Below are 136,218 nucleotides of genomic sequence, written 5' to 3' on the forward strand. Positions count from 1 at the left end.
GGCATGTCCGGGGAGAGACGTCCAGGGAGAGGTAGAGGCCTGCTCAGTCTGAAGCTCCCGCCGTCCGTCAGGCCTCCCCTAGGATTTGGAGAAGAGGTGCACCTGCTGGAACAGCCTGGGAGGGCAGATGGCTCGGAAGTCTCTGCCCAAACCACCCTCTCCCATCCATCGGTCTGGCGTGGAGGGGCCCGTCCCGGGCGGGGCCCGCGGAGTGCCCTCTGAGCCCAGCAGGCCAGCTCCTGGTCAGGGAGGGGCCCACAGGCCCTGCAGTGAAGCAGTAATGCCGAACGCGCCCCTCAGAGAACCCTTGGTCCTCCTGGAAGCCTCCTGCCCCGCCCTGCTCAGTCTGAGGCCCTGTGACCAGTAGCCTTATCCAGACACCAGCCAGGGACCCCTTGTCCCTCTGTCCCACACCCCAACCCCGCAGCCCCGCAGGACCCACACGCTCACCTGGCTGCAGGTGCTCATCTGGCCACCTTTCCTGGTGGCCTTGCCTGTGTTGGGGGCAGACCCCCCAGGCCAACCTGAACAGCATGTGGCCTCCCTCTGGGGTCCTCCCTGTGGCCCTTGCCCTCAGGCCCAGGGGGACAGTGACTCTGAAGATTCCCCACAGCAGACCCTGGTTCACATCTCATTACTGCTGGCACCTGGCCTGGCAGACCTAAAGCGTGTGTCCTCGGACAAGCACAGGTGTGCACCTACTGCACACCCACTGGGACTCCATCGTGGGGAGCTAAGCGTTGAGCAGGAAGTGCATTCCAGGCAGAGGGAACAGCCTGGGTGGGGAGACCAGGGCCCGAGACAGCAGACCATGCCTGGTCCTGGCCTCCGGGGAGGAGCACTTGCAGCAACCCTAGCTCGAGAGGAGAGGAGAGATCGGAGGGAGCCTGCAGAGGCCCACCTTCCAGGGTGGGGGGCAGGGGGGCCTGGCCTGGGGGCTGGGCACCTGGGGTTGGGGCCTGTGGGTGCTGAGAGGCAAAATCACTATCCCTGGCATGGCCTAGGGCCAGGCTGGCTTCCAGCTAGGCTTATGGGAGGGAGAGATCCCAGGCCGTGGGCTGAGGAGCCTGTGGAATGTTCTGGGAGGTTCTACACTGCCGTGGCCCTGGGGACCAGGCTCATCCCACGTGAACAGGGCAGGAGATGGAACGCAGACACCTCAGGGACAGCAGCAGAAAGGCCTGACAGGTCCCAGAATCCTGGGCTGCCCTCCTTGCCTGTCAAGGCCTCAGGGTCCCCAGTCTCCTCTGCTGTGACTGAGGAAAGTGACACCTGCAGAGGCCAGAGAGCCACCACCATGTGCAGGTCACAGAGAGTAGGGTGGGGGTGGCACAGAGCAAACATCCTGGGCGGGAGCGGTGACCCGCTTTATGGACGCTTTGTTCGCATCGATGGGTTTTATTGGCCACTGGGCTCCAGCCGTTCCCAGAGTGACCTTCTCAGGAAATCCGGCGTGCGAGGCAGGGATGAGGATGGGGGACAGGAGGTCTCTATTTGCCCAGCAGGGCAGGGTGCAGGCCGGGAAAGGCGGATGGTGGGGAGCAGCCCCTCAGGCAGAGTGGAAGCCAAGTGAGTCTGGGCTGACAGGACCGGCAGGTGCTCCTCCCAGCCCACCCAGCCCCTGGGCGGGAGCGGTGTGGGGTCCCAGGTGGGGTCCTGGGAGGACACTTCCCCATCAGACCCCTATCTGGTGTCCTGGGAATGAGTGGGCAGCTGGGGTGAGGTGGGCACTGGGCAGAGGAGACAGGCCACAGGGACCCTGGGAGCTAGGAGCCATTGCCTCCCACCAAGGTGGGCGTCGGGGGACTGTGGGGTCCCGGGGAGCTGGGTGGGACCGCCACTCGCGACTCTCCTGCTCGCCCGGGGGCTCCCTGACCCCTGGGGCTCCGGTGCCCATGCTTGCTGAGGCACTGCCCATTTTGGGAACAGGTGCCACTCAGGAGCAGTTTGAGGAGGGCCTGATCAAGTTCGCCGGCTGCCTCAGCTGCCCCAGGGCTTTTCCTCCCTGGATGGAGGAGTGCGGCCCCCAGCCTCACGCCCTGGGAGCTGGCTGGGGTCAGTGCCAGGCAGCAGAAGGCCAGGATGGGGCCAGCAACTTGGAGAGTGTGGCCCCTCCACCCATGTCCCGAAGTCAGGGTCATGGAGCCTGCACGGGTGGCCAGGGTGAGGGGACTCCAGAGCTGCCCTCATGCTGGCAGGGCTCCTGTGGACCCCACCAGGGCCTGTCCTACCTGGTGGCTGCTCCCTCCCATGGGGCCCTGGAGCCCTGGGGGAGACTCTGGCCGTGCCCGTGTTTGTCCCCTGGCTCTTTACAGCCTGAGGGCTCAGGCCCAGGACCCCTGGAGGGGTTCCAGGAGAGAGGGGTCTCACCACCTCTCCCCCCACCTGGCTGTGGCTACCTTCCCCATCCAGGGAGGCCACTGCCTTGCTTTCTGTGGACGTGACTTCTCTAGGGACCTCAGAGACAGGCACCACAGAGGATGGGCCCTTCTGAGACTTGTTTATTTCACGCAGCACGATGACTTTAGGGCCGTCCCAGCAGGTGTCCAGGGTTCTGTGTGCCCCACTGCAGGACAGGAAGCCAAGGCTGCAGAGCAGGGTAGCAGATGCAGGATGCTTGGGGCCAGCTGGGCTGGAACTAGACCTGGCTCTCAGGATGGACTTTCCAGGGCCCTGCGGCCCTTGGCCCTGTGGCCCTCCTGAACCCTCCTGTCTCAGGGCCATGGCTTCACCAACCAAGGATAGCTGGCTGGTCCTCTCCTGACCTTAGCTATGACCACACCCCAGACACACCAAGGAAGGCTGGAGGAAGGGGCCGTTGGGGGTGCAGGTCCCCTTGGCCCTGCCCGCCAGGAGTACAACTCCCAGGACTGCAGGCGCTGGGTGCCCTGTGGGCCCCAGCTGGGCCTCAGCTCTCTACCTGTCCTCAGAAGCCAGCCAGGCACCTAATGTCCCTGTGGAGTGGACGTCTCTCTGTGGAGGGGTTTCTGAGAGTCAGGCTGGGCCCGTCCCGGGCGTGTCTTCAGGAGGGAGCAGTCTCCTCTGCCTGGTAGGGCAGCCGGGTCTCCCTGCGCCCGCTGCCTCACCCACCATCCCTGCCTGTTGCCCTGTGCCCAGGCCACCAGCGGGTGTGTGGAAATGACTCCGGGTTCTGGCTCCAGCCTCGGCTCAGGGTTACGGGCCTGTGGGATAACTGGGTATCCACCCCTCCGCTGGCCATGGTGCCTGGAAGGGCTGCTGTTTCCAGCCGCACCCTCCACATCTGGTGCTGGAGAAGAGAACCCTCTCCAGGCTGGCCGTGTAAGGGCAGTGTGGCCGCCCTCCCCTCCATGTCAGCCTCACCTTCCTAGTGCGAGCCCTGGAGGCCGGGGATGAATCTGCCCCTTCAGGGCCCCCTGGTGGGAGGGAGTGGGGCCAGGGCAGGCCCTGACCAGGGAGAGGAGGCCAGGGGCCTCCCAGAGTGGACAAGGTCTTAGGGGCCAGGGTTGCCTGGAGCCCTGTGTCCTTCCAGCATCCATGGGTCCCTGGCCAGCCCAGCCCTAGCGTGTCCCAGGAGAGGGGCTCTTGACCACCAGCAACCTCCTGCCACCGTGGAACCCTGGGCTGCAGCTGTGTGGCCTCCCCAGGATCTCAGCCAACTCGACCAGGCCCTGGTGATTCCAGACGCTGCTCCTGCCAGGGCCTGGTGGCCTCATTGCCACAGAGTACACATGGGGATGGCGGGGGTGGGCAGCCCTTGAGAAGAGAGGTCAGAGCAGGAGAAGGGCCCGAGGGGCGGGGAAGGGAGGAGGGCATGGTGGGGGACTTGTGGCAGGCAGTCTGACCCAGACCCGAGGGCAGATGGAGGTTCCCAGGACCTAGCCTGACAGTCCACAGGAAAGGGGAAAGGGGCACAGCTCACATGCCTCTCCCAAATGGATGCTGGTTCCTCCCACAGACTTGGCCAAGTCACACGTGCCCTGGGGTCAGCCCCAGTCTCTGGGGCACGTGGAGGTCCCACTTCCTCCTCCAGCCCAGCCCTCTGCAGACACAGGAGGACCCTGTGAGCCCCAGAAAAGCAACCCTCCAGTGCTCAGCCACGTTTCACCCAGGGCGCGACTTCCACCCTCAGGCCAGCACACCTCCCTCTTGGGCTATCTCAACCCCCACCAGGGAGTTTGCCGTCTTTCTCCTGCTGGAATCTGGTCCCTCAAAGACCAGCAATCTCCTGTGACCCCTGACCTCCCCCAGCCCAGCCTGGCCCCCATCGGTATTTCTAAACCCGAGACAAGGAGCAAGCGTCCGTGTGGCAATGGGCCTGGCACACCCTTTATGAGCAGTTAGAACAGGTCCCAGGTCATGCTCAGCCGCAAAGGTGGACCTGGCCCCCAACATCCCTCTGCCCTGTGGCTGGGTGTGGCCACTCCATCTGTGGCAGGCCGTGTGAGGACAGTCTGGTGCTGAGCGACTCTCCCATGCCCAGCCACTCAGCCCCTGCACTGGGCAAAGGTCTGGGAGTAAGGACTGTGGGTGTGGGCTAGAGCTCACTGGCCGGCGTGACCAGGTGGCCGCTGAAGGTGATGTAGAGGTCCCCAGGCTCGCCATAGATGGCGTTGTCCTGGTCACGGTGAAACATGCGCACCCAGACGGTGCTGCTGGCTGCCAGCGGCAGCAGCAGGCTCTGGGCCTGCATGAGGCTGCGCTCGCTGGGTTGCGCGTACAGCACGGCCATGGGCCGCTGGTCCAGCATGACGTGCAGGTAGGCCTCCTTGAAGGTCCAGGTGTGCACATGCAGGCTCACGAAGTAGATACCCGGCACCTTGCAGTGGAAGTGTCCCGTGGCCAGGTCGAAGGCGCCATCCAAGTTCACGAGCTCTGTGTCGAAGGGCACTGCCTGGAAGTCCTCTGTGCTGTGTAGTCCCTCACGCCGACCCACAGAGAAGGCAGCGTGGGCACGCTGGCACGGGGCACCTGGAGGCCCCATCTGTCCCTTCTGGCCTTTGTGGCCCTGCAGGCCGCGGGAGCCCTGGGGACCCTCCTCCCCGCTCTTTCCTGCGTGACCTCTGGCCCCTGCCTCACCCTTCTCTCCTGCAGGGAGCAAGTGGAGCCTTGGTCAGGGTAGTCCCACCTCCCCTCACCTCCAGGCCCCGCTACCCTGCCAGGTCCAGGCCTGGGCTCCAGGCCTCCCTAGCCTCAGTTTCCCCCTCCGCACAGCGGGCCTTAATCTGCCCCTCACGTAGGCAGTGAGAAACCACCTGTCAAAGGTGCAGCCATGCCGAGGCAGCTGGGCTCTGCAGAAGGAGAGATCTGGGGAATCCCTGCCCAAGTCTAAGCTAAGCACAGCCTGCTATCCGGCCTCAGGGGGTCAAGCACCCATGCAGTCCCCCAGACCAGCAGCCTGCTTCCTGCTTGTGGGGCAGGGGCTGGGTGCAGGTGGCACCTCCAAGCACACTCACCTTTGAGGATGGAGATGTCGATGGTGGGCCGAACGAGTGGCAGTCCCACCCACGGGCCCGTCACTCCAGTGGGTGTATGGGCGGGGGCGGCAGCAGGGGGCCATGGTGGGCGGCAGCAGTGCACATAGGGCCTCCTGGGCGGTCCCAGGTTGGGCCAGGCCCCTGCAGGCAGCACCAGCACCAGCGCCACGAGGCCGGGGGCTGCCATCCTGGTCAGGCCTGGGGGAAGGTGGGGTCTGAGGAGGAGCCGACAGAGCCCGGGAGCTGGAGGGGTGTCTGGAGGCCAGGGCCCTCAGGGCTGCAGGGGGATGCCAAATCCGAGGCCTGGGGCTACTCTGCCCGGCACCCAAGTGCCCTGCCCTCCCCGCCAGAGCTCCCACCATGCAACCCTAACTGCCCAGGGTCCAGGCAGATGGATGGGGGCTGCTGCCCAGGTGGCTTGAGGACCCCCATCTGCCACGGCCCCACCGCCCACCTACCTCTCAGTGAGCACTGCTGCCTGCCTGGCTGGCTCCAGCCCTGTGAGCCCAGCAGTCCCCAGCAGCCTGTGAAAGACACCTTTCACACCGCCTGGCGCCTGCGGCTTCCCAGGGCGGCCAAGACCAACAGGGAGGGCAGCTGCACGTTGCCCTGGGCCAGGAGCAGGCAGAGCCCCATGCTACCAGCAGCGGCCCCAGTCACCTGCCCCAGGGCTGCACAGCCCGCCCAGGCTCCAGCTCCCACTGCCCACCCTAGTGCCCCCGTGTGGGCAGGGTCCAGGGAGGCCTGGGCCAGCAGGCTGGGGCATGGTGCCTGGGGCTGGAGTCTATACCCCACCAGAAACGGAGGCTGCTTCCCCTCAGGGAAGGGCGACTCCACCCAGCAGAGCATGAGGGTGCTGGAGGCCAAATGTTGTGTGGCCCCACGCTGTACCAGGCCGTCTGGGCCCCCAACCCAACTGGGGACGCGGGGATCAGCTGGCCACGCAGACGGAGCCCTGGAGAGGGGGATCTGCTCAAGGCCTGTGGTGTCTACCCACTCCCCGATGACACCCTCAGACTTCCAAGGATAAACACCGGCCCCTCGGTGCCAGGCCCCAGCACGAGGATGAATCCTAGAGCCCCTCAGGCAGTGGCAGGCGGGGCTGTGTTCACTGTGAGCCAGAGGTCAAGCCCATACAGGGCCCCGGCCCGCACCCTGGACCTGTGCCCTGGGACATGGCTGGTTCCCCTGAGCCAGGCTGCCTGCTGGGGAGGCAGAGAACTGGGGTGGCCCACCTCTGCCTGCTGGTTCTGCTTGGCTGGCCCCTCCTTCCCCCACCAGCCTGTCCCCTCCAGCCTGACCCCAACGGCCTGCCCGCTAGCTGTCCACACTGATGACCAGGGAGGAGGGAAGGGTGGAAGGCCAGGGAGAGGATGGAGGCCCATCTGTGGGGCTTTGTGTGCAGGCCGCCGGGAAGGCAGGGGCTGGCAAAAGCCAGGGCAGGGCGACTGGCCTCAGAGGCAGCACCTCACACCCAGCCTGGCACCAGCAGGGCCTGGTGGCCCCCTCAGGGGACAGTTGTCTTCTGCTGCAGGCTGTGGCAGCACAGAGGAGGATGTGAAGATCTGAAATCCTGTGACCAGCTCACCCAGCCCGTCCCGGCCTGCAGCCCCCAAACGGCTTGCATAACTAGGCCATAGGTGGCAGGAGGCACTGCGTCCCTACAGGAGCCCAGTGGGGAGGGCAGGGCTTTCCTGTGCTGGTCCAGAATTGCCCTTGGGGTGCTGGAGCCCCTGGGGTTCCTGGAGAGCACTGGACCCTGGCTCTGAGTCTTGGACTCCCCCTGTGAAATGGGCACCCATGGCAGCACGGGAGTGGCCGGGGTCCCCCGCGGAGGGCAGGATGGTGAAGCCCAGCCTCAGGGACACTGCCAGCCTCAGCCAGGTACAAGGTCCAGCTCTGCAGTGCACCCCAACACCAGCAGAGGTGCCTCCAGAGAGAGAAGGACCCTCACCATGCACCCTCATATGTGGGGCCAGCCAAGGACCCCCAGGAGCCAGCTTGGTGTGAAGGACCTCTTCAAGGAGGGAGTGAAAGGCCCAGGAAGGGGCCTGGGCCCCCAGTCCTCCTGGATCCTGCCTGGGAGAGTGTCTGGGCAGGGCTGGCAGGCAGCTTGCGAGCCCTGGGACTCTGCAGGGAGGGGCCAGTGCAGGGGGGTGACTCCATGGGGGCAGGACAATGAGTCTCAGGACAGAAATAGCCCTGGCTCAGACACGGCCACCAGCATTGCCATGACAACTGGGGAGCGTGGCTGGACGTCATGGCCCCCGAGGTAGACATCCTGCAGTGTCATGGGGGACTTTCTGCACCGCCTGGCTGTGCCCCACCCCTCCTGCCAGGATCCTGGGAGGGTCATGCTCTGCTCCTGTGGGGTGGGAGCCTGTGCTGGCACAGAAGAGCCAGACCAGGCTCAGCCCCCGGACACGCCTAGAGTCAGCGCCCCCATGGGGCTTGGGATTCTCCACCGGTGAGGGGCAGTGAGTGTCCCCAGGAAGCCACTTGGGCCTGCCTAGACACTGGCAGGGCTCGGCTGGTGGCAGGGTTGTACTATTGAGGAGGTTGGTGGCTCAGTTGCCCATGGCCCCCGGCCCAGGGGTGGTCCGAGTATAGGCAGTTGATGTGGGTTCTGGGGTAACATGGGCAGAGTCAGAGTCCACTGCAGCTGGCCAAGTCTGAATATCCCAGGGAAGGACAGAGCATGGACTCTAGTCAAAGGCCCTAGGGTCGGCCCAGGGTCAGCTGCTTGCTGCCTATGAGAGGACCATGTGGCCTGGTTGGGGGTCCATCAATAGGAGCACCCAGGCACTTGGAAGGAGGACATGACACCTTGATTTGCCAGGCAGACATATTCAGGCTTGGCTGGATGATGTGGGAGAAGCACAGAACTGACTCAGTGCACATGGATCAGTCAGGTAGTGCTGGGGGATCCAGGGGGCAGAGAGGGGTGACATCCGCAGCTGAGAGCAGTCCTCCCTCTTTGCCCTTGCCCTAATGAGATCAAGAACAGCCATGGGGGCCTGGCAGACCCCTGGGTGACAGGAAGCACACCCTGTCCAAGGAGAAGCCTCCTGTGGGCAGAGAGGCAGCTCAGGGTGGCTATCAGCCCTCCTGGCTACTGTGGAGGCCCGAGTCACTCTGGGCTTCTCTTGCCCTCCTTAGGACCCCTGTGTGATCTCCGCAGCAGGAGGCGGATCCACTGAGGTATCCTCTGTGACCAGATGGACTCGGGTGAGGGGCTGAACAATCCAGAAATCTAGAGGGCACTCAGTGAGAGCAGGAGACTATGGCTCTAGGCTGGAGGCCCATCTCCATGGCCAAGTTGCTGACGGCCTCACTGCAGAAACCGGGTCCTGCAGGCATGGCTTGCCTGCCGTGGGATTCCAGGTGTGGGGCCACAGCCGGGAGGGGTGGGGATGCAGAGGCCCAGGGACACTTGTGCCTCTCTTTCTGCAGCTGTAAAGTGCACATAAGACCCTCGGAGGCCACAAGAGCTGAAGCAGCCAGAACGCGGTGTGTTTGGCGTGACTCCGCCTGCACCCCTGCAGCACGGGGAAGAGGCGCTTCACCCAGGACCAGCCCCCCGGTTCCCACGCTCCTCAGCCCATCCACCTGCCACTCTCCATACCAGGGACGAGGGCCCTGCGCACTGATGGGCGGGCAGTGATAATGGGGCCGGAGCAAAGGCACAGACGGCTATTATCTCCTGAGCCTCTTCATGGACACTTTGCTGCAAGAGCTGGTGATGATCTGCTGCTGGCCGTGGGGGGCAGGGCGCACGGTGGGCACAGCAAGGGATGCCTCACCCTCCCGGGGAGCACCTGGGCCTCCTGGGGCAGCCGCTCTGCCCAGAGCCAAGGACAGGAGACAGGTCCGGTCATTCCCATCCCTCCTCCAGGCAGGCAGCCCGGCTCCCTCCTTGATAGTGGCATCCTGGGGTCTGGACTGGTGACTCACCCCAGCAACTTGGCCCCTGGGGTGTACACTGCAAGAGGCAGGGATTGCAGGGTGCTGCGGGGTCACTGCCCCAGTCCTGCCTGGTGGCCTGCGGGGCTTTGAGGAGCGGCACAGACATGGCATGAGCAGTTCCCGGCCCCCAGGGTGGTGTGGCTGGCCGTGCTCCTGGACCCCTGCTCATGAGCTGCAGAGGGATGCAGGCCATCTGTCCATGCGCTGCTGAGGGGCAACAGCCCAAGCCTCTGCCAACCCAGAACCCTGGGCTGTCCCTCTCCTGGGGCCCCGTGGTGGCAGTGACCAAGGTGGATTAAACGGCAGAAAGCAGGAGCAGGCTCTGGCTGTCGCCGCGGTGACCAGCCGCGTGAGAGGCGGTGGTTTCTGTGGGGACAGGTGGCAACGTTTCTGGAGGGACCCGGGGGCTCTCCCACGGTCACTGCCTTGCCGGCCAGTGTCAAGGCCATGGGAGGAAGGGGGCTGCCATGCAGAGTCTGGGGGTGGGGGACCTCCTGTCAGCAGCCCGCAGACAAGGCTTGCTCTTAGCAGGTCAGGCTGGCAGGTACGTGGGAGTGACCCTCACAGGAAGCAGGAGGCTGCACCGCCCGGGCCATGTTCCCCTCCCCCTGTTGGTGGCAGTGAGAGTCCAGTGAGCCAAGGGCCTGGCCCAGGTGAACACCAGAGAGGGTGAGAGGCTACGGGACTCTCTCGTCCAGCATGGTCACCTCCTGCCCTAGTCCAGGGTTCATGCCTTGGTTCACACTTCCTGGGCCTCCCTCAGGAAGCCTTCCCTGCCCCATGCCCCCACTCAGCCTGCCCACATCCCCATTCAGCTGGAGGATGACTCCCAGGCAGGCTCTCTGCCTCCTGCCTGCTCTTCTGGGGTCTGTGCCTGCAGGGGTCCACACAGGGACTTGGAGTGGCCTCTGTAGGAGTCAGTAGGTGGTGGGGGCAGGGGCGGCAGGGCAGATGGTTGGGGAGCGGCTTGCAACTCTGGTCCCCTCCCCTGTCCCCTGTAGGGTGGGATTAGGGCCCTGTGGGCCTGGGCCTCAGAGACAGGACCCCCTCCCCACTCTTCAGAGTGTGGCCAGCCCCTTTCCTGGGTCCCATCTGGGGTGTGCTGAGAAGGAGCCGCCTGTCCTGAGGATACATGAGCTGAGGGTATGGCCTGGGGCGTGGGGGAGGAGCCACAAGGTGACCCCAGTAGGATGCTCAAGGTTGAAGAATGCAGGGAGGAGCCAGCCTAGAGGGAAGGGGCAGCCCAGGAGGACAGCCCTGCTCTGGGCTGGACAGAGCAGCAATGCAGTTGGGCTGGGAGAGCCTCTCTTCACCTGCACTGATCATGCCCACTGAGGCATGGGGCCACTGCCCTCAGCTCTAAGCCCTCATCTCCCCAGCCGGGACAATAGAGTCCACAGGCAAAGCCTGGTTGCACAGGGTGGGAGACACTGCCCAGATGGACAGTGACTGGACTCCACCTTGGACCACACACATCTGCAGAAAGCCAACATGTTCTTTATTTGGGGCAGGCACCTAGTGACCAGCACCGATCACTAGTAGCCGGCCAGCTGAAGGACACTGGGGTACCGGGCACGGTGGGCCATGCACTTCTGGCGGTCAATGAACAGGCTGTTGGTCTTGATGGCGATGTCCTTCTCCAAGCCCAGCCGCGTCTCCTCCAGGTTGCGCAGCGCCTGCTCTGCCTCCTGGAGCTTCTCCCGCAAGGCAGCCAGGGACATGTTCAGTTCCTCCACCTCGCTCAGCAGCCTGTGGCAGGCGGGCGGGGGCATGTGAGCGGGCGGGGCAGGGAGCAGCATTCCAGGGGTGGGGCTCTGAGCAGGCAGGAGGTCCTGACCCCAGGAGTCCCAGGGAACCCAGCAGAAAGCTGCCCCTCCGGCATGCAGGTCAGGGCGAGGGCCCCGCCCCTGGGTGGAGCCTCAAGGCCACAGCGTGAAGGAAGAGGCTTCTCTCTCCAAGCCCAAGGGCGACCTACACCGGCTGCGCCCAGCTCAGAAATGGAGGCTTTGCCCTGGGCTCTACAGGACCCTGTGCAATAGCAGCACCAAGCGGCCACGGTAAGCAGTGACCCGCTGACCAGGCTCAATCCCTTATGTTTGGACACAGGACCCACCATTGGAACCAGTGAGGACTCCAGTTTCTTGTACAAATTGAAGGACAGGGAAGCAGGAAGAAGGGGGCACTCACACTTAGAAGGGCAACTGGGCACTTGATAAACTAGGTAAACATGCTTGTGACCCACTCATGCCTCAGCAGGCACATGATCACTTAACAGCAGAGGGGCAGGGTGGACAGACGGGCCCACAGGGCCTCCCTCTGGGCCTGTGGCCTCAGAAGCTCAGCTTGTCAGGCCCTGAGGTCCCTTGCAGGAAGACCAGACAGCCCTGGGTGACAGGGGACCCTGACATGCAAGCCCCACCCAGGATCATGTCCAGTGTCCTTGTCTGCTTGTGTGTGAGTCTTCAATGGCTGAGGGAGATCAGAGACTCTGGGTACCTGAACTGGGCGGTGTCCCGGCACAGCTCCACATTGGGCCGGTATGAGCGTTGGTACAGGCGGGTCTGGGCCACTCGCAGCGGGGCCTCCTTGTCCTTGATGGCCTGCTTCAGCACTGCCACCTGGTGTTCCTGGTCCGTGATCTCCCGCAGCGTCTGCAGAGAACAGAGTTTTGGCCCTGAGCTGCCACTGTCTCCCTCCCCAGCACTTCCTCCCACTCTGGTCCTGCTGTCCAGGCCTGGCTGGCGACACCCCAGGCCTGGGGCTGTGTCCAGCAGGAGCCCCATCCAGGGGCACCCAGTGCAGCCTGCTATATCCCAGCTCCGTCCTGAGAGCCCGGAGCCCTGGTGGTCAACAGGCCCCAACCCTGGTGGAGAATTCGTGGGGCTTAGAGGCAAGCCAAGGCCGTGCTAAATGCCTGGAGCCAGAGGGAGGCCAAGACACACTGGGCCCACACCTCCTTCCCCTGGCCCACCCTGCAGACTGCCCTGCTTGCCAACCACCCAGGAAGGTGCAACGCCCAAGGGAACCTGGTTTTACACCAGCTTAATGAGTCAGAATGCCTCCTTCTGGGGTCTCGCAGGGCAGAGGAGGGCAGGGGATGAGGCGGGTCAGGGCTGGGCATAGGGTGGCCAGGCGCCACAGAGGATCCCCAGCTGTTTTAGTCGCCATGGGGCCGGAATTCCCGGGAGTGGGCGTGTCCCGGAGGCCCACGTGGGGGCGTGCCCCAGGCAAGCGAGTCGGGAGCGGCTTGCGACTGGGTGGGCGAGTCCCAGGCGGGCGTTCCAGGGGCGAGTGTGTCCCCGCGACCTCACCTTGCGCAGGTGGAACTGCAGCTTGTGGAGCACGTCCTCCAGCTCCTCACAGCGGCGCGCAAAGGCCAGGTTGACGGCGTCGCACTGCAGCCGCAGGTCCTCGCTGGTGTCCCGCAGGATGGCGTCGATGAGAGTCCGCAAGTTGACCGAGGCCAGATGCTCGCGCTCGGCGCGGAGCAGGTTGTCCTGGGTGAACCTGGCCCAGGTCTCGGTCGTGGAGGCGCTGCGGGCGGGGACGTGGCGGGTAGGGTGGACTGTGCGGACCGCTCTGGCGCTGCCCGCGTGCTTTCCCGCCCAGGGCCCCCACCAAGCTCGCCAAGTGACCCTTCCCGGTAGGCTTGCCCTGTAGCGCCCCTCATGCCCCTGCCATCCCGTGGCCCAGCCACCTCCCTCCAAGGCCTCCGCCTCGCCACCACGAGCTCTCCTCTCCGACCCCAAGGCCCCGCCACGTCCCCTGGCGCCCTTCCCCTCTCCCGCAAGGCCTAGCCACGTCCCCACCGTCTTCCGCCCCAAGCGGCACAGCCCCTTGCGGGTGCCGGGTGCCCTCTGCCGGTCGCGTGCGGAAACGCAAAGAGGCCTGCCTCCCTGGCCCTGCGTGAGCTGCATGAGCACTGGGGCAGGGGTCTTTTTGGGGCATGGGTACTGGGGATTGAACTCGGGGGCACTCGACCACTGAGCCACCTCCCCAGCCCTGTTTTGTATTTTATTTAGAGACAGGGCCTCACTGAATTGCTTAGCACCTGATTTTTTTGCTGAGGCTGGCTTTGAACTCTAGATCCTCCTGCCTCAGCCTCCCAAACCCCTGGGATGACAGGAGTACAAGAGCTCTTGTCCGCTTGTGGGTCAGGGAGCAGACCACTGCCCAAGCCGCCTGGGCAGTGAGGGTGTTGGGGCCTGAGGGAAGGGGTCCTGGAGATCTCGGCAGCCAGTGCCTGGTGGAGGCAGCCAGGGCTGGGGGCGGGTGGTGGGCTTGCACTGGGGTCCCACCTTTCCTCAAACTTGGTGGAGTGTGGATGGAACTGCACCTGGGTGCTCTGGTTGTGGTAGCGAGCGCAGGTCTCGTCGATGTTGTAGGCCTCCACCTTGTCTGACCAGTCCATCTCACAAGTCTCCTTGTGCTGGCGATTCAGCCTGGGGAGGGCAGGGCACATCTGGGCCAGGGTGCTCTGGACCAGCCAGACACCAGACCATAACCCCTCCCGCCTGCACTGGGGCGCCAGCTGCACTGCAGGAGGCAGCTCATCTCCAGGCCTGCAATGCCAGGGCAGCCCCCCAAGTAGGAGACTTCAGAACAGAAGCTGGCCTAACTGAAAGTGCAACCCTGTCCTGTGACCTGGCAGCCCCCTCCCCTCTGAGCCACAGGGTCATGTCCCCCATGTCCCACCCCGCAGCCAACCTGGTGACTGGGACATGGGCCACCCCAGGCCACCCTGGAGGCCACTGCAACCCACCGTATCTGGTTCACAGCCTGCATGATGGTCCTCTTCAGAAGCTGCTGAATGTTCCGGATGAGCTCGGCTTCCTGGGGAGAAGGAAGCCCCTCCTGAGCAGCGGCCCTCCTGCCCCTCACCCTGGTGAGAATGAGGAGGCCTGGGCAGCAGGTTGTGGTCAGCCCCTGGGTCCAGCCAGTCCCCGCTGCTCTTCCCTGGAGAACAGCTTCTTTTTGGTGGGGTTTTTCTTCCAGTAGTTTCTAAGGGCTGCTGGGAAGGTCACCTGAGACAACTTCTGCAGGTTCTGGATTATCCCCAAAGCCCACCCATGCACAGAGGGCGTTGGCCTTACTCTCTGAGGACCCCTAAGGATCAAGAATGTAAGGGGGTGCTGGGTCCCCTTCTTGTTGTTACTGGGGATTGAACCCAGGTTTGCTCTACCACTAAGCTACTCCGCTAGCCCTTTTTATTCTTTTTATTTTGAGACGGTCTCACTAAGTTGCCCACATTGGGCTCAAACGTGGGCTCCTCCTGCCTCAGCCTCCCAGGTTGCTGGGATGGCAGGAGTGCACAGCAGAGCCCAGCAGTGGGCTTCTGTTCTGGGTGTGAAGGACCCCTTTCCCTGTGACCTGGGTTTGGTAGGATCCCACACCCTCCTCCTCTGTCCCCATCCCCGCACCTCCTTGGTGTTCTTCTTGGGAGTGCTGAGTGAGGGGGTGGGGTGGCATGGGCAGAGAATGTGAGTGGGGGGCCCTGCGTTCCTGCCTGAGCTTGGGCTGTGGCAGGGCTGCCTGAGGCCCCGGGACTGGCTCTTCCTTGCCCTGGATCTCATAGTTGCCCCAGGCCTGTTCACGCAGAGACCTGGCTCTGAGAGATTCGGGGTTCTGCAGAGCCAGGAGGAGCGGCCAGGCCTGTTAGCTCCCTAATCCCGCTGGGGCCCCCAACAGCATGACAAGCTAGGTTGGATAGGGACAGGGGACATTCGGAGGAGAAGGGGGCTCAAGGGTGAGGCAGGGCTTCCTGCGGCCCGAGCAGGTGTGAGAGGCTCTGGGCCGCCCCACCCCGCAGCCCTGGGGTCCTACATGTCCATCGTGTGGACGGGGCAGGACTCAGGGCCAGGCTCCTCTCCCCAGGCTCGGGGGTCTGCAGGCGGATGGGCCCGGGCGGGTGCTGGGCCCTCTGCCCACCTTCAGCAGCTCCACCTCCACGTGGTCCCGCACCAGGTCCGGGTGCTGCCGCCGCTCCCGGCACTGCAGGTTGTCCATGGCGATGGAGAAGGGCACCGCAGTGGCGTCCAGGGCGCGCTCCAGCCGCTGCTTCTGGGCTAGCAGCAGGTCGGTGTCGGCGACCAGCTGGCCCACCTGGCGCTGCAGCTCCGACTGCCAGCAGTGCATGTCCTGCAGACGCTCGCCCACCCTGCGTGTGGAGTCCTGCTGGGTGCGCTGGGCCAGCGCCGCCGTCTCGGCCGCCAGCTGCTGGCTCTCGTGCCGCTGCCGCTCGGAGCCGTCGCGGTCCGCGAAGGCCTGGTGGTAGCGGGCGTAGCAGTTCTGGAACCACTCGTCCATCAGGTACTTGGCCGTGCGGAAGCCGGCGGTGGCCAGGCCCGAGGACGTGTAGGCCCCCGTGTTGCAGGCCACATCGTACTCCCTGGGGGACAGCTCACACGGCGGCACCGTCTGCGGGGCCGGCTGCTTGGTCAGCAGCACATCCGTCTGTGCCATGGTGCCAGCTGCCCACTGCCCAGCTGGGGCCGGGGTGGGGCACGAGGGGGTGGGTCACTGGCAGTCAACAGGCAGGTCAGCAAGGCAGCACTGGCACCGGCCACTCTGTCCCAGGAGGACGCAGCTCCTGGTCACCCCAGTGACAAGACGGCACAGGAGAGCCTCTTGTTGCTGGGCAGCAGGGCCCCTCCTTCGGGGGAGGGGGCAATCAGGCCCAGTAGAACTGCCTCTTAAAGGGCCAGGCAGGCCCCGCCCCCCCTTCATTGCCCAGGGTGCAGATCTCTTAGAGGGTCCTGGGGCCAGGCCCAGGCCTCCAGAGTCTCTGTCCCGGGAGACACAGCAGGGGAGGGATCCTGCAGCCCTGGGCACCCTGTCACCCTCGTTGGCTCCCCTGACCTTCTGTTCCTGGGGTTGTTCTCCATGCCTGGCCCTGTGCTGGGCTCTCTGCCCCCATAGCAGGACAGCGAGGCTCTGCCTGCTCAGAGGCCCTGTTGGGAGGGAGGGGCCGTCAGGGCTCAGGGATGGGCCTGGGGTGGGCACTGGTACAGACAGTGCCACCTGCTCTCTGCAGTCCTTGAGGTGGCTCCTCTCCCTGGCCCCGTGTCCCCAACCCTAGCCCACTCCACGCCAGTGGTCCTCGGCCAACCCCTAACCTGCCGCCCTACCCACAGTCAGAGCCTCACAGCCCCAGGGGAAAGAGTCCCACTCCTACCCTGGCCCCCACTTCACACTTGAGGGACAGCCCAGGGCAGTGGCCACTGGAACCCTGGTCACATCTGTTCTGGGTCCGCTGCATGAGTGCCAGGCCCTTCTTCCACTCCTCGCTGTCCCTGACAGGGTCTTTCTGGGACAGGGCCAGGAGGTGGGTGTGTGCTTAAAGAGGTCGAATCCAACCTGTGCCTGAAATCAGAGAGTCAAAGCCACCCTGCAGGGAGGAGGCAGGTCTGCCCAGTGTGTCCTAGCGCTCAGGAAACAGGCCCTGTCCATCCTGGGCCAGGGGAGACCCCAGGTCCGGGCAACACCCAACATGGCCAGCAGATGGCGCCATCGGCTGCGGAATGCCTCTGGGCGCCTGTTCCCGACCACTCTGCTCTGGGTGGCCCTGCAGCGGCTCCTGCTGATTCCCCTGGAGGCACCCCACCACGCACAGTCCTCCTAGCATGAGTCCTGCACCCAGCCTCGACCTGGGTCCCGTGGTCCCACCCACTTCCACCTCCTCTCCCTCCAGTTCCCCCGGCCCCCAGCCCAGCCACAGGGACCCCAGGCTCCTCCTCTGACACCCCAGCGTGGGCTCTGCCTTTGCCAGGCTGTGCCCCCGGTGCCCTCCCCTGGCCAGACCTCGGCAGCCAGGTTCTCAGTCCTGCTGCTGTTATGGAGGTGCAGTCCGGCCGGTCATCGCCCCCATGCGCAGAGGGGCTCTTGCACCACCCATGCAGCAGTTGCTTTTGTGCTTATGGGCTTTGGGGACAGCAGTCCTGAGACTTCCCCTGACAAGACTGAGCAGCTGTTCCTGCTGTCCTTCAGGGGCGGGAGGCGGGACCCTGGGGGCTCATGTGGCCTGGGACCCATCCTCAAGCCCCTCTGTGACCCCAGAGGCACAGGCCTCCATCCCTGGCCCATACACCAGGGGGACTGAGAAGGAAGAGGAGGCCCGGCCCCAGCCAAGCTCAGTGACCCTCAGCCTCAGTTTCCAGGGGCGCAGGGTGGGTGGGCCCTGCTCCTGTGAGGCTCCCAGACCAGCGGAGTCTACGTCTCAACGCAGACTCCCGTGACTCCCCAGGCAGAGCTCCAGGGCACCCAGCCCTACAGCCTGGTGGGTTAGGACTTGGTAGAGTCCCTGGGGGGACGGGGAGGGCCTGTCCCTCTCAGTCACTGTCCCTGGCCCTCAATTCAGAGGCCAGAGGTGAAGGTGTCCTGGGAAGAGCTCCTGCCCCATCCTCGTAGCCAGGCCAGGCCCTCCCAGCCTCAGTTTCCCCGCCTGCTCAGGGCTGCCGTGGGCATGGACTGAGTGGAGGCCGGTAAATGGTGACCTTGAGATCTTCCTGCCCCAGGCAGCCAGGCTTCACAGCTCATGCAGGGGCTGCGTGAGCAGGGCGGGCTGGGCAGCTGGCTGGGTGTGGCTGGGGCTGAGCGGGAGCTTGTGGTGCTCAGGCCTGTTGGCTGTGCTGGTTTCCAGATCTCATCTCCGCTAGGAGGACTGGGTCTTGGGGCGTGGGCCCGGCACCCCTCCCCTTCTGGATCTGGAACCTCAGTGGGGTCAGAGGGGCCCTGGGCCCATCTGGACAGTGCCTGCACCCCAGGCACCAGGACCACCTTCCTCCCAGGGCAGACACAAAGGACGCTCCTAACCAGGGAGGTCTCACCTCGCAAGCCCCAGGCAGCCCCGAGCCAGGGCCCGTGGTTGCCCATTGGAGCCCTGCTCAAGCACAGGGCTGGAGAGAGCAGGCCATGGTCAGCGGGTGGCTGCAGGCAGTGACCCAGGGGCTGTGTGGAGGCGGGGCCTGGATCCGAGTCATGCGTCTCTGTGACAAGGACCACCGTCCAAGATTGTCAGAGGGGGCTTCTCGGGGGATGGAGGATGGGTGGGAGGTTGCCCTGGCCCCAGCCCACCCAACCCTGCCCCAGCAATGTCCTGTTGACTCATGCTCTTGATATACCAGGCTGACTGCAGAGTCACTGACCCTAGCTACAGAGGACCTGTGATAATGACCTTGGGCCCCGGCAGCCCAAGGGACCCCAGGGCTCCATCCTGATTTCACCCAGGGACATGACCTTGGCCTAACCTGCAGATCAGACCTCAAGCTCCTCCCCGGAAATGCTGTGACTGTCCTTGACCTTCTTTTTTTGTCTTTTAATGTATCAGTTATTTAATTAGGTTCTTGGTAAGAAATTTAGAACACCAATTTGAACATATCGCATGTAGCCCTGGAGCTGAGGCATAGCTTTGATTCTGGGTAAAGTCTGTGAGTCTGCAGCTTTCTGATCAACGCTGCGCCGCGCTGCAATCCCGTACTTCTCTTTCTGTGTTGAAGATCTCGCCTTCCTGGAGTCTGGGCTTCTCTGACTTCTTGAAGTCAGTGTCAGTGAGGTGCCTTGGGATTTTTACGTTGCTGATATTGGCCTTTGTGGAGGTAGTGATAACAAAATTTCTAGTGTGTCCAACGCAGAGGGACTCGATTGAGGGAAAGAGGTCCCATCACAAGTAGCAAGCCCCTGCTCAGCTGCTTCAGGAAATCCCCTCTCTTGCCTCTGGCACCCAGTGAGGAAGACCAAGATGGTCCCAGGAGTGATGCTGGCTGTCAGTTTTCTCACTTGCTGACTGAAGGGTCCTTTGTTGTGGCTCAACAGCTTTGGTGGCACGTCTCCAGCCAGATGGCATCTAGGCATTTTGTGAAGCTTAACCACCCTGGTTCCCCCGTTTTGTCACCACCAACTGGTTTGGTGACAGTAGCAAGAAGCTTCTCCTTCTTTTCCACCTTGGATTTAGCAGCTGAGTACTTCCTCTTGGACAGACTTTTGGGACTACATCGCAGACGGGGCGTACTTGCCAATTTCTCTAACCAGGACTGGTTTCAGCTGCAGGGGGGCTTCCCTTTCTGGGTTTCTTGGCTTAGGGTCTCCCTTAAGCTCAGCCTTCTTGGCTCCAGGCTTCTTCTCCATCCTGGCCGGCCCAGCCTTTTCACCCACCATCGTGGAAGATGGGGAGAGGACAAGCCCGTCCTTGACCTGTCCCTGCACAGCAATTGGGTGCAGAGGGCTTCTTCTGGACAGCGGTGATCATGTCCTGCCCCAAGACTCTCCAGACACCATCACTGGGGTAGGCCTGGGTGAGAAGGGACCTTCCTGCTGGGTCTGGCCAGCTGGCCTCAGGCCAGAGGCCCCTGCCTGCTGTCTCCAGCCTGGAAGGAGGAGCTTGTCACCTCCACTCCACTGCACAGTCTCCCCCTGTGACAGGCACTTCCCAGGAGGCCCAGAGAGCCAGGATGGGCCCAAGGTCACACAGCACAGGTCCTGGCAGGAGTGAAGCTTGAGGAGCTGTTCTGGGCTTGAGCAGATCCACCTGCCGGGCATGGCGAGTGGCACGTCCCTGCATCTCCCCTGGGACCAGCAAGATGTTTTAAAAAACAGGAGGACTTAAATCAGCTTGAACAGATGTGAGCTGGCCCTGCAGCAGCTGGACACTGTGTGGCACCATGGACACAGGAAGCAAGAGAGAAGAGGCTTGGGGGAGGCAGGTCTAGAGGGCTTTCTGGAGGAAGAGTCTTCTAGCCACACCATCTAGAGGGGACACAAGCCATATCTGTGTGGTGCCGTGGGAGTTTGGGGTGGCCCCTCCATGTAGGGCCTAAGCTGTGTCTGCATGTGGCAGGCCAGATGGACCCGGAGGCCAACAGACTGGTGACTCCCTTCCTCACTCTCACCCTGGCCTCGAGGCAGGGGCAGAAGGGGCCCCAGCACCATGGCTGTTGCCACAGAGGCAGGGCCCAGGAGAGGCACTGCAGCAGATCACCTGTCTGAGGCTGGGCAGCTGGTGCACCTCCAGGACCCAGGTGCTCCACCTGGACCTGCATCAGGCAGTCCGGTGACCCAGTGCCCAGAATGTCCCCAGAAAACCTGACCTTGATCCGCGGCTCTTCCCTGACCATGCCTCAGTTTCCCCACCTGTGGAAGGAGGTGAGGGGTATCCTGTCATCATGGTGTGTGAGGTGAGGCAGGACGGTGGACACAGCTCCTTCCCATCCAAGTCCTGGGCTGGCCAGGGGCACAGGGCGGCCACAGGCCAGAGAAGCCTGTGCATCCAGAGCAGGCTGGTGGGGTCCCCATGCCAGGCCCCCACCCAGAAAGGCCCCAGGCAGCAGGGCCGAGCCGGACACCAGCCCCCAACCTTCACCCCCACCGTCTGAGAGTGTTTTCAGATGGAGCCATAAACCTCCAGCCCTAAATGAAACACCACAGATGCCAGCCGGGCAGGAGAACCTCTGGGGCTGAAGGAACTAGGGGTCCTGGATGTGGGGCTCATGCATATAAGAGACCAGCAGGGATGGGGGCAGATGGGCGCAGCTGCAGACTGTGCCCTGCAAGGCAGGGACTGTGACCCCTCCTGCGCCACCCTGCTGGGCAGCTCTGCAGCCCCTTTCCGAAACCAGCTGTCACAGCAGCACACAGGCCTCAGGTGAGGCCCACTGTCTTCCCTGCAGCTCGGCGTGGGTGAGTCACACCAGCCAGCCACTCGCAGGGCCACGCCTCCACCTCCCCAGCCCCTCTGGCCCCACCGAGTGCCGTCCAGGTTCCTGGCATGGTTGCGGGGCTCCATTCCTCCTCCTGGGGGAGCCGTGGTCCACCTGCATTGGTGTGGCTCTTGGGAAGAGTGCCACAGTGAAGTGCCGGTAGAAGGTTTTGTGTGAGCACCAGTGTTTCTGCAGAGCTGGGGATTGAACCCAGGGCCCTGAGCACCGGGCAGAGAGCCCTACCTCTCGTCCACAGCCCCAGCCCGCATTCCGGTTCTCGTGGACCCCACGTGGAAAGTCTCAAAGACCACACCTTTGGAAAGTGGCAGCCTGGCCCCAGGCTTTAAGTTCCACTGTGCTGGTACCTCAGAAATCTAGACAGCTGTCCACCTGCCTCAAGGGAGTGCCGGAGCCCAGCGCGGGCAGGGCTGTGGGCAGAGCCACATCTGTCCACCCGTAGGTCTCATCGGTGCATTCAGCTTTCCGGAAAGGTTCTGCAGGTGCTGCCCAGAAGCCAGGCTGCCCTTGAGCCTGCCCTGGGCAGCCCAGCCTTTACAATCTCCCCCAAGTCCTAGAGAAGGACTGCAAAGGATGGGGCAGGGCAAGGAGGAGAGGCAGCAGCCTCCCTACCAAGAACACCCTGCACGCACCCTCGGAAGACCGGCACCCACAGAAGGGCAGGCAGAGCCCGGCAGAGGGGCCATTCTGCAGACATGGGTGTCCTGGGCCTAAGACAGATTTGTACTAAGAAATGGCCGAAAGCTGCCTGGTGCCCTGAGGCAGCATGATGGGCGTGGAGCTGGACGGCCTGGGCCTGGACTGGACCCGGGTTGGGCAACCAGAAGAGGCCCTGACCGGGCAGGAGGCAGCCAAGGGACAGGAGGCAGCCAAGGGACGATGCCTCCTGGTCTCTATCAAGCTGGTGGGGGTTCCTGGGGCAAAGCATCATCCCTGGCTGGCCCAGGTGCCCACAGCCCACATAGCCAGAGGGAGGCTATGAAAGGCTTTGAAGTCCTCTAACTTCTCACAGGACCAGGTAGGTGTCCTTGGGTCTGACCCTCGAGTGTCCTCTCCAGGTGCCCCTTGTGCCCAGGAGCCGAGAGGCAGGCACCTGCTGATGCAGGCCTGCTTCAGGGTGCCAGCCCACAGCGGGGGAGGGCACCCTGGATCTGTCGCCTGTGCGAATGGCCAAATCCCCAGTTTATCAGCTCAGCTTTATCTCCAGAACGCCTACGATTTTCTAGAGAAGAAAATTAAATAGAGGATTTAGCAGAGATTTTGCGTCTGCAGAGCCAGGTCAGGACGGGCCAGCTTGGTGGAGGTTGCTGACATCCCAACCAAGGCCATGCAGGTGGGAAAGTATGCCAGCCCTGAAGGCCCAGCCGTCAGCAGCAACGTGACCCCCATGCTGGTCAGGCATCTGGCCATCCAGCTGCACCCAGGAGCTGCCAGGCCCCATGCCGCCCTCCTCCCCAACCCCAAGCACCTTGCTAGGAAAGCGGAAGCTCAGAGAGGTCGAGCCATTACCTGGCCCGAGACCCCAGGCTGGCAGGGGTGCTGCAAGGTGACCTCACTCCCAGACACCCCAAAAAGGTAGAGTGCTCAAGGCTTGTGGTCTCCCAGGGCTGTGGCCATGTCCTCACTGGGGACTCAGTCCTGGGGATGAGAAGGGGCAGCCCAGGGAGATGGGCTTCACTGGGCCCCAAGAAAGGCCTCAATGCCAGAGGCTGGACCCTCCTGCACACTCACAGGGCTGCCAGCATCCCTTCCCACGGAAGGAGGAAGGCCAGATGAAGGCAGGGCAGCCTCTACCCATCGAGGGAAGCACCTCCTCCCTTCCTAGTCCTTCTGCTCAGATTCACGTAGACGCAGCCTGACGTCTTCCTGTAGAGTCCTCAGCATCTCCTGGACTGAGCCTCTCCCCACCAATGCTGAGCAGTTGTGGGGACATCTGGGGGAGGGGGCAGATTCACCATGAGCTCCACCCAGAACCTTGGTTTCATCATCACAAGAGGCCATGGGTGCCCAAGGCGGCCAGAGGGTCTGTTCTCCTCCTGCTTCGTCTACCCAGCCAGGACTGCAGGTCAGCAGTCACGAGGGCCTCCTCGCCACAGGAGGAGCAAGCGTGCCCAGGGCCTCACCCCAGGTGCCCCACCCTGACTCTTGGCCTCTGGAATCCCAGGTGGGCGGCCCACACCACCCTGTGCCTCTGGTTGGTGGGGCTAAGGTGGGAAGATACCACTAGGGAGAAGCCAGACCCTCCCTGTGGCCTCTGGCCCTACCTCTGGTGGTCCCCAAAGAGGATCCAGGTGCAGAGGGGGGAGGGCTACATTGCAGTTCATGAGGATCCTGCAGGTCATGGGTCTGAGGCCTTAGCTTCCCCTGCAGGTGGGAATCCCAGGGTCTGCTGATGAGGGGCCAAGATGCTCCTGTGGCACCTGAGTCACAGGCCTGGGGACAGGACAGGGAGGCAGCTCTCTGTCTGCCCCTCCATGTGGACAAGGCCCCTGAGCACCAGCCAGCATGGGAATCTCTCTAGCGCTGGGCTTGGCTGGCGGGTCCTGAGGGCTGCGGGGCCTGGTCTGGGGGAGGGGCCGCCATCAGCGTGGGCCCAGGGTTTGGTCGCCGCCAGTTTCCGAGGCTAGGGCAGTTCCTGCTCCTCGGAGGATGGCTCTGAAGCCAGACAGCCTTTGAAAACTCCTGGGAGACCTTCCAGCTGTGGAGGGTCAGGGACAGATGCAGAGTAAAGAGGCCCCAGCCGAGTGGGTAGTCAGAGCAGCGACTTCCCCGCCAGGCGGTGTGTGGCTGGGGCAGCCTGGCTTGCCCTGAAGCCCAGAGGAGCTCGGCCAGTTCCCAGTGCTGCAGCACCGGAGCCCCAGCACCAGCGGGCCCACCCCGTGGGACAGGACTCAGGAGCTCGCGGCACCTGCCGAGGACATCTCTGCAGTGTGGGGGGACCCAGGCCAGGAGCTGGCAGTTCCAGTCCCCACTCTGGGAAGGACCCACCCTGCCTCCCTGCTGAGCAGGAGGACTCAGAAGGGCCGGCCCACCCACAGCAGCCAGCCCTGGGCTCCTTGGTGACCTCCCTGCCTGCTGCCCCGACAGGCTCCCCAGTGCCCAGCATCCCCACCACCTCCTTCCCTAGGGCCTGGACCAGGCAGTGACTTGAGGGTCCCAACTGTGGGGAGAGGTGGGTAGCATGCTTGCTGTCCTCCAGAGGTGTGGGCAGAAAGCATGGCTTCTGTCCAGGGGCCCATGATTCTGTTCAGAATGGCCCTGGTGGCCCAAGGCAGGACCCACTGCAGAGGAGAGAAGTGCTCTGATCTCTCCGTCCGCCTCTGGTCAGTCCCCCTCCACCTCTGGGCAGTCCCTCCCTGCCATGACAGTCTGGCCTCGCTGTGCCCTCTCCAAGCTGACTTCCCCAGTCCCTCATGAAGTTTCCTACCCTGGGCAAGTCTGGGGGTCTTGGAAGGGCCTATGGGGAGTCTTGACCATGTCTGCTCTGGGCTGGATCCAGCAGATCCGTGTGAAAACAGCTGGCTGAGGGGCTGACCTGTCCCAGGAGGGAAAACTCCAACCAGATACTGGATCCTGGTCCCAAGGTGGATAGGTGTGGGCAGCCACAGTGGAGGCTGGGGCTGGGGCTGGGTCCTGGGCACTAGGCTAGGGTTCAAAAGCAGGGGCTCTGGGGCCCATTCAGCCCTGCCTCACTGGAGACTTAGCTGGAGCCTCTACACTGTGTGCCCATCCACCCAGAAATAGGATGGACCAGGTGAAAGGCGCCTCCCAGGAAGGAGGCCCAGATGGCTGGCCTGGAGTAGGGGAGGGTGGCACGTCAGGTCCCATCTGGGACAGAGATGTCCTGCCCCTGACTACTGCAAATCAAACCCTGACTCTCTGACCTCAAGCTGACCACTGGTGTCCTCGCTGCCCTGGGCCGTAGGCCTCTGTGGGGCTTCTCCTATCCTGAACTCCTGGGCCCTGTAGCCCCAGGAAGACCAGCTAGGAGGAAGGACCTTTTGGTGACACGGCCTTTCTAAGGAAGTGTCTCCCTGCTCAGGTTGGGACACGGTGTGTGCCCTGTGCGGCATTTATAGAAGCCAGGCTCAGTCCCGAGCTGCGGACCGTGAGGTCTGGGGACGAGGGCCTGGAAGCAACCTCGGAGGGGTCACACTCAGCCTCCTGCTGCTTCGGGGCCAGCCACCCACACTGGCCTTCCTTTAGTCAGCTAAACTGCCCTCCCAGCAGGGCTCTAGTGGCCATGCGCCTGGCTGTCCTCAGGTTCAGCCGGCCGAGTGGGTGCCCCTGAGACCGTGGGCTGTCTCAGCAGAGGCTTCGGGAGGGGCAGCGCTGGGAGCTCTCAGCAGCTGTGATGCTGAGAGCCTCCGGAAATGTCTTCTGTAGAGCGTCTGCGGCAACAGAGCCGATTAGGGGTGTGCTGGAGCGAGATAAGGGCGGGAGGGTCATTTGTAGGGCAGGCGCTAAGAGCGGCCAGGGTGCTGGTCCTCCCCAGCCCTGTCCCGCTGGGAGGAGGCCAGTGAAGGACACAGTGCCACCCTGAGGTCAGGACACTGGGGGGTCCTGCAGCCCACCTAGGGCATGCCGAGTGCACCTGGGGGTCATCAGGACCCTAGACCTGGCCAGCCCGTGTGCCCACCACCTGAGGGCAAAAATTGGTGGGAGGGTCTGGGCCCCACCCAGCACTTAGTCCAGAAAGCCCTGAAAATAGACCCGGAGAAAGTCAGCTGGACGCTCACACCAGGTCCTGAAAGGTCCTCTCGGGAGCAGTGGCCGTGGACGGGAGCCACTTAGCTGACGGATCCAGGGCACTCAGAGCTCGCGTCTGCTCCAGGAGGAAGCTAAGTGCCTGGAGGAGAAGCACAGGTCAGGGCCGCCCTCTTCCCACCAGCACCCCACCCTGCCCCTGCCCACTCAGGACCCCTCCTCCTCCTGCTCCCGTTCAGGACCTTGGGCCTCAGGACCCCTCCTCTGGTGCGACCTCGCTCTCAGAGACCCCCTGCTGCCAGCTTCCTTCCCTCAAAGCCAGCTCGCCCCTCCCTAGGCACCCCTCCCTGCTCCTCAGCCTGGCGGTGCCCCGCACTCCGCCCACCCTCCTTCTGTGGCCCAGGACCCTGCCCGTGATGAGACGCCCATTCCCTGGGGCCAGCACGGGCTGTAGCGTCCATCCTCACAGCCTCATTAGCACTGGCCAGAGGCAAGGGGTCAGAGGGAGATGCCAGTGGGGGGTCGGCAGGAAGGGAGCCCTGTGTCCTCAAGTAGACACCAACTCCCCCCTGTGGCCCACTCAGACCTAGGCCACTGTTGTCACAGGGCAGCCTGGGGACAGAATGCTGGGGCCTGGGCTGGACAGGGCTCGGGGACGTCAGAGGTGTCAGCTAAGGGCAAAAACACTACTTTCCTTTTCCACACATTCCTTGGTATTAAAAAAAAAAATTCTAAAAACAACAACACAAAGATTTTTTCAGGGGGTGGGTATTTGGGAACTGAACCCAGGGGTGCTCTACCACTAAATCACATCCCTAATCCTTTTAATTTTGAGACAGGCCTCACTGAGTTGCTGGGGCTAGCCTCAAATTTGCAACCCTGTCTCAGCCTCCGGGATGGGATGACAGGCGTGCACCACCACACCTGGTTTGCAGAATGTTTTTACCGTTTTTAGAGTGGGTTCAAATTTTTTCCAAGGCCCATGGGAAGGGAGCCAGGGGTGACATGGACTTGTCCGGCTGCACATGGCCACAGGGGCTGCACAAGGAAGAAAGGGCAGGGTTGGGAGTGCCGTGGGACTCCCTGCCTTAACACCACCCACTGGGAGACAGCCAGGTATGCGAAGGTGTGGTGGGAAAACATGCCCATGTCCAGGGCTAGGGTTGCAGGGGGAGGGTGGCCAGGACCTGGCTGGATGCTGCCACCTGTCACACTCCAGGCCCACCTGGGACAGCCCAGAAGAGAGCAGGAAGGTCTGAGGGCAGGCCACCCACTGGGCTGGCAGAAGTGCTGGCCCCTCAGCAGGAGAGGAGGGATTCGGGCCCAGCCCTGCCGTGCTTTCTGGTCTGAGGCTCTGCTGAGGGAAAGACTTTCCACGGCCATGCCTCCGACTTCTCTGTGGCCCTCTGAAGTGGCCTCAGATGTAAACAGTCCCAGCACGTTGATGTCCCCTCCCAGCCAGACAGGTCCTGGGGAGGCTGGGACACCACCTCACCCACTCCCCACTGGGTGGAAGAAGATGAGGAAGAGGTGACATTCTGCGTGTCCAGGGAGTCATCTTAGCAGGCCACAGATTGGACTCTGGAGCAGGGGACACAGGGAGGCCAAGTCTCAGGTCCAGAGCCCTTTGCAGGCTAAAAGGAAAGGGGCACTGGAGCCACCACCAGAGTGCCCAGCTGCCAGCTCTCTCTGCTGTCCAGCAAGACACTGCCGCTCAGCCAGGCCCCTCTGAGAGCCCACAGCTGCACCCACCTTCTGGAGTGGAGCAGCTGCCCACAGAGAACAAGCTCTGCTGTATCCACTCTGCCCAAGGACTGGCCTCGGTGGCAGGAAGGAGAGTGGGCAGTGCCCAGCCATGGGGAGTGCTGGGCCTGAAGATAGCACCTGCTGGGAACCTGACATGCCCGTAAGCACCCAGTGGGTGTGAGGATGGGTGGACAGATGGTCCCCGACCCCCTACCACACCCGCCAGAGACCCTCTGAGCACCGGAGCCTGCTGGAACGGAGGGCCTGGGCAGCCCCTGGCCCACCGCTCAAGGCACACTCTGCATGCTCTTACCCCCTGCTTCTGAAGGGTGGGAGGCTTCTGGGAATGGGGGCTCTGTGCGCACAAGGGTTGAAAGCAGACGTACAGCATTCAGGGCAGGGAAGGTCCCACCTCCTCTGGCAGCAAGGAGCTGCCACGGGGGCAGGCAGGCAGCCTCCTGGCTCCCCATTAGCGGCGCCTGCCCTGTGCAGCCCCCTGGGCACGCTCTAAGTAGCCGTTAGCCAGGCATCGACTTTCCACTGCGCAGCCCACACAAAGGGCCCATGACTATGCCGCTGCCGCCAGCAAGATGGACCAGACCCTCCCGCTGCGCTAATGCACTCTGCATTATCGTGGATCTCGCTTTTCTGAGCAAGAGCAAAGAGGGAGCTCTGGGGAGTCGGCCCAACTCGAGCAGGCGCCACGTGCTGACAGACACCACTGCTCCAGACGTTGGGGCAGGGCGCTCCTGGGGCTGCTGCTGAGCTCTGTGCTGCTCCTTCCCCCAGCACATCCCGCCAGCCCCTCCCCTGGTCCTTCTGACCTCACTGACCTCACGGCTCCTCCCTCCCGGATGCTCCCTCCCGGAGTCCACCTCCCTCCCACTCTCCATGACCAGGACCCAGCCCGGGACCCCTCCAGGAGCTGGGCTCAGCTCCCACAGACCCCAGGCCCGCCTACTTGCCTCTGCCTCCCTCAGTCAGTGGGCTGTGGAAGTGCAGCTTGGACCTGACCAAGTAGAGGCTCCAAAGCCAATGTCCTTCTTCAGCAGATGTGCCCACCATTGCCAGAGTCCCAGAGGGACCATCGCTGGCTGGAGGGACAGTGGCCATTAGGGACTCAGCCTTGGATTGGGCATTGGGGCTCATAGGGGCTGGAAGAGCTGCCAGTTGAGCCCAGCCTGCAGGGCCCTGCCTGCTGAGGGCCACTTCGCCAGCCGGCTTGGCTGACTCACCATCATGGATGAAGAGATAACCCCGCCAGAGGCACCTGCTTTCCCTGAGGTCCTGGGAAACAGGGCGGGGTGGGAGTGGGGGCTGGGGTCAGCTGGTTGGAAGGATCGTCTTAGAGAAAAAAGCCAACCCCACAGCCAAGACGGACAGTGCTTCTTTCACCTCTCGCGCAGCACTAGAGGCACCTTGGAGCTCACAAGACCGTCAGGGTGTGGCCAGCTTCCCAGGACAGTCCCAGCCAAGCACCAGAGACCCACTGGACTCAAACAACAGTTTTGCTCCACTGCTCCAGGGATCAGAAGTCTGAACTCGGCATGGCAGGGCCAGGCAGGGCCGTGCCCTCCACGGGCTCCAGGGAGATCCTTCCTGCCCACTCAGCTCCCGGGGCCCCCCGTTGGCTCACGGCTAACACAGGGGCTGATCCGGCATGAGCCTCAGCATGTCCATTGGCCAGCTGGGGGCTGAGGGCAGTATGGCATGTTAAGGGGCCGTGGGAGATGGGGTCAGGAGAGACAGGAGAGGCCTGAGGACTGACTGACTGGTGGTACCCTTGGGGGAGGGGTGCCAGTTGGAACTGACCCCATGTGTCCCATTAGCTAATATGGGAGAAGAGGCTGTCTGTCCCCAGCCACCCTGTCTTGGCTAGAAAGGGACACAGCTAGCTGTGGTGCAGTCTAGGGATGTGGCCGGTGGCTTGACAATGGCTTGCATCTTGACCTTGGTGGGGAGCCCTAGGCCTTTGGGAGGGGGCGCTGAGGGTCAAGCCAGGTCCCTTAGTGCCCAACTAGGTCGGGGTTCCTGCTGGCTCCACCTCTGCCTGCAGTGCGTCCTGGGCTACCCTGTGGCCCTGGAGGTGGGGCTAGCCCATGCTCTGCCCATCTCCCCACAGCCCCCTCGTTGTGCCCCCCAGCCTGTCCTGGAGGCCAGGGCTCCTCTCTGGGTACCCAGATCTGCCTTCCTCACTCTCTCCTCTGCTCCCTGTCCTGACTTTGTCCTTGTCCCCCACACTCTCACCTCCCAGACTCGACAGCGTGCCCAAGGAAGCTGAGACGCTGACCCTGGAGCCGTGGAGTGGCCCTGAGCGCGGGAGTGAGTCAAGCAGAAGGGACGCAGGTCTCCTGGGTCCTGGAGTAGACGGGGTCCCCCAGGGGCCAGGCCCCAGGAGGGGAGGGGCCCAGGGGAGATCAGTGTCCCCACCTGGACATTGATCATCCCACCCTCTGTGTGATGGCCACTTCTCAGTCCAGTGCCCACATCCTGCCCTGAACTTTGGTCCCCGGACCCAGGACAAATGGTTACTTTTAAACTCGTTAATAGCATGTAAGATACATAATGGGGTTTGTCATGGGATAATTGTCCCCGATCAATACGAAGAACCAAGGTTCAGTGAGGCTGCTGCCAGGCCAGCCCCCTTCCCAGGCCCGACCATCTGTCCCCACAGTGAACCCAGAACACTCCGGAAGGTACGAGAGGCTCCATGGCTAGGGAGATCAATTCTGAAGGGATGCCGCAGCTGGGGTAGGGAGCAGGCCAGCCTCAGGAACTCCCACGAGGTCTGGGGACTAAGGCCGGGGGCCCCCAGCCCCAGGGCAGGTCCTGTCTGTGTTGCAGCTGGGGTCACCCCAAGGGTTCAATCTGGGGCTGCTTTGGGGAAGGTGGGCCTCAGCCCCTCCTTCACAGGGTTGGGGGCTTTGGGCTGCATTCAGGGAGCATCTTCCCTGGCAGTAGGATGGGCGGCTGGGGTGGGGTCTTGGATCTAGGCCCTGGGCGGGGGGTGCTGGCTTGCTCCCCCCAATTTAGAAGTTCAGCTGGCACATGGGGCAGGCTGGCACATGTGTTGCACTTAGAATCCACCCACGTGCCCCACGCTGGGTGAAGGGCAGCCCCCCAGGTCTACCTGGCTGAGCGCGATCTGCACGTTGCCCTACCACGTTCACTGGCTGGTTTGCACTCCGTAGTACCTCCTCCAGGTCACTGTCCTTGGAAACCACAGGACCCTCAAGGAGGGCCTGGGCTGCTGCTCTGGGGTTCTCAGCTGCCCTGAGCGAGCAGGACCCATGGAGGGATTTGGGCTGGCCTGTGCCCCCAACACTAAGGAATGGCCATCAAAAGATATGATGGCCAGCAAGATATCAAGTCCCCAACATCCTGGTTGAGAAGCTCCTAGAGAATGCCGTAACCACTGGGCACATGGTGGTGACAAGCTCGGTCCCCTCCTGACCCTTCCCCAACTCCAGCTGCCCTCACCACCCTCCCACCACAGGGGGTCGGGCTGGACAGGGGCTGGAGGAGGTCCTGGGTTGCTTGCAGATTCCCCCGGGTCAGCCCTGAGTTCAAGTTCAAGTCCTCGTAGGACTCAGGGAGGGCCTTGGCTCTAGACTCTGCCCTGAGAATGAGTTTTGTACTGAATCTGTAAAACTTGAATTTAGTGAGGGCGGGGAGGCAGGAGGAAACCTGAGGAGCAGTTGAAGGGAAAGAGCTTTGACAATCAGGTGGGAAGACTGTCACCTGTCACCTGTCTCCTACTGGCCTGGCTGCTCCCCAGCAGGTGGCAGGAGGTACCAGGGTCCCCTGAGGGCAAAAGGTCCTCATGCACTGACCCCTTCCAGGCCAACTCCCTGGCCACCCCCTACCCTCCCTCCTGCCTGCACTCTGCCCCCCCCCCCCCCCCCCCCCCGCCAATTCACAAAATTCCCAGGCTAAGACTGTGTCCTGGACCTGGCCCCTGGTCAGGGTGGCCACTGAGCGCTCAGGGCACGGGGCGGCCCCAGCTGCTGCCTGACGGTGTGCATTAGTGGAGTTAAGGGGCCAAGTGTCCAACTGAAGCACATACCTCTGAGGGACCCAGGGAGCCTGCCCAGGAACAGAGGAGGCACAGCCCCAGGTGGAAGGTGTGCTGCAGCTACCTGGAGGAGGGAGTTTCCAAGACAGCGAGAGATGGCTGCTCAGCTGCCCAAAGGTGGAGCCAGGTAGTGTCCAAGGAAGAACACGGTCACAGTAAACCACTGGCCACAGGAGGGGCTTTTGCCATCCACCCAGCCCTGGACACTCCCAGGAGGGACCACAGGCCTGGAAATGCAGGAGACTCTGCTCGCTGACTTGGGCTGTGGAAGAGACAGACCACAGAAGGTGCAGAAAACCAGGTGTGGGCTTTGCTCCAAGAGGGGTGGACAGGTGGGAACTGGGCCTGAAGGGACCATGTCCCATGGACGCTCAGCTGGCAGGAGACCCCTCCCGAGGCCTCTGGAGCAACTCCAGGGCAGTGAGGCTGTGCTGGGTGTGGAGGCCCCCCTGAGGCTCAGTCTCTGCCCCCAGGATGGTGCAGGAGGGGCTGGGCCCCGTGGGTCTGTCCTCACTTTGGCCCAGGCAGAGAGACATGCAGCCCCTGGTGTCATCTTGAGTGCAGCAGGAAGACCCCCTCTGCCCACCCCCATGTGGTTCCCAGCTCTGAGCCACAGGAAGCTGCTGGGAAAACCTGGTCCCCTGCTCTCAGGAGAGCAGAGCTTGGTTCTCAGCAGGCTCCATTATCCCCAGGGGTCAAGCCCTGGATACAACCTCTGCTGCCCAGGGCTCCCTGACTGCCATGAAGGAAGGACACCTGGGCAGCCCCCTCCTACTGTCCAGGATGAAAGCAGCCCCTTCAGGTGGCAAAGCATATGCATTGGAACCCACGTGCAGGATACGCAGCGGATGCTGAGGCGGTTGCCTGGCAACCCCCTGCCTGTGCCGGAGCCCCTGCGCCCACGCAGCCATCCCTGCCTCCACTCAGCACCTCCTGCCCGTGGGCTCCAGCCTGCCAGGCTGGGGGTAGGCTGTGGGTAGAAGACACCCCAGTCCCCCCAAATCCCCATCAGGCCTGGACCTTTGTCCCCTGGGGTGGGCTTTGGCTGCAGGGACTCTGCCCCACCCTGGTCTCACTAAGGCCTCTGAGTGGCGCCTGGAGCTGGGCCCTCTTTGCCATTGTCAGATGGGGAAACTGAGGCACAGACAGTTGTGCCCACCCAAGGTTGGGCAGCTGCTGGACCTGAGTTTTCTGAGAAGCAGAACCTCATTTAGATGAGGATGAGATGCCCCAACTGTGCAATGATCTATAGCACTCATGCAATCAAAGACGGGTGACATTGTCCCCATTGGGTGGGGGCGCTCCATTGCCTGGGCTCCAGGAGGTGACCCCACCATTGCCGGGTCATGCAGATCCCCTAAGGTCACACTGCAGGGCCTGAGCCAGGACCGGGACCCAGGCTCCACTTGTCTGGCCCATCCCAAGGGGCTCTGGGGACAGAGCTGCCTTTCCTCCCCCAGGACTCACCTGCTCAGGGCTCCCGTTGCCTCCCTGCTTCTCCACAGTGTCCCCAGGGCTGGGCGCCCCACTTGCTCAGCCTCCTGGGTACCCACCCCACCCTGTTCCAGTCTGAACGCATGGACAGAGTGGGTGGAAGTCCTTGCCTCTGGAGAGCAGGAACGAATCGGGTGACAGAGCACCTGGGTGTGTGACCCAGCTTAGGGCCCAGTGGCCACGGGTAAGAGGCTTGAGGAAGGTGCCAGGAAAGATCCCAGAGGACAGGAGGCGGCCTGAGCTGCAGAGGGCAGAGGTGGAAAGGCCGGGCAGGGACACCAGAGGCTGGTGGGGCAGAGCAGGGGAGGGTAAGTGACGCTGCAGGCCTTCAGGTGTCTATGAGGGGGCTGGAGCAGGCAGGAGAGGCCACCTTATGTCTTCCTGAGCTGCTCTGGGGGGGCGGGCAGAGGCCATCCAGGTGCACTTTCCTGGGCAGATCCTCACCAGCTCAAGCTGACCCAGGGAAGGGGCTCTCAATTCTGTTGCCCACAGAGAAAACCCAGCAAGGGGCGGGCTCCAGAGCAGATCTTGGCAGTCTTCCGCCCCTACAGAAGCCCCTCCCCAGCCAGGGCTCCCTCCCTGAACCCATGCAGCCCTGGAGCTCCCTCTCTGCTTCCTACCTGGAAGCAGGCTGGCCCTACAGCCCTCCCCCCAGCAAGGAACCTGGACCTGTCCTCCTGGGAGCACATGGGCCACTGTGGAAGGGTAAGGACAGGCTTGCCTGCTGTCTCCCTGGACCCGGGCTCCTTGCTTTGGCAGGTTCTCAGCCCCTGAGCCTCAGATGATTCCTCTGAACTGGGGACATGTGTTCCCCAAACCCCCAGGGCAGGGGGCTCTGCTCATTTCTTGCTCTGACATCCACTCTCAGTGGGGTGGTCTGGTTTGTCTGTGGTGTCCCAGATCAACATTGTCTGGCTGACCCTGAGCAGAGGTGACCAAGACTGTGGAAATGATTCCTGGGTCCCCGCTGCCGGGGCCAGGCACCCTCCCATACCTTGGTCCCGAGGGGTCAGACAGCAGGTCTCTCCTTACCACCAATGCAGTGTCAGCCTAGGGACTGGCCCTCAGCACAGGGTCTCTGGAATGCACAAGCCCCTCTCCTGGCAGCCAGGACAGGGGTCTGGACAGTTGGGAAATGAGGGAGACTATTCCCTCTTGGGAAGCAGGTCCCGTGGCCTGGAGCTGGAGGCACCCAGCCTCCCTGGATTTGGTGCCAGCTAAGACCTCTGTCCCTGTGGAACACATTGCAGTTTCTGCTGGTGAGAGTCAAGTCCCCCCAGCATCCTCAGCGAAATGTTTGAGAGTCTGGCTCCCCTCAGTCTCTCCAGACGCCCAGCAAAGAGCTCCATGGGTTCCCCCAATCCCGGGACAACTTCCCGGAAGAGGGAGCTCTGAGCCGATGGTCTGGCTCCGGTGGGGACCTATGGCAGCATGGGAACCTGGGAAGAAGGGCTCCCTCCTGGGCGCAACCACACACCCAGGCTGTAGGTGGCATCACTGAGCATCTACTGCATACAGGAGTGACGGGCAGCTGCAGCCCCTCTGTGCACAGCCAGGTCAGGAGCCAGGAGAACAGACCCTATGACATTTGGACTTGAGAGAACAAAACAGGCTGGCTTGTTGAGATGAGGCTGGAGGAGGGGTGGTCTCTGCCCCACCCAGCTCCTCCTGTCCCATCCTTAGGCTCCAGTGGGTTTGGGAAGGAGTCAGAGGGGCTACAGAGTCAGGACTGGGGCTTGGTCTACCCCAGCAGCCCCTCTGGCCCTGACCCTGGCCTTGGCCCTGGGCTCTCGAGGTCAGAGCCTTAATGCTGTCCATTCACTTGTTCCCTGTCAAGTTGAAAGGGCCTGGGGTAGGGGACAGGCCTCAGTGCTGGCTTCTGGCCACACCCTCCAAGGGCAGCTCCATCCCTCCCTGACCCAGTAGGGGCCACTCCCGAGCCTAAGGTGGGGGAAGTCCTTGGGCAGACTGTGGGGAGCTGACCTGTTCATAACCAGACTTTTGAGGGGTCTCCCAGAGCCCCCTCTTCAACTACAATACCCATGATAGGGTCCCATGCCGATTCTGGGCTGTCAGCGGGCACAGAAGAAGACGCCCTGCCTGGCTCTCTCCCCGAAGCCCGGGAAGGTGCAGGCTCCTCCAAGCCCAAACACAAACTATTTATTGGAAACAGAGAGACGACATTTGCATTTCAAGGCCAGCAGCCCTGGAAACCAAATACTGTGTTCTGGGATCCGGCTGCCAGGGGACAAGCAGACACCTCTAGCCTGTGGGAAAGAGAGGTACGGCACCCAGTTACCAGGCCCCAGCCCACCCCAGGCCCTTGGCCCAGTGGGCTCAGGCTCCATCTCCCTAGGGATGGCTGGGGAAGCACCTGCCCCGTGGCTCGCCCGCACTTCCCTGTGGCATCTGCCATCCTGCCCCGGGGGGGTCTCAGGGTCCATTGTTCTGGGGCCAGGAGGCATCTCCTTTGCTGCCTCACTGGATTCTGGTCCACCACCACCTTGTCCTGGATCCTGAAGGACTGGAGTCCATGGCCCCAGGAGCTTGTCTGGCGGTGAGCCCCAGGAAGACAGGGTCAGCCTGTCCGTGTCTCTGCCCCCAGCAGCACAGGGCTTGGCACACAGGCCCATGTCACATTTATGGAATGAGTGGGAGGTCCCAGGAGCCTCATTCCAGCACACCACAGCCTGGGGGCCCTATAGGACACAGAGGACCCGAGTCCTCTCATCTCCCACTTCCCAAGCCGAGCCTGGCCCAGTTCTGACTGCACCCTGGGAAGGGCTGGTCATGCCACCTGCACCCCTTCTATTCAACAGACTTGCCTCCACCTCAGAGGTCAGCCTCACCCACTCCTGGGCACTGGACAGCCTTCCTCCAAGGGGCAGAGGCACCTCTTGTTTACATGAATCGTGGGCAGAGGCTCCCCAGGGATCTGGAGCCTGGTCCTACAGGCCCCTGGGCCAGGCAAACAGCCCTGCCAGCCAAAGGTACCCCAGAGCTGTGATGGCCACAGCTATCCGTTCTGACCCGTGTGTCCTCCCAAGGGAGAGCCCCGGTGGGCTGGGGTCTTGGTCACCAGGAGGCTTCACCACAGGCTCTGGAATGCCAGCTGAGATCTTGGCCTAGGTCGACCCCTGCTGGGTCCTGTGGAGGCAGGAAGGGGTCACCACATGTCCCTAGGTCCACTCACTGAGTGCAAGGCCCTCGGGGTCCTCTGACTTGCAGGAGGTTTAGAGGGGCTGGTGGCCAGAGCCCTGGATGCTCTGCACCTTCTGCAAGTTGGTTCTCTGCACCCTCTGGGCCTCCTCAGCCTCCTCAGGCTGCCAGCCCTGGGCCTGGGGGCAGCTGGGGAGCCAGAGGCAGGGACATGACTCGCTGTCATGACTGAGAGATGGGAATAGGGTGGGCGGGGCTCGTAGGGCTGCAATGCTGCATCTTCCAGGTTGTTGCAAGGGTGCCTGGCAAGCAAGGAGCATCTGACATGCACACACCTGCACCCCATGTGCGCCCCACCACTCAGCTTCTCCCCTTCTGCATGCTGTCCTGCACTCAGCTTCTCCCACATGTGTGATGATCCACTTCTCAACCCTATAGACCCTGAGACCTGGAGGGACTGGTCTTGGGTACAGCCTGGGCTCCTCAGTGGGCTGGTTGTACAGCCAGGCCAAGGACATGCCCTGCCTGTGGAGTCCCTCCTGGTGATGCTGCCAGCATCCCTCCCCACCCAGGGACCCCTTCTGCTGGACAGCCTTGCTCAGGAGCTTCCTGGTGTGTGGGGACCACCAGGCTGACATGGGGCCTTCACCTGCCTTGCAGGACCCCAGGCCTGGGGTCAGAGGCTGCGTTTGGAGAAGCTCTGCCTGCTCCCTCCAGCCCTGGCCTCTCTCGCACACCCTGGTGCCTTGCACCGGGTAGTCTGCCTCCTCTGGACGGCATCTTGAGGTCCTCACCACAGCCGCCCACGAGCCGGTAGCCATGGCTGTTTCCGTGGAGACCTCCCCCGCCAGGCCACTCAGGCTCTGTCCGCAGAAGAGCCAAGGAGGAGGAGGTGGATGGGCTAGGCCTCGGCGGGAGGGGCAGGGCCAGCACAGATGCCAGGCCGAGTCTCTGCAGCTCCTTGGGACACAGGTCCAGTTGCCCAGTCACCCAGCCACCTTCACCTATGTCCAGGGCACAGTGGGTACCCCTCGAAGCACCCAGCTTGGAGCCCAGACCGTGACACCCTTTAGTAGCAGCCTGAACAGTACAGCAGAAGCCCACCTTGGTCTGGACACGTGCACAACCTGACCCCGAGGACCCAGGAATGTGACTTATTGGGAGAAGGGTCTTTGCAATGTAATTAAGTTAAGGATCTTAAGAGAGGATCATCCTGGATCATCGTGGGGATTATCTGAGTAGGCCCCAAATCCAATGACAGCATCCTCATAAGACTCAAGAAGACACAGACATAGCAGACAGGGACAGAGCATGGTGACAGAGGCCAAGATGGGGGTCATACGGCCAGAAGCCCACTCCTGGAGCTACTGGGAGCTGGAAGAGGCAGTAGGGACCCTGGCCTGGGTGGATCTACTCACACCATGGAGTGTGCTTCTGGTCTCAGGCTAGGGAGTAAGTCTCTGCTCCCATACCAGCAGTTTGTGGCCATGTGCATAAAGCCACAGAACCTGGGGTCAACCTCTCCTGTCCATGGATTGGGCTAGGTTCCCTTGGGGCAGGGGCTTCGGGTGGAGAAGGTTTACTGCAGCCTTCCTACTCTTCATGCTGTTCCGGTCCTGACTCTGGGCCCCTCCCTCAGGGCCCCTTGGCAGGCTGGGGACATTCTGTGGGTACCTGAGGTTCAGGGGTGGGTGTCTAAGTCTACCTCTGTGATGGCAGAGGGGCCTCTGATCTGCTTGCTCCAGGCAAATGAACCCAGGGGCCAAGGGTCCCCTGCCCTGAGTCTGGCACCTGCATCTAAGCCTTGAAGGATTCTGGAAGCTGCAGGAGACCCCAACCTCCACCCCACCCTCACACAGTTCACCTCAAGTGGCCCCGGGAACCCCCAGAGCCCAGCCTCTGAGCTCCAGGAACTTCCTTCTGTCCTCGAGAATGAAACCTGAGCCACGATGGGCACTGTGCCCCACTCCTCAGCCCTGTGCACCAACCCAGCAGACCCCCGCAGTCTCACTGGGCCCCATGTGTCCCCTCCATGGCTGGGCAGGGTCTGCATAGGGCAGATGTGACAAGTCTGATAGCATTCCTCCGTTTGATCCAATCAGGCTGTGCGATCAAACACTTCATCAGGAAGTTGACCTGGGGAGCTCCTGGGCCCAGTCAAGACTGTACCAGTGGGCAAGGAAAGCCCAGCCCAGAACAGGGCCAAGGGAGGTGTGGAGAGGCCTTGGTGTGGGCACGTGAGGCCTGCATGGGTCACAGCAACCATGGGTGTGGGCCACACAGGGGTAGCCCCTTCTAGCACAATCCTGGTTCTCAGACCATGCTGGACCGTTGCTAAGACCTCCTGGCTCCTCTCCATCCCTCTGTGGTGCAATCCGAGCATCACAGTGTCCACCCCTTGGGACCAGGGTCTGTCCAGGAAGTCATGGCAGACGGCCACCATATCCAGGTGGCTATGGCTCAGAAGATGCCAGTTGCCACCCAGGCTGGTACTGGGGTAGCTGCTCAGGAAGGCCTCAGAAGCCTGGTCAGCAGCTTGGCTTTTGTGCTCCTGCTTACAAAACCCAGGAAAGTCTGAACAATAGGCCTGTGTTGTCTGGGCCCCTTTACTCTCAGATCTGAGTCCATCACCAGGGGGAGTGGGGGAGAGCCAACCTTGGCAGGAGGCAGACTGATCCAGCAGAGAGGACAGACCCCACCACCCCACAACTCCCAGTTCACAGGCCCTGCCCCAAGCCTTTCCTGTCTTGTCCCTGAAGCTCGGGAGTGGTGGTCCCCAGGAGGGAAACAGACCTTAGGTGGGCTCTTCAGGAGAAGCTTTGGGTTTGGATTTTTTAACCTGGCAAGGTGGTTCTGCTGGCCCTTACCTGGTTGGATAAGAGCACCACCTGCTAGGTGATCCCTGGGTGAGCCTACAGCCAGGGTGGTGAAATCCACCTGCCCATCATCCACCTGCCCATCATCCCTCTACCCGCCTTCCCTCCCTCCCTCCACCCACCCATCCTACCATGTGGGCATCCCTCCATCCACCTGCCCATCATCTATCCATCGTCCATTCATTCATATCAGCTGGGTGTCTACTACCCAGCAACCAGACCAGTTGAGCAAAGCAGCCCAGCCCTGTACTACAGGAGAAGGCAATTCAACCCCATAGGCACCTGCTAGCCATCTGGGCTACAATCCTGCTCTCCATGCTGGCCCTAACTGAGGAGTCCTACCTCGGTTTCCCCCACCAACCTCAGTAGGTCTCCTGGATGATCCTGGAGCCACCAGCTGCCTTAGCTTTCCCATTATGGGCAATGACTGGGTGGGGCTCCTTTTGGGACAGGACCTATTTCCATGCATGGCCATACTGCTGCTCAGTGAGATGACAGGGGAGGGCAAGACCTGGCCCTGCAGAACACCCCCACCAGGACTTCCTCCCACCTGCCTGTCCCTGGTTGAGTCTCTTCTAGCTGTCTCCTGTTCCCTCCTTTCCTGCAGCCTCCAGGCAGCCCCAGGGCAAGACCCTAGGGCTGAGCTCTTCAGGGAAGGTCAGAGCCCAGGATGAAGACAGACTTTCCATAAAAGGCACAGCCTCAGCTTGCAGAAGCCAGTGAGCATAGTTCCTGCCTGAGACCAGTGGCATCTAGGAATCTGGGTCAGGCCCTCTCCCAGCTGTGCAGAGCCTTCCAGGCAACTGGTGGGGGTGTCACAGGAGACCCCCAACAGCCAGGCCTCCACTCCTCCCTGGCTCCATCTCTCCCTCACCAGGAAGCCCTTTCAGGATGACCAAGGCAACTGTGTATTGAGGCCCCAGATGAGTTCTTTGTCTCATGACCCCCTTTTGCACAGGGACAAATACTAACCCTTGTTAGAAGTGAGGAAATCGGGGCTTAAGGAGTAAAGTCACCTGCCCAGGTCAACAACCAGGAGGTTGACTTCCCACCCAGAACTGCTTTCCAGTGGCCAGAGAAGGCCTAAGCCAGGTGCCTGCACATCCACCAGCAGGTGACAGGCTGCCTGCTGCAGAGTGCTCACCTGAGGTCAGGTTTCCCATGCCTCAGCTTCTTCCTCTCTGCCCTGTTTCTGCTTCAACCCTAGTCATGCTCTGGGGTCCAGCCCAGGATCCACAGGTCTAGGGTGGCCTCAGATGCAGCCCTGGACGGCCAGGGCTTCCTCCTCCAGCTCTTGAGGTCCGCAAGGACTCAGGAAGGAGCTGCCTTCTCACGTCCTCCACACTGAGCTGACGTTCCACAGACCGGGAGAAGCCCTGCCTTGGGGATGCTTTGTGCAGGAAGCTGCAGCCCATCACGGGTCCCCATGCTCACAGGGACCAGAGGTGGGATGCCAGACACTGCAGAGGCCAAGGGAAGGCTTCCTGGCCCAGATGGGGCTCACCCAGCAGTTGTGGCCAGGAACCTGGGGGAGAGCCTTACCAGGGCCCAGGGGAAGCCCAGGAAGCGTCTGGGCCCTGGGACAGAGGGCTGCATCCCCAGAGCAGCGTCCGGAGGAGCCTGCGGGACCACGGCGGGCGCCGAGGCTGGAGGGCCCAGGCCCCGGGCCCCATCCGGCTGTGCTCCCCTCCTGCCCCCACTTCAGGGAAGCGAGGTGGTGGGAGCGGCTCCTAGTCCAATGTTTGGGCAAAAGCAAAACATTCCCCAGTTTGGAGGGAGGGAAAACGGTAGGTCGGAGGTTCATCGCTCTTATGCGGGACACAGACCAACGTCTTGGATGATCTGATGACTCGCGCCCCAGCTGCGCATCGCGCCGGGCTCTGCGTCAGGCCGGGGCCGGAGAGAGGTACGAACCGGCCTCGGGACCCGTCCCGCAGTCTCCCGGCCGCTCCGCTCCCCGTCAGCCCGCCCTGTTTAAATATTTAATCCAGTTAAATATTAAACCTCTTGCAAGCCCCAATTACAGTCGGATCGATTCTCTGCGGTGGCTGTGCGGGCCCAGCTGGCGCTCTGCCTCCCCTCCCCCACGCCCGAGCCGCCGGGTGGGGGTGGGGCCTGGGGCCTGGGAGGGGAGGGGTGTGGGGAGGGGCTGGAGGAGGCCTGAGGGGGTCCCGGAGGTGGGAGGGACCTGAGAGGGGAGGGCCCTGGGAGCTGCGGGGTCGCTGGTGGCGGAGAGGAGACAGGAGAGGGTGGGTCCTGAAAGGGGAGGCATCTGGATGGGGGTACTCATCTGGTGGGGGAGAGAACAAGGGGAGGGACCTGGGAAGAGGAGCCCAGCGGGGGGTTGGGGGGCGCTATGGGGGCGGGGGAGGGTCCTAGAGGCGTGGGGTCCGAAGGAGGAGGCATCTGGAAGCGGGAGGGGCCTGTAAGGGAGTTGGGGGGCGCTGCTCTCTCCCCTCAGGTGGTGACCAGAGCTCCGCTGGCCTCTACCTGTGAGCCAACCCTGCAGAGATGGCTGGGGGGAGGCAGCATGATCCTTCGGTTCCCCAGGGAGTCCACCAGCAGGCACAGAACTGAGCCTGGGGTGGGGTCCTGTTGGAGCCACTGGAGGGGACCCCGAGAGATAAAACTGTCTGTTTAAAATTGGCTTCCCAATCATGAGATAGTTTACGCACACTGTAAAGTAGGAGAGATGGCACCCAGCCCAGCACCCACTGCGGAATCCACACAGCATCCCGTGGCTGCAGGTGTTTGTAAATTTAGGTAAATGGTGCCCGCACCTGATGTGGCCTTTGGAGAGCTGTGGTTTTGGCTCTTGAGGTGTGAGAGTCACCCATCAGTGCCGGCATGCCTCTGCACATCAGCAACCTATGAAGTAGGAGATAAACCACATGTGGCCAAGCTTTGTAGCCAGAAACGAAATATGCGATGCTGTTGATAGTAAGTCGCCCCATCATCTTCCTTTTGCTTTGCTCTTGTCTCACAAGGCTGCAGTGTGACCACAGCGCGAGAGCAGGTTGTGCCCCGAGCCACTAGCTCTTTCCCCAAGTGTGCTGTCACTAACCTGATCCCTGAACCACTGTTCCATTTCTCACACTGCTAGGAAGGATATTCATTAAACTGACGCTTCTTTAGATTCTAGCGCTAATTGCAGGTTTACATCATTTACTTTAAGCGGCTGTGTCTGATGAGCCGCTGGCTACTTTCTTGAACACTGGTTTGGGCTTCTCTGAGCAGGCTTCACTGAGGGTGGTACCACCAGCAGGCACCTCCTCCATGGCAGCAGGACTTCTCTCAGGCCAAGCCCAGCTGCAGGGAGACTTCTTTTCCACTGTGGGGTCCACCCCACTTCTGCCTTCTGTCCCCTAGTGTTCTAGTGATTTTAGTGTGACCATGAGTCCTGAGATCTGGCTGAGGAAATTTCCTTTGAAATTGGCTTGGTTCCTCCTGGCTTTCTATTCAGCCACATCAAATTTAGGATCACCTTAGCATGTGCCAAGAAATACCTGTTGAGGTTTTTGCGGAAATTACATAGAAGGTGTGGGTTACCTTGGGGACGGATGCCATCCCCACAAAATCAAGACTTCTGAGCCTTGAACACCACGCTCCTTGCCCCTGGGCCTTCTTTCCGTAAGTAGTTCTTGCAGCCAGAGCTGGGGCCCTCTATGTCGTGAGGTGTCTGTAGCTAAGCGAGGGCCCTGGGCTGGGGGCCACATCTCCCTGCATGCTTTGGGATGTCGTTCCACTGTCTGCTGGCCTCTCCTCCTGATGTTAGTCAGCTGTGTGTCCACCTGCTGCTCCTCACACCCAGGGGCGTTCCTTTCCACTGGGCACTGAAAGCCAGCCTGCACTCGGCACGCGCAGCCCCACCTCGCTCGGCCTCCCAGTGCAGGGGACGTTCATCCTGTGTGGGATTGTTGGGTTTCTGGGATCTGAGGATTCGTGTTGCTCATCGATTTGGGGAAATTCTCAGCCATAACACTTCGACTTCTGCCTCTCTCTCTTCCTTCTGCAACTTCTCTAGAGCAGGGCTCACGGCACTTTCCTGGAGAAGGCCAGGTGGGAAGGCTTTGTGTGGTCTCTATTCAGCCCTCAGCCCTGTGGGTCTAGTGTGGAAGCTGCTGCAGACCTGTGTAGGTTGCTGGGCAAGGCTGTTCCCGTAAGGTGCTATTCGCAGAAGCAGGAGGTGGGCCCTGGGTGCAGTTCGATGGCACCTGTTGAGAGGTCCCTTGGACCCTGTGGTCCTTCCTCCAGATTGCTAAGCTCTTTCCTACCCTCCATCTCTAGATGGTGGTTTTGCCACCTTTATCTTCCCATTCACTAATTCTCTTATTAGCTATTTAAGCCACCCGTTTGCTCTTTGGTTTTTATTCATTCCCTCTCCCCCATGGTATCTTATTTTTCCCTTCAGAATTTGGATTCTCTCTTTTGTTTTTTAAAAATGCTTTTTAGTTGTGTACGACACAACACCTTTACTTTAATGTGGTACTGAGGATGGAACCCAGTGCCTCCCGCATGCGAGGCAAGCGCTCTGCCACTGAGCCCAGTCCTGGCCCCTCTTTTCTCTCCTGACCTTCGACATGCTCCTTCCAGCTTTTCCTTTGACAGGGCATCCACGCAGACCCTGGGACGCACAGCAGAGCTCTAGGGGACTTGCTCCTTTTGAGTTTGACTCCATGGGAGAATCTGGTGGCCCAGCTGGAAGATGGTCCCTCTACCATCCTGAGATGTCACTAGCTGGGACCAGTTTCTCTGGACTTCTCAGCTGGAGGGTTTCCAGCCCTGCAGGTGTGTGGGTCTGAAGCTGTGGAGGCCAGACAGACAGCTTTCAGGGACTCCTTTCCCTCCCACCCAGAGGCCAGGCAGATGGATGGTGCCTGAGAATGGATCTCTTCTGGCTGCCCTGCCTCCAAGGACCAACTTTGTGGGAGCCCCAAGTCTAGTCCTTGATCCATGTGCTCACACTTACCAGCACCCAGCCCCCGGGGGATGCCAAGCCCACTGCCTGGTTTTGCGCCCCCTTGTTTAGGCCTGTTGAAGATCTTCCTGGTGAACTAACCTGCATAATGTTTGCTACATGGCGTTTCCGGGTGTTACTTGGGTGGACTTGCAGATTAACCTTCTTTTTTTTTTTAGATGTTAATAGACCTTTATTTTTATTCATTTATTTACATGTGGTGCTGAGGATTGAACCCAGTGCCTCACACATGCTAGGCAAGTGCTCTACCACTGAGCCACACCCCAGCCCTGCTGAGCTGCAGCCCCAGGTTAACCTTGTGTGTCTGCTGTGCCTGGAAACACCCGCGTACACCCCTGCAAAGCCCTGAGCCCAGATTCCTAGCTGCAGGTGTGGCCCCATGGTCAAGTGTGTCCCCGGGACTCAGCGTGGGCTCCATGCTTGTCCTGGCAGGGATGTTAGACACCAGTAAGACTGCTGCCCGCATTCCAGCCAAGGCAGAAGAGAGAGAAGGAAGATATGGGTCCTGGCCATACAAGGAGGCTTCCTGCCAGGTGGCCGCAGGCAGCTGGCACCGCCGGAGGAGACCCACACATCATCCGACAGCATTGGCCACCCAGCTCCAGGCCCTCTGACAAGGCCAGAGACGGGGCTTTGCACCCACGTCTCTGAAGGACCCTGAACGGGGCCAGGTGTCCACGGGCAACTGGCAAAGGGAGGGCTGAGTAGTGGGAGGAGCTCTGGGCTGGACTCGGGGTTGCCTCCTGGTGGTCAGGGAGTTGGACTGCCACAGCGGGCAGGGGCAGGACCTGGGGCTGCACGGGGTGCATGTTGCCCCCATCCTAACCTGTGAGCGTCGCCTTGCTGGATGAGGGGTCTTTGCAGGTGTAATTGAGTTAAAGATTCTCAGTGTAAAAGATCACCTAAGTCCAGTGACAGCGTCCTCATAAGAAGAAAGGAATGGACCACCCGGGGACGCAGGGAGGGGAGACCCTGTGATGAGGCGGGTGGGGTTGGAGCCACAGCCCAGGACACCAGGGACTGCCAGCCAGGCGGGGGCTGCGAGAGGTGGGAGGGAGGTCTTCCTCCAGAACCACAGAGAGGACATTTCTGTTGCTTTAAGGCACCAGGTGCGTGGCACCCAGTGCGGGACGTGAACACAGGGAGCCTCTGAGAGGCCAGTGTGTCCGCACCCTCACTCATGTTGGAGCTGGGCATCTAGGTGGTCAGCAGCCCTGAGGGGGCGTGACTGCTGTGCCCACTCCACAGAGGGGAAAACTTGGGCTCAGGGGTCAGCACCTTGCCCTTGGTCACTGGGACCAAGCTGGGTCTTGAACTTGGGCCTCTGGCCTCCCTCAGAGCCCTGCAGCTGGTAGAAGGAGGCTCGTTCTTGTGATTTCAGGTTGGAGGCGTGCCTGGCTACTAGAGGCACACGTGGCATGCTGAGAGGGACGCACGGGCTCTGAGGGCATCTGAGGAGGTGAGGGGTAGGAGCTGCCCACCTGCCCCCAGATGGGCACTGCTCTTGGGCCTTCTCTGGCTGCAGTGTGAAGACCCTTCATGCTGGGGCATGCTCCCCTTGCCCACCACCCACCTCACCAGGGTCAGAGGCCCTGTGGGCACAGCCCTCCAGGCTGTGGCACCAGGCTGGAGGGAACCAGGTCCTCAGTGCCCTGGTGAGCTCCTCCCTCTGACTGGGCCTTGGTGTCCCCATCAGGGAAACAAGGGTAGGCTTAGCACCCAGAGTACCAGCAGGCTGGGGGTGGGCAACAGGGAAGGGTGGGGCCTGCAGATCCCAGGGCTCAGCTGTCCCAACAGGGAGCAGCCCTGGCTGGCTGTGGCTGCCTGCCAGGGTGTGGCCTGCAGCGGGGGTACCCTCTGGTGGCCCACAGTGGGGCTCTGTGAGCACTACCCAGGCCCTAGGGTACACACTGAGCCCCATGGGGTCCCTGGGCCGGGGGGCCACGCAGCCACTGCTCTGAGAGTCTTGGACCCAGCCTCCTGGGGTCCTGCAGGCCTCACGCAGGCTCCTGGGGCAGGCCAAGGCTGTGTCCCCCCCTGCAGGAGAGGGATCAGCTCTGGCAGGCGAGGCGGGAGACAGTGCAGTGGGAGTCTGTGGGTGGTCTGGGACTAAACCGCTGAGAACTCGCTGTGCTGTGTTGGAATCCACAGCCAAGGCGGCCCGCAGGCCGGCAGGCCGAGCTGCGGAGATGCCGCAGCATCGGCCTCGGCAGTGGGCTTCCCTCTGCCCAGGGGTCCTCACACTAGCCTCTTGGCGGACTGCCTTTAGTGTTGACATTTTCACCTGCAGTATAACACATGGCATGGAGCGTCCAGTTCTTTGAAGGGGGTCGTACTCGTTTTAAGCAGCTTTATTGAGGTGTGTCGATGTCCAGTGAAGAGTGCGCCTTTACAGTTTGACATGAGTATGTGCCTGCAAAACCATCGCCCCAATTAAGACAGTGGACCCCTCCCTCCCCTGGCCTGTCCCAGTAACGACTCACCCGCTTCCTGTCCCCGCGGTCAATCTATGCTTCCCAGTTATCTAAACAGAAGTCTGCAGTCCACACTTGCTTTCTGGCTTCTTCCACTCGGCACAATCGCCTTGAGCATCGCCTGTGTTTTGTGCCAACTCTGCTGGTCCCTGTCCTGCCGAGTGGCCGCACACGGGCACTGACCTTCGTCACCACTGGGAGGGAGTGTCCCTCCAGAAGCCCTGTTCAAACAGTTGGCAACCTAACCCAGCTAACCATAGAGATAAAAACCATCCCCAGGGGAGGATTTATGAAAGGGACCGGAGTCAGAGAGTAGCCTTTCCTCCTAGCGGGCCTGCGCCATCTCTGCAGCCCTGGTCCCACTGACCACTGATGGCAGCTCCAGCCCCTCCACCTGCTGCCAGGGTTGTGCCATTGTAGGTCCTGCCTACTGGTCAGTGTCTATGACAAAACCAGGCTGTGAAGCAAGGCTGCCCCCAACCTGCCCAGCTCCCATCCTCGGTGCCCCTGGGAGTCTGCAGGCTACTCCATGTGACAGTGCCAGTCCCTCTGCCTCAGCTCGTCCCTCAGATGGCACCAGGCGGCAGTGGTACCTCAGGTCAAGCCCATGCCCGGAGGCCCTGAGTGGCCATCTGCTGGTGCCAGGGTAAGCACCTGGCCGGGCCCTGGGGGACCGGGGGGGAAGGAGCTGGGGCTGTGCGTAGGATGCACCCTGATGGTGAGTCGCCTTCTCTGGACTGCCAGGGCTGGGGCGCTGGGGGAGGCCTGGAGGGTCCCAGGGCATGGGGTGGGAGGCTGCTCAGGGACCGTTCACAAAGGACACCTGCTGCCTGGAAGGACTCTGATAGAGGATCTGCCTGGCCTCAGCCCTTGATGCCAGCAGAGGGGGCTGAGCAGGGCTGCGGGGCGGGGAGGGAAGGGGCCCAGCTCTGCCTCTGCTCCCCCATCACGTGTCCACCTCCTGCCTGGCCTGGCCAGATGTCACTGCAGAGGCAGCCCTGGATCCCCAGGGTCTCAGAGGCCTCAGGGACCCCCAGGGACAGCCTGAAGGCTCTGCTCCTCCTGGAGTCCCCCACCTGAGGGGCCCGCCTGGCTCCCTGAGGCCCCTGGGGGTATGTTGAATGCCCTCCCAGCATTCAGTTCCAGCCTTCTTCCTTCCCCACGGCCTCAGGGAGCTGAGAGTTACTTAGAGAGTACAGTCCATGTTCACAGAGCACGACCACCCCCACAGGAAGCCCCCTCCCCGCCCACGCCTGTCCGTGGCTGACTCATTTTGGAACTTTCACGTAAATGTCACATGACCCTTGTCCCCTGCCTGGCTTCCTTCACAAGGCAGAACACCTTCATGGTTCATCCATAAGCCAGTATTTGCTTCCTTTTTATGGATGAATACTATTCCTCTGTATGGATAAACCACAGCTTGCTCTCCTGCTTGTCTGTTGGACAGTGGCTGTTCCTGCTCTCAACTGCTGTGAATGGTGCTGCTACAGACGTTTGTGTGCAGGGTTCTGTGTAGATGCAGTGTTGGCCCCTCTTGGGGGAGGGTCCTATGGTAATTCCATTGTTAATTGTTTACCAATTCATAATCCCTTTTAATTTCATAGAAAAAAATTTTTCAGGAGAGAAAATTTAATTCTCAGGGCAAGACACTTACCCAAGACCATACAGTCAGAAAGTGATAGAGCTGGAATTCGGATGCAGGCCTTGTGAGAGCCCAAGAGAGGTCCTCTGCCTGGCCTCCATGGCACAGCCTGCAGGAAAGGGCCACCCACTCTGGCCAGGGCCTCCTCACAGTGCCCAGGGCCAGACCTGGGGGAGGGGGCTCAGCTGCCCCCCAATGTGTTCAGGCTTTGGCCAAGGTGAGAAAGGACAAGGAAGGACGCGAGACCTGATAACATGGTGGCCAGATCTGCAGATGCCCCCAAAGGCCAGTCTTTCCCCTCAGCATGAGATGAATGGATCCATCCTCACTTGCTACCATTAACAGGCTGAAATCATGTGATGCTGAAACTTGTGAAATCATGATTGCCAAGTCAGGACTCCAGAAGAGGAAATGTCCTGTGACCCCAGGTGGAGTCCCCAGGCAAGGGCCCAGGTCATCTGCCAGCTGGCCAATCACCAGGACCCCTGCCCACAGATGCAGTCACCCCGCTCCTCCCAGCAAGGATGTGGGTCACGGATCCCTCAGAGTCTTCAGATGCAATCACAGCCCCCGGGGCATGGGGTCAGAGAGCATTTATTAAACACCAACTGTATACCAGGCATCAAGTGACGGAGGCCTACGGGTTCCCTCCCTCCAGATTCTTGTGCTGCAACTGTGTTGCAGAATGCAGGCCTAGAACTTCTGCTGAGGTGGCCGTCTAGCTTTCAGAGCACTGCCTAGGGCATCCACAGCCACCCACCCCGTCCTGTCCCCACCGTGACCTGAGCTGGCCGGGGCTGCCTGGGCTCCAGGAGGTGCTCGCTTGCCCCTCTGGTGTGCTTGCTCCTGGGCGATGCCCTGCTGTGTGGTTGGCATCTGATCCCAGATCCCTGTACCAGAACCCTGCCCCTGCTGGCTGGTGTCAGGTGATTGGCTCATGAGGGTGGGGCCATGATGGGACCCTGGCCCTTGTAAGGGAAGTGAGCACAGCGGAGAGGCTCAGTCCACTGAGCACCAGCACCTCCGTCTGGGCTTCCAGACAGTGAGGTGCCCCGTGCCGACCTTCCCTTACTGTGGCCAGGACAGATGGGGATACGCCACACCAGGCGCTGGCTGTGCCATGCGTGCCCACAGCCATGGGTACTGGCTTCTGCAGCACCAATGTCCTTGGGGGAAGTCTGGCTCCCCTGAGGCTGGGGCCCTGCCACCTCCTGCTACCCCCCAGTAGGTCTCCAGGTAAAACACAGAATGCCCAGTTGGATCTGAATTCTGGATATAAACATGTTTCTTAGTATGTTTCAACACACAGGATGTACTTAAAGTTATTCATTATTGCTCTCAGATTCCAAGTTAACCAAGCAATCTGTACTTTCATCTGCCAAGTCTGACCCCACCTGATGGCTTCTGTGAGTACAGCCCAGTGTGCCCTTTCTGCACCAGAGACCCCAGGGAGGCCGAGGCTAGGCCAGCCCCCTTTCCACCTGGATGCTGTCCCTGCTTCCCGTGGGGTCAGGAGGCAGAGGAGCCGGGCCACACACACAGAGGGGCTTGCCCGGGGTTGCCAGGGTGCAGGACGCTTAGGACATGCCAAGGACCAGCGTATGTCACACTGAGCCTGCCCAGCAGGCACGACTGAGCTTGAGGAAGGTAAGCCCATCAGGAAAGCACCCCTCAGCTTCTTGCTCTGTCCTGGGGACTGAGGGAAGAGCAGGGCAGCTAGTCCACCGGTTTCAGGTGAGCCAGGGCAGGTGCAGACAGAGAGAAGGTCAAGGCCAGTGCTGGAGTTGCCCTGCCACCTGCCCTGGAAGCCAGTCCCTGCAGAGTCCCAGGCTGGCCTCCAGCCTGTGCACCAAGGAGGTCCTTTAGGCCTGGTTTCAAAGCAGCTGGGGGCTGGGATGGCCCCTTGGTGACTGGTCAGAGGGTGACAGCAAGGACACCAGAGTCAGCTAGGAGAGAGCTCCCCCGGGCAGGGGCCACCGTGGCAGCTGAGTCTCAGGCTCTGCCAGGACAGTTCTGTCCATCCAGCCCTGGGTCCAGCTCACAGCAGGCCAGCCACTGGGCCAATGACATGTGTCCCCTTGGTGCCACACTGGACCCTGCTGCCCTGGGTCCCTCCTTCCTGAGAGGTGACCAGGCTGGAATCTAGGAGCCACCAGCCAGAAGTCCAGCCCCAGAGGAGTGCGGGCCCCAGACTGCTCAGCACTGCTAGGGAGAGGGGCTAGGAGTGGGACACAGGCCCCAGTTCTGCTCTTGTCCCTAGGGCACCTGGCTGGGGACACTCACCCACTGACAACTCCTCCCTCCTCTCCCAGCCCTGGGGTCAGCTTGTCTTGCATGGCTTACTCCTCTGGCGAGTATTTCCTGTCCACCCACAGGGTCTGGCTCACACCTTGTACAGCACACATGACAAGGTAGCCAGCCACCTGCAGAAAGCCACATGGGGCCTGGAGACAAACCATGCCCAGTGACAGTGAGGCAAGGGCTTGGGAGGCAGGAAGCAGGGCTGGCAGAGTGTTGGTTCCAGAGGCCCCCAAGCATGGGGCCTGCTGAGTGGGGGGAGCTGGATAATTGAGGGTGGGGCCGGCGCTGAGGGCCTGGCAGCTCACCTAGTCTCTGGGGGTCCGTGGACCAGAGCGGGCAGGTGGGAAGGACAGGCAGGAGAGAGTCTGGGAGAGAGTCTGCACCAGGCTGGGGCCTATGGGCCTCCACCCACAGGGCCTTGGAAGGATCTGGGTATGTAGAGGGGAGGGCTGGAGAGGGAAGAAGAGTCCACATGGGCCAGATGGGGGGCCACGGGGCTGCAGTGCATGTGGATGGGGTGCCCTGGAGCAGAGGCTTGGAGGGTGGGGGATGCTGAGAGGCCCTCTGAGCTGAACAGGTGCCACAGCCTGCCAAGCTGGAGGGGCCCAGGGGCCTGCAAGCCTCCAGCTGACCACTGACAACCAGGTGGAGAGGCTTCTTAGCCCAGGACCCAGCCACACACCTGAGTGCAGAGTCCTCATGCTTCTTGCTGGCTGAATTCCTGGTCTTTTGTCCCCCCAACAGCTCTTGTCAAGCGAAAGTTCTGCCCTGGAAAGCGAAAAAAGGAAAGCAGCGAAAAAGCAGAACCCTATTTTCCAGAGGCCTGGAGGATTTAAAGCACATCTGAACAAGCTGTATAGTCGCTTAAGCAACTTCAACACCAACTTCCACCTTGCCCGCACTCCTGCTCCAGCACCCGCCCCGCCACGTGCACGCCACTGGGCAGTTCCAAGGCTCAGCATCTCCTGCCCACTACTACCTGCTCTTCATTTCCTCTTGATGGCCACTGTGTCCCATGGAACTGGTGGCCTTGCTGCAGCAGAGTGAACTTGGGTCTCAGCTGCATTGTCTTTGACTGATAGGTGCTCCCGTGCAGCCAGGGTCCCTGTCCAAGGCATGCAGGGTGCCATGGGACGTGGAGCACACAGCCTGTGAGGACAGTCCCCAGGGCTTGGTGGAGTGGCAGAGGAGGGTGACTGGGAGGAGGACTCCCCCCAAGGCCCAAGGTGGTCCTGCTGGTCTACAGCCAGCCACAGGGTGCCTGCTGGCCACAGGCTGAGTTAGACTGCAGATACTTAAAAAATAAAAAACGAATGTTTCAGAAATCCACAACCCTTTGCCTTCTACAGACAGCCGGGGGGCAGAGTGTGACAAAGGAGGGTGACAGCTGCTGCATTCAGAACGCCATGCAGCTCCCTGCATGCCATGTCCTCTCTCCCTGCCCAGCCCACTGTGGCTGATCTCTGGATGGGTGCCCCAGGCTCTCTCTGGGTCCTCCCGTTCCCCAGCACTCTCCTGCCTGCCACAGGACCTTTGCACTATGGCTCTCAGTGCTGGAAAGAGACCTGTTCCTCTTCTGGCCACTCTTTTGTCTCCAAGGAGGCCTCTCCTGGCCTACAAGCCACTTAAACTGGGGTGATAAATGTTTTCTTCCACTGTCCATGCAAGGATTTGTGGCCTGCCAGACCAATGGAATGAAGCTCCCTGGGACAAGGACAGGACCTATAGTGTTTACCACAACTGTACCTCCAGCTCCACCAGGGCCTAACACACTGTCCATCCCCAGCTAATATTTGTCCAGTAGATTACCAGCAGCCTCAGCCTCTTAATGGAGGGGGCAAAAGTCAGGCATTCCACTGACCCTGGCCAGGACCCTGCTTTGACCGTGTGTCTGCCCCATTTGACTGAGCTCCCTCCAAACTGTGTCCGAGGACCTGGACCCTGTGGGTCCCTCTCCTCATAGCTGGCATCTTAATTGCTCTTTGAGGACCTTAATTACCACCAGCAGCCATCCACTGCTAAGTAGTGGCATTAAAATAGAGTAAATGTTTTACTTCTCTTGAAAAGTTCACATACACAAAAGGAGGTGCTGCTGAGCTGCGAGCAGCCAGCTTGCCTGGACCTGCACCCCTGCGGCCATGGATCCTGCCTCTGTCCACAAAACTGCATCCTCCCAGGCCCACAGCAGAGTTGTCCCTGCATAGCAGTTCCTGCTGGAAACCCCACTTCTCTGCAGCTCACCCAGCTAATGAGAAGCCACAGGGCCTGCCAGGGCCCCTCAAGTCTGGGGTCCCAGGGCGGGCCTTGGCCTTCCACCCACACCAGCTGGTGGGGCAACCTGGAACCCTGATCTTTGGAGAAGGGGAATCTTCCAGTACCTGGGCCTTGGGGGTGAGCTACAGAAAAAGCAAAGGAGCCCCACTTTGGCTGGAATGTGAAGTAATACACCACAGGACTGGTCCTTCTGGGGAAGCAAAGAATCCTTCAGAGCCTCAGCCACAACTGGGGAGCCAGGAGCCTGGGCATCATAGGCCCTTCTCTGTTGATGTCCTCCCACCCGCATGGGTCTTGCTGTCTCCGGCATGTGAAGAGGCCACCTCTTCCCTACCAAGTAACGTGCACCCAGGGGCCTGGGACAGAGGGCCTTTGGTGGGCCTGGTGGGTGGGGCCTTGCTGGTCCGGCTCTGGAAGGGGTGTACCGGCAGGCCCAGCTCGGTAGGCATTCCTCTAGCGAGACTCCTGGAGTGCCTTAGTCCACACGCAGGAGGGGGATGGGCACGAAGCAAGTTTGCGGAAACTGCCCGTGCATGCGTGCGGAGGGAGAGCTAGGGATAGAGCATCCCCGGCGCCCCCATGGACACTTGGCCGTGAGCCGAGCCCCACGCCGCCCACGCGCGCCAGCACACGCGCTCGGGCACACCCAGGACACACGCGGCGGGGGAGGGGCATGCACCGCGCGGTCACGGCCACAGCGCACCTCCCACGCCCGCCGGGCCCCGCCCCCTCCGCCGACCCTCGCAGTAGGGGAAGGGGCGGTGCGCGAGGTGTGGTAGGGGGGGCAGGACTCCGCGCCCCTGCAGTGGGGGGCGGGGAAGGACGTTGGTGCTGCTCCCCGCCCGCCCCCCGTCCGAGCCTCCCCGCGAGCGCCCCCTGGTGCTGCGCGCCCCGAGGCCGGAGGGTGGGGGGACCGATAGGGGGCGAGGGCGGGGCCCACCGGCCCCCGGGACCTGGGGCGGGCGAGTGAGGGCCGTAGCATTGCGGGGGTAGGGGGTCTGCGGGTGGGCGTCCGGGGTGGCAGCACGGCTGGCCCTCCCGGCGTCCCCGTCTCGTACCCGCAGGGCGCCCCCTGCCCTCCTCGGCCCCGCCCCCGCCCCGCCCCGGCCGCGCTGGCCCCGCCCCGCGGTTGCCCCCGCCCGCCCCGCCCCCCGCCTGCTTCTCACTCCGAAGTTTCCTGCGCTGAGCGCGGACGGCTCGGGGCTCTCTCGGCGCTTCACCGGCCCTGCCGCGCCCCCGGCCCGCGCGCACCCCGCCGTGCATCCAGCGGCCCCCCGCGCCGGGCCGCCGCCGTCGCCGCCGCTGGGCGAGCTGGAGCGGGAGCCGGAGCAGGCGCCGGGTGGGCCGGGGGCGCGGGTCAGGGCGGCGGCGCGGGCCGCGGGCGGGAGCCAGGCTGGGTCCGCGGTGACCGAGCCGCTCGGGCGATGCCCGCGGGGACGCCGCCGGCCGCCGGAGTGAGGTGAGACGCGGCGGGGACGCGCTCCCACTGCGCGCCCGGGACCATCTCAACTTAGGCGCCATGGGCTTGGAGCCCTTTGGGCACCCGCCGCCCCTCGCCTGGGTGATGGGGGTGGGGCCGCCAGCCCTTGCGGGAGGGCGGGGGCGGACGAGGGCGGGGGGCGCATTTGTCTCTAATAAGGAAAGACAAAGACATCCCGGCGGCCGCGGCTGTTCCCGCAGCTCCGCTCCGCCCGAGGCGGGGCTGGGGCGTCGTTACGGGGCCCGGGTCACCGCCTGCCCTCCCTCCGCAGGTGCTGCTCGCCGCCACCATGACCGAGGGCTCGCTGGCCGCCAACGAGGTCCGGGTGCCCCTGGGCGCGTCGCCCCCGAGCCCTGCAGCGGCGGTGGGGGCGTCCCCGGAGAGCTCTGGGGCGCCAGGGCGCGAGGCGGAGCGGGGGTCCAGGCCTAGCGCCTCGCCCCCCGAGAGCCCGGCAGCAGAGCGGGGCGCGGAGCTGGGCGCCGAGGAAGAGCAGCCTGTCCCGTATCCGGCGCTGGCGGCGACGGTCTTCTTCTGCCTCGGGCAGACCACGCGGCCGCGCAGCTGGTGCCTCCGACTGGTCTGTAACCCATATCCTTCCCGGGCTGGCGGGGCACGGGGGTCTGGAACGCGGGATCCCTTCCGTGTGCGCCCTCGTGCGCCCTGGATCGTTGGACTGGGTGCGGGTCTGGCGCGCAGGGGCGCAGGTCAGGGGCGCGAGAGCATTGCTCTTCCGAAAGAGATGGCCAGTTTTGGGTGGGAGTGGGGAGACTCTAACGATTAACACGGGGTGTCACGATTCAGAGCCAACTCAGAACAGGAGAGGGTGGAAGAAGTGGAGGCTTGGAGAGGTTGTAACTCCTGTGCCCCACTGATGGAGGCCAGGACGGGAATCCCTCTTCTGGGCTTTCTAAACTTCCGGACTGAGGCGGGACCCTCCTTGGCGAGGGGGAGTCCAGAGGGGCAGGAGTAAGGGAGCAAAGTTTTCCACCTGCGCCTTGAGAGCTTCTGAGCGCCCGAGAGACCCGTGGGGGCTGTGCGCGGTGTAGGGCTCGTGGCCGCTTCTCCGCGGAGAGAGGCGGTGACGTTGGTTGAGAACTCGATTTTCCAGGCTGAACTCAGTGCCGGGGCTGATTTAAGTCATGCGCAGCTGGGTTTGGGGGCAGGGAGGCAACTAGCACTGCGTGCTGGGAACCCCTTCTCCCTAGTTCCTTTCCTGGCCCAAGAAGTGGCAGGGGCACAGCCTTTAGAAGAAGGTTCCAGAACAGGGTTGAGGTGGGCCAGAGGCAATTCCTGGGATACCGATAGGCGTCTGGTGGCCTCCAGCTGATGGCCTTTAAGGACTGACTCTGAAAAGGGCCTTGCGTTGTGCCTAGTGCCACTGGTTTTCTCCGGGGGCCTGTGGAACTGGTCCCCAGGGTGGCTGGCAGTGGGTGCTCGGCTTCCTGCCACTGGCTGCGGGTGGGTGGCCTGCCTGCCTGGGGAGAGGGTTGACAGGGTGCTCATAAACTTTATCTGTCAGAGTCAAGGAGACAGAGGCAAGATGAGCAATGTGTGTATATGTTTCCTACCTTGTGTGTTTAACTGTATAAATATTAAATACAAAAGAGGAATCTGTACCAAAAAAAGTAATAAAACCAGTGTTTCTTTTCTCAAATCCAAACACTGGTGAGTTGGGTTTGTTCCTGCGTGTGAAGGAGACTGTGGTGGTTGGAGGGACAGAGGCTGTGACCTGGGTCGGGCCTGCCTCAGAGCAGCTTCCAGTCCTGCCTTTGTCTTGTGCACCAGGAGGTGGTGTATGGGTAGGTGTCCCCTGTGCTGGAGTGGAGCTGAGCTTACAGGGAAGCCGTAGGTCTCAGCTCTACAGAGCCCAGGTTGAAGGTAATGTGGCCGGAAGGTGGCATGACTGGGTGTGGTGGGGGCAACCATGTAGTGTTGCCAGCCCTGGGATGGGACAGAGGCCGGCCCAGGCCAGTGACCCTGTTGATCATTTCCAGGCATGTGCCGACCAGCTAGGGGAGAGAGCCTTGGCCCCACTGCCCCGTCCCCTTGCAACTGAGGGTCCGACACTGGTTCTGGGCTGGTTGTGTCCCTGAGGACTTCTGGTGAGGCTGTTTGCATTGCTGTGTGCAGGGAAGGTGGGGGCGGGGTGCTCATGCAGGTGGAGTGTGCTCTCAAGGGCCCAGGGCTGTGGGGCTGGCAGAGGCTCGGGGCTCTGTCCCTGGGCTCCTTCCTGATCTGGGGAGGAGGATGCCCTTATGGACCCAAGAGGTACTTGGGCCTCGCTGGCTTCCCAAAGCGGGCTGGAAGGTGCCAGGGAGCTCAGCCTGTCCCTGCAGGTGGGCCTCTGGCAGCATCCCTGCTGGCGCTGCTGTGCCACTCACCCTCCTTGCCATGGGTACCTAAGAGCAGTTTGACTCCCCCACCCCGAACCCTGGTGATGCAGAGTATCTGTAGCCCAAGGGGCGTCACAAGAGGAGCCCGCTCCCGGGATTGTTCTATTCTGGGTCCCATGGGAGCCCTGCGCTTTGGGTAGGGGAGGTCATCAGGGCCCCAGCCACATGGGGACTGGTGTGAGCTCTAGCAGATGCCAGGCCCCTGCATCGGGGTGTGCATCCAGGCTTTAGGGAGATCCTAAAATAAGCTGGCACGCCTGGACAGGTGGGGGTATCAGTTACTCGGGGAAGCCCGTGTGGGCTGAGGCTTTCCTCGGCTCTTCAGATTCCTGGGAGTTGGGAGGGGATAGCTTTGTAAGAGGCAGGGGGAGCCACGGGCAGTTGGTGTGGCTGAGTAACGAGAGGCAGTCTCGTGCTGGAGGGACCTTGGACTCCTGGTGCAGGAGGTATTGGCAGGACCCTTCCTCCTCCCTGTGGAGAGTAAACTCAGACGGAAGGTAATCTGATTTGCTCAGGAACCCACACTCCATGAAGCAGCTTGCAGCTCCCTGGCTGGTGCTCCCAGCGGATGCCCACTAGCCTGAGCTGGGCTTCGATTGACGGTTGAAATGCATGGAAGGACCTTCTCTCTGTTCCAAACCTTTCCAGAACCCCCAGATGGATGACCCCGGCACAAGCACTTGTGTTCTTGTCTTGCCTTGAGGGCGGCTGCTGTCCGTGGCAGAGGAGCTTGAGGACGGTCCTCGTCCTTATTGATTTATTTTGCTCTTCAAAAATACAACAGTGTTGGAACTTCTGGGTGAACACTGTTTCTCCTACACGGCTTATTTATAGACGAAGGTGGGTGGGACCCGTGTGTTGTAGCCCGCTCAGCTGGGTTATGTTCTGCCCCAGGCTCCTGACTTCAGCCCGCCTGCCTTGCAGCTGCTGGTATCCCAGTGCCTGGCAGACGGGGCCTCCCAGGGTTGCGCAGAGCCTGGGAAGGGGACCTGTTTAAGCAACTGAGGTGGGTTGCTGGTGTGCAGGGCTGGAGGTGGCCAGCGGGCAGTTGGGTGAGGGGTTGGCCAGATCCTTTAGGAGAATCCCTTTTAGGAGGTATTCCCAGGGCCAAGCACCAAACTCCCCTGTCACTGGCCTCTGAGGGTATGAAGGACGCCCCAAGGTCATTGCCAGCTGAAGGGCAGAGCTGGGTTGAGCCTAGCCTGTCTCGGAAGCCCTGTGTTTGGCATGTCCTTGGCTGGATGGTCTTAAGTTCTTACAACATCTTTTCAAAATCGATGCTTTCTGCTGTCTGTTGCTCCACAGTGGCTGCCAGGGTCCCGGGCAGACTCGTGGGGTGTGGGTGTCCCATTGAGGATGTGTGGACACCAGGCTGGAGAAAGCCTATCCCCTTTCTGTTCTCCTCTGCGATCTGAGCTCAGAACTGTGCCTTCAGGATATCCATTCTGGTTCTCGGGGCTGCTTTGGTCACTGGAGCTGTCCAGGACCCCTGGACCTGAGCTCTGAGCCCAGGAGTGTGGGCTCTGCTTCTGGAATGTGCCTGTCCCTCACTAGCCTCCTTCATGGGCTTTCAGGTCCCAGGCCCAGGGGCCTGCTCCTTCCCTGAGCCCTGTCCCCCTCCTTGGCACCTCATTCTGACCTTTGATTCCCTAGATTTTCACATCAGTCCTGTAGGGCAGCTTCTCACATCTCCGCTCACGTCCAGTAGGCTGGGCACAGGCTCTATCACAGTGGAAGGCCGCCGCCTCTGGGTAGGAGCAGGGGGTGTGAAGGCAGAGGCGCTTGGTGTCGGCACTGTGCCTGCCCTAGGCCTGGGCCCTGTGCTGAGGACAGGCCTCCCCGCAGGCCCTGGAGGCCATACGCGGCCATGGCACACTCCAGGCTCTCTTTAGACAGACCACACACCTGAAACACTGGTCAGCAGCTTGCAGCTGGCCTTATAGAGCCAGGTGGGGGCCGGGGGCTGTGGTTCATGGAGCTCACAGGCTGTGCCTGGGTGGGCAGGACGTTTCCCACCTGGGGCTCATCTCGGGGTGGGGGAGGGCAGCCCCACCCTCCTCAGGGATCCAGGTGAGGCAGGGCAGACAGCGTGTGGGGGTCTTGTGGGAGCTGGTGGCTCTCCCCTCCCAGGACTGTTGGAGGAGGCCCCAGGTAGGCATCTCCTGGGCAGGGGACCTCTGGACTCCTCTTGGAGAGTCCTTCACCTCATGCCTTTGTGACATCTCTTCACTAGGATGGGCAAGATGGCAGCGAGGCCACGCAAGCCCTGCAGGGGGCCTGCCACATTGCAGTTGGTCCTCAGCTCCCATGGGGAGGACAACGCAACGAAGCTGAAGCCAGAGCAGGCTGGGCACTGGTCGGGACCGTCCGCCTCTAGGGTGGCGGGTGCATCCTTGGTGCTTTTCGAAAGGATCTGCCATGCACCTGCTGTGTGAGCTGGGGGTGGACTGGCCACTCTTGCCCTGCTGGCTACAGCTCCCAGCCTGTGCTGCTGGGCACCTTGTGCCGGTGGCCCCAGGTTTCACCTCTGGTGACACTGGCGGCTCTCACTCGACCTTGTTCCTGCCTGTTGCTAATCACCCCTGGCACTGTGGAATCCACGGCTCCTTTCTGTTGGCCTCAGGGTGGACCGAGTCCTTGAACCCAATTGTCAGCCACATTGGCGCTGTGGCAGCCCACCCCCTGGACCTCGCACATACCTCTCCAACAGTCCCTGAGAGGTCTCGTGTGTCCTTGTGAGGGACATGGAACAGTGAGAGGGCTCCTGTGAGCACTGGGTCTTGGTGACCACCCAGCAGAGGTCTCCTGGCCAGGCCCCTGGTGTTCCCCCACAGCACCTACACAGAACTCCACGGCCCATAGCCTCTTGTTCACGTGGGGCCCTTGGGAGAAAGGGGTGGATCAGACAGGAGGCCAGGGGGCAAGGGGCTGGGGAGGCTCCATCCACTGCATGGACACTGGCAGAACAGGAGTGTCTAGAAGCAGGAAGGGCACCTGCTGTGGCCCTGAGGCACTTGGGGTGTGGCCAAAGGCTGTAGGGCAGGTGGGCTAGGGGAGGCTGTCCCTGTGTGGGGGTGGGCACAGGCAGGCAGATGGCCTGAACTTGGCCCTGCTCTCTGAACTCCAGGGCTGTGGACAGCAAGTCAGAAGTCAGGGGCCGGTCCTCAGGCTTATCAAGGATAGGCAGAGATGGCAGGGCGGCTGGAGGCACCATGTGGGCAGAGGCTGGGAGGTGGGGAGGTGCTGGTGCCCCCACACCTTTGAGGCCAGGCGGACCCCATGGAATGCCCAAGCTCTGTTCTGGCTAGGGAGGGACTGTGGCAGGCTCTGGGCTCCTCCCCGGCCCAGTTGAGAGCTCGGTGGTCTGGGTGCTCCCCTTGCCGCCCCGCGCAGTGGGCCGGGTTGGGCTCTGGAGCTGGCGCAAGGCCCGCTCAGGGTCGGGATGTGAAGGAATGCGGGGGATGGACCAGCCTGTCAAACACTCACTTGAATCCAGAGCAGCCCAGCCGGGCGCCAAGTCTAAACCTTGGCCCTGAACAGTCAAGGTCAGGCGCGATCCGTTACCTCTGTTTATGCAGATGTCGGCTCTGGCTGTGCTGAGCCGCTCACAGGACTGGAGGCTCGAGGCCACGGCCGGACTCGAACAGCCCTCCTCCTCCTCCAGGCGAGTGGGTGTGACGTGCTCTCCTCCTCGCAAAGGTTAATTTTGGCACAGGTTGGTGCTACTCAAGCCACTGGAGCTCGGGTTGCTTTTGCAGACGAGACTAAAGACTGACCGCCTGTTCTGGGCAGAAAGGGTGAAGTCGGCCGACTGCCCCAGGCCCTGGGTCCAGACGCGAGCCCAGACAAGATGCAGTCCGGGGGGCAGGGACACAGAGGAAAGGAGCCCGGCTGGCTCTCGGCCCCCTGCCCAGCTCAAGAGAGTTGGCAGCAATCTTGGGCATGGTCCCCAGAGTTCTCTGTCCGCCCGGGGCGACAGATGGGCTTGTGAGCTGCCTGCCGTTCTGCTCAGGGGGCCACTTTGAATGGACTTGAGGGGTGTGGTACCCCTGGGCTGGTGTCTCCGGCCCCCAGCCCTCTTGGGCTCTGGTGGGGGCGGGGTGCTGGTGGTGTCGTCAGAGCCCGGAGGGATGATTAGAGAATGTGCTGAATCAGAGCACGCTGTGTGGGGGTGCCAGGCCTCTCCCCTTGCTGCCGCCTCAACACCTGGGGGTCAGTGGGCAGAGGGAGCCCTGGTGCGGGGTCACCCCACGCTCCTGGCCCAGTGTGGCATCCATCTTGGTTCTGGAGGCTCTCAGGGCCCCCGGGGCACCCCTGAGCAGCCCCAGCCCAGGTCGGGAGCTGGGCTGGCGATCCCTGTGCCCATTAGGTGGGGGCTGCCCTGGGGGTGTGGGCTCCCTTTTGGCATGCCTGGCCTGTGCAGCCTTGCTCACGGATGGAGGTCCAGGCCAGGGCTGGCCCATTCCCTTTCATTTGCGTGGTCTTGCAGGAGTGGAGCTGAGTCCTCATGGGGAGCTTTAGCTGTCCAGCACAGTGGTCATGGATGCCCGCCCAGCACTGGTGTGAGCCTCCCGTGAGGACTGGGGTGGCCGAGGGCCAGGAGCCAGGCTGAGCCCCGAAGCTGTTCCTGTGCGTGGGCGCAGCTCTGCACCTGGCCCTGTGTGAACACTGTGCCACACTGTGCCCTGACCCTGGCACCACGCTGGCTATACTGGGCAGGCATGGTGGCCGGCCTGGTCACTCTGCCTTCCCTCTGGAGCTCCCTCTGCCGGCTCCACTCCCCCACCCCGGCTGGGCTCCAGTGAGGTCAGAGTGCTGTGCGCTGAGGACAGTGACCCGGGGATGGGTGGTCCCTCCGGGTTGCAGAGGTCCCCATTGGGTGCTGGCCTCTGCTCACACTCCTGTCCTTTCTCTGACCCCTTCTCCCCTTGCCTGGCACCTGCACCTGGGGGGGCATCATGACCCCCCCAAGGGGCATCATTTTACTGGTGAGGACTGGGCACACCCCAGTGCTTACCAGGGGATGGTGGCTTCGTGCCTCTGGAAGTCAGTGGGTTCACCGTGCAGGGCTGGGGCCTCCAGGGGTCCTAAGTCTCGGCTGCTGGCCGGTGGCCAGCCGCTCCCTCCAGCCTGCCTGGGTGGCAGCGCCACGGGAACCTTGGTTTGCACCTTGTCACTGCAGCGTCTTTCTTGGTCATTGAGAGAGGGGGACCTGGGGCCAGCTGCAGTCCAGGGGAATGGCTGTTGAGCTGGTCCTGCCACGTGTGGCCAGTACAGTGTGTGGCCACTGGGGCCCTGGCTGGCTGATGGGGCACAGACCTCAGCCCTGACCCAGCCCTGAACAGCACCTGTGGTCTGCATGGGGGATACCCCGAGGCTCCGTGTCAAGTGAGGTTGGGCTGTTCTCCCAAAGGTAACAGGGCCTGGGGGATGAGCAGACCAGTGACCCGAGGGGCAAGAGTGGCCTTGTGCCTCCCCCTGGGGTCCCACTGTGTCCAGAGGCTGGAGCCTCTTGGGTCACCACACAGAAACTGAACAGGTCACCTCTGGCTGCCATCTTCACACCTGTGAAAGGGGCCTGCAGCCTGCTAGGCCTGTGGCCATGCAGAGGGTGGACTCTGGGTCTCCCTCGTGTAGCCACAATGTAGGTTGCTGAGCCAGGCTGGACACTGGCCTCCTTCAAACTTTGTGACCATCTAGGACCTCAGGATGTGACCATTTGTAAATGGGGTCTATGTTGATGTCACCAAGCTAAGCTGTGGATGTTCTGGGTCATGGTGGCCCTAGATACAGTGACAGGCCTCCTCATGAGAAGAGTCACAAGACAGTGGTTGACAGTAGCCACAGAGATGGCAGCAGTGCAGCCACAGGCCACGGCACACCAAGGACTGCCACTGACACCAGAGAGGCCAGGGCCAGCCTCCCTGGAGGCTCAGGAGGAGCCTGGACCATGGACTCAGGCCCTCCAGCAGTGAGTTCTGCTGGGTGAAGCTCCCATCCTCGCGTGCTTGGTCATAGCTGCCCGGGGACACTGACCCCTATGCTGTGCCCACCCAGGGAGGCTGTGAGCAGGGGTGCCCCTGTGTAAGTCCTTCCCTAGTGTTGTCCACAGGCACACCTTGCCCTCTCCAGGGCAGATGGGAGGTTCAGGCTGGAGGCTGTTGGGCTCGCTGATGGGAGTCAGCCCTCTGGGTGAATCATGATTAGATCAGATGTGCTGCCTTGGGCTCTGAGGCAAGGACAGGGCCGCTGGGTGGAAGGGAGGAACACTGTGACATGGGTCATTCTGAGAGCCTGGTCAGCAGGAGGCCCACAGCAGCCAGCGTTTCCCTGCCTGGTCGGAGGCCCGTCTGGCTGTTCTGCTGGCACCTGGGGTGGGGTCGCGAGGCCTCAAGGGCAGGCATCCACCAAAGCCAGCCTTGAGGATGGCCTTCATGAGTGTCACTGGGCTGGCCTCCCCACTTGGCCCCTGAGGTGTCCTCCCGGAGTCTGGGGCCCTCACTGGAGCACACCTGGGCCATTGCACTGCCTCTGGGGGCACAGGCTGCGGCTCAGCCTTCCTCTTGCCAGCCGAGCCTGCTCACTTTTCTCTGGGTGCCCCACGTGGCTTCAGAGGCATTGGAAGTGTCAGGCTCCAGCTGCTGCCCGTGCCCAGAGGACAAGGACACCCCCTTAGTGTCCATGGAGAAGGGTCCTGGCCACAGTCAGCCTGAGAAGAGACAGCTTAAGTCTGAAGCTGTCCCAGCCCACCCTTGGGCCCAGCTCAGGAGACCCTTGGGGTCTCATGGCCCTCAAGTTCCTCCTGGTGTCTGCAGGCTAACTGGCAGTGCCCCATGGGTGCCCATTCCTGCAGTCACCACAGAGGTGTCCTGGCTCCTGCCTGTCTGGTCCTTCTGGGATGTCTGACCCTTGAGATCACCGAGTGTCCCTGGGCTTTTTGCCCATTTGTCTGTCCTGTGCTCTGGGCAGATGAGGCAGCCTGCAACCTGCGAGTTGAGGCCCAGCCTGCCCTTGGGAGGACCCTGCGTGCAGCCTTTCTCAGTGGGGCCTGGGGGGTCAGGGCTTGGGAGAGGGACGCAGGAGTGTCGGACACTTCTCAGGGCTGTGCTGCTCTTTACTCAGGAGGGTGGCTCTGTCTGGCCTGGGCTGCACACAGCCTGGCCACCACAGACAGGAAGTTTGTGTCCCAGAAATGGCCACCACCTGTCCAGAAGGTGCCGAGCCGGCAAAGTCTGCCCAGGGTCCACACGGCACTGTCCCTGCCGTGTCCCTTTGTCTTTGGGAGCAGACAGTCCAGCGATGGCTGCCGTCTGATGAGTCAGCCTGCATTAGTGCCTCATTGAAATGGATGGACTCTCCTTGGGCTGCAGGGCACCGGGCGTCTCCCACTCTGACTACGGCCCCTGGCTGTCCTGGAGTTTGTCTGAATGCTCCACCAACTGGCGTGGCGCAGGGCTCAGCCTAGATGGGGCCTGTGACTGTCACCACTGCTGCCAGGTCGCGACCCTCCACCCCGTGACCCTCCACTGCTCAGTATCTTTGGTTTGGTGCGGAAGCAAGAGGCTGTGTCCGGGCTGGGGCACCATGTGCCGTCTCCTGGGCTCCTAGGCCCCCTGTCCCCCTGGACGCTGATGAGGGCCCATGGATGCCATCTGTGGTGTGACACACCAGGGCCCATTGCCAGAGGAAACCCAGGGTGCCTCCGATGTCAGGAGTTTGCAGTAAACAAAGAAGGTTCCGGGGTCAGGTGGCCTATCAGCCCTGAGTGAAGACGTTTTCATCTGAATTCCAGGTTTAGCCAGGGGACCTTTTTGTCTGTCCCGTGAATTGGGCAGCCCTACTGCAGGCACCATGGCCATGGTCGGGTCCTTTCTGGTGTGGGCACAGGCTGGCGGCGGTCCCCACCCTCTTCCTGTGGGTGTGTGTTGGGCTGGCCCTCAGGACCCTGGAGTCTGGCAGGAGGGTACAGCCTGGGTGCCTGGGTGCCTGCTTGTTTGGGGCTCTGCAGCCTCTGCCTGAGGCAGCCAGGATGCACTGTGGGCAATGTGGTGGCCCTGCCCGCCCAGCCTCGCTCTGCATCTCGAGTGGAGTGCCTTCCTGCCCCTCAGGTGGACACCCCCCGCCAAGCCCTGCCCCCCAGGTCCTGAACGCAGGCCTGGACTGGCCACGTCCTCCCTGCCCCTCCCTCTGAGGGACCTCGGGGAAGCAAGGCAGGAGCCAGAGCCAGGCACCCTGGGGCACGCCCCCCATGTTCTTGTGTCCTCGGGGACCCTGTCTGACTCCCTTTCATGAGGCCGGTGCCTGAGTCCCACAGAGAGGCCTCAGGGAATCTGATTAGTGAATCTGGGTTTCATGGGCCTGGACAGGGCTGCTCGGGGCTGGTGGAGGCCATCTGAGGCCTGGTGTCCAGAGGAGGCACGGGGTGCGCCCACCCACCCCCCGTGCGGGTTCCTGACAGTGGGTGGGATCGCAGTGCAGCCAGTTGCTCGTGTGGCAGATGCATATCCCCACGTTCCTGCCATCAGTGTGGCAGGCGGGGCTCCTGATCATTGGGCCAGTGGGGACATCCCTCAGCTGGCTGATCCCAGGGTCATGTGGTTGCGTCAAGGTTCTGTGATGGAAAGGATGCCCAGATGATGGCAGTGCCCTGGCCAGAGTGAGGAGGGGACCACGGAGTCCTCCCTGGTGCATCATGTGGAGACAGAGCTGCTGTCCAGGAACCTACCCCACTGTTAGCCAAGCACTTCGGTCCGGAGGAACATTCTGGAAGCCCGACGCAGTGTCACGAGAACAGCTTGCCGGGTGGGCCTGGGGACAGTGGCTCACCAGCAGCAGGCTTAGGACAGTGGTTTCCAGGTTTCAGAAGCTGGCCCTCAGCTCAGGCCACCTTCTTCCTCCACGTCCCACAGCCTTGCATTTCTTGGTCGGCCGAAGAATCTGGGTCACTGAGTGGTGGGGAGGAGACCGACTGGCTGAAGGATTCTCCAGGGCGGGCGCAGGGTCGGGCTGGGGCCTTGTCCCAGTGAGGCCTGCTTCAGCTCTGGTGGGGGCCGAGCGGAGCTGGCACAGAGGGCGCCAGGGCACCCCGCACCAGATGTTGGCTGGGGCTCAGGGAGGCCCCAGCCGGGCAGCCTTCCTCCCCTGCCTCTCCAGGCTGTCACCAGTGCGGGGTCTCATCCTGAGCCTGCGTGGCGGGCTGAGCTCTGCCTCTTCACGGCCCCCACAGCTGACTGAGCCCCCAGTTCGTCCTCCCCTCTGCACCTGCCCCCGCAGCGTGTCTTCCTTCCGGAAGTTTAGGCTGGAAGTGGGCCCCCTCCCTCCACTGTGAGGGAGCTGCTGTGGCGTGCCCCCTGCGTGGGCGGGTCTGTGGCTCCTGATGGGGACGTCGGCTGCTGCCTCTCGTCCGGCGGGCAGGCTGAGAACAAGACTGTTTTGTCTTCTAATTAGGAATTGCTGGGTTGCGTGTGCTGCCGTGGGGGCAGGGGACGTGCCCTGTGTGAGTGCATTGTGTGGGCTGAGCCTGGAGGTCCCCTGTCTCTCACTTTCTCATTGGTGGCAGGGACTGTGGTCCAAGGGGCCTTGGGATTGGGGACGCTTCCTGCCCTGCAAGGAGGTTTGGGGACCTGGTGAGGGTCATGAGCATCCTGAGCTTGCTGGCTGTGTCCCTGAGACGTCTCGTGCCTGCCGTCCCTCGCCCCAGAAGCACCCTGGTGCTGGGGTGCATTCGTGTTCAAAGCAGAAGACAGGAGAGCCTGGCCCAGGGGCCTGTGACAGCACCTGGCTGGGAGACCCCTGGCTCAGTGGAGGTCGCTTCCAGCTCACAGGGTCCAGAGCCAGGCCGTCCGACTGGCTCTGCCTGTGGCTCTTCCCTCCGGCAGCTGTAGCGCACACTGCTCCGGGATCACCGTCCGCAGGCACATGTGGCCGTGATGCGAAGGGGACCGGTGCCACGGGCGGTCTAACCGGACTGGACGGTAGTTGCCTCTGCCTTCGCCTACTCTGGGCAGTCCTCTTGCCGAGGTCCTGCCCGTGCCCTCTGCGTCGCTCTCCCTGAGCATTGTGCCGAGGCTCACCCGTGTGCTGGCAGGCGTTGGTGTCCCTGTGGACGCCCCCGTGCGTGTGGAGCGCTCTGTCCTCCGCTGAGGGTGCTCGGGCTGTTCGTACGGGTGTGCCAGGGGAGGGGGCGCGTGGGTCTCCTCGGAACCCCGAGGCCAGTTCCCTGGCAGGTACCGGGAGCAGAACTGCCGTGCCGTGCAGGAGTGGCTCATCTGGGGAGCTGCCAACCTGTTTCCCAGAGTGCCCACTTGGGCCTGGGGCACCTCGAGCCGGGTTCTGCCACGCCAGCTGGGTGAGCGAGACCACCCCTCTTTGCAGACACTTCGTGGTGTCTCCAGGGTGGCAGCCCCTGTCTGTGGCTCTAGAAGAGGGGCTTAGATGTGGCCTGCTGGGTTCAAGGCCATCTTGGTGGGCAGGAGCTGACTGGCTGCCCCCCTGTCTGGGAATCCCTGCCCTGTCCCACAGGTGTGGGGGACAGGTGACGGTGCCCCAGGCACTGGCAGAGGGGGACGCCTGGGCTGTGGGTAGGAGTAGCTGGCGTGTGTGCGCGCTTGATATCCGTCAGTTCTCTGGAGAATTTCAACACCCACACTTGGAATAAAAAAAAATTATTAATGAGCTTGGCGCGGTTGCTATGGGAACCTGTTGCTAATGAATCTCTGGGGTTTCCTCTTACCTTTGTGGAGCAGAGAAGGCCGGAGCTGCTCCCGACCATGACATGTTTCCCACTAATGGGGTTGCTGTGGCAACGACTGTCACTAATCCCCAGTCGGCTCCGGTTTACCAGCCTGGCCCTGGGAGCCCGCCGCCTGGGTTACATAAAGCCATTTAGTGAGTTCAAGGCTGCACCCGGTCCCTCCCGGCTCGCTGGGATGCCCCCCACTGCTCCATGGCCGTATGTGGGGTCCTCCAGATTCAGAGCACAGAGGTGGCATCTCTGGGGTTTGCTGAGAGTGGGCTGTGGAGGCTGGGTCATAACTTGGCCAGTAAGCACCCCCAGGGAGTAGGTGAACTGCCCCTGTAAGCCAGCATGGGAGCTGGGACCTAAGGCTGGGCTCTCTGAGGCCACACGCATGTCTGCAGCCACCACCCACCAAATGCCACTCCTGGCTGTCCCTGGCTGGCTGCTGAGCTGACAGGGTCCTGCAGGCCTTGGGTGGGGAGAAAGGTTGACCTGGTGCCTCAGTACTGCTGCCTACCGGGTGTGCGTGGAGTTGGCTGGGGCTGGGGTCTGTGCTCTGGAGAACCCCTTGCCTCTTCTGAGTGAGCCTGCTTGTAGCCAGGTCTTGGGGCGATCCTGAGGGCACGGGCTCCATGCTCAGCAGACCCTGAAACCTGAGTGGGGACAGTGGGCGGTGGAAGGACCAGCCGGACCAGCCCACCTAGAGCACTGCAGCCCACACCAGGAGGCGCAGCCTGGTGGCTTTGTCTTCCCCTGACCCAGGGCTGAGGGCAGAGACTGCCCTCACCCATACTAGCATGACCTTGGGGCATTATAGCGATTAACCCGTGGGTTTCCCAGAGAGGCACTCACAAGAGACTGACCCAGATGCTGGGCAGCTGCAGGCAGGTCTCTCCAGGCCTGTTTGTTCGTCTGAGGCCTGGTTTTTGGAGGGTTGAGGAAGAGTTGTGTGTGGAGAGGGCCTGGCACCCCTGCTCCAGGCTGAGAAGATAGGCCTGTGTCCACACACAGCCTGGACTCTTGTTTGCTTGCTCTGCTCAGACACACCCAGGAGCTCCAACCTGCCAGAAATCACGTATGATTCCTTTGCTCAAGGACCACCTTTGGCTCCCCACTGCCCACCATAGCCATCCCTGAAGCCCTTTGCAGACCTGTTCTGGCTGTTCCCAAAGAGGCCCTATGCCTCAGTCACCCCTCCCACTTGCTCAGGCTCCCTCAGGTACCCTGAGCAGGTCCTTGGCTCACGATGAGGCATCCTCTTGGCCCCAGGCATCTGCCCTGCACCCGTTGCCAATCCTGGTAAGTCACTGCAGGCTGGGAGGTCTCCAAGGCTCCTGGCCCAGGACCCACTGTGGCTACCCCCACCAATGGCCTGGGCTCCCTAGTGGTCTCCAACCACTTAGGCTGCAAGGAGCCCAGCCTGGGGCTGCTGCCCTCCCTCTGGGGCCACATGGGCAGGACCCTGCCTAGTTCCCGGGCTCTTGGGGCTTCCCTGCCCTGGAGAGCAGGGAGCCCCAGCCGCCTCTTGGAGCTTGGTGGGAGGTAGGCAGGACAGGCTGACTGCCTCTGACCGCACCCGCCCTGTGGGGCTAGGATAGCCCTACCCAGCCTGCTCCTCCTGGCCTGTCCATGATCACAGGGTGAGCTAGCCATGTCCACACAGGGCTTCGTACAGATGGAGCCTGGTCCCCAACAAGGAGGGCACAGGTGTCCTTGGTCACCATGCTGCAGATCACGTTGGAGAGCTCAGGTCTCACAGGGTGTTTTCCGCGTGTTTGAAACACAGCCTGCCGGATGGTTGGGATTGCGGGATGTTTTAATTCCTAATTTAGACTGTTTATGTGCAGAGCTGGAGTCCCGGGGGAAAGAGACAGTGTGGGCTGAGCCCCCGCTGCCCCTCCCGGGTGCCTCCCTCCTGGCCTGTGCTTCCAGCTGCCTGGTGGGTGCAGGGTCGGTGCAGGGCTGTGCTAGGGGGCGACCTGGTCCCTGAGCCCAGGAGCTTCACACAGCCCTGTGGGCCCACTGGGCACTGCCCACCCCCAGTTCCTGCTGCAGAGATCTCTGTGAAGAGAAGCCTTCCCTCCATGCCTTCCACCAGTTTCTCTGGGATGGGAACCTGATGTCATGCCACTAGGCTGGCCAGGCGTCCCCACCAGCCAGGCTCCCTGGGGCGGGGCCAGGGTGCGGGAGGACTGAGGAATCTGCGGCGTCCCTGGGCAGGCTCAGCTGTCGGCTGGCTTTGGGGTTTGGAAAGAGGCAGGGAAGCAGGATGAGGGGGAGGGGGCCCCTCCATGAGTGCTAATGGCTGCCTGAGGATCAATGTGGACTCCCCAACTTTAACTAGAAAATATATTTCTTTCTTCCACAAGTAAGGTCTAGTTGAGTCCTGGGCTGGCTTCCTGGTTGCCATGTCAACCGAGTTGGTGTGTCCCCTGTGCCCCTTCCTCTGGGAGGGGAGCCGACCTGGGGTTGGGGCCACCTGGACTATTTGGAGGGAGGGACCTTCCTCTGCGGGGCCTAGGGTCTGATCTCTACGAGGAGGACACAACAGGGTCTGGTCCCAGTCCCTGCCGGTGGGGCTGGCACTCTTCAGTGGCTTATGGTCCTCAGCTGGGCTCTCCTGTGCTCTGTGGCTGACTGCTGCCTGGCGTGCCCCAACCTGACCTGGGTGGCACCCAGGAGCCAGGCTGGGGACCACAGCCTGGCTGTCCCCAGCAGCCCCTCCCACCTGCTGCCTTCTGCCTGATCTGCTCCTGTTGAAGCAACTTCATATATATATATATATATTTTTTTTTTTTTTTTTTTTTTTTTTTTTTTTTTTGGTCAGTGGACCTTTATTTTATTTATATGCGGTGCTGAGAATTGAACCTAGTGCCTTGGTAGGCAAGCGCTGCACCACTGAGCCATAACCCTAGCTCCAAAGCCACTTCCGTGGTCCTCACCTAGGCCCCTGGTCCCCTGGCTGCATAGCCAGCACTTGTGCAGGACAATGTGTAGAGGGTCCACCCCAGCCCTCTCCTGGCCCCTATCTATCCCCCTTCATCCAGGCCAGGCAACAGGTCTGAGAGGTGGGACGCACTAAAGTGGGCACCAGGCACGAGTGGCCAGGTCCAGTGCCATGGAAGGGTCCAGGTTACGGTACCCCGTACCCAGTGGGCTTAGGTTCTGAAGTGGCTTCGTCCTCACACTGACTGGCAGGCCTCCCATCTCCAGGCCCACAGATGCTGAACTGGGCAGGGGGCTGCAGTGGACAGAGGCAGTGCACAGTAGGTGCTTCTAGCCAAGCCAACCTCGGCTCTCCCTTGCCCCCACCACGCCAGGCAAGGCCCTGGAGCTCACTGTGGATCTAGGGATGGAGCATGGCCTCAGGCCTCCCGAGCCCCACAGGAAGGGTGCCAGGCAGCAAGAGGCAGCACCTCCTCGCCACCCAGGCTGCTCAGACCCCAGCGGGCGCCTGGCCCACCTCCGTCCCCGTCAGGACGCACCCATGTGTGTGTGGAGCCAGGCCCAGCATTAGCTGCGTGGCAGGAGGGAGCCCCAGACACAGGAACGGCAGGTAGCCCTCCAGCCACGCTGCACGCTGTGCTGAGCCTGACGGCAGCCTGGGGATTCCCTGATTAAATGATTTATTATCAAAGCTCCGACTTCCTCGGGGCTGGCTTCCGTAGCCACGGGGACAGGATGCACGCCCCTCAGCCCAGCAGCCATCTCACATGGGTGGCATGTGGCCCAGCACCCTGTCTAGAACTTCTTGTGTAGACCAACACCCCAAGGGGTTTCTCTGGGGGCTAGTAGACTCCGGAAAACCTGGTTTCTTGGCTCCTGGGGTTGGGTGGGGTCTGGGATCAGCCTGGTCTGGTCTGCCCTCCCCTGGGGTAACTTGCTCAGCCACAGACCCAGAATTGCACCAGGCCAGACCCGGGGACATCAGGGGTGTCCTGGTGGGTAGCTGGCATCTGGCAGGAGAGGCACCACCAGGAGCAGCGTGGGGTTTCAGAAGTGCTGCTGCCCCAGAGGCATCGAGCTGGGCTGTATGTAGGCCTGGGGGGCCACAGTAGGGTGGGTGCAGGCTGCCCCAGGAACCTGGTGGGAGGGGCAGGACAGGCCCAGCTGCTGTGGGTGGGTATGGGGGTGTTGGCTAGAGCCCCCCCCTGCATTGGGGTACGACTCACGCTCCTGCTTGACAGCCTGGCTGAGTCTCTCCCACTCCGGAGTCTCAGGGCCCCTTCACACGGGGTGTGTGAACTAGTGCCCTGGGGCCACTGTGACTTGGTCCCATCCGTTCACCTTTTCAGTATTTAAAACTGGGAAGCTCAGGAAGTGCTCACTCTGATTCATTTAGGGACACCGTGGGGAAGGCGTGGGTTGTCGTGGCCCATTCTGTCGCGGGGAGTAGCAGCGTTTCCCCAGACTCGGAGAGGGAGCAGGGCCTTGTTCTGGTCCTGCGGGTCTCTGGGCCACCTGGCTGCAGGGCCCATGCACCGCAGGCAGTCCTTGGGCTCCTGCAGGATGCAGGCTGACATCTGGAGTCCCGGTTTCCAGATGGGGAGGTCAAGGCCTCCGGGGTACAGCCTCCACGCGTGCACGGCCCTGCAGTGGTCCACTGGGCTGTCGGGTCTGGCCGGCTCACCCTGGGTCCTGAGGCCGCCGCCAAGGTCAGGGCTGGTCCAGCCACTCCCTCTGAGGGGGCTAGACCCCCAGAGGCACACCCACCTCTGAGGAGCCTGGGAGGTGGGAGTAACACTGCAGCCCAGCCGCTGAACGTAAATGCGGCTCGTTGCCAGCAGCATGGGGGCTCTCCCCGCACTGTCTCCTGGGGAGCCACCACCAGGATTCCCCCAGCTGTGGGCAGGCAGAGCCCATGGGTCGGCGGGATTCGAAGGGGCGGGAGCTGGGACATGGCCAAGCCGGAGGCAGGGAGGGAGGCACTGGGCCTCGTCTGCTGGGAAGGGAAGACCCTGCTCTGCACAGAGCTGTGGGGGGCCTCCCTCAGCAGGGGCAGCCGGCACCTTCCGGAACAAGCTGCAGCAGTGTGTGGATAGCACGTTGCGCCAGGGAGGGGAGAGACGCCCATTGTTAGTTTAAAAAAATGACTCAGATGATTCACAGAACCTTCTTTTCCTGCCGGTTTCCAAGAATTCTGTTCCAACATAATGGATCGAGTTATTAGGGATCGATTCAGACACAGCAGCTGGAGGGGAGCCAGCTGGTCCAGTCGGCACAGCATGGGCCAGAAGACTCCCCAGGGCCTGGGTCTGCGGTCAGCAGGAGGCACCCGGCCCGACCTGGCCACCCCTGAGGCTGACTGGGTGGCCTCAGGGGCCCTGCCGTGCTCTGCCCTGGCACGAGCCCAGGCGCGCCTCTTATAGGTAAATAGATGGAGGCCTACCACGGAGTGGTTTGTGTCCGCAGCCCCGCTGCTGTGCACAGGGTCCCTGACCCCTGGAGGGCCCCTCCAGAGGGTTTGCACCCCAAAGCCTGGGTGTGGGTGGGGTGATCTCCTTAACCCCGGACAGGGCTTCCTCCCTCAGCACTCTCGGTGCCTCGCCTTGCTGTGGCCTCTAGTGGACCTCTGGTGCACCTGTGCTTCACCAGCCCCGTGCCCAGCTCAGTGACACCAGTCCCTTAGGGGCAGTGGGTGCTCCGTGAGCCAGAGGGCAGTGGAGGAGGAGCCTTGTGGGTTTGGAGGACTGAGCAGGGGTTTCAGAAACAGGAAAGGAATTGGGTGTTGCAGGTGCAGGTGTGCTGGAGCAGAGGCGTGGCCGCGGGGGTGTGCCCAGCGGCCAGCACCAGTGTCGGTGGTGGCTGGCCCCCTTCTCCCACTGGCCCCAGCCAGCAGCATGGATTATCCTGGCTCCCTGTCCACACCTGGCCAGGGCTGCCATGTGTCCAGGACGAGGGGGCAGCTTCAGGCCCCAGGGAAGCTGCGTGCCTCCTCCCACCTGGTCACGTGGACGTGCTTCGCAGGGCCTTGTGTGGTCCCTTTCACTGCTCTACGGGTTGGCTGGACAGCTGCTCAGCTGGGGTCTGGGCTCAAAGATGCTCCACGCGTTAAAGGCAGACACTGCTGTTGGAAATGTTTGTACCAGAGCTTCCCCGACAGCTCCAGCCGAGCCAGGCTAATTGGTGTCTGATGGGGGCCTCCCTAGTCTGGGGCTCGGGGTGCTGGCACAGCTGTCTGCTGTGTCTTGGTCCAGACGGCTCCTGCACCCTCTGTGGCAAGTGAATTTGTCTGTGTGTGTGTGTTTGACTCCTATCTCTGGGGCGCTGGGGAGGGGTGGCCAGACCTGGATTCTCTGAGCTGGCAGGAGACTGTCCTGAGCCTCAGTTTAGCCACCTGCAGAGGGTCAGTGCTGGGAGGGTCAGTGCTGGGGGCCACCCTGGCTGGGAAGTGTCTGCTGTCTCATCATCTCTGTCTTAGCCATGTCCTGTCCTACTCTGGCCACTCCCCCAGGGCTCCCTTGTCCACCCCAGCTTTGGAGCTGGGTCCTGACAGCATCCTGACCAAACCTGCCCCAGAAGCTCCCAGCTTGGGGGTGAGGCAGGACCGGCCAGGGTGGAGAGGGGCCCCAGAGACGTACGTCATGGCCCTACAGTCAGGGCCACGTAGATCTACTGGGACTACCACTACCAGCTACTGGCAGTGGCTCAGACGACACAGGTGTGTCACCTGGTGATTCTGGAAGCTGGATGTCCAGAATCCAGGTGTGGACAGGGCCAGTCTGTCCTGGGCTTGCAGACGGTGCCTTCTCCTGGTGTCACCATGGGGTCCTCCCTCTGCATTTGTCTGCCCTGAATCCTGCATAAAGACACACGTCAGAATGGACTGGGTTCTGCCCTTGTGGCCTCGATTTACCTTAGTCACCTGTGCACAGGTCCTCTCTACAGGTGCAGGTGTGTGCTGGGGTTTGGTTTCTGTGTAGGAATCCAAGGGAGACAACAGCCTATAGCAGAAAGCCCCTGGGCCTGCGGGGAGGAAATTGCTGTGGACAGAATGCTCCTGTCCCCAGATTCAGATGTTGAAATCCTGCTTCTCATGTGGTGACTTCGGGAGGTGGGGCCTTGGAAAAGGTCTGGACTCGATGAGGCCATGGGGACCCTGTGGATGGGGTCAGCGCCCTGAGAAAAGGTTCGCAGAGACCTCTGGACACAGAAGTGGTTGCTCTGCATCCACTGTGGCCCCCAGAGCCGGTCCCTGCCAGCACCCGAGCCCAGACTTCTGGCCTCAAGGCTGAGACTTAAAGTTGAGGCTGGAGGCCTGTGGCCCATGTTTGGTGCTCACAGCTGCAGCATCCCTTCCTGACCTACCCTACGTGAGGACCCGGCCCCCTGCACACGCCGTGTTCCCGCACTATCAGGCAGAAGTGACCTTGCACCTGGGGCAGGTGTGCGGGACCAGGGGCCACCTGGGCCAGCGCTGCACACTGACCTCAGCAGAGCTTGGCTTCAGCAGGACCCCGGTTCTGAAGTTTGGGCAGGCTCCCAGGACAGGAACAAGGATGCAGCGGCTGCAGTGTGTGAGTCAGGCCCAGGTTGAGGCCCGGGCAGCAGGGCACCTGGCTTTATAGGGTAGCAGCCCCCAGGAACCAGAGTCCTTCTAGATTTACTTTGAAATCAGACTTTCCAAGGGTCTGGCCACCTTTTTAAAATGTCACTGCTATTAATAAGGCGGTGGTGGAGGGAGGGCAGGGCCAGGGCCAGATGCAGCTTATTTCAGCCTCCATAGTGAGTGACCTTTGGGCTCCAGAGGCAGGCAGGGCATCCAGAGTGCTGGGGTGCTGGGGCCCAACTCAGCTCAGCTTGGGTGTGAGGCCTCTCCATGGGCTGGGAGGAGGTGCACAGGGGCCACAGGCTGCCCCACCAGCTTTGGACTTGCTACATGACCCTGTCCACCTGTGAAATGGGAACATCTGGCAGCCCTTCAAGCAGGTGGACGAAGCTTACAGTGGCCAGATCTGAGCCCAGGGTGGTGGACGAAGACAGTGAGGGGCTCTGGGGACCTTCGGGACTTGGGGGTTCTGTGCTGGGCAGGAGGCCAGAGAGTGGGAGGCACGGCCAGTGTCCTGCAATGTCTGTCCTAGCGGTCACTCTGGAGCATGAGCACCAGCCGCACTCCCAGGGCCAGAGACTTGCTGTAGAAGGTTCCAGGTGCTGCTTCCTGGGGTGGGGGCCTTTGCTGGGCTTGGGTTCTGAAGTGGCCCACTTGGTCCTCCACACACTGGCCTGACCTGGGCCTCAGTGAACAACTCCCAGGAGATGGAAGACCAGCCCACCCAGGGGGGTTGCCACTGCGTCCTGGGATCTCCATGAGGTGCTGGCCGTGATGGCCATGAGTGGTCAATGGGCACCAGCTGTGGAGGACTGGACTGGACCTGGTGGGACCAGTGGGACTCAGCCATCCCCATGCACTGGTCTCCAGCCTCTCGAAGCAGAGGCACTGAAATGCCCGCCCCCTGTGCCCCGGGCCGCAGGGAGGGTGTGGAGGCTCTGCTGGGACCTCTGCTGGGGGCCCTGGATGGGGTCAGTCTGCATGCGTCAGGGTGCAGGCTGAGAGCCTGGCGGGTGTTTCCGCTGTGCTGTGGGAGAGGTGGGGCTGTGCCGCCAGCCGCCTCCTCTCTAATACACGACCCGGTTGCCCAGCAACGCCTGCTGCAGGGTTCCTGGCTTCCTGTGGACGCTGGATACGGCGGCCACCCCCCTTGTGCCTTTCTGTGTGCCTGTGTGGCGGGGTGAGTGGCTCCCCACGTGCACGGGCATCCGTTCAGATGTGTGTCCCGTGAGCTGGGTTTTCACAGTGTCACCAGCAGTGTGCCAAGGCAAGAGGTGCATCGTCACCAGGGTCGAGGAAGCTCGGTGGGACAGGCCCGGCACCCCCTCGTGCCCAGTCTTCCACCTCTCGAAGTGCAGACCAGACCCCTGGACCCTCAGCAGGCACCCAGGGCAGTGGTCATGGGGACATCGGAGGGCTTGCTCTCAGGAGCAGGACTGACAGCAGCCCCTCCTGGCCTTCTCTTTCCTGGGTGTGGCCGCCTCTCTGCCGTCATGTGCACCGGGGTTGGGGAGAGGGGCCTGGGCCAGGGTGGTCAGGCAGGGCTGGCAGAGCTGCAGATAGGAGAGGAGGGTGTGGTGACAGGCAGACAGGCCCTGCACCCTGCCCCACCCCCCTTCCTGGACAGACAGCGTGAGGTGGGGCCTGTCAGCCTCCAGACTGCTCTGGTTCTGACGTCTGGGCCAGCCCTGCCCTGGCTGCCCCAGGCCAGCACCCCGGCACCCCTGACTGCCAGCCTACTGAGGACTGATGTGGCTTGGGGCTGCAAGCAGACAGGTCCGCCTGGTTCTCTCGCAGCAAGGAGTCTCAGCGAGGGCCCCACTGGCTGCCCGTCTGACCTGAAGTGCAGCAGGCTCCGGAGCTCGGGCCGCGTTCCCATGGAAGGAGCATCCAGTCCCCTGGGGTCTCTAATTTGGGCCACAGGCAGCTGTGCAGTGGTGCTTGGGCAGTTATTTCTGGCCCAGAGAATTCCAGCAGAGCAGGCCCTGAAGGCCTTCCCTGCAGGCAGACGGTCATCTTCCCCAGGGTCCCCCAGCTCCGTTCCCACTGCCCCCCCTTCTCCTTCCAGGGCCTGGAGTGTGTGCAGAGGCTCCCTGCAGGGGACCCAGATGGGCACCCAGATGGGCAGGGTGTGACTAGGAGAATATCACCTGATGCGGCTGGCCCCTTCTGCCTTCTGCCCCCAGGGCAAATCCAGCCTGGAGGGGGGTCTCTAACTAGGGCAGTTCCCAAGCCTGCTTGTCCCCAGTGGGCTGAGCCAGAGCTGTGTGTCCACGCCCAGGAAGGTCCTGGGCTGTGGCCCCACAGCGCTTGCTGGTATTGCCACAGGCACCCACGCTGCCACCAAGGGGTGGGCAAGGCCAGCCTGCTGTCCTGCGCAGCGGGACCTGAGGGTGGGCTCCGGTGCTGCAGCGCACAGCTGTGCCTGAGTGGCTTGGGTCGGGCTCTGTCAGGAGCAGAGTGGGGACCAGCGCTTTCCCTCGTTGGCGGGTTTTGGGAAGTTAGAGGAGCTGCAGGCTCCACGGTGTCGACTGGGCCAGAGGAACCGCCACCCAGCCCTGTCCGTTCCTAGACCCGGGAGACCTGGTGTCCACCAGAGGGGCCTGCAGAGCACTCCTTGTCTGTTCTGGGCCCCGCTGGCTGGGCCTCCTTGGCTAGAATGAGGGGCAGCTGGTCCCCCTGGGCACGTGCCCCAGCCAGAGTGAGAACCTGGCCTGGGTTAACTCAGCAGTCCTGCAGGTGGGGACCAGGGCATCTGCCGTGCACTGCTCCGGCCACAGCAGCTGGCAGGCCTCAGCCACCTGGGTGCCACTCCAGGCAAAGGCTGCTGCAGAAGCAGGACGCTCCAAGAGGGCCGAGGCTTGAGGCTGCTGGCACAGGGAGAAGCTGAGGATGAGGGGGAACGTTCTGGCCGCTGGAGCTCACCACTCAGGAGTGGTCCTCTGACCCCCCGGGGCCAGGGCCGCCGTATAGAGGGGCTCCTGTGCCCTGGCCTCAGTGGGAGGTGCACTCTCCCATGGACTGCCCAGCCCCCACCTCCCCCGTGTGACCCGGAGCAGCTGGAGAACAAGCAGGTCCATGTTTGGCCGGGTTTGGCTGCTGCCTCGCTCCCCAGCCCCAGCCAGGCTGAGCCGAGCATGAGTCACGGCCCGGCACTCGGGCCACACTGCCTGGGCCATGCCTCGCTCCCCAGCCCCAGCCAGGCTGAGCTGAGTGTGAGTCACGCAGCCTGGCCCTCGGGCCACAGGGGAAGAGGGCATGGGGTCTCCCAGAGTGGCCAGGGCAGAGGGGGCGGGTGGGGATAGAGGCTGGGAGAGCCCACAGCCCCGGCACCCCCGTCCCTGGACAGAGGTGGTGAATTGGCAGGGACGGCCCACCTGGCTCAGTCCAGCTTTGCCCGCCTTCTTGTGGCGGGTGGAGGTGATGGTGGACGTGCCAAGACCCAAGCCCAGGGCCCGACCTCAGCACCTGTGGAAGCTGAGCCTGCCCGTCACAACCCTGGACACCTCGCCTCCTGGCTGACGCAAGGAGGCATGAGGAAGGCCTGGGCCCTACCCAGCCTGCCGAGCCATTGAGGCTGCTAGCCCTGGAGGAGGAAGGGAGAAGGAAGGGGCGGGGGGTTCTGCTGGGCCCCGCGGTAGTCGGGACAGATGTGCACACCTGTGCTGAGCCTCCACCTCCGAGCATCCAGGAAACAAGACATGGACGCACCCTGTTCCCCGAGTTGGGACCAGTTGGGAACCTGAGGCTGTCACCTGGCCTCGTGGTCACCTGGCCTCGTGCTCCCTGTGCAGCTGCCTTCAGACGGTGCGGGATGCCTGCCTCCTGACCCCTTGGGCCACGTCACTTCCCACTGCCTGTCTCCATCCCCTCCCAGGAGCCCACCCCTCCCTGAACAGGTGAGACCTCTGTACGCACCTGCAGTGCCTGAGGTCCTGACCGGGGTGACTGGGCCTCCCTTGTTAGCAGCTGTCACCGTGTCAACAGCCTCTGGAGGGAAGAGAGGCTTCTTTCCATCAGTGAGTCCTCGGAGCAGCCCTGCGTTGCCCAAGAGGCCCTGGAGGCCGAGAGATGCCCACAGGGCTGCCAGGTGCTGGTCCCACAGGTTTGGGGTTTCTGTCACCTCCCTGCCTGAGGCTGGGGACACGGCAGGGCAGTGAGGTCTTGTCCTGGCCCCGGGGGACTTGGTGCAGGCCTTTCAGTCAGGAAGGTGCTGTGTGGCCCGGGCGAGTCCACACCCTGCCTGCGGTAGCTCAAGTGCCTGGTGTCAGGGGAACCGCTTCCACCCCGGCCGCTGCCCTGGGTGGGGCCGCAGGGTCACGTGGCCAACCTGGGCTCCATTCCCCACATCTCCAGATTTGGCAGCCCCTCCCAGGTGGACGTCCACCTTCGCAGGCCAGTGCCTGACTAGCATTCCTTCCCACTCCTCATGAGCTTTCTGTAGGCCCCGCCTCTTCCCAGAGACTCCTGACCAGGGTGACCTTCCTCCAAGTCCAGCACCAGTGAAGGCCCTCATGGTCACTTGCTCAGACCCTCCATGATGACCACAGGCCTGCTGGGGAGGACCATCCTGTGAGCTGAGTGGTCACTATAGGAAGGAGCGAAAGGTTGGGTTCCTGCAACAGCCAGGGCTAGGTGGGATCAGACATGGCTTTACTGGGGCCAGGCCAGAGGGCTGTGGTTTGAACTCTGTGCCCAGGGCACTAGGGAGTCACAGCAGGGTTTTGAGCAGGGGAGTGCCTTGGTCAGCTCTTGGATTTAGAAACAGACGCCTGGAGGCAGCTCATACAGGGCAAGAAGGCAGGGCAGGAGCAAGGGCAGAGCTGGACCTCCTGGAGGGCTGTCTGTGTTTCACTGTGGGCAGTGGGTGTACGGTGTGGTGTGGTCTCTCTGGCACAGGACCCTGGGTCTTGAGTAGTGAGGCTGGGGTCTGTGGGACCAATGAGCTGCCAACATGGAGCAGTGGGAGCTAGAACTGGCGTGGGAGCTAGTTCTCAGGCTAGAACTGGCATGAGGGGAGGAGGGGGGAGCATCTGGCCTCAGCCCTGCACAGGCGAGTGAGCAAGAGCACGTGTCCTCGGCTGTGTCCCGCCCTGGTGCATCTGCCCAGTGGGTCCTCTCCCATCCCACTGCTGGGAGACCATCCCTGCACGCGCCCTGACCCTACAGAGTGGGCCAGTCAGCCAGCCGGGTGCAGCCTTGGCCATGGTCCTGGGGTCTCTGCCAGCCTCTGTCCTGGCTCTCCTGGTGGGTGTACTCACGATGCTGGGCTCGCACACCCGTGCCCTCTGCCTCCTCAACTGCATGGCTCAGGAGCAGGTCCCAGGTGGTCTGTAGCTGAGCAGGCGCTGGCTTTGCCCTTACCGTGGCCGAGTGCCACATCCTGGCGCGAATGGCCTGTGCGGCTGTTTCTGCCTGTGGCTGCCGATGACGTGGATGCGCCTGCTTGAGAATACCAGGTTCCGTGCTGGCCTCGGTGCGCCCAGGAACGGCATTGCTGGCCACGCGGAGCCCTGCCTTTGTCTTTTTGAGGAACTGCCAGGCTACGGTCACTCCTTCCAGCTCCAAAGCAAGCTTGCCATATCCCGGGTGGTCCTGGGGTCTGACTGGGTGGGCCGGAACCTTGGGCTGGGCATTGACTGCGACCTTCCTGCGGGGTTCCTGCCACATGGGGCTGGCCTGGGAGAGCCCATCATCCCAGTGTCTCCACCCCAGCCCGGGGAAGGGCCTGCCATGTGTCTGTCGCTGGGGCAAGTTGTGTACTGGGAAACACGGAAGGCCGGGGACTCCCTTGGCCTAGCCAGTGTGAGCAGGTGCTGCCTGTCTGGAGGGCAGGACTCTCTGCTGGACCTGGCCAAAGTTTCTGCTGACAGTGCCATGCACTGGTCAGAACCCTGAGTATCCTGTGGTCCCTGAGCCAGGGCAGCCCAGGAGGCTGGGGACCGCAGCCCACCTGAGACATGCCGTGCTGTGTGGCTGGAGGAGCAGTGCCTGGGTCCACCGTGCCAGACGCCAGAAGACATGGGGGAGAGAGGAGAGTCAGCTTGGGGCTCTGCCCACGTCCCTGTGCCCCACCCATGCCTCCCCAGGGACCTGCTCAGGCTCCCCAGCACGCTGGCCTCTGCTGGGCCCGGCTGTTCCTTCCGTAGGTCCGGTTTTCTCCCATGAATAAAGATGCCTTTCTCCTTCAGCAAATTGGAGAAGTAAGGCTGAGTGCTTCCGAGAACCAGGGCAGGCAGGGCAGCGGGCGGCATTCGGGCCCCATCTGCAGAGCAGGCAGGGAGGGCCCCCCAGCTAGGGGTCCACGCGGAGAGGAGAGCGTGCCAGAGTGGAGCGACTTCGCCCTGGCTCCCCTCCTGCCCAGGCTCAGTGTGCACGCCAAGCTGTTCTGGATTTGACCTAATGGAGCTTAGCTGCCTGAGCAGATTGCTCTGGGGCTGCAGGCGGGGCCGAGGCTGCTAGGTGCCTCCTAATCCTCCCGGCAGCAGAGCTTGGCAGTGTCCAGCTGCCTTTCATGATGCAGCTCAGCAGGGTCCCCACCTGGGATTCCCAGGGGCACCTGTCCTGCTTGGGGGCCACTCTGACCATGAAGCAGGGCAGCATCCATGCCTGGAGTCCCAGACCCTGGCCCAGTTAGCATGACTGCACTTCCTGTTGTTGCAAGGACAAGCTGAAGCCAGCCTGGGGCTCTGGGACCTTGCTGGTCTCTTCCAGGGAGGGACAACAGCACCCCAGTCTCTGCCCTTCTGTGGTGATGTCTCTGCCACCCTGCCCTTCCTGCTGCATGGTGAGAGCATGTGCCATCTAGGGCCCCTGTGGAGGGGCCAAGCCCACAAAGGGTTCCAGGGCCCGCATCTGTCCCCATGTCCGGAATAGCACTGGAACCCTACCTCAGAGTGTGAGGGGCTGGTGGTGGTAGAATTGGGGTTGGGCTCTTGTCCCCAACTTTAGTGCAGACATGTCACATGGGTAGCTGGGGGCAGGTGGGGACCCTAAGTGACAGGTCTAGGGGCTGTACTGAGCTGTGCATCAACAGTGAGGGTGGCCCTGCGCACCTGGGATGTGGCCTCCTTCCACATCTAGGCAGTGCCCTGGGGCTCCTGCCACAGACCCATGCCCAGCCTTCTCGACTCCCCCACATGAGGGGCAGATTGACGGGTGGCTTCCAGGAAGAGCTGCACAGCTCCAGCCCATCAGGGAGCCCCAGTGCCCCCTGTGCCTGCCTTCCCAGCCCTGCACTCATGGGCTGGCCTGGGTGGGTTGACCGCTTCAGCACCATGGACAGCAGCCACCAGGGCCTCACATCACCCCTCTTCCCTGCGGGGAGGTGATATCTGGGGAGTCTGTCTGGGGTGCTATGGAGCCCAACTCCTTGGAAAGTGCCCAGCTGTGACCCTGAGAGGCAGAGAAACTTAGGTGTGGGCACTGTGGGCTGACAGCCCAGTGGAAAGAGGGCAGGGCCTGTCCTGTCCCAGAAAGGCCAGGGTGGTGCCTCTGTTCCAGGACCCCCAAGGGAAACTCCCCTCTGCAACAGGAGGCCCAAGGGTCTGAGAGCAGAGGCCGTGTCCTGGAATTCCCTGGTGGAGCCTTCTCTTAGCTGAATAGCGACTCCGGAACTCCCTGGCAGTCTTCTCTTAGCTGGATAGTGGCTCACGTCCCGGGAGAGCTGCCTGAGGGCAGTGACTCTGAGCCCTGAGAGGTGAGGGAGGAAGGGGGCACCCGTGGATTCCTGGTGGTGCACATTGGGAGCATGGGGCCCCCAGAGTGGGCACTGCCTGAGGAGGCCCCAGGGACCAGACCTAAGCCCCTTTGCAAGCCCCTCCCTGGGCTTCTGGGTCCTGGCTGCTTGCGGCCCAGGGCCTGGTGGAGCCTCGCTGAGGGAGTCCTCCCAGGAGAAACCCAGTCAGCTGGGCTGAGTCGGGCCCAGGCCCCGCCCTGCTGAGTCCCCTGGCTGCTCCTCCAGCGGCAGGCCCTGGGCACCACCAGCACCTGTCCACACATTGGCCTTTCTTCCTCTGGTCCACAGTGGAAATTGATTCTGATTTGTATAAGTCTGTTCAAAACCTACAGGAATTTTAATTAAGACCCAGAAAACCCATCTGGGTAATTAAGCCCCGGGAAGTCACTGGGCCTGTGCAGCGTGACTGGTTGACGCCCGTCCTCAGTGTGACCAGGGGTGGCGTGACACATGAAAATTGTCTCCACAGGGCAGGACGTGGACTGTGCACCTGGATGCCCTGTCCAGGGGGGGCCCTGACACCGCTGTGCACAGTCCTGGGAGCCTCGGCCCTCTGGTCTCTCCCCGTGCCTGGGTGCTCCCTTGCTGCCCCTCCTGTTACCCGGGAGCACCGCCCCTCCCAGCTCAGGGAGCTGCTTTCTCCACCGCGTCAGGCCCCAACCGGCCCCGTGTGGCTGGAGCAGGGTGCCCGGGGAGGAGGGCAGGGCTGCCCTGGACCTCCAAGGCAGCTCCAGGGGCTGGAGCTGGCATAGGTCCTGTGGCCAGGGGAAGCCAGGACATTGCAGGTACGGCCTAGTCCCCTGGTGCCCCATCGGTGCCCACACGAGAGGCCATCTGAGTAAGCTATGCACAGGGCTGGTGCTCATGTGTTCTGGGTGTGCAGAGCTGCTTGGAGCTACACCACCCAGAGCCCAGGCGGGAACAGGTCAGGGTCCTGCTGCCTTGGAGAGCGCGGAGCCAGGCGCCAGGGAGGAGAGCTGCCCAGTGGGAGGTGACCCCTTTCCTGTAACCTTGTGTAATCCCAAAGGTGGGTTCCACTGCAGGCTCCGAGCCTGGCACCTGGCAGCCCTGGGCTGGGGCCTGACTCCATGGGTGGGGAGAGGGGCTGGGGTCCCTCCATGGAGGGGTGCACAGGAGGGTGCTCTGCCTCTGGCCTGTCCCTGCCCTTGTTTGTACCATCTGAGGGTTAGGGTCAGCCCCAGAAGGCCACTGTCCCTGTGCCGGTGCCCCCACATTGCTAGAGCTCCGTTTGCTGGGCGGGGATTCTGAGCCTCTGCCAGTTGCCTTCACCTAGCTGAACTACAGATCGACCCACCTCAGGGCAGTGGGGAAGTGGCCAGGGGCAGCGACCCCCTTAAAGGGCAGTGGCGGGGGGGTGGCCAGGGGGTAGTGACCTGCAAGGGGGGCCCAGGGGCACCAAGGTTCAGAGGCAAGTGGCCTGCTCAGTATTACCTGTCAGAAGACTTGAAGCCAGGCCTGGCAAGAGTGGCTGGGGCAGGTGGTTGGGAAGGTGGGGCAGCAGGTGGGACGTGGCTTCCCTGCTGTGTTCTACAGGTCTTCTTTTAGAAGGTCGTTCGATCCAGGTCTCCCAAGCCAGCTCCCCCCTTGCTGGCTCTTTAGTGGTCATGGCCTTGGGTGAGGAGCACATGGAGAGCCACCATTGTTGGATGGGCCTGGCCTGGGGTGGGCTGTCGGGGTGGGGTGCCCCTGCCCTGGGCCCCTTGCCTGCAGCTCCCCCACAGCCTGGCCCCCATGGAGCTGGCCAGGCCCTGGAGAGCCTGGGAGCCTCTGAGCCTCCCCCACAAGCCTCAGGTGGCATAGCCGGCCAGCTGCAGGGCCCCTGTCCTGGGAGTTCCTGAGGGGTCAACTGGCGGGCATGCCAGAGGGCAGCAGATTCTCCCCAGAGCTGTGGACTCCAGTCAGGCGCAGAGCTAGGGTGCCACCTGGTGGTCCCTCCGGGAATGGACTGGCATTCTGGTGCCAAGTGGCTGGGGTGACCCGCTGCACTGGGGGTCGTGGGGGTCAGGGTGCGACTGGTGGGCGGTGGGGGCTGTCCACTGCATGTGGTCCTTAACGCCCGCACATGGTTCGAGCACGTCAGCATGCTGGTCATCATGCTCAACTGTGTGACCCTGGGCATGTTCCGGCCCTGCGAGGACCTCGAGTGCCGCTCGGAGCGCTGCAGCATCCTGGAGGTGGGCGGGCGGCAGGGCGGAGGGCGGGCCCCGGGGGCCAGCCCGTCCTGACCTCTGCTCCCCCCAGGCCTTTGACGACTTCATCTTTGCCTTCTTCGCGGTGGAGATGGTCATCAAGATGGTGGCCCTGGGGCTGTTCGGGCAGAAGTGCTACCTGGGCGACACCTGGAACCGGCTGGACTTCTTCATTGTCATGGCGGGGTATGCAGCTGGGTGGTGCGAGGGCGGGAGGGGCCGGCCTGGCGGGGCGCAGGACCGGCGGCCAGCCTCCTGCCTCCGCAGCATGATGGAGTACTCCCTGGACGGACACAACGTGAGCCTCTCTGCAATCCGCACCGTGCGCGTGCTGCGGCCCCTCCGCGCCATCAACCGCGTGCCCAGTAAGTGACCAGCCCCACCTGGGACAGGCAGACCCATCTGTCCTGCTGCCTGCCCATGCCGCCTGCCCTGTTGGGTCCTGGGGTTCGCTGGGGTACAGCCTGGGAGGTGACAGCCCAAGGGCACTCTGGCCCTGGTGCTGGGGGCCGTGGGGCCACCCTGGTGCTTGCCTGGGCCCTGGGGACCTGCTTCCTTCCTGGGGAGATCCAGGCCAGGACGTGATGGGCATTTGGGGTTCGCGTGGTCCCGGTCAGGGGCCGCTGTGATTCTGGAGCCAGCTGGAGCTGAGCAGGTCCCCGTGGCTTCGTGTGGCTGTCCCAGTGTAGCCTGCGGTAGGGTCAGCTTCTAGGTCCCTGTGTGGCTACCGCCTGTCCCTCCCAGACGGGGCAGTGGGGCTGGACTTGGGAGTGAGGAGGGCCCGATCCCAGGCAGGGAGGGGAGCCAGGGCATGCCCCTCGCAGGGGTGGTGAGGAGGGCTGATCCAGGCAGGGAGGGGAGCGCCCAGGGGCCAGGGCATGCCCCTCGCAGGGGTGGTGAGGAGGGCTGATCCAGGCAGGGGAGGGGAGCGCCCAGGGGCCAGGGCATGCCCCTCGCAGGGGTGGTGAGGAGGTCTGATCCAGGCAGGGGAGGGGAGCGCCCAGGGGCCAAGGGCATGTTCCTGGCAGCGACAGGGAGGCCAAGGGCTCCTGCTGTGCCAGAGGGAAGCTTCCGGAGACACGGCTGTCTCTCTGGGATGTGGCCTCTGCAGACGCTTCTGCAGACTTGCCTGTTTCCAGGGCAGTGTGGGATTTTCTTCGGTGTTGAGTGGTCGGGCGCAGGTCTTGGTTTGAGGGCAGGGGTCAGAGCCCGCAAAGCCACATGAGGGGTGCGTACACACAGCTGTGGCTCTGTGGGTTCATGTGTGATTGCTCTTCCATCTGCCTAACCTGGGTCCCGATGGCCTTGGCACCAGGGGTGTGGTCCCCTGCCACCACCAACTGTCACACTCTCCTAGGCAGGCGTACTGTTGCTGGGGCCACCAACTCCAGCGAAGGGCAGGTGGGTTAGGGTTGCGCCTTTATTCCCCTGGCCAGCCTTTCACCTGCCTGCCTGCTCTAACCTCCAGGGTCAGTGGGGCGCCAATGCTGTGTGGGACTGGGCAAGTTACTGAACCTCTTTGAGCCCCTTTCCTACTGTAATAGTGGAAAAGTGAACCCCCCAAGGGGTGAGGTGAGGGGATGCAGGTGTGATGCTTGGCATGTTGCATGGCATCCTCTATGTGCTCAGTCCACTCGGCAGCCAGCGGCCCCTCCACCAAGCCCACCCGTTGGAACAGCAAAGTGACCTAGCTCAGTCCACAGATGTTTGCTGCTGGTTAGGTGCCTGTGTCCTGTCCCAAAAGCAGGGTGATTCTCCATATGGGAGCATGTGCTCCTTCCTCATCATGAGCCCCAGGACATAATAAGGGCTGTCTTCCACTGTCTGCCAGGGGTCCACTCTGGCCCCTGGGTAATGTGACAACTTTGAGCCAGTTGCTGTCTGGCCAGAGTACAGCCCACTGATTGTGTCTGTCTGTCCCCTGTGACTCTGTTCCTCTCTCTGTTTTTAAGACTTCAGCGTCCCGCTCAGCTTGAACTCCCCCAAGACTGGGGGCCCATTCTGCCATTGCCACCCCCAGGCCTCTGTGACATCTTGGCACCCCTCCCCTTGCCCAACCATGTGTCCTAGGACTCTGCCCACAGCCTCAGCCTGGCCCAACCCTGCTTGGGCCTTGAGGAATGGGGCACTGCCCCTCCTGAGGACTAGCAGGGAACCTGGGTCTGGGCTGAGCCACTTCCTGGATGTCCAGGGTTCGTGTGACCAGGGGCCTTTGGCCTGCCTCCAGAAGCTGTGCCCCTCAGTGAGGGGCTCCAAGGTCCTGCTCCAGTGCAATTCCCACTGGGAATAGACAGAGCCCCGCCTGCTGGGAGCCCGAGAGGCTGGGCTGCCACAGGCCAGTCTCCCCGCAGACCCAGAGGGGTGTGGTCAGGCCCATGTGGCCAGGACCCTGCCATCTAAAGGGAGCAGGAAGTAGCTCGCTCTCACCCACTGGGAGCTGCAGCCTGTTCCCCGCTGGTGTGGCTGTGACCCAGGAGTGTCCCTCAGGACCTGTGGTAGGTCAAGGTGGGACTGGCACAGCTCACCCCCCACGCTCACTGGGCACAGGTGCACACGGTGGAAATCCGGCCATCTCAGGGAAGGTCGGGACCCAGCACCCTTTAGGAGAGCTCTGCTGAGCTGACCAGCAGCTCTGCCTCCTACAGGCATGAGGATCCTGGTCACCCTGCTGCTGGACACGCTGCCCATGCTCGGGAATGTTCTCCTGCTCTGCTTCTTCGTCTTCTTCATCTTTGGCATTGTTGGTGTCCAGCTCTGGGCCGGCCTGCTGCGGAACCGCTGCTTCCTGGATAGTGCCTTTGTCAGGTGTGCAGGCCCCGCCTCCAACACGAGGCCCCTCTGGCCCCGCAGGCCCTGCCTCTGGCTCCTTCCACCCTGAGTGCTCCCTGCTTGGAGTCCCCCTGGTTTGAAGCAAGGTCCTGGCTTTCAGGTCTCAGTTTTCTGCCTGGGTCTGTTTCCTTTGCGTCTCTCTTCTCCCTGTTGCTCTGTGTCTTGGGCATCAGGGCTGTCCACCAGCAGGACATCTGGGAGGCCTGGTAGGGAGGCCCTGCCAGGGTTGAGCTCCCACTCACTCGTGGGTTGCCAGCCCAGCCCTCCTAGACCCCTCCCTGCAAGCTTTTGGATGTGCCTGGGCTGAGAGGCCTTATCTGGAGGGCCCAGCCCTGCTCAGGATGGGCACAGCAGCTTCCCTGTGCCCGTCTGGGGTATGAGGGGTTTGTCACTGGGAGTCTGCAGCCCCAGAGGCCCACTGGAGGGGCAGCCAGGCTCAGTGCTGCCTCCTCCCGAAGGACAGTCCTCCACAGATGCCAGTGTCTACTTCTGACTCATCTGTGCCCCTCACCGGGGCCTGGGAGACCCTGGGGAGGGCTGGCTGGAGGAGTGGAGGGACCCACAAGGAGATTCCAGTGGTCCCGAGTGCTTGGCGTCCCCTGGCCCACGTCCCAGGCCTGGCCATCAGGGGAAGAACAGGACATCGGGGAAGCCCAGGGGGCCTCCGCAGCCATGTCAGTGAGCTCACAGGTCCTCTGGCCAGGGCCTGGCCATGCCCTAGCAGTGCCAAGGGGTGGGTCCGCCTTTGCCCTTGGTGCTCATGCCCACAGGCTCTTGCCCTGCACCCCCTCGCCTGGGGGCAGGGTGGGGGTCCCATTGAGGTAGTCACATTCTGAGCTCAGCTCCTGAGGGGGCCCAGCGGGCCCTGGGCACCAAACTGACCAGCCCTGGCCCCACTGCCCTGCAGGAACAACAACCTGACCTTCCTGCGTCCGTACTACCAGACGGAAGAGGGCGAGGAGAACCCATTCATCTGCTCCTCGCGCCGGGACAATGGCATGCAGAAGTGCTCGCACATCCCCAGCCGCCGGGAGCTGCGCGTGCAGTGCACGCTGGGCTGGGAGGCCTACACGCAGCCCCAGGCCACGGGCGCTGGCCACAACGCCTGCATCAACTGGAACCAGTACTACAACGTGTGCCGCTCCGGGGACCTCAACCCCCACAACGGGGCCATCAACTTCGACAACATTGGCTACGCCTGGATCGCCATCTTCCAGGTGGGCATGGGGCGTGGCGGGGCTGCGGAAGGGCTGCGGGGTTGGGGGCGCTTGGCTGCTGGCTGGGCTGGGCTGCAGCCACCTCCCTCCCCAGGTGATCACGCTGGAGGGCTGGGTGGACATCATGTACTACGTCATGGACGCCCACTCCTTCTACAACTTCATCTACTTCATCCTGCTTATCATCGTGAGTACGGCTGCGGGCGGGACATGCCATGGGGGCACGCTGGGCGGCCCATGTCCTGCCCTGCCTGACGGGCAGGGAGCCAGCCTGGTGGTCACGCCCGCCCCGCCATAGGTGGGCTCCTTCTTCATGATCAACCTGTGCCTGGTGGTGATCGCCACGCAGTTCTCGGAGACCAAGCAGCGGGAGAACCAGCTGATGCGGGAGCAGCGTGCCCGCTACCTGTCCAACGACAGCACGCTGGCCAGCTTCTCAGAGCCTGGCAGCTGCTATGAGGAGCTGCTCAAGTACGTGGGCCACGTCTTCCGCAAGGTCAAGCGCCGCGGCCTTCGTCTCTATGCCCGTTGGCAGAGCCGCTGGCGCAAGAAGGTGGACCCCAGCGGCAGCCTGCAGGGCGCGGGACCCGGGTGTCGGCAGCGCCGGGCGGGCAGGGGCGTGGCCTCTGTGCACCACCTGGTGTACCACCACCACCACCACCACCACCACCACTACCACTTCAGCCATGGCAGCCCTCGCAGGCCCGGGGCCGAGCCAGGCGCCCGGAACAACAGGCTGGTCCCTACTGGTGTGCCGCCCTCGCCGCCATCCCCAGGCCACGGGCCGCCCGACGCTGAATCTGTGCACAGCATCTACCACGCCGGCTGCCACGTGGAGGGGCCTCAGGAGAGGGCCCGGGTAGCGCATGCTGCGGCCACCGCTGCCGCCAGCCTCAAGCTGGCCTCAGGGCTGGGCACCATGAACTACCCCACCATCCTGCCTTCGGGTCTGGTTGGCAGCAAAGGCAGCATTAGCCCCGGGCCCAAGGGCAAGCGGGCTGGGCACCCAAGAGCCACAGGGCACAGCCCCCCGAGCCTGGGCGGCCCCAGCCCCTACGAGAAGATCCAGCACGTGGTCGGGGAGCACGGTAAGGGCCCCACCCCACCCAGGGAGGAGAGGGCGCCTGGCAGGGCCCTGGGCGCCTTGGCGGCCAGAAAGGAAGAGGGGCCCACCTCTCCATTGCACACCGCTGAGCCCCAGCCACGATGGCCGGAGGAGCCAGAGGGCACTCAGCCTGGCGAAGAAAGCCTGGCTTGCCTCCCAGGCTCCTGCCTGGTCCCGGTGGGACCCTGTGCCCACATGCATGGCCCGACTGGCCTGGGAGGACTTGCCCCTTTATCGGTGGGCAGACTGAGGCTGGGGCAGTGTGGGAGGAGAAGTTGGGCACAGGGGCCCCCAGGGTCAGGAGTGGAGTCCCCCAGGGGGAAACACGGGGCTCCTGGTTGGTTGGGTCCCCTGCTGTCCTGGAGGCCATGCCAGGGCCTGGGCGAGAGGGCAGGGGCATGTACTCCCGTGTGTGTAAGGAGGATGGCCGGGGTGTCACAGCTGCCCTGTGGGGGGGGTGGCGGTTGGGAGGGCAGCTGGGTGGGTGGAGCCGGTGCCGCTGCTTGTCCTGCTGCCAGTGAGTGGCACGTAGGTGTCGGGCAGTGCAGCCCCCGGGCAGATGAACTTCCCTGCCCAAGTGTGTGTGGAGTGCTGCCCTCCCACCTGGGATGTGTGCTCCCAGGTGTGCCCGGCCATACCTGTGTGTCCAGGTGTACATATGAGAGTCCCCAGGGGCATGAGTGTGTTCACGTGTGCACCCAGAGGCACACGTGTGTGCCCAGGGGTGAGAGGCTGTGCGCAGGTGCCTGACTGTGTCCTGGCTATTGTCGGGTGCAGCAGGCTGGGTAGTGCATGGCAAGAACTCGCTCTGGACTCTTCAGAGGCCGGGGGCCGGTGTGGGTGTGGCGGGCTGCTCCAGGCACTGTGGCTGCGGTGGGGCTTCAGGACGCTCCCCGTGCCTGTTTTCCCTCTTCCAAAGATGCCAGTTGTCCAGGGCACCCTCCGCTGCCTGCTCCAGGCCTCTGTGGAGACCCCTTCCCACCTGAGGCCCCGTCACAGCCTCCCGGGTCAGGAGGGCCGGTCTTTCTGGGGACGCTTCGCCCACACCCTGTGGTGTGGGTTCTTGGTGCCCTGGGGCTAGTGCTGTGTGAACCCGGCTCCATCTGTGTCCCCACAGGACTGGGCCGGGCCTCCAGCCGCCTGTCGGGCCTGAGCGTGCCCTGCCCCCTGCCCAGCCCCCAGGCGGGCACGCTCACCTGTGAGCTGAAGAACTGCCCATACTGTGCCGGCACCCTGGAGGACCCTGAGCTCGAACTCAGTGGCTCCGAGAGCGGAGACTCGGACACCCACGGGGTCTACGAGTTCACGCAGGACGTGCAGCGCAGCGATCGCCGGGACCCCATGCGGCCGTCCCCCGCCACTGACACACCAGGCCAGGGTGGCATGGAGTGCCGGCCGCAGCGGCGGGCAGCCCCGGGCGGGCCAAGCTGCCTGGGCCGCCTCTGGGCTTCCTTCAGCGGCAAGCTGCGCCGCATCGTGGAGAGCAAGTACTTCAACCGGGGCATCATGGTGGCCATCCTGGTCAACACGCTGAGCATGGGCGTCGAGTACCATGAGCAGGTGGGGCCCGCAGGGGCAGCGGGCGGGGACGCCAAGCTCGGACATGGCCACTACTGAGCCACAGAGGCCTGTGTTCTCCTCCAGGCTTCTCTTCTGGGGCCCTGAGGGCCAGGGGGGTGGCAGCAGGAGGGAAGGGTCTGTTGTAGGATTTTCACCCTTTGCTCAAAAGAAATGCTCGTGCCTGAGGATGGGCTTTTGCTAAGTGGTGGATGTGGACATCATGGCTCCAGCCCGAAGGTTCTCCCGATCAGGATGGGAGCCAGGAGACCCCCAGAGACCCCCAGATGAGGGCACCCAGAGGTGGTGAGCCCAAGGGCAGTTAGCCAGCTGTCCTGGCCTATGGAATAGGCCCTTCTCAGCACTTGCTGGGAGAGGCAAATGGCCCAGACCCCAGCCATGGCCACAGGGGCCCCTTGGTGGTTGGAGCAGGCCCCCATGAGGCGGCTCCTGGGCCCAGGAAGGGGGCAGAGGGGGCACCAAGCACCCCTCATCTGCCTGGGTGCCACAGCTCCTCACACAGCTGACCTTTGTCCCTGGGACAGGGGCCGCACCCGGGTGGGAACAGCGGGTCCAGCAGGGTGTCTGCCCTCTCCTGGGAGTCTCCTGGGGTCCAAGGCTGGCTCTTGTTGCCATTGCGCTGAATCCCCTTCAATAGCCAGAGTGGTCTCCTCGTCCCCAACCCTCTGGGCTTGTCCAGGTGCTGTTTCCCTGGAGCCAGCTGGGGGAAGGGCGGAAGCTGCTGACCTCAGGCAGGCCCCAGCCAGGGGCTGTCCAGGAGGGGAAGGGTCCAGGCAGGACAGCCTGGTCTGGAAGAGCTTCTGTGCACAGACTGCAGCGCTGCAGGCTCACACGTCCAGGGCTCACCTGTGCACACGCGCTGGGGTCACACTGGACACGCAGGTCCCCGCAGCTCATGCCCAGCACAGAGGCCTTGGGGCTCTGCAGGGAGGGCGGGTGGGCTGCCAGGCCACTCATGCTGTACCCACCAGCCCTGGCCCTACACCCAGCTCTGATCCCCATGGCCTGTGCCCGGCGAGGGGTCTCTGGAGGCCTGTGGCAGCCCTCATGCTGTGCTGTGATGGCAGGAAGGTCAGATGGTCTGGGGAGCCAGAGACAGTTCGTGGTGGGCCAGGCAGGTCTGCTGTCCACCTGGAGGGCACCCCTGGGGTGCGGCTTCTCCAGTTCATGGAAGAGCAGGTTCTGAGATGCTGCACAGCCCTTGGTGCATCCAAAGTGGCTTGTCCATCAGTGCCCAGAAGGGCGCCACAGGGGGCCCTGACCCCCTTCCCTGCCCACAGCCGGAGGAGCTGACCAATGCACTGGAGATCAGCAACATCGTGTTCACCAGCATGTTTGCCCTGGAGATGCTGCTGAAGCTGCTGGCCTGTGGCCCCCTGGGCTACATCCGGAACCCCTACAACATCTTTGACGGCATCATCGTGGTCATCAGGTAGGTCCATGGCCACCCAGGCCAGGTGTCCTGGGAAGCTTTGCTCTTAGGCAGAAACCTCGAGGAGCAGAGCACCATCCACAGGAAGAAGTGTGAAGGTGGTTCAAGTGGGCTAGGGCCCTGGCCACCTCAGGCTCCGGACAGTGCCCCCCAGGAGCCTCGTCCCTCCCACAGGCACCGTGGGGTACTCATTAGGGCAGCCACATCTCTGGGTGTTGCTAGCATCTGGAGAGCTGGTCCCTGCAGGCACAGCAGCGGGTGCTCAGCAGCCCTTTGGCCTCAGGAGGAAGGGCAGCTCGGGCTTCATCTTGTTCTCCTCTGGGGCCTTGGCTGTAGTAAAGATCCAGTGCAGAATGGCAGGGGAATCTGAGGGCAACCTCCGCTGCCCCAGAGGACACAGCCCTCGGGAGGGCAGGGGCAGGCGAGTGGGAGCAGAGGAGCCGGACCTGGCCACAGAGGTCAGGACAGGAGGTGCTAGGTCAAGACGCCTCTCTGACCTGCTCAGAAGCCAGGTTTCCTGGGGGCTCAGGAGCTGGGCAGCCTCCAGGTCCCATGGCCAGTCAGGCTGCCAAGCCCCTGGTCACCTCTGCGGCCGGGCCTGTTCCCAGACGTGCGGTAGACCGGAGGCCACCCCGCCTCTGGGAGGAGGGCTCCAGGTTGGGACGGCCGCGCTGACCCACAGCCGCGCCCTGGCCCACAGCGTCTGGGAGATCGTGGGGCAGGCGGACGGCGGGCTGTCGGTGCTGCGCACCTTCCGGCTGCTGCGGGTGCTGAAGCTGGTGCGCTTCCTGCCGGCGCTGCGGCGCCAGCTCGTGGTGCTCGTGAAGACCATGGACAACGTGGCCACCTTCTGCATGCTGCTCATGCTCTTCATCTTCATCTTCAGGTGGGCGCCCGGCAGTGCCCGTCCCCACCCGAGCCCCCAGGAGCCAGCTTCGTCACCGCTGCCTGCACTCAGGCAGCACCACTGAGCGCCAGCTGTGTGCTAGGGTGGGCGTTGGGCATGGCGTCCTCAGGCAGATGAGTCTGCAGACCAGGCAGGCTCTTGGGGGGTTGCTCAGTGCCCCGTGTGGGCCAGCATGGGCCTGGGCCTAGCTCGGGGAGGATGGGCAGCACAGGCAGGCTGGCTCTTGTGGGCAGCCAGGACTGAGATGGGCATCCAAGGCCCCAGCCACTGTCCAGAGACAGTGGCCTCCACCGTCCACCTTGGTTCTGGGAGTCAGTGCTCCCTGGCCACGGTGCCTGGGAAGGGAGTGGTCAGAGCCCACTCCCGCCCTCAGCATCCTGGGCATGCACCTCTTTGGCTGCAAGTTCAGCCTGAAGACAGACACCGGAGACACTGTCCCCGACAGAAAGAACTTCGACTCCCTGCTGTGGGCCATTGTCACCGTGTTCCAGGTACGCCGGGGCTCTGAGGTGGGCAGGTGCCCAGCGTGGGCCGAGGCCAGGGCCTGAGGAGCCTGAGCTGTGCCCCAGATCCTGACGCAGGAGGACTGGAACGTGGTGCTGTACAACGGCATGGCCTCCACCTCCTCCTGGGCCGCCCTCTACTTCGTGGCCCTCATGACCTTCGGCAACTACGTGCTCTTCAACCTGCTGGTGGCCATCCTGGTGGAGGGCTTCCAGGCAGAGGTGAGGCCCGGGCACGCTCGGTGGGCAGTCCTAGGGCCCTTCCGCATGCCTGTCCCCTCCCCGTGGCCTCCATGCTGGTGAGCCTGCCGTGGGAGCCTCATGTTGCCTGTGGGTCGGGTGCAGGGTGACGCCAACAGGTCCGACTCAGACGAGGACAAGACGTCCGCCCACTTCGAGGAGGATCTCGACAAGTTCAGAGTGCTGCGAGCCACAGGTGTGCGGGCACGGCCATGGGCGTGGGGGCATCCGGTCCTGGCACAGCCAGCGCGGGGGTTCCCGTGGCCGGGACCTGGCAGCTCAGGAGGCCCACCCCACCCAGAGATGAAGATGTCCTCGCTGGCAGTGACCCCCAACGGGCACCTGGAGGGCCGAGGCAGCCTGCCCCCGCCCCTCATCATGCACACGGCAGCCACACCCATGCCCACCCCCAAGAGCTCCCCACACCTGGACGTGGCCCATGGCCTCCTAGACTCGCGTCGCGGGAGCAGCAGCTCTGTGGACCCCCAGCAGGGGGACCAGAAGTCTCTGGTAAGGACCGTCCCCTGCGCTGGCCCTTGTGGTACCTCCTGCCCTGAGATGAGCGAAGGTCCATGGGCTTCGTAAAGCCCTGGCCATGCGAGTCTGGGGGACCAGTGCTGTGCTCTGTGAGCAGGCCAGGGCAGCCGTCCCACAGATGAGCTTCAACCAAACCCCGTGTGGTCCCTGCAGGACGCGGCCGAGGTTGGCCCCACTGGGGAGGGGAGGCAGATGGAGTGGAGGGGAGAGGTGTGCCTCTGGGAGCATGCGTGAGGGCTTAGGACAGGATGCTGAGGTCCTGTGGGGCAGCCATGGGAGCCACAGGAGCCAGCCTTGAGCAGGTACCGTGCAGCACATGCCCAGGTCCCCACGAGGCCAGCAGGGAGTGAAACTCGGCTCCTGCTAGAGGGCCGAGCAGCGTAGCAAGCGGAGGAGAGGCCCGGGCCTGGGTCCAGTTTTGCACCCTAAAGGGGCGGCCAAGTCTCTAGCAAGTGCAGAGTTGGCCCCAGGGAAATGGCGTGCACCTGGCCCCGGATGGCGGGGCCCTCCTGCTGGCCCTCTTGGGGCACAGCAGCAGGGCACCCCTCTGGGCAAACACTGGCACTCGGAGCCCCAGCTGGCTCAGGTCCACCTGAGAATGCAGTGTGGACGGTGTCCTAGTCAGTAGGGCAGCTCGTGTGTGAGACCTGCTGGCCACAAGCCTGGCGGGCGGCGGGAAGGGCCTGCCTGCCAGCAGGCGAGGGGCCCCAGCGCGCGCTCCGCTCACGCCCGCCAGGCCAGCCTCCGCAGCTCGCCCTGCGCCCACTGGGGCCCCGGCAGTGCCTGGAGCAGCCGGCGCTCGAGCTGGAGCAGCCTGGGCCGCGCGCCCAGCCTCAAGCACCGCGGCCAGCGCGGGGAGCGCGAGTCGCTGCTGTCGGGTGACGGTAAGGGCAGCACGGACGACGAGGCTGAGGACGGCAGGCCAGGTGCGGGCTCCAGGCCCAGGGCCTCTCCTGGGCCCCGCGCCAGCCCGCTGCGGCGCGCCGAGTCCCTGGACCACCACAGCACACTGGACCCGCGGCCCGCTGCCCTCCTGCCTGCCAAGTTCCACGACTGTAACGGGCAGACAGTGGCCCTGCCCAGCGAGTTCTTCCTGCGCATCGACAGCCACAAGGAGGACATGGCCGAGCTGGACGACGATATGGAGGACGTGAGTGGGAGGACAGCCGGGCCCCAGCCAGACCCGCCACTGACCCCGCCCCGTCTTGGGGCCTGTCGTGGGTCAGGGCAACGGCTAGCCAGGGGCAGAGTCCACCTCCAGGGATCCCAGTCGGCCCACCTGCCCTCAGGGCCAGGCCTCCCTATCGTCAGGCAGGCTGGGCGGCTCAGGACTGAGTTCCCCAGGGCCCCACTAAGCGTGCCCACTGGCCAGTGGACTCCCATCGTGGTCACGGCCCCTTGCCCAGGAGGGTGGGAGGGTGAGGCTCCTGACAGAGTGAGGAGGAGGCAGCCCCAGCAGGCACCTGGGTGGACCAGCCCCGGGAGGGCAGGCAGGGGCCGCTGGGCTGAGGGCTGCCCCCCCCCCCCCCCAGAGCTGCTGCTTCCGCCTGCACAAGGTGCTGGAGCCCTACACACCCGGGTGGTGCCGCCGCCGCGGGTCCTGGGCGCTCTATCTCTTCTCCCCGCAGAACAGGTGAGGGGTGGCCCCAGCCTCGACCCACGGGGTGACCTCAGGGATGCGGGTGGGCAGCTGCTAGGCCAGGCTGTGTGGGCCACTGGCCATGCTCACCGCCGCCTCCCCAGGCTGCGCGCCTACTGCCAGAAGGTCATCGCGCACAGGATGTTTGACCACGTGGTCCTCGTCTTCATCTTTCTCAACTGCATCACCATTGCCCTGGAGAGGCCGGACATCGACCCTGGCAGCACCGTGAGTTGCCCTGGGAGGCCGGCCTGGGCAGGGCGGGCAGGCGGCGAGCGTGCGGCCCTCCCACTAGCCTCTCCCTGCAGGAGCGGGCCTTCCTGAGCGTCTCCAACTACATCTTCACAGCCATCTTCGTGGCGGAGATGATGGTGAAGGTAGCGTCCCTCTTACCCCACGCCTGCCCGCCCACAGCCCAGCCAGGCCTTCCCACTTATCCCACTGCACTGCCCCCAGGTGGTGGCCCTGGGCCTGCTGTGGGGCGAGCGTGCCTACCTGCAGAGCAGCTGGAACGTGCTGGACGGGCTGCTGGTCCTAGTGTCCCTGGTGGACATCGTCGTAGCCATGGCCTCAGCCGGCGGCGCCAAGATCCTGGGCATCCTGCGGGTGCTGCGCCTGCTGCGGACCCTGCGACCTCTGAGGTGGGGCGCAGGGGATGGGAGGACGGGGTGGGGCACCACAGGTCCAGAGCAGCCAGAGGCCTGGTCCCATCTGCCTGGTGGCCAATCCTGACTCAACCACACATGCCCTGTGTTGGCCCAGGGTCATCAGCCGGGCTCCGGGCCTCAAGCTGGTGGTGGAGACGCTGATCTCGTCGCTCAGGCCCATCGGGAACATCGTGCTCATCTGCTGTGCTTTCTTCATTGTCTTCGGCATCCTGGGGGTACAGGTGGGTGGGCCATCCCTGGGGTGGACGGGTCTAGGGGCCGTAGGGCGGGTGCCCTGGGTGACGGCCACCCCCGTCAGCTCTTCAAGGGGAAGTTCTACTACTGCGAGGGCGCGGACACCAGGAACATCTCCACCAAGGCCGAGTGCCGGGCTGCCCACTACCGCTGGGTGCGGCGCAAGTACAACTTCGACAACCTGGGCCAGGTGGGCGGTGCGTGCCAGCCTCCCAGGGTGGGCTGACCACTGCGAAGCCGGGTGCTGACTCTCCGCACCCGCAGGCGCTGATGTCACTGTTCGTGCTGTCGTCCAAGGATGGCTGGGTGAACATCATGTACGACGGACTGGACGCCGTGGGCATTGACCAGCAGGTGCGATGGTGGCCGCCCCGGGTAGGAGGGGCCCCGTGCCTCGGGCTCCCCTGGGGAGGGGCGGGGCGGGGCGAGGCAGGCCAGGGAGACCCACGCCTGGTGTGCCGCAGCCCGTGCAGAACCACAACCCCTGGATGCTGCTGTACTTCATCTCCTTCCTGCTCATCGTCAGCTTCTTCGTGCTCAACATGTTCGTGGGCGTGGTGGTGGAGAACTTCCACAAGTGCCGGCAGCACCAGGAGGCGGAGGAGGCCCGGCGGCGCGAGGAGAAGCGGCAGCGGCGGCTGGAGAGGAGGCGCAGGAGTAAGGCGCCCCGGGTGGCAGTGGCGGTGGCGGTGGCGGGTCGGTACCTGCACACACTGCCCTGCCGCGGCGCCAGCCCCTGGCCTGCAGCCCCCGCCCCGAATGGCTCTGCACGCGGCCCACCTTGCATGGGGGCCGGGCCTCGTGAGGGTCCAGCAGGCGTGGGCAGTCGGGGCGCCCACTGTGGCAGGAGGCAGGGTTCCCTCTCGGAGGGGCCCAGGAAACGCGACACCCCAGCCCGCACCTGCAATCTAGGGACAGGTTCATTCCGTGGGTCCCCTCCGCGAGAGCCATTAAGCCTCCTGTGAGACAGCTTAGCCCGCAGCTTGGGACCAGGAGGGCTCCCGCTGGCAGGTCCCCAGTGTCCCCAACCTGGCAGCCTCCAGTGACCCCGCCCCCGCAGACCCAGTGGCTCCGCCCACGGTAGGCCCCCAGTGGCCCCGCCCCACTGCGGCCCTCAGACGTCTCCTTGTCTTTCCAGGCACTTTCCCCAGCCCAGGTACCTGCCCTGCCCGCATGCTCAGCCTGCTAACGCTGGCCGGCCGCCACGCCGCATGGGGAAGGAATACAGGCTCGCTGGGGTCCCCCAGGGTGGGCACAGGCTAGGGCCAGGTGCCAGGGGGCGGGGGGAGGCTGTGGTTCGCTTTCCAGTGTCTATGCCGCTGCCCCGTTCTGGCCTGTCGCTCTTGGCGGCTTGCATGCGTGTGTCTCTGCTATGCTCTCAGGGACGAAGGGTCCCCTGGCTCTGCCAGCTGTGGCTGCTCTGTGTTCTATGCTGGCTGCCACCCCTTTGGCCGGCTCAGCTGAGCTGAGCTGAGCTGAGCTCTCTAGTGACTGCATGCCGGACCAAGGAGCATGAGGGTCCGGGATTGGGGGTCATTCTGGTCAGCACCTGCTCTCCCTGGCCCTGGGCTCTCAGCCCGAGTGCATGGTTCTGTGCCGAGGTGGTCCCGGAGCACAGGGCAGCCCATACTGTTCCCATAGGAATCAGCAGCACCACAGGGCTGCTGTGGGCACGGCACTTAGCAGACAGACTTGCGGGGACATGCAGAGGGGGTGACCCCCAGGGAGGTCCTGCCTTCCTGTCATGAGGTCACCCCTACTGACCTCAGAAGGGCTGGGGCCTGGCTGACCCCAGACCACAGATAGTTACCAGGGGCCCATAGGAGGATGGCACAGGAAGGGACTCTACCTGGTGGCTACGATGCATCTTTGCCCAGGCAGGGCCCATGGGGTCTGGGCTTAGAGATTGAAGAGGGTCCGCCCTGCCCAGTCTTTCATCCCACTGCTGGTCCAGGGCCAACATGGCCAGACCTCCTGCTGGCCAGCCAAAGTTCCAGGAGGGCAGTTCTGGGCAGGGGCCCAGGTAGGACACAGGGAGGCTGCCTCAGCTTCTGTGCCTTCCCTGGGGACTGCCTGGACCTCCCCGTCCAGGAGGCCAACTTGCCCCCCGGGCTCCCTGCAGTCCCAGCCCATGGACTCTCACGGAACTGCCTCGCTACAGCAGGGGTCCCTTCCAGGAGAATCCCCTCCGGCCTCCTGCAAGCCCCCAGGGGGCCGCCCAGGACGGCTGGGCCCTCCCGGAGCTGCCCCACTCACTTTGCCGCAGCACTCACGGCCCCTCTCCCCACAGAGGCCCAGCGCCGGCCCTACTACGCCGACTACTCACAGGCACGCCGCTCTGTTCACTCACTCTGCACCAGCCACTACCTGGACCTCTTCATCACCTTTGTCATTGGCCTCAACGTCATCACCATGTCCATGGAGCACTACGACCAGCCCAAGGTGGGCCTGGTGGCGAGTCCAGCCCAGCTTCGCTGCTGTCCAGCCGAGGGTGTTCTTTACGTCTAGGCCGAAACCCACAGTGCCTTCCCTATAGAGTGCTCCCAGGCTGAGGAGCTACGGAAGTCCTTGGCAAGGGCTGGCCCCGGCCCTGTGCTCCCCGCACCCGCGTCCCAGGGCTGTGTGCCAGGGCTCCCCTCTGCCCGCAGCTGGGCATGGAATGGCAGTCTTTAGTCAGAAGCAGCTCAGCCTGCAGAACGATCCTTGCTGTGGAGCTGGGTGCACAAGCATGGTGGGGTGAGGCCTGCATCTTCCCTAGCCTGTCACCTTTGCTGGGTGACACTCCCCAGGCTGGTGGAGACTGGCATTCAGTTGGTGCCCAGTGGCCGGGCTTTGCGAGGCATCCAGGTCAGCAGAGCTGGGGCCACTGCAGCCAGGTGCAGTCACAGGCCCGAGCACCCTGGGTGGGCACTTGTTCATTCACTGCGTCCAGCGCCACCTGTGTGCTGTGCTAGAGATGGATGACCTGGATGACCTGGCTGCCCAAGTAGGCACTGCAGAGTGGCCTGGGCTGGGGCCCTGTGGCCACAGGAGGCCACGTGGGCAGGTGGAGGCTGCAGGACCCAGGGCCCCTCCAGCAAGCCTGCCCTCTGCCCCCAGTCGCTGGACGAGGCCCTCAAGTACTGCAACTACGTGTTCACCATCGTCTTCGTCATCGAGGCGGTGCTAAAGCTGGTGGCCTTTGGACTCCGGCGGTTCTTCAAGGACAGGTGTGGCGGGCACCCTAGCGGCCCTGGGGAACCTTGGGGTCTTCTGAAGTCCTGGTTGTCAGGCAGGAGACTCCTGCTTTGGCCCTGGCTGGGTTCTGGGGTGGTAGCATGCAGAGCTGCACCCTCTGCTGGCCAGGTGGAACCAGCTGGACCTGGCCATCGTCCTTCTGTCCATCATGGGCATCGCGCTGGAGGAGATTGAGATGAATGCCGCGCTGCCCATCAACCCCACCATCATCCGCATCATGCGTGTGCTCCGCATCGCCCGCGGTAGGTGGCCCCCACCTGTCCACCTGGGGTCCCCTAGACTGTCAGTTGGTCCCTCTGGTGGTCTCTGAGGCCTGGGCCCAGCAGGATGTGCCATGGACAGGCCCGAGTTCCCTGCCTGTGCCCAGCGCCCACCTTGGCTGTGTCCAAGGTGTCTGCAACTGATGGGGTGGTCCTGGCTTCCAGATAGGGAGCTCAGGGGTGGTGTCCAGGGCCTCTGGACTGTCGTGGGGGCGGGGTGTCAGCATGACTGCTAATGCTCAGCTTCTGGCCCTAGTGCTAAAGCTGCTGAAGATGGCCACGGGCATGCGGGCCCTGCTGGACACTGTGGTTCAAGCCCTGCCCCAGGTAGGTCAGGGTCTGTGCACTGCCTGAGGGTGGGCATTGCATACCCTCAAAGGACAAGGCTTCAGGGAGGGCCAAGCTCACCGTCCTTCCTCCTCCCTCACACCCTGTGTGTGTAGCTCAGCCGAGCTGGACGAGGGTCATCCACTTTGGCTTGTCTCAGGGCAAGAGCAGTGACCAGTGCCTTCCCTGACCAGTGCGCCTCCAGAGGCAAGGGTTTGCAGAGAGCTGGGGAGGGGCCGAGGCCAGTGGGGGCCAAGGTGGGCTTGATGCAGGCAGATGACCATGGCCTAACCTCGGGGGCAGCCTTGGACCGGCTCAGGCCCAGTGTCTGCACTTCTGTTCCTGCAGCCCCACCTGGTCCTTTCTAGCCTCGGGCCGAAAGGTACCTATTGCATGACCCTGACTACACAGTGCCCAGTCCCTCTGTGCCCTCTTGTGCCCCCTGGCATGGCCCAGCCTGCTGGCCATTTATCCCACCACCTGTGTGCCATGCCCTGCCCTGCAGCTGATGACCTCGAGCCCAGCTGTATGCCTCCTCTCCTGGACACCACTCCCCTGTCCCCCTGCCCTGTTTCCAGCCACCTCCCCTCCATGTGCCCGTCCACCACACACCCGCCCACCAGCCCCCACCCCCACCACCTTCAGCAGAGTAGGAGGCCCATCGGCGTGACATTCCCAAGTGCTGGTTGGTGCCCCACCCTCTGCCCAGCCACCTGGCCAGGCCCACTCAGCAATCCTGAGTGTTCAGATGCTGCGAGGGCTGGGCAGATGCTGTGGGAGGCAGGGACAAGGCCTCTGGTGGCACTCCTGTCCCCTGAGAACAGACCCAGGGCCTGTGACAGGGGCCCCTGAGGTGGAAGTGGCCCCTGCGCAGTGTGAACAAGAGCCCTCAGCGATACCCTCTGGGTCTTGGGAGGAGCCCCTGCTGGGAAGAGGGTGGACAGCCCCAGGGCAGCAGCTCAGAGGTGGACAGTTAGGCATGAGCTGTGGAAGGGTAGAGGCTGGGGCATGGGGAAAGGCCAGGCCAGCTTGGGAGGGGCCCTGGACCTGGGACAAGGACGGGAGGCCCGGGAGGGTCACGGCTCAGGACCAGGTCCAGGCCCTCCTGGGCCCTCACTGCCTTGCCTGGGCCAGGTGTGGGAGCAGGCCCGCGGCTGCGGCCGAGGGCTGACCTTGTCCTGCTTCTCTCTCGTGTAGGTAGGGAACCTTGGCCTTCTTTTCATGCTCCTGTTTTTTATCTATGCTGCCCTGGGAGTGGAGCTGTTCGGGAGGCTAGGTGAGTGTGGCCACACCACACACTCTGCCGGGCACCCCAGGCCCCACGGGCCGACCGGGAAGGCGCCCTGTGCTCCTCCACCCACACAGGCCTGCGGCCAGCTCGGGACCCCAGCCCCGACCCAGGCAGGCCACAGCCCCCTGGTGTCCTGGCCCCGACCTGGCCCCGCCAGCCTTCACCCCACGAGGTCAGCGCTGCGTGGCTCAGGGTCCTCTGCAGGCAGCCCCAAGCGGCTACACGAGGGCGTGGGCACACACCAGCGTGCTCACCACACGCCTCGCCCTGCAGCCCACGTGGCCCTCTCCAGGAGGCAGGCGCTGGTGGCGTGTCCTCTGGATTGTCACTTAAGACCCTGACCCCATCCAGAGACCCTGTCCAGTCTGAGCTGGGGACCCTCCAGAGACAGCCCTGTCCCTGCTGGGCCCTCACCTGGCTATAGGCTCTCCTGGGGCCTGGTGGGCTGTCTGGGAGGTGGCCGTGCTGGTGGTCCCAGACTGCCATCTGCCCTCCTGAGGGCTCCATCCAGCGCTGGCTCCTGCTCAGGCCCCGCACACGTGCAGCCCGGGGACCGACAGCACCCCCGCCCTCCCACCAGGCTCAGCAGCCAGGCGCCTCGCGCCCCAGGGGGACCCGTTGCTCCATGTCCCATTCTGGGGAGTGGGCGGGCTCCAGGGCATAGCCAGGTGGCCTGCGGTACTGCTGGGCGGCTGACGGCAGGGCCTCCCCTGCAGAGTGCACCGAGGACAACCCCTGCGAGGGCCTGAGCAGGCACGCCACCTTCGCCAACTTCGGCATGGCCTTCCTCACGCTGTTCCGCGTCTCCACTGGGGACAACTGGAATGGCATCATGAAGGTAGGGCGGGGCCTGCCCCCGGGCCGGGCGGGCAGGGCCAGCGCGTGACCGGCCGCCCCCCCAGGACACGCTGCGGGAGTGTGCGCGTGAGGACAAGCACTGCCTGGGCTACCTGCCGGCGCTCTCGCCCCTCTACTTCGTCACCTTCGTGCTGGTGGCCCAGTTCGTGCTGGTCAACGTGGTGGTGGCCGTGCTCATGAAGCACCTGGAGGAGAGCAACAAGGAGGCCCGCGAGGACGCCGAGATGGACGCCGAGCTCGAGCTGGAGATGGCGCCCGCGCCCCCCACCCGGCCCTCGCCCCCAGACGGCCCCGGCCTCCGGGCTGCACGCAAGGTGTCCGTGTCCAGGGCACTCTCGCTGCCCAACGACAGCTGCATGTTCCGGCCCGTGGCCCCCGCTGTGGCGCCCCACCCTCACCCACTGCAGGAGGCTGGGATGGAGCCCTGTGTGGGCAGCACCCCCTCAGGTGTGACCCGGGGGGAGGGGCAGGAGGACGGGCGGGCGGAGCGGGGCTGGGGTGAGCTGCAGGTGGGGGCATGGGGAGGGCGCAGGCCCCCCGGCTCAGATGCGTCCCTGCCCCAGGCTTGGCCGCCTCTGCTCACTCGCCGCCCCTGGAGCCTCGTGCCTCCCCGCAGGTCCTGCCCGCCGTGTCCCCCCCTGCCAGGGGCAGCGACCCTCGGCGTGCCCTCTCCCCCCGTGGGGCACCCCGCTCCCCCAGCCTCAGTCGGCTACTCTGCAGACAGGTAGGGAAGCCTGGCCCTGCAGGCCTGGGGCTCCATGGGGTTCCTCCTCTCCATTTGATGACAGGTCACACTGCGGCCCAGGGTGGAAGGCACAGTACCCTGAGGCCCAAATGCTTCCTTCTGCCACCTGGCAGACCTCAGGGCAGGCCCAGCTTGTGGTGGCAGAGCACTGGCCCTGGGGCCCTCACTGCGCCTGGCCCACGCAGCCTGACCCACAGCCCCTGCCCCCCCCCCCCCCCCCATGGCCAGCAGGAAAGCCCCTTAGTGCCGGCAGCTCTTGGGGTGTCCCAACCCCCGGTGTCAAGATGGACTGTGGGGCTGGACAGGGAGGTGCCTGGGCCCCGCCCTGGCCCCCTCAGTGTCCCTGGGCCCTCTGTCAGCTCTGCCCGCAGCAGCTCAGACCCCCAGGGCCCCCCTGCTGGTAGTGGAGTCGGACGCTACACGTGCTTACAGCCTTGCCGGAGGCTCCCACGCCAGCAGCTCCCTGCCCCATCTCACCCTGCTGGCCAGAGTCCTGTTTCTCACCTTGAACCTGTGTCCCTGCAGGAGGCCATGCACAGAGAGTCGCTGGAAGAGCAGGCTGATGGCCCTGGGGACAGTGCCCCGGGATCCACAGAGTCTGTTGAGAAGGCCCCAGCCAGGCGGGCGTCCCTGGGGGGCTCCCCACGGTCCCCACCCTGCTCCCCACAGCCCGCCAGCATCCGCACTCGCAAGCACACCTTCGGACAGCGCTGCATCTCCAGCCGGCCACCAGCCCCTGGCGGAGACGAGGCTGAAGCCTCAGACCTGGCTGACGAGGAGGTCAGCCACATCACCAGCTCTGCCCAGCCCTGGCCGTTGGCCTCGACCCACAGCCTTGCAGCCTCCCCTGTGACCTCCCCTGTGGCCCGAGGGGCAGCAGGCAGCAGGCAGGACCTACGTAGGTTCTGCAGTGTGGACGCTCAGGGCTTCCTGGACAAGCCAGGCCGGGTGGATGTACAGAGGTGGCCCTCCATGGAGCTGGGCAGTGGGGACAGCCACCTGGAGTCCGGGGAGGCCAAGGTCTGGGTCCCTGAGCTTGAGCCAGCCCTGGGGGCACGCAGGAAGAAGAAGATGAGCCCCCCCTGCATCTCTGTGGACCCCCCCGTGGAGGACGAGAGCTCTGCCCGGCCCGCTGCGGCAGAGGGTGGCAGCAGTACTCTTCGGCGCAGGACCCCGTCTTGTGAGGCCACTCTGCACAGGGACTGCCTGGAGTCTGCAGAGGGCCCAACTGCAGGAGGGGATGCTGCGTCCAAGGCAGAGCGGCGGGGCCAGGCCTGCCGGGCAGAGCACCTGACTGTGCCCAACTTTGCCTTCGAGCCACTGGATGTGGGGGGCCTCGGCGGAGACCCTGTACTGGACAGTGGCCACAGTGGGACCCCAGAACCCAGAGCTTCCTCTTCAGGGGCCACAGCAACTCTAGACCCCCATGAAACAGAGGCTTCTTTGCCCCCTGGAGACACCCCAGAGAAGGATCGGGGACTGTTCCTCACAGTTCCCCAAACCCCACTAAAGAAACTGGGGTCCCTCCCAGCCACCCCTGCCCCAGGCGACAGTGCAGACAGACCCGTGTAGCTTGGGCTCTGTGCACCCAGGGCTTTGGCCCTGGGATTGGAGCACCCCCCAGGGTGATGGCCCCAGGTAGGCCGTGAGCAGACCCTGCTCCGGCCCTGTGAAAGGAGGGGTCTGGGGAGAGCGTGGATGCAGGGAGCAGGTGGACGCCCGTCCTCTCCACCTGGGGAGCAGCCTCGCGGTCCCACAAGCCTGCTCTGCGCAGATTCGGTATGGGGTTTTCCTGAGTTTTGCCACCACTACCCGAGGTGCTGGGGCCAGGGGAAGAGGACCGGAAGCTCTCCCGTGGAGGCCCGCAGCTCTGGCCGCACTGACCCCTGGTTTCGTAGGGAGCACGTGCTTGGGCCTCTCGGCTGTGTGGCAGCAGGCTCAGTCCCTCAGGCAACGCAGCCAGCGCCACCTTTGCTCAGTTTGAGTCTATCCTGTCACCCCCAGTGCACTTCACCCCCCTGTCACTCCCCGCCCTGTCCCCTGAGTGTTCCAAAAACATCCCAGGGACTCTGGGAATGGCCACATCACCAGGGAGACAGGAGCCGCGCAATAAGACACCCGCCCCACTCCCAGGGGCCGTCCACCCAGGGTTTTTGGCCTGGGGATTCAGTGGATGCCCTTTGTTTTGTTCTGTTTGTTTTATAAATCCAGGTTAAATGTTGCAATAATCTGATACAGAAAACTCAGCTTCTTAAAGGGAAAAGGGAGGGCCGGGAACAAAGCAGAATAAACATTAACTTATTTAAGAGGCATTCCTGTGTGTCAGAGTCAAGGGCCAGAGGCCAGTAGGGAGGTGGCGAGCCAGGTTCTGTGCGGCCAGCACCTGGCCACCAGGCACAGGAGACCAGCAGCAGCTAGAGGCCAGGCAGGACGAGCCCAGCCAGGAGAGGGGGCCAGGGGAACCCAGGTTTCCCGGCCCCAAGCCCCCTAATTCTGGGATGTGGTGTCAGGTCCAGTTCACATAGGAATGTGGCTGTAGATCCCAGGCTGGTCCAGCTGACCACGCCAGCCTGCGACCAGGTCCCGTCCACCTGGCAGACCAGTGGCCCTCGAGAGTCATCCTGCAGGGCAGAGCAGGGTGAGGGCCACTAGTGGTTGGTGGGGGGGCCTTGCTGGACTCCAGGCCCCTAGCACCAGCATGTCTGGCCTGATGGTGCCACTGTCTGCGCTGGGGTAGGCCTGGCTGCAGGTCTCTGTCCACCGTGGAGGCTCTGGGAGGGGGCAGGTTATGGGGAGACGGGAGCACCAGCCCCTGCACTGGCAGAGTGAGGAGGGGCCACACCCCTGTCCAGGTCCATGTACCAAGGTTTGTGGACCAGCTTCTTCCCACCAGGGTCCAAAGGATAGCAGGCGGGCTCATCACCGCCCTCCTGTGTGGCCACAGCCCTTCACCCAGCTCCTTGTCCCAGGGTTGAAGTCAGCTGAGGCTTTTGGGAAGCAGATGGGCAGGATCTGGCTGCAGAAAATCACAGGGGTGCTCAGTTACACCAAGGCAACATCCCCACTAGACCCCAGTAGTCCTGGGGGCTTGGAGTACAGGACAGTTTGCCCCGTGGTGGAGAAATGGGAGACAGTGGTCTTCAGCTCCGCCAGGTGGATGGACTGGTAGTCAGATGAATTCAAGGACCTGGAAGGGTGGGGTGGATGGGTGTGGGGGCGTCCCTTCTGGGAGACAGCCAGCTACAGAGGCAAGAAGTCAGTGTGCAGCCCACCAGACCCTGCCCCTTCAGAACTCGATGTCCAGCTTGTCCCCCTGGAGAACCAGGTATGGAGCACTGACTGCTGCTCAGGTTCCTGCTGCCCTGAGCTGGGTCCTGTCCAGAAGGGTAGATTGCAGACTTCAGCAATGGGGCGAGAGGAAGCCACCCCTCCAGAGGTGTGCAAAGACGTGCAGAAGCACTTCGTGCTGGCTGGGCTCTGGAAACTTCCAAGGCCAGTACCGACCGTCTGGTGGCCAGGAAGGCCTCAGAGCCCTGGGACTGCTCGCTGTACTGTGGTCCTCCTTATCACCGAAGAGGAGACTGGAGCTCAGGTTCCAGGCTCAGGAGTGAGTCAAAGGCCAAGAGGTGTCCTCTGCACCGTCAGTGTGCCCCTGGGCCTGGACACTCACACTGTCCCCACTCACCCCAGACACACCCAGAGAAGCTGTGGGCAGCTGTGAGCACCCACAGGGCTGGGCGGGGACCTGCCACAAATATGCACTTTCCTCAGGTGGAGGCTGGCCTGCCATGGCCACATGCAGCATGGTCCCCACGATCCAGTGTCCTGCATCGAAAACCTGGGACTGGACACACCCTGAGCTGGAAGAGAAGGGGTTGCTGCTGGCTCTCCAGAGGCCAGCATCCTGCCTGCTACGGCCTCCCCACCTGTTCCTGGGGGTCTCCTTCCTACATCTTCAGCTTCTTATCTGCTGGGCCCTCTCCAGAGGTATTGTGGATACAGAAATGACACCCAGAAGCCCAGGCGGTGGTTTCTAAGCACCTTTCAGGGCTCCTCAGGGTGACAGAGGTCTGGACCAGGGCAGGCAGCCCCAGGAATCAAGGGAGGCTCAGAATGACGGACCCTAGGAAGACCCAGGCAGCTAGGGGAGCGGGTCCCAGCCAGGGCAGGGCTTGGAACCAGACAGGTGGTGTCACCCCAGTGACAACTGTGCTAAATGCCAGCAAATTGTGCGCTCTATCATGGTCAGGGTCTTCTTACATAAGCTCCACCTCAGATATCAGAAGCTAAGTCACAGAGGTCAGCATGCAGGGCCCTCCCTGGCTAGCTCTAGGTCCACTTGAGCTTGCACATAGAGTAGATGAGAACCTGGAAGACCCAGTGAAATGGGAAACTGCCTGCTGGTGGAAACGGGGCCCCTTGTCCCGGAACACACCGACACCAGGGACAGCAAGGTGACCGGCTAAGCGGGGAGGAGCCAGGGCAGGAGAAGGTAGGGCGGGCTGTGAGTGCAGCGCCCGTGTGGCCTCACGGTGTCTCCCCAAGGACGCAAACCAGCTGCCAAGGGAAGCAGTGCCACCCGGCGGGAGCGGCCCTCAGCTCCCCTCCGCCAGGACAGTGGAGGACACTCCTGATGAGCAAGTGGCCTTGCCTGGCCTGCAGGCGCCACCTGGGATAGACACCATGTCCCCTCGGGGCTCTTCCTGCGATCCTCCCTTCCACTCCCCACACTGGTCGAAGACGCACCTGGGTGCAGAGCCTCGTGGACACCTTAGGGAAAAGGAAAGACAGGCCCGTGGTGAGGCAGGCTGCCTGGGGAGGGACAGCCAGCACTGCAGGCCCAAGAGATCGCCTCCGGGCCCCAGGCCAGCCTGGGGTGGGTGTCCCCCTCCCCAGCAGCTGAAGCCATGATCCATCGGGCCTGGCAGGTGGGGCCAGGACAAGAGGGCTGGTTGCCAGTAATCTTCCCAAGCCCAGGACAGGTGAGACCAGCCACAGGCCGTAAACAGCAGCTGGGAGGCACAGCGCTGCCCAGCCCCAGCCCACCTCACCCCTCCAGGTCTCCCTGAAGGGGGAACTTGCCCAGGTCCAGGCACTGCCAGCCCCCCGACCTTGTGCCTGGCCCTGGGCTGACTGCCAGTGTGTGGGCCAAGGGGCACCAGGACCTTCCATGAAGAGCTCAGCCTCCTGAAGTACCAGAGTTCCTGCTTGGGGCTGCCAGCTCCCGGTGCCCCCAGGACCAGGCATCTGGCTATCAAGCTTCAGTTCTGTGGCGAGTGGCAAATCCAGCAGCTCCAGGCAACCAGAGTCAGTGGGTCCACCCACCTGACCAGGACACAGGTGTCCCCAGCAAGTTCACCATGCCCACAACCAGGCTGGGTCATACACCAGACACAGCCAGGAGCAGCAGGAAGCCATGGGCCCGAGGCCCGAGCATCTGCCCACTGCAGGCAAGGATGGTCCACCCTGAAGCCTGGACCTGTAGGGTGGTGTGGAGATGACCACACACCTGCTGCCCTGGCAGGGAGTGAGAAGGAGGAGACCAGAGCTCCACCAAAGGCCCCACCTGTTCCTGTATCTCTATGTGGACACTATAGCCCAGGCAGCAAGTAGACAGCTTGGAGGCAAAGTGAGACCACAGAGGGACAAGTTGGGACCCAGGTGTCCCTGTTGCAAACCCAGAGTGTGGATGGGGTCAATGCCACCCCCTCCAGGAAGGCTCCCCTGTTTTCTGCAGGGCACACCTCCCCTGACAGCCTCCGGGAGGGAGCCCAGTCTTCAGGGTTCTCCTCCCGAGGCCCAGATGCCTGGGCGAGGCAGCTCAGGACTCCTTGATGACCTGCCCCTCCCATGTCCTGTCCTCACATCTGTCCCCGGGTCCCGGGTCTCCACCATAGAGCAGACAAGGCAAAGCCCCACAGCTGACCAGTGCAAGCAGGGCCTCCTGTCTGACTGGAGCCCGACTGAGCTGACTGGGGTCTGGGCGCAGCCTAAGATTTTCCCACCCCGTCCCCAGTCCCATGCACAGGCCAGGGTTGGAGGGCCCCACCAAGACCCCCTAGGGCAACGCCTCTCTTGGATGTGGGGAAACTGAGGCAGGAGGTGGTTGCCTGAGGGTGCAGCAGGCTGTGGCTCCACAAGGCCAGGGCTCAGCCCCCCTCACGCCAGCACGTGGTCCTGGCGAGGCTCAGGTGCACGATAAGAGTCTGACCTGGGGATGAGCAGGCAGTGTGCTGGGCGAGGCCCACCTCCCTCCCACGGACCACACCTGGGAGGTGGCCGCTGGGGGAAGGTGGAACCTGCCTGGCCAACCCAGAGCACGGAAGCTGGTTGGGGTCCAGGTGTCCCCAGCCCAGGCCGCCCCTACCCGGGGCCCAGCAGCCTCATGTTGCCCAGTGAGAGTGGGGTGAATGGTCTTCACGGAGCCAGATCCTGAGGGGACTTCAGGGCCTTCACCTGTGCCAGCTTCACCTTTGGGGACCCCTGCCCCCCATCACCCTGCTGCCCACAGAGCCCTTGACTCCCCAGATCCCAGGCCTGCTGTTGAGAAAGACACTCCACATCATCCTGTTGACTCCCTTGGCGTCCCTATGATGGCTGCCGCTTCCTCTCATCTGACAGAACTCAGGGAGGGGGTGGCCTGGCCGTGGCCATGTCCCCAGCCAGCAGGGTCTTCTCTAGCCCAGACCCCAGGAGAGCTTGAACTTGGGGCTGCATCTGCCTGCAGTGAGCTGACCATCTGGGCATGTCCCTAGGGAGGAGCCCTGGATGGTGAGACAGGGTCTGGGCCCGACCTCCATGGCCCCAGCTCGCCTGGCCCGGGAGGGCCGACACACACTTCTGTCAACTGCAGTTGGGCCAAGCTGGGCTGAGCTGCTCAGGGATCCAGGACCAGATAAGAGGAAAGCCACCCTGCCCTCTCTTCTCCAGACCTGCCATGTCCCCACAATGTCATCTCTCCTGGGACACCTTGAGCCCTGGTCCCCTGTGCACGACCTATAATCTTGTCGAAGGACATCTGAATGTACTCACTGGAGTTTTAACACTCAGAGGAGGTCACTGCCCCCTGCGGTGACCCCTGGAGAGAGAGAGGTGGGCCGTGGAGTGGAGGTGAGGAGAGGAAAATATCTCCAGGTTTATCTCTTGTTTTTATAATGGGCACACATCGTGTTTGTCAGACTCCTCCAAAAGATCACTTCCAGAGATTCTGAAGATGAAACCAGCATATTTGTATTTGAGGACTAAAAGGCGAGAGAAGCAAATATTTCTTTAAAAAGTATCTTCTCAGCTAGGTGTGGTGGTGGTACACACCTATGATCCCAGAGACTCAGGAGGCTGAGGCAAGAGGACTGCAAGTTCGAGGCCAGCCTCAGCAACTTCAGGAGACCCTATCTCAAAAGAAAAAGATCTAGGGCTGGGGTTGTGGCTCAGTGGTAGAGTGCTTGCCTAGCATGTGTGAGACACTGGGTTTGATTCTGAGCACCACATGTAAATACATGAATAAAATAAGGGTTCATCAACAACAACAAAAAAATTTTTAAATTAAAAAAAAAAAAAAAAAAAAGATCTGGAGATGTATCTCAGTAGTAGAGCAGCACCCCTGGGTTCAATTCCTAGTACCATACCTACCCAAAAAGTTTCTTCTTGCCCAAAAAGCCTTAGAATCATCCCAAAGGAGGGTGCTGGCTTCTCTATCTTGTTTACAAGCATAATCATGTCTAAATACACAACACAAGCAGGACCTGGGAGCAAGCACAGAGCTTGCCAAGGACCAGGGTGAGGTGCCTAGCCAGAGACCTCAACATGGACGGTGAGTCAGAAGCCAAAGTCTCTCCCAGCAAAGAACAGAGACAGGGCCAAACAGGGTTCTTAGGAACCTGGGCCTCTCTGTCCATGAGTTCTCACAGGTGCGCTGCTCCTGGGAGGAAGGGGCCACCTCGCAGTCTGCACACGACATGCTGCGTGCCTGGAGAGAAGGCAGGGTTCGACCTCAGGGGAAACCTGCAGCCTGGCTGTCGTCTCATCCCAGGAGACTGGATGAAATGCAAACCGGCCTGACAGCAGCAGCACAGGACTCCCACAGGAAAGGGCACAAGGCCAGAGTGAGATGTCCACTTGAGGAGGGCTGCGTGCTTGAAGGCACGGCCCTCCGGACCCCAGCCCAGCCCTGGATGGGGACAACGGGACTCACGGCTCAGCCAGGCCCCAGGTGTGGAGAAGGGCTTGTTCCAGGGAGCATTGTCCTCCTTGATAATCACAAAAACGCAACAGACCCGGAGAGAGGCCACTGCACGTACGCAACGGCAGGAGGCTGAGGCACAGGTCGGTTGCTGGGGTGCACCGTGGCACACATCTGGTGCCCCAAGAGAAGGAGAAGGCACCCGGAACCCAGCCACTCCCCTCGCCAAATGCACATGTCTGAACAGCTCAGCTGCCCCAGTCTGAGGGCCTGGAGTGGAGACCCTGCAGCCCACCCGCAGCAGCCAGAATGCAGCTGCCACACAAGCCTGCGCAGGGGCAGAAGGCGTGACCCTGCTGGCCGTCACAGGGCGACGCTCAGGGGAGGCCAGCCCTGGAGGGGCTCCAGGCAGACCAGAGAACGCTGGACTTAGGCAGACGCCTTGCACCCCTGGCGGGTCTGATGGGGCTCTGCCCGCTGAGCAGGCTCTCTCTCTGCCTGGCTGCAAGCGCGTCCCCTACCTTCCTCTTTTCAGTCACCCGCGTGGTTCTGCCTCCCACTCACCACAAAGAGAAGTCGGCCTAGGGACCAGGCGCTGACAGGGAGGCCCCACACACCACCAGAGTCCAAGCCTCCGGCCAGGGACCCCACAAAACAGCCGCTGCACCCAACCCTAACTGGACCCCTCTCTTCCCTGGTGACACCCACAGCCACAAACACAGTGACCACCATGATGCTTTCCCTGAACTTTAATGAGACCCAGCAGCCGGGAGGATCAGCACTGCACCAGCAGGCTGGGAGGGGTGAGGGGCCTGCAGAGCAGCGGGAGAGGAACTGGGAGGAGGAGTGACGCCCCTGGGAAGGAACCAGCATGGGTGCAGGAGGGGACTGATCTACCCTGACCAGGCTGGCAACCCTGCCCATCAGGGGACCTCGGGGACATAGTGGTGGATCCAGTCCAAGTAGTGGGTGAGACGGGTGTAGACACCTGGCCGGTTGGGCTGAGCACAGCCCTCACCCCAGCTGACCACACCCGCCTGCAGCCAGGTGCCCTTCACCTTGCAGACCAGGGGCCTCTGGAGGTACCCTGGGGAGGGCAAGAGTCAGTGACAAGGGGCAAGCCCCGCGTGGGGGCACAGGGACAAGGGCCCACCTGGCAGGAGTCACGTCCTTTATTCCCAGCACACAGCATGTCATCGCGGATGATGTGAACGCTGTCCCCTGTGTAGAGTCCCATGTGGTACTGCCTGTCACAAAGGTGGTTTTCCACAATGGGATTTTCGCCTGCTTCGGGGGAAATAGTGGTGGGAGGGGCTCTGGGGTGAGAGAAGAGGGAGCAGCCTCAGGAGGGTGTCGATCGGCGCCCAAAGGGAACCCCAAGGCTGGGCTGCACTGTGGTCTGTGCCCTCCCGCCGTCACCCACCGCCATAATCCACATCGCCCTAGCCTGTCCCCCAGCACGGGGTCCCTGAAGGGAAGGCCTCCGAGGCTGGGGGCAGGGAGACGGGGTGCACATGGTCGGGGAGGTCCACAGGCTCCTCCAGCTCCAGCAGGGCGAGGTCCCCCTCGTGGGCATCATAGCAGCTGGGGTGAGGGTGATCCTGCTGAGGGGCAGCAGCTGGTCTCGGTAGTAAAGGTGCTGCTGGCGAAGCTGCAGCCGGAAGAGCTCAGGGCTTCGGATCGCCCTGGGAGAGGACGGCCCACTCAGGAGGCTGCAGAGTGCCTGGGGCCACAGGGGAGCCGCCCCGTCCGCCTGCGGGCCAGGCACTCACGGTCCCGGCACTCACGGTCCCAGGCAGTGAGCAGCAGTCGCACCCACTGCGGTGGACAAAGGAGCCTCACACAAATGCTCCCAGTATCTGGTGTTGACTCTCAGGCTCACTTGCCAAGGCCACCTGCTCTCAGGGGCCTCCCGTCCCCCAACAATGCCCATTCGCTCCAGAGCTGCTCCTGGCACTGGGGCAGGGAGTACCCTCAGCACCAGGGTGCAGGCCAACCCCTAGATCAGCCTCCCCTGTGCTGGGGTAATGCAGGGCTCTCTGAGTCCACCTGCCCCAGCCTATGCAGCATGGGGCAGGGGGTGGCCAGGGAAGGGGCAGGGAAAGGGCAGACCCAGGGCAGGACTAACCAGGGGCCCCGTGGACCAGGCTGGACAGGAGGGGCAGTACCAGCAACAGTAGGTTCAGCATCTGGAAGGAGTGAGCAAGGCCAGCGTGAGCCCAGGCAGGGAACAGCACTGGGCCAGGTTGGCAGAGCGTGGGATGCAGAATGGAGCTGGGGCCCATATGGATCAGGGCGCTGGTCTGGACCTCAGGGCTCCAGGGCTGAGGCCTAGCCATTCTGCTCCAGGGTGACACACAGATGTCAAGGGTTCTGAGTGAGGGACACTTACCCTGACCAGTCCCTGTTCTTCTCTACCCAGCTAGCTCCCCTCCCATTTATCCTTCCAAACCAGGATGGGTCAGAGAAGGGCACCCCACCCTCCAAGGCAGATGTGGAGGAAGCGGTGACTCAGACCCAGGGCCACCGCGTGACACGTGCCCCACCACCAAGACGCCCACCTGAAATCCCAGGCCCTGATGTTGGGAAGTGAGGCGACCACAAGACGCCCACCTGGAATCCCAGGCCCTGATGTTGGGAAGTGAGGCGACCACAAGCCCACCTGGAATCCCAGGCCCTGATGTTGGGAAGCGCAGGCGACCACAAGCCCACCTGGAATCCCAGGCCCTGATGTTGGGAAGCGCAGGCGACCACAAGCCCACCTGGAATCCCAGGCCCTGATGTTGGGAAGTGAGACGACCACAAGCCCACCTGGAATCCCAGGCCCTGATGTTGGGAAGTGAGGCGACCACAAGCCCACCTGGAATCCCAGGCCCTGATGTTGGGAAGTGAGGCGACCACAAGCCCACCTGGAATCCCAGGCCCTGATGTTGGGAAGTGAGGCGACCACAAGCCCACCCGCAGTCTGGGATCTTGGCTTCTCAGGCTCTGAAGACAAATTCCTGGTCCTGCCCAGTGGGAGCATGGGGACAGAGGGGTCCAGCCCACTCAAGGTCTGCCAGGCTCACTGTGCAGTGGGGCTTCCAGAAGGGCCTGCCACGGGCTCAGCACTGAGAACTGAGGGGCCACCTCTCAGCTGCTGGACCTCTGGCACCAGAATGGAACCACCTCCCGGTGGTCAGGACTGGGCTGCTGCCCCCTGCCCAGGTGCAGAGGACTCCCCAGAGGCCTCAGGCACAGTGGCATTCAGGGACCACCTGCTGTTCCACCTACATGCTTCCCCATTGGAATGCGCAGCATGAATCCATGTCTGCGGGCCACCCTCAAAGCGCAGTGCATAGGGAGGTGTTGTCACCCAGCCAAATGCTGAGTCCCTGGGGCGGGGCCCAGCCCTCTGAGGTTCAGCTTGGGGGAGGGTCAGTGGAGGAACCAGCCCTGGGAGGAGAGCACCGTGTGTCTGTCAGGAAGGGGCCCTGCTGCTCCCCACTGACCCAGCGCTGCAGAAGAATCCACAGCCTGGTCCCCGGGGCCTTATCTGTGCGGCTCTGCTGTCCGGAGGGTACCTGATTATCTCTGCCATCTGCACCTTAACTGCACATCCGATGGCACATGGTGGTCAGGTGGAGATAGCAGAAGAGGCCCCCAAACAGCCTCTCCTTGGGCCCTCCTCCCCAAACCTCTCCTGTGACCTGCCACGTCCAGGGATGACCTCCGTCCTGCCTGTCCACACGCCCCTCCTCCTGGCTTTCCTGGGGCCTGCTGCTCACAGGGTCCAAGGTGGGCTACCTTCTCACCTAGGACTCCTGGACCCCATCCTGTGCCCGCCTTGCTGCCACTCCTGGGCCCCCAGGAGAGGGCAGCCAGGGCCTGCCCCACCTGCTCAGTGTACACCAGGGGCAGCGTGGAACCTGCTCCCACTCATTCTCTAACAAACTCCTGAGCCCTCTTGAGGCTAAGGTTGGCAAGACAGGACCACAGGAGCCCACAGGGGCAAGAGGGTGGGCAGGGACCGACAGGGAACTCAGGGCAGGGTGGGTGGTGGCACCACTGAGTCAGGGGCTCTGGACCCTGGTCCTCCAAGGGATGCCCCATTGGCTCAGGCCTGGGAGGTGGGCCAATCAACAGTATGGTTGCTGGGATTGGCTGACACTGGGCCAATCAGGGGCTGGGGGTGATGGAGCCTGCAGTCTCTTTTCTGGGAGTCAGAGGAGGTGGGAGGGGAGGTGGGGGCAGCGTCAGCTGTGCTGGCCCGCAGCGTCCTTCTGAGGTAGAGGAAAGTGCCCGGAAGTGAGGACCTCCCACAGAGGGACTCGGTCCCTCCCCGACACCTCCGAACTGCACTGGGATGCAGCCAATCCAACGCCCTTCCCCGAGGGGACACCTCCTCTTGTCCTCTCCTCTGGGGAGGCTGTTCTGTTGGAGGTGGGATTGGGGGGCTATGCGATGAGCACAAGGCGAGGCGAGGGCCACGGGGACCGCAGGACACGCTAGGGATGAGAAACCCAAACTGCCTCGGGGTCTTTCCACGGGAGCAGAGGGCACTGCAGTCGGGGGGCCAAGGCTGCAGAACACGTGAGGCAGGGGAAGCCCGAGGGGAGGGGTCCATACGAGTGGGGTTTGAGGAGCTAACGGCCAGAACGTCCCAGTTGATGAAACTATTACACACAGTGAACGACAAATAGGATGGATTAAAGAAAAACGTGCTGAGGCACTCCACGCAGGGCCGGAAACCAGTGGAAGTCACCAGAAGCGAGCAACCAGCTGCAGCCGAAAGCATCGTCAGAGCACTACAAGGAGGAGACCAACTGCGGCCGCGCCTGCGGGTGGCCAGGGGAAGTTCTGCAGGTCGAGGACGAGGACAAGGGGCCGGGAGTCCTGGAAGCAGATGTGTCTGTAAATATGAAGGACATGTTTCTCTGACAAACAGTAATGAGTAGCCCAGTGCTAGAGCGCTTGCCTAGCATGTGCAAGGCCCTGGGTTGGATCCCCAACAGCCCCCTGCCCCAAAACAATGTAAAGATAACTGACAACTTAAAGTAACAACAAAAACGGCACAAGGCACTGTCTGTAGGCCCAAAATTTGACTTAAAAAATCTAATTGAAAAAGGTATGACTTTCAAGTTCTGATTGGTTGTGGTATGGTTGATTGACCCAGGGCCTCACTCCTGCTAGGGCTTCCGAGTTTATTTCCCAGTCATTAGTGGATAATATTCAGAAGTACAGCATTTTGAGCTGGGCGTGGTGGTGCACGCCTGTAATCCCAGCGGCTCAGAAGGCTGAGGCAGGAAGGATCGTGAGTTCAAAACCAGCCTCAGCAACTCAGAGGGCCTGTCTCTAAATTGAGAAAAAAATATAGAAAAGGGCTGAGGATGTGGGTCAGTGGTTAAGCGCTCCGGGCTTCAATCCCCGGCACCAAGAAAAGAAGTACAGCTTTTTGTATCTTGATGCTCCGCTCGGCAGCCTGACCCCGTTCGTCTGTGCCCGCGTCTGTGGGGCCCTCCGGAGTTCATGTGCGCCAGTCATGCTGTCCAAAGCCAGGTTTCCTTCGCAAAGTCGAGCTGCTCCGAGTGATGCAGTTCCTCGCGTCTCCACCAGAGGGAGCGCCCGTCCATCAACGCGAAGGCGACCGGCGCTGGACACGCGCTGGGCGCGGCTGCGCAGGAGCACCGTCAGGCTCCGCTACTGCGACCACCTCACCTGCCCTGGGTTGCGCCACAGAATGAGGTCTTTGCACTGGGCGGTGCTGGGGCCTTCGAGGTCTGCTGAAGGGCATGCGGGGGTGGATGAGAGTGAACGGAAAGCGCCGGGTGCGCAGACCCTACTGAGGGGACCTCGGCAGATAAACTGCGCCTTCTCACCATAGTTCCCCACGAGAGGGAGGCATTTCTGTGCTGACTGAACTGCGGACCGAGCCGGGGCTGTCGAAGGTTCAGAACAGAACTTCCCTCTGCTGTGCCAGGAGGAGGCGTGCAAATCAAGATCAGGGATTAGCGGTGTGGGAAGGGCAAGCCAGGCTCTGTGCAGCCAGCACCTGGCCACCAGGACACAGGAGACCAGCAACAGCAGGAGGCCAGGCAGGACGAGCCCAGCCAGGAGAGGGGGCCAAGGGAACCCGGGTTTCCCGGCCCCAAGCCCCCTAATTCTGGGATGTGGTGTCAGGTCCAGTTCACATAGGAATGTGGCTGTAGATTCCAGGCTGGTCCAGCTGACCACGCCAGCCTGCGACCAGGTCCCGTCCACCTGGCAGACCAGTGGCCCTCGAGAGTCATTCCACAGGGCAGAGCAGGGTGAGGGCCAGTGGTGGTGGTTGGGGGGCGGGGGCCTTGCTGGACTCCAGGCCCCCAGCACCAGCATGTCTGGCCTGATGGTGCCGCTGTCTGCGCTGGGGTAGTCCTGGCTGCAGGTCTCTGTGTCCACCATGGAGACTCCTGCCTCCTGCAGGCTGTGTGGAGGCCACAGAGACTCTGGGAAGGGCAGGTTAAGGGGAGGTGGGAGCACCAGCCCCTGCACTGGCAGAGTGGGGATCCTGCCGCTGGTGGCCCAGTTGCACTCGCTGGGGTCAGACTGAACCAGCACAACCCTCTGTAAGGCTGCAGCAATCACAGAGCTGGCGTTGAGTTAGGGACCTGCTCCTCAGTGTGGCCACAGAAGACAAGGGCGTCTTTCAACATGTTGCCACAGTCACGTGCCTGCACAGGGAGCGGAGTCTCACCCGCTGGTGACTCACACCATACAAAGCTAGCTCAGAATCCTAGACCCAAATGCCAAAGGTAAGGTTGCAGCCCGAGAGAGCCCCCTGGCCTGGACTGCAGCCGGAAGGTGAGGGAAGGCTTGGTAGGTCGGGTCACGCCCAACCTGAAAACTGCGCCCACGAGTGTCGGGAAAGGAAAGCCACCCGCAGCCGGAGAAAGGGACTTGGACAGGTACTTATGGAGGACGAAGGACTTGCACCCTTAAATAAGGAAGGAAGGTGTGGGCGTGAAAGGAAGAAGAAAGGAAAACCCGCTCGGCTCCGCCATAGGCCAGGGGTCCTCCAGAGGCCTTGGTGAGGAGCACCCTTCTGGTGTCCTCAGGGAGCTGCCGAGGAAGCCACCAAGGGGTCCTGCCACACACCACCAAAATGGATGAGCTGTAACAGACGGAAACTTCTTCTCCCCAGCCCTTTTCCTCTGACTCAGTCCTAAGCCTCAGGCGGGACGTGTGGGGTGGCCCAGGGGAGCCCCGGGGCCCAGCGTGAGATCAGAGTCTAAGGAGAGCGGTGGGGGAGGCAGGACTGCTGCTCACAGGGGTCGATTCGGTCAGTAGGGAGAGGGGTTGGGGGGAGCCGGTGTCCCTATGGCGAGGGAGGCAGCCCGGGCTGGAGAAGGAGCAGACCTGATGAGCCCCGGGGATAGGACCCCGGCCCCATGTGCGGATGACAGACAGCTCATGGTTTTCAGTGCAGACATGGTGAGTGATATGTGAGCCTGCATGTGTACACGTGCACACATGCGTGTCCCCATGTGTGTGTGCATCCTGTGACATGCATACATATATTCTCTAGTTCTGTCCCCTGAGAAAGCGGAGAGCAGAGACACCCCCAGAGCAATGAGCAATACCCGTCCCCTAGATCTTGGTTTCTCAATACTATTTACCACTGAAAGGAGCTGGGTTTCCTGCAGAAATGTCCAGATCAGGGGAACTAGAAAGGGAGCCCAAAGTCATCTCGTACAAGGAAATACTCCAAGGGACGTGTGAAATAGGCACAGGAAGCTGGGTGCGATGGGGCAGGCCTATAACTCAGCTACTCAGGAGGCTGAGGCAGGAGAGTCTCAAGTTCAAGGCCAACCTCAGCTACTTAGCAAGACCCTGTCCCCAAACATAAAAGCTTTAAAAAGGGTTGGGAATATAGCTCAGAGGTAGAGCAGGCCAGGTCCAATGCCTAGCACTGAAGAAAAAAAAAAAAAAAAAAAAAGAAAGGGGAAAAAAAGAGAGAAGCCAACTTGTAGGAGCTCCCAGAGTCCAAATCAAAGTTGACTTGCATACCAGATAATAATTGGGAAAAAGAAACAAATTAAGATGTGTTGAATAAAATAGGGTGTCCCATAAGAAGTCTATGTGGTTATAAGTTAATAATTAATCAATTAACTAGAATTCTGTTGAGAAATCGGCTCCTTATGCAGTCTCAGATCTCCCCGTGATGTGACAGTGACTAAGGAGAAAAGAGTAAGAGACCTGGCCGTTCCCCTTGTCCAGGGGGCACCAGGGACTGGACCTCAACAAGACACGACACTCAGAGCCTTACCTGTGATATTCTTGCCAAAAGAGAATGCCCTCAGTCTGCTCACGAGAAAGCATCAGACGGTCCAGCTTGAGGGTCCCCGCAAGGCACTGGCCTGTACTCCTCAGAGGCCAGGACTCTGAAAGGCGCAGGAAAGGCGGGGCGGGGGGGGGGGGTTCTGGGTCAGCCGAGGAGACACCTGACGTGCCCTGGGGTTTAGAAGCCCTCTGCGGCCGCTGTCCCAGGTGGTGGGGTAGACGTCAAGTGGCAGTCGGGCGTGACCAGGATGCCGGCAGCTGTCTCAGGATTCAGGGAGCTGTGGGGTGGTGCTGTGGGCAGGTATCTCTCCTTTAAAAGGAGATACTCCAAGACCTTCCCGTCACTGGGCTTCTCAAATGGTCCAGAACCAGGTCCTTGGAGGAGCTTGCAGCCCCCCTAAGTCTGAGATTGAACTAAACTCTTCAGAGTGTGTTTCAAAAAGGGGGCCCAGTGCCAGGGAAGCAAGGAACAGCCGAAACGGGAGGGGATTAAGAAGGACCAATCTCTCCAGAAACCTGGACAGTCGTTTTTGTGCATAAGCGAGTTCTTTATGTGGAATGCAAAACCACAGAACCAGTGAGCCAGCATTCATTCAGCATTCAACTCAGACGTTTGTTACCTAGGAGAAATCTGCAGGGATGGCACCCATTGTTTGAGAGGGAACAAGTCCACGGCATTTAGTGCTTCACCATGTTCCACGACCACCTCCAGGGGACTTGAAAAACACGTCCGCCCCCCCCAAAAGCAGACCCCATCTCTCCTCACTCTGCCAGTGTGCTGTCTCTGTGGGCTGGCTTGCTCTGGACAGTCCACGTGGATGGAACTCTGCAGAAGATCAGGGACGATTGGTGTCTGGCCTTAACAGAAGGCTTTCGAGGATTGCGCACCACCTGGCAGGTGTCGGTGCTGCTCTGGCCTGCAGTGACCGCAGCAGGCGGCTCTCCACAGTTTGCTTATCCACTCAGCCACTGACGGGCATGTTCGGGGCCGTTTCTGCCTTGGCTGATGTGAATGGGGCTGCCTGTTTTCAGTTCTTCAGGGCGTTTGCCTAGGAATTGGATTGCTGGGTCACACAGTAGTTTTGTGTTTAACTTGTTTGAAAAGAGAACTCCAACTTCATTCTGCTCTTTCCATTTTTTCGTTTTGTTTTGTCTTGTTTTGACTATTGGGGGGAAGCTTGCAATTCCACGTGAATTTGAGGACTGAGATTTTCACTTCTGAAACAGGGAAAAGGCCACTGAAGCTTGGGTGGGGGTCACCTTGAGTCTGCGGATCCCTTCAGTAGGATCGCCATCATGGGCATGCTGAGCCCCTCGGTCTGCAAACGCGAGTCAATCTTCCTTCACATCAGCTCCTTGCAGTACTCTCTAGCCTTCCGCCTTCTGAGCTGCGTACGGGGGATTGTTTCAATCAGGTAAGACACAGAGACTCGGGAAAAACTGTTCAGAAGTGAGAAGTCAGTACCCACAGAAGCAGGAGGCTCTGCAGCCCACTGTGTCCACCAGGGAAAGCACCTGGGTCAGCCAGGGGCAGAGGCAGGGGGCCGGCATAGCACCTGTGGGGAACAGGTGGGTGAGAGGGGTGGGCATGCTGGGTAGTTTAGTGATTTCAGCAGGCCCTGGGGCCCAGAGGCAGCCCTCAGTTCTGCAGTACCTGGCCCGGGGAGATCAAGGCAGGGAGAGTATTGGCTCGGGTGTGTTTGGTAAAGTGGTGGCTGGCCACGTGTGGGCTCTGAATCTGCTGGCTGGAATATCAAAGGTGCACTCCCAGGGGACTCATTGCCACCTCCAGGAATCAGTCAGCCCTGAGGGACGTCTTTCAAATGCCAGAGCATCCAGCATATGGGAAGAAGGACGTACGCAGCACAGCGGTGTGTTCCACCCTCTGGCCATGTTGACATCCAGATGCCTTAATCTTTTGGATGCCATCATAAGTGCAATTTTCTTAATTTGGTCGGTAACAACTTTTTTTCTTTTCTTTTTTGCAGTGCTGGGGATAGACACCAGGCTTCAAGCCTGCAAGTCAGGCACCCTGCCACTAAGCTGACTGGGGAGTCCCTGCAGCAGCTACTCTTTTTTTTTTTTTTTTTTTTTTTTTTAATTTTTTTTGCATTATTAATTTTATTTCTCAAGCAGTAGTTCATAAGAAGAATATAGCTGTAAATTGCAAAGGAAAGGTTATAAGGAGACAATAATTATTTTTCACAGTTAGTCTAACTTCATTGGAGTAGTCTTAGAAGATAGATCATCATTAATATTTCAGTCATAGTGTCCCAGAGATTTTGATATGTTGTATCGTCATTCTCATTTACCTCTAAGAATTTTTTAATCTCCTCCCTGATGTTTTCTGTTATCCGTGTTTCATTCAATAGCATATTATTTAGTCTCCAGGTGTTGGAGTAATTTCTGTTTTTTTATTTTGTCATTGATTTCTAATTTCATTCCATTATGATCTGATAGACCACAAGGCAGTATCTCTATTTTTTTTGCATTTACTAAGGGCTGCTTTGTGGCATAATATATGGTCTATTTTCGAGAAGTTTCCATATGCTGCTGAGAAGAAAGTGAATTTGCTCGTTGATGGATGGAATATCCTATACATGTCCGTGAAGTCTAAGGTATTGATTGTGTTATTGAGTTCTACGGTTTCTTTGTTTAGTTTTTGTTTGGAAAATCTATCCAGTGTTAACAGCAGTGTGTTAAAGTCACCCAGAATTATTGTGTTGTGGTCTATTTGATTCCTGGCATTGAGAAGGATTTGTTTGATGTACAGGGATGCACCATTGTTTGGGGCATAAATATTTACTATCGTTATGTCTTCCTGATTTATGGTTCCCTTAAGCAGTATGAAATGTCCTTTTTTATCCCTTCTGACTAACTTTGGCTTGAAGTCCACTTTGTCTGATATAAGGATGGAAACCCCCGCTTTTTTACTGAGTCCATGTGCATGGTAGGTTTTTTCCCATCCTTTCACCTTTAGTCTGTGTATGTCTTTTTCTATGAGATGAGTCTCTTGCAGGCAGCACATTGTTGGGTCTTTCTTTTTAATCCATTCTTCCAGTCTATGTTTTTTGATTGATGAGTTTAGGCCATTAACATTCAGGGTTATTATTGAGATATGATTTGTATTCCCAGTCATTTGGGCTTATTTTTGGTTTTTAACTTGGCTTGGTTTCTCCTTTGAATGGATTTTTCTTTAAGGTAGTTCCTCCCTTTGCTGACGTACATTGTTGTTTCTCATTTCCTCCTCCTGGAATATTTTGTTGAGAACATTCTGTAGCGCAGGCTTTCTATTTGTAAATTCTTTTAACTTTTGTTTATCATGGAAGGATTTTATTTCCTCTTCAAATCTGAAGGTTAGTTTTGCTGGGTATAGGATTCTTGGTTGGCAACCATGTTCTTTCAGAGCTTGAAATATGTTGTTCCAGGCCCTTCTAGCTTTTAGAGTCTGGGTTGAGAAGTTGGCTGCTATCCGTATTGGTCTCCCCCTATATGTAATCTGATGCCTTTCTCTCATGGCCTTCAAAATCCTATCTTTATTTTGAATGTTAGGCATTTTCATTATAATGTGCCTTTGTGTGAATCTGTTGTGATTCTGTGCACTGGGTGTTCTGTAAGCCTCTTGTATTTGATTTTCCATTTCATTCTTCAGGCTTGGGAAACTTTCTGATACTATTTCATTGAATAGGTTGTTCATTTCTTTGGTTTGTATCTCTGTGCATTCCTCAATCCCAATAATTCTTAAATTTGGTCTTTTCATGATGTCCCATAGTTCTTGGAGATTCTGTTCATAATTTCTTACCATCTTCTCTGTTTGGGCAACTTTATTTTCAAGATTAGATATTTTGTCTTCATTGTCTGAGGTTCTGTCTTCCAAGTGGTCTAGTCTGTTGGTGATGCTTTCCATTGAGTTTTTTATTTGGTTTATTGTTTCCTTCATTTCAAGAATTTCTGTTTGGTTTTTTTTGAGAATCTCTATCTCTTTGTTGAAATGATCTTTTGCTTCCTGCTGTTGCTCTTTCAACTGCTTATTGGTATGATCATTCATTGCCTGCATGTGCTCTCTTAACTCATCCTTTGCTTCACAAATCATCTTAATCATGTATAATCTGAAGTCCTTTTCTGACATTTCTTCTACCATACTGTCATTGGATTCTATTAATATAGAATCTAGATTTGTTTGGATCATGTTGTTCATGTATCTTCCCCTCTAGCAGTGCAGATCTGGGGTATTGCAGTTCCCCCCCTATAGGCTTATAGTGACCCTATAGGTTTCCAAAACCTATTCTTTAAAGGGGAGATCAATATTAGCAGTGCCCAGTTCAGACAGTATGCAACCCTAGACCAAATAGCCCTTATGAGGACATTAAAAATATTGTCATAATAAACAGAATGAGTTCAATTATTATCTTCAGTATAACAAATAGATTTGCAATAAGATCTGCAGTTTCTAATGGAGGACAAAGAGGATGCAGAGGGGTGTAGGATGTAGCTGTTAATGGGATAAGAAAAGAATATATAGAATTCTAGATAATAGAAAGAGTGAGACTGTAATCAAAAGAAGTTGGTTGTTAACATGCAAAAAGGGAGAAAGAGACTCTGAGAGAATAGATAAACAAAAGGAAAAAAGAGGGAGAAAAGTAAAGAAATAAAAACTTAAAATTTTCAATAAGGAGAAAAAAGAAAATCTACACTATAACAGTCATATAGTAGTCAAACCTCCCAGTCTTCAGTAGCCTGATGCATGAGAGGTACCTGACAATGAGCTTCAGGTAACCAGCAGGCATCTCAGGATGGGATTTGCCCCACCTAAAGATCAGAGCTGTGGCTTCCAGGATTATCCAAGATGGCTGCTCTGACTTCAAAATGTGTTGGCAAATGGGGAGATGCAGCTCAGGGTGTGGGCGTGGTCAGCTGGAGGTCCTGGAGGCAGGGTGCGGTTGGTCAGGCAGGGGTCCTGGAGGTAGGGGTGTGGTCAGTCTGGTTGGGGGATCCTGGAGGCGGGGTGCAATCAGTCAGTCCGAGGGTCCTGGTGATAGGGCACAGTCAGTCGGTCTGGGGGTCCTGGTGGCAGGGAGCAGTCAGTCGATGTGAGGGCCCCAGAGGCAGGGAATGATCGGTCGGGCTGAGGGATCCTGGAGACAGGGTCACTCAGTCCAGCCAGGGGTCCTACGGGGCCTGGCTGTTGTCTCAAAATGGCAGCAGCCACATGTAACCAAGGAGTGAACTTCCAGGCAACAGCAGGCAGCTGGCGCTCCACTGGCAGTCTGCGGTCAGTTTGCTGACTGCTGTCGGATGATCCAGAGGTGAACCTCAGGCAGTGGGTGATGGATAGGTGAAAGGCAGGCAATGGACAGGCAAATGGCGGATGATATGTGCCTGACAGTGAGCAATCTGCACTCAAAAAGATGTCCATATGGTAGCAGACTGCAGGTGATCGCAGTAGACAAGTGGGGTAAACAGCAGGGGATCTATAAGCAGCAAAAACTGCCTCACCAAGAAACAGATATCCTCTGCTTGAAACCTGAGTTACGGAGTGAGAAGGAACACAGCCTCCCTCTAGTCCACCATCTTGGATCTCGCAGCTACTCTTTTAAAAATGCAGTTTCCCTAAGACTCAGCCATTCCACCCTGGGGATTTACCCAAGAGAAATAAAAATCTAGCTCAGGGAGAGGACTTAAACAATAATGTTCACTTCAGCTTTATTAATACCAGCCCAAACAGGAATCACCCAGTGCCACCAGAGGGAAGCAGATGGGTGAACTGTGGTACCTGCCTACCAGGGAACCACAGGCAAGGAGGGGGACATGGGTGGCCCTGGCACTGTAGGGGCTTTGGCTGTGAGGCTAGGGAAGGACCAGGCACAGAGCCAGTGCTCCCTGGATAAAGCCCAGTCAGGGGTGCAGGTCCACAGCACTCAGGCTGCTATGCAGGGTGCCAGGACTGACCTGTGAAGCACAGGAGGGCTGGCATCTCGCTGCTGGACAGGAGTCAGAGTAGGGGCTGGCGGGGCCCCCCGAGGTGCTGGGTCACATGGAAGACCCCAGGACGCTTCATACAGATGGAGTGCTGCATATAAAACAGATACATGTCTACTCACCACTCGGCACAGACCCATCTCTGTGCACTGGTGGCAGAGAAGGCCAATAGGCAATGACACCTGGCAGCAGCAGGGGCACATGGTGCCCAGTCTCTGTTTCCAGTGCCTTCACCACTGAGGGGAACCAGCACTCTGTGGAGATGGCTGGTTCTGGGCCCCAGGCAGGAAATACACAAGAGCTATGGTGTCTTACACCAGATGCAAGGAAATGCTTCAAAACCAAGCAAGCACCCGAAGACAAGCCCAAGCAACCAGGGCCACAAAGGAAAGCACTGTTTGATCAGGACCCAAAGCTTAAGATCAACATCCATGAGCCCAAACAGACATGAATGTCACAAACGAATGGGAGAAAGAGCTCGATCTCCTGCAGAATCCACACGGGGATGCATCTCACAGAGCTGGTGCATGGCCCCGCTCCACAGCACGGGACTCACCTGGGGGAGTCAGCTCAGTGGACACACCTGGGCTATCTCTCCACCAGGTGAGCAAGGTGGATGTCCATAGCCACACATGCCCCTGATGTGGGCCAAGGAGCAGGGCCCTCAGCCCTATGGTCTACCCCCCAGGACCCATAGTCCCCCTAACTGAGGGAAACAGCTGCAAAGCCCTGACAGAAGGACCTTCTGTAAACCCGTGGCAGCACTCTGCAAACCTAGCAGCCAAGAGCAGGGCAGGTCGGAAGCTGTCCTGCCTAGAGGAGCTTGAGGACAGAAAAAGGATATTTGGGGAAAGTCATGAAATCCAAATTAACTATGGACTTTAATTAATATAGTGTATCATATTGCCTCTTTAATTGTAACTAATGAATCATTCCAATGCAAGGTGTTAACAGCAGAAATCAGATGCAGGGCATATGGATAGCTTGTTCTATCTTTATAATTTTTCTACAAATCTAAACCTTTTCTAAAATAGTATATTTTGGGAGGGAGGGAAAAGTGCTGGGGAGTGGTATTGGCCAAATTATATTGTTATATTGCATATTGTGTGCATGTGTAAATATATAGCAACAAATCCCAGCAGTATGTACAACTACAATGCACCAATACAAAGTATATTTTGTAAAAAGAAAGAAATACAGAGGCCCAGACCAAGCCTGCCAGAGACCGCTCTGACCCCGTGAGCAGCGACCCCATGAAAATCCACACCCTGCAGCCACCCCGTGGCCACATCTGTTGTGGGTCCCATGGTCACTACAGATCAGACAGGTACAGGGCAGGTCCTTCCCAACCATCCTCTCTCTGGCTGGGGGGCCAGTGACCCAGCAGATTAGGGGACCAGGACATCACCCAGGAGTACTGAGTAACTGGGATCACAGGTGTGTACCAACACCTTGAGCACTTTTTAAATTTTGCTTTTCCTCTCCTGTTGGCTCATTTATACCAGATTGGCAGGAGCAGAGATGGCCCAATGGCTGATCTTATGTGGAACCCGGATTGGATGCTACAGCAGAAAAGGGGCATTAAGCGGAAAGCACATGGAATCTGAACCCTGTGGCCTGCCATGGGGTCGATCCCCAGCCTGGTCTGGAGGACAGTGGCACTGGCTGCCTTCACAGGACCCCAGGGACACATCTAGAAAGCACCATGCCACAATCAGCTGCAGGATTTGGGGTTTCATGCAAACTGAAAATGCAGGGCCCTGGTTCAGAAAACGGTGGCGGGTTTCTGAGTGGTGACAGCAGGGCAGTCAGCCAAGCGCAGGATGGGCCGGCTGGGCAGGGTCTCAGAATGCTCTGCACCACCTCGCGGCTCTCCTACGAGTCTGAAGTTCCTTGAAAACTCAAAGCGAAAAGAAATACCTGGAACCCAGCTTCAGAGTGCTCCTGCTCTGTTGTTGTTTTTTGTTTGTTTTTAGTTCTTTCTAAAACTTTAGGGTCAATATCTACATCATTTTATTCATAATTCCAATTTGAACATTTAGGAATATATCATGGAGGCTCAAAAGGGTCAAAGAATTTTTTCCAGTTTTCTCGTGATAAGCAACCATAGCAGGGAACGCCATCCCAGCCATGGCTAAGCGTGGAGTTCAAGGGCGCGACCACCAACCACAACTTCTGCACAACTTCCCATCTTCCCAACAGAAGCTCTGCCCGCTTCAACACCCCTCCCTTGCCTGCCCTGGCACCACCGTGCGACTTTCTGACTATTGAGTTGACCCCTCCGGGGACCTCACGGAGGTGGCCATACGGTATTTGTCTTTTTGAATCTGGTTTATTTCACTCAGCATGACTTCCTCAAAGCTCATCCATGCCCTAGCATGTGGCAGAACGGTCTTCCTCTTAGTCCAGTGACTGTACAACCCACAGGCACCCGCGGCCAGCACCGGCGGCCTCCATGATTCAGCTGTGCTGAGCGCAGAAGCCGTGAGCCGGACCGAGCTCGGCGCTCTCAAGTCCCTGCTTCCAGGACCCTTGGGAGTACACAGACGTGGGACCGCCAGCTCTTATGGTAATTGGGTTTTTAACTCTTCCGAGGCCCCACCATACTGTTCTCCAGGCTGGCTGTGCCGTGTTACGTTCCCGCCAACAACGCACAAGGCTCCAGTCTCTCCACCTTCTTGCCAACACTGGCTATTTCCTGGGTTGTTCAGCCATCCCTGTGGGTGTGAGGCGCTAGCCCGGTGGTCTTGATTTGTATTTACCTAGTGATCAGAGACGTGAGCATCTGGTCGTGACCACCCATGCATCGTCAGCCAAATGCCTCTCCCAATCCTTCACCCATCTCATCCAGCTGTGCTGCTGTTGCTGAGTGTCTGGAGTTCTCCCTCTGTGCTCCTGGCGACCCTTACCAACACGTGATCTGCAAGAGTTCTCCCCCATCTTCACTCTCTCTAGTGTCCCTCGGTGGACAAAGGGTTTTAGTTTTCATCATCTAGTTCATCCACTTATTTTCTTTTGGTGACAGGGCCTTGGTGTCCAGTCCAAGAAATCAGTGCCAGGTCCAGTGCTGTGAAGTTTTTGCCCTGTGATCTGAGACCTTTATTGTTCTAGTCTTATGCCTGGGTTCTTTTCCATTTCAAGTTGATTTTTGTACATGGTGTCAGTGAAGGTCCAACATTCTTCTGCCTGTGGATATCCACTTTTTACTCACTTATGAGACTTCTTTCCCCGGGAGTGATCCTGACACCTCTGTTAAAAACCATTCCACTACATGTATGTGAAGCTTTATTTCCAGGCTCTCTGTTTTATTCTCTCTCCCTCTCCCTCCCCCCCTCCCTCTTGTTTTTTTCAGTGCTAGGGATCAAACCCAGGACCTTGCACACACTAGACAAGCACTCTACCACTGAGCCCCATGCCAGCCCTGTATGTCTGTCTTTATGCCATTACTGCACTATTTTGATTACTGTGGCTTTGTAGTAAGTTTTGAGATTGAGATGTGTGACTCTTCCAACTTTATTCTTCTTTTTCAAGATTATTGCAACTATTGAGAGTCCCTTGAGATTTCATGAATTTTTAAGAGCAATTTCTCTATTTTTGCAGGAAAAAAAAAAGTGTGGGGTTTGATAGCAAGTGCATCAAATCTGTAAGTTGCTTTAGGTAGTACTGACATTCTAACATTTTCTTTCCTTTTTCCCCTCACATTTTTTATTGGTGCATTATAGTTGTACCTACCGATGAGATTCATTGTTACGTGTTCGTACATGTACACAGTACACAACGTAACAAAATGATTTGGCCAATATCAGTCCCCAGCACTTTCCTCCACAATGTTCTTTCAATCGATGAGTATGTGATATCTTTCCATTCATCTTCTTTATTTCAAAAGTGCTTTGTAGTTCTCATCGCACTACTCATCTTTCCTATGTTAGTTCTTAAGTATTTTATTCATTCATTTTGCACTACTGGGGATCGAACCCTGGGTGCTCTGAGCTTCATCCCTCGTCCTTTAACTTTTATTTTGAGACAGGTTCTCACTAAGTTGCTGAGTCTGACCTCAACCTTGTCAGAGGTTGAGGCTGCCTGAGTCTCGTGAGTTGGGATTTCAGGTGTGTGCCACTGCACTAGGCAGTATCTATTCTTTCAGATGTTATTGTAAATGTAGTTGGTTCTTAAATGTCCTTTTCAGGTTGTCCATTGTTAAGTATATAGAAATGCAACTAAGATTAGGGTGTAACTCAGTGGTAGAGCACTTGACAAGCATGCACCAGGCCCTAGGTTTGATCCTCAGCACAGAAAAAAAAAAGAAGAAAGAAGGGCTGGGGAGATAGCTCAGCTGGTAGGGTGCTTGCCTTATAAGCACAAGGCCCTGAGTTTGATCCCCTGTACTGCAAAAAAAGAAAAAGAAAAAAAAATGCTGCTTGATTTTTGCATATTGACTTTGTACACTACTACTCTGATTTTTTTTTACTAGTTTTAACATTTTGTGTAATCTTTAGAGGTTTCTACATATCTGTGTAGAGACAATCTTACTTTTTCCTGTCTAATTTAGAAGGCTTTTCTTTCTTTTTCTTGTCTAATTGCTCTGGCTGTCTTCTAGTACTGTATGGAACAGAAGTGTTGAAAGCAGGCTCCTGACCTTACAGGAAAAGCCCTCAGTATTTCACCATTTAGTCTGAGGTTCCTGTAGGTTTTTCTATGTGGTTTTCATTATGTTGAAGCAGTTTCCTTCTTGGTTTGTTGAGTGTTCAGTTTTTCATCATGAAAGGGTGTTGAATTTTCTCAAATGCTTTGCGTCAGTTGAAATGATCATACAGTTTTCCCCATTCATTCCACTAACATGATGTATTGTTGATTTTCACACATTGAACTATCCTTGAACTCCAGGAATATACTCCACTTGGTCATGATGTATAATAGCTGTTGAATTTGGTCTGCTAGCATTTTGCTGAGTTTTTTTCAGTAATGTTTATAAGGAATATTGATCTATAGTTTTCAACTGTCTTTAGTTTTGGTGTCAGGATTATGCTGGCCTCAGGGAATGATTTAGGAAGACTCCTCTTTATTTGGGAGGAGGAATTTGAGGTGGATTGGTGCTAGTTTTTCTCCCAATGTTTGGTGGAATTCATCAGTGAAACCCCTTGAGCTAGAACTTGAAAAAAAAAAAAAAAAAGATTTTTGATTTCTGATCCAATTTCCTTTCAAGTTACAGTTCTATTTCATTTTTTTTTTCTTCATGATTTATTTTTGGTAAGTTTGTGTTCTAAAGAATTTGCCCATTTCACATACATTATTCATTTTGTGGATACACATTTGTTCACAATATCCATATAGTCCTTTTTATTTATATAAATTTAGTAGTAATGTCTGTGTTGTAATTTCTGATTGGGTATCTTAAGCCTTCTTTTTTATTGGAGGATATAGCTAAAGGTTTACCAGTTTCATTCATCTTTCTGAAGAATCCACTCTTGTTTCTTTTTCTTTTTTTTTTTTTTTTTTTTTTTTTTTTTTTTTTTTTGGTACCATGGATTGAACAACACAGGGGCACTCAATCACTGAGCCACATCCCCACCCCTTTTTTGTATTTTATTTAGAGTCAGGGTCTCACTGAGTTGCTGAGTGCCTCACCATTGCTGAGGCTGGCTTTGAGCTCACAACCCTCCTGCCTCAGCCTCCTGAGTCACTGGGATTACAGGCATGCATCACTGTGCCCAGCTTGTTTCACGATTTTTAATATCTACTATAATCTCATATTGATTTTTAACCTCTGCTATAACCTCTATTATTCCCTTCCTTCACCTAGTTTTGAGTGCATTTTGTGCTTCTTTTTCTGGTTCCTTAAGTTGTCAAGTTATGTTGTTGGTATGAGCTATCTTGTGTTTCACACAAGCATTTATAGCTATAAATCCCCCCTTAGCCCTGTTTTGACAGCATCCTATAAGTTTGGGTATATAGTGTTTTCATTTTCATGCATCTCTACGTATTCCCTAGCTTCCCTTATGTGACTTCTTCTTTGATTCATTAGTTTTTTAACAGTGTGCTGCTTAATTCCCACAATTTTAAATTTTCTCCCAGTGTTATTGATTTCTAACTTCATCCCAGGTGATCAGAGAGGATACTTTGTTTTATGGGTTTTGTTTTTCAATACTGGGCACGGGACCCAGGGCCTCCCACATACTAGGCAAGTGCTCTGCTTCTGAGTTACATTTCTGAATTTTTTTTAAGGCAGGGTCTCACTGAGTTGCTGACGCTGCCCTTGAACTCATGATCCTCATGCCTCAAACTCCTAAGTAACCAGGATTACAGGCATGTGCCAATGTGCACAGCTTCAGAGGACACTTTGCATGACATCCACAAGGACCTCTTTCTCTCAGCTCCTCCTCCCCACCAGAGGTAGCATGTGGCCCAGATCTGCTCTCTGACGGGGTCCTGGCCCCCAGAGCTGGCTGGCTCTGGCAAGCCAGGGTGTCTGGGCATCACCAGGATACTTCACTAGGGCTCTGGGAGTCCCCCTGCGCCTCTCACTTGGGGTCTTGCTTCAGGTGCCCATGAAGTAAGGGCCCTAACTCCACATCCCACCAACACAGGACCCACCGAAGAGCCCCCTGTTCATCTGCCCAAAGCTGCACAAACAGGGATCTCAGACTGGGTCCTTCCTCCTGGCTCCTAGGGAGCCCCAACTAGGGTCCTCCCAGGGGACTACCCTAGGTATTGAGAGACCCTTTGGCATTCCTGCGCTCGTCCATTCATTCCACCATTCTAGAGTGGAATTCATTGTGAGGTCAGGCAGGTCACTGTCCTAGGGTCCTAGCTGGACACACTAGCCAACAGCATCTCTTCAGCTCATACGACATCATAGCCCTGCAGGGCAGGGTGATATGTCCCAGAATCTCTTTAAACTTGAGCTCCAAAATAATTGCCTAGTTTATTTTGCATTTTCATTAACAAGACTGGATGTTGTTTTCATTTACCTTTCTTCAATGAATCGTGACTTTCAACGTTGTCGGGTTTTGCTTGCTATTGATTGCATATGAGGACGCCCAGCATTGTTGTTGAACTGCACGAGCTGGACATGGACTACATGGGCCAAGAAGGACTGGGCAGAACCACTCTGGGCTTAGTAACTCCCTCTCCCATGTGACTCCCAAAGGGGCTCCGAAAGGAGAGAAGCCAGGGTGTCAGAGCGCACCCTCAGGACTGGCTCGGATTGGTCCAGTGTCAGCCAATCCCAGCAACCACACCCTCACAGCAGTTGATTGGCCCACCTCCCAGGCCTGAGCCAATGGGGCATCCCTTGGAGGACCAGGGTCCAGAGCCCCTGACTCAGTGGTGCCGCAGGCCCTGCCCTCTGTGCCACCACCCACCCTGCCCTGAGTCCCCTGTTGGTCCCTGCCCACCCTCTTGCCCCTGTGGGCTCCTGTGGTCCTGTCTTGCCAGCCTTAGCCTCAAGAGGTCTCAGGAGTTTGTTAGAGAATGAGTGGGAGCAGGTTCCACGCTGCCCCTGGTGTACACTGAGCAGGTGGGGCAGGCCCGGGCTGCCCTCTCCTAGGGGCCCAGGAGTGGCAGCAAGGCGGGCACAGGATGGGGTCTGGGAGTCCTAGGTGAGAAGGTAGCCCACCTTGGACCCTGTGAGCAGCAGGCCCCAGGAAAGCCAGGAGGAGGGGCGTGTGGACAGGCAGGACAGAGGTCATCCCTGGACGTGGTGGGTCACAGGGGAGGTTTGGGGAGGAGGGCCCAAGGGGAGGCTGTTTGGGGGCCTCTTCTGCTATCTCCACCTGACCACCATGTGCCATCGGATGTGCAGATAAGGTGCAGATGGCAGAGATAATCAGGTACCCTCCGGACAGCAGAGCCGCACAGATAAGGCCCCGGGGACCAGGCTGTGGATTCTTCTGCAGCGCTGGGTCAGTGGGGAGCAGCAGGGCCCCTTCCTGACAGACACACGGTGCTCTCCTCCCAGGGCTGGTTCCTCCACTGACCATGTGACTGCCCCCAAGTTGAATCTCAAGTGGGTAGAGGTCACATACAGACCTCAGGTTTCCTTTGGGAGGTAGGAACCAAATAAACTGTTTCAGGGAGTTGAAATCTGGAGACCTGGAAAGGAGAGAATGGCATGTCCCACAGGTCTGTGACACTCCCCAGGTGTCCTGGACAAGTCTGCTGGCACCTGTGGCCTTAGCCTTCTCCTGGCAATGGGGACAGCATGGTTTCCATTCTGTGCATTTGACATGAGAACAGAGAGATGATTCACGCCTGTCACGCATGTTATATGGATGAGGGAGGAAGCTGGCCACATTGTGCAGGCTCAGCTGTTTTTCCTGGGCCTGTGGTGCTGGCAATCAGGGTTTGGTCCACACTGTGGGATGTGGACAAAATTTGGCCTGACTGTTCAGCACCCCATCTTCGTTCCTCTTAGGAGACCTCGTTTCATTATCCACAACTCAGAGCAGAGCTTTGTGGACATTATTACCATGAGCAGCTACCCTGGGCTGTGATCTCTGGGCCCCCACAAGGGACTAGAGCCTGTTGTCCACCAGGCAGGTGGAGTCACAGCATCCTGCCCAGTCTCCCCGTGCACAGGGAGAGAAAAGATTCCAGGAAAGGGCTTCTGGGACCCTTGCCAAGCTGTGGGAGACACAGGGCTCTGGCTCTGTCCCTCATCCTCCCTGCTGTTCACTGGTGACCCTCAGGACCCTCCCTTCTCAAAATAAGCTCACACGAGCACAGGAGGGAGGTGTCCTGGTCACCATCCCACACCTGAGCCCAGTGGGCACTGCTCTGCCACTGTCAGTCCCTGCCCTCCAGTCCTTGGAACAGGTTTGGCTGGGCCCGGCCCAGCCCCATGGAAACTCCTGGCCTGAAGCATCTTCTCATCTACAGTAAACCTCCCCCCGCCTTCCCCCTGAAGCAACGTTTCTGTGAGGCAGCTGAGTGGACCATGGTGGTCATTCCTTCTCCCTGTTGTGCAGTCCCATGTGGCAGCCATGACCCAGCTGCTGCAGATAAACTTTGGGTTTCCCATTCAGGTCCCTTGGGACTGAGGCGACTGAGTCATTCCAACTTGCAAAGAAGCCCAGTGACCTATATGTGCCAGCAAGGAGAGCTGCTGCGGTCCAGGGGTGCACCTTCCATTTTTCTAAATAATGCAAGACTGCTTCAAAGCAGTCTGTCCTCACCCTCTGTCCAGCAACCCA

At 61.0% G+C, this 136,218-nt stretch overlaps 3 protein-coding genes, 1 long non-coding RNA gene and 2 pseudogenes across 10 annotated transcripts; 2 read left to right on the forward strand and 4 right to left on the reverse strand.

Annotated features, from left to right (window-relative positions):
- Positions 1–4,516: 4,516 nt before the first annotated feature.
- On the reverse strand, positions 4,517–5,643 carry C1QTNF8 (C1q and TNF related 8; the record flags this gene model as incomplete). Its single annotated transcript, XM_079121839.1, has 2 exons — positions 4,517–5,067; positions 5,436–5,643. The coding sequence occupies 2 exons, from the start codon at positions 5,641–5,643 to the stop codon at positions 4,517–4,519; spliced, it is 759 nt and encodes a 252-aa protein (XP_078977965.1).
- Positions 5,644–10,903: 5,260 nt separating this feature from the next.
- Positions 10,904–16,022, reverse strand: TEKT4 (tektin 4). The gene is made up of 6 exons (XM_079120071.1): positions 15,351–16,022; positions 14,185–14,255; positions 13,721–13,864; positions 12,734–12,956; positions 11,919–12,073; positions 10,904–11,171 (listed from the first exon to the last, which is right to left on the reverse strand). The coding sequence occupies exons 1-6, from the start codon at positions 15,882–15,884 to the stop codon at positions 10,958–10,960; spliced, it is 1,341 nt and encodes a 446-aa protein (XP_078976197.1). The 5' UTR covers positions 15,885–16,022; the 3' UTR covers positions 10,904–10,957.
- Positions 16,023–18,755: 2,733 nt separating this feature from the next.
- Positions 18,756–19,658, reverse strand: LOC306649488 (large ribosomal subunit protein eL6-like; annotated as a pseudogene). The gene has a single exon. The product of its transcript is annotated as a large ribosomal subunit protein eL6-like (transcript).
- Positions 19,659–46,920: 27,262 nt separating this feature from the next.
- Positions 46,921–51,724, forward strand: LOC306649276. The gene is made up of 3 exons (XR_013760616.1): positions 46,921–47,357; positions 49,854–49,928; positions 51,327–51,724. It is a non-coding gene; the product is annotated as an uncharacterized lncRNA (long non-coding RNA).
- A 2,318-nt stretch (positions 51,725–54,042) lies between these two features.
- On the forward strand, positions 54,043–106,847 carry CACNA1H (calcium voltage-gated channel subunit alpha1 H). 5 transcript variants are annotated; one of them, XM_079121874.1, is made up of 35 exons: positions 54,043–54,315; positions 54,608–54,923; positions 84,837–84,949; positions 85,017–85,150; positions 85,232–85,329; positions 87,610–87,769; positions 88,701–89,010; positions 89,105–89,197; positions 89,309–90,098; positions 91,233–91,675; positions 92,974–93,125; positions 93,826–94,011; positions 94,406–94,523; positions 94,602–94,757; positions 94,881–94,971; positions 95,077–95,285; positions 96,049–96,462; positions 96,845–96,945; positions 97,056–97,179; positions 97,260–97,328; positions 97,408–97,592; positions 97,714–97,840; positions 97,918–98,043; positions 98,118–98,207; positions 98,318–98,510; positions 98,992–99,009; positions 100,144–100,295; positions 100,953–101,062; positions 101,199–101,332; positions 101,607–101,677; positions 102,875–102,953; positions 103,685–103,806; positions 103,871–104,273; positions 104,390–104,550; positions 105,097–106,847. In XM_079121874.1, the coding sequence occupies exons 2-35, from the start codon at positions 54,626–54,628 to the stop codon at positions 106,141–106,143; spliced, it is 7,077 nt and encodes a 2,358-aa protein (XP_078978000.1). In that variant the 5' UTR covers positions 54,043–54,315; positions 54,608–54,625; the 3' UTR covers positions 106,144–106,847. The 5 variants fall into 5 exon arrangements, with proteins under 5 accessions (XP_078978000.1, XP_078978001.1, XP_078978004.1 ...); XM_079121875.1 differs by having other exon boundaries at positions 94,614–94,757; XM_079121878.1 differs by having other exon boundaries at positions 104,443–104,550; positions 105,097–105,268.
- A 6,826-nt stretch (positions 106,848–113,673) lies between these two features.
- Positions 113,674–114,939, reverse strand: LOC306650037 (tryptase beta-2-like; annotated as a pseudogene). The gene is made up of 5 exons: positions 114,879–114,939; positions 114,538–114,706; positions 114,174–114,435; positions 113,904–114,066; positions 113,674–113,837 (listed from the first exon to the last, which is right to left on the reverse strand). The product of its transcript is annotated as a tryptase beta-2-like (transcript).
- Between the last annotated feature and the right edge of the window lie 21,279 nt (positions 114,940–136,218).

This window comes from Sciurus vulgaris (genome assembly GCF_902686455.1).
Source record: "Sciurus vulgaris genome assembly, chromosome: 18".
NCBI lineage: Eukaryota > Metazoa > Chordata > Mammalia > Rodentia > Sciuridae > Sciurus > Sciurus vulgaris.

What these genes read in the sequence shown, in the direction of transcription:
- CACNA1H (XM_079121874.1), top strand. Translation starts at nt 54,626, where the DNA reads ATGACCGAGGGCTCGCTGGCCGCCAACGAGGTCCGGGTGCCCCTGGGC. An exon ending in CCGTGGGCATTGACCAGCAG is followed by an intron (nt 98,208 to 98,317) that starts GTGCGATGGTGG and finishes GGTGTGCCGCAG; the next exon opens with CCCGTGCAGAACCACAACCC. An exon ending in GTCGGCTACTCTGCAGACAG is followed by an intron (nt 104,551 to 105,096) that starts GTAGGGAAGCCT and finishes GTGTCCCTGCAG; the next exon opens with GAGGCCATGCACAGAGAGTC.
- TEKT4 (XM_079120071.1), bottom strand. Translation starts at nt 15,884, where the DNA reads ATGGCACAGACGGATGTGCTGCTGACCAAGCAGCCGGCCCCGCAGACG. An exon ending in TGGAGGTGGAGCTGCTGAAG is followed by an intron (nt 14,256 to 15,350) that starts GTGGGCAGAGGG and finishes CCTTCTCCCCAG; the next exon opens with GAAGCCGAGCTCATCCGGAA. An exon ending in CAGGCTGTGAACCAGATACG is followed by an intron (nt 13,865 to 14,184) that starts GTGGGTTGCAGT and finishes TGCCCTCCCCAG; the next exon opens with GCTGAATCGCCAGCACAAGG.